This window comes from Pleurodeles waltl, chromosome 4_1 (genome assembly GCF_031143425.1).
Source record: "Pleurodeles waltl isolate 20211129_DDA chromosome 4_1, aPleWal1.hap1.20221129, whole genome shotgun sequence".
Lineage (NCBI taxonomy): Eukaryota > Metazoa > Chordata > Amphibia > Caudata > Salamandridae > Pleurodeles > Pleurodeles waltl.
This window is the reverse complement of record NC_090442.1, coordinates 832,053,672-832,197,850: the sequence shown is the minus strand read 5'-3', so window position 1 is coordinate 832,197,850 and position 144,179 is coordinate 832,053,672. Positions and strand designations below refer to the sequence as shown.

The following is a 144,179-nucleotide window of genomic DNA, read 5'->3' as shown; positions in this document are numbered from 1 at the left end:
TACTCTTTTGGGCAATTCAAATTTTTATCTAGAGGATCCTTCAGATAGGTATGCAGCTACACTTCTGCAGTATCTCTAGGCAACTGGCCTAATCCAAGCTGTATCTGGCCCTATGCATGTGAAGGGTCACCTGCTTGATCCAGTATTTTCTAATGAAGGCAGTTTAAAAACTCAGAATCCTGCTACGGTCACTTGGGCAGATCATTTTTTTATTCCTTTTAGTATGGCACTTCTCCAGTCCCTCATCATTGGCCCTCCTCTACGGGCAGAACACAGATGGTCCAGACTCAACATTGATGTTTTAAAACCGGTTCTGGGCAACACAAGCCCATACTTAAATGCATACCCTTCCTTGGCATTTGTGGATTTTACGCAGTGGATTACTCAATCACTTAATTCAGTAATTCCCTTAACCAAGCAGACCAGGAAACCTCGCACTCCTTCAGCCCCCATGATATACTCCCCAGCTTAGAATCTTAAAACAACAGTGCAAAAGAGCAGAGAGATCCTTGAGGAAAGATTACTCTCGGACAGGCAAAGCAAAATATAGGGAGACTATTAGGAAATACCAATGCGAAATTACTGTAGCAAAACAACTTATTACGATGAGAAAATAAAAAACTGCTTCGAATGGACCAAGAGAGAGATTTTAGATTTTGAAATCCCTTCCAAACCCTTCCTCCGTTTCCCCAGTACTGAAACCTTCTTCTAAATGCTGTAATGATATTAGCAAGCTTTTTAGGGAAAAAAAGATGATATATATCTTTCTCTCAAACTTACCAACCCAGACCCCCACTTAAATGCTCGTGGTGAGGCTCATTTGGACTCTATAGGGACTCTCACGAGTTTCCCAGATATTACCCCAGAGGTGCTGTTAATACAGGACCCGGATCCTCTGTTTATTTTGGCCAAAGTTTTTGATCAGATTTGGCTAATTTTGCTGGGTATGCTGAACTCATCTCTGGCCAAAGGGATTGTTCCCGTACCATGGAAACAGGCAATGGTAAAAGCCTTTCTTAAATCTGGACCCTCTTGATTCGGGAAATACAGGCCTATTTTCCTTCTGCCTGGCACAAGTAAAATTCTAGAATGCTATGTCAATAAATATCTCTCTGAATTTCTTGAGAAATATAGCATCCTTCATCCTACCCAGACAGGCTTTAGACCCTTACAGGGAACTGAAACTGCCCTTATGACAGCAGTTGAGGAGACCAAAATGCTATTTGATCAGGAGGTACAGCTGCCATCGTCCTTCTCGCCCTCAGGGCAGCCTTTGATGCAGTCAACCATGAGGTTCTTCTGGAAAGACAGCAGAGTGAGGGTGTGGCAGGCCAAGCACGCCTCTGGCTTCAGTCGTTTCTCAGCGATAGGATTTTTCAAGTCATGAGGGTGAATGTAGATCAGACATTTTTTTCTCTTACCTGTGGTGTTCCTCAAGGATCCTCACTAAGTCCAACACTTTTTTAATGTATATATGTGCCCTTTGGGGAAGGCTGCGCTGGCATTCAGGATCTTGATGATCTTGTGTGCAGCTGATATACAACTGGTCTTTTCCATCAGTCATATTCTGCGACCTTGGGCCCTTGCCTCACAGCTGTGGTTAACTGGATGAACCACTCAGCCTTAAACTTAAACTGAGAGAAGACTGAACTCATGAGTTTGGGAAATTCCCTACTGTCTCAGCTAAAATTGGGGTGGTCAAGCATTTTAGGCACCCCACCCTCCCCCAAGCCTTTCGTATAAAGCCTGGGGGTATGGCCGGACAAAGACCTAACTAGGGATACCCAAGCCAACAAAATTAGCCGCAATTTGTCAGGAGATGGAGAGAACTCTTTGAAAGATTTTTTTTGCTCCCCCCTCTTTCTAAAAGAATAGTAGTACAGGAGCTCAGTCTTGCTCGTCTTGACTATGGAAAACTGCTGTATCTTGGCGCTCCCAAGTCAATGAAGAGTAAATTGCATCTGGAGCAGAATTCTGCTGCCCGTCTACTATACAACATTCACAGACACTTGTCTGCTTGGCACGCTCTGAAAACCCTCCATTAGCTTCCAGTTGTCCAGAGGATCAAATTCAAATCTCTTTGCATTGCTCGTAGAGCACTTACGCATACCAGCCCTAAACTATGCCAACCATGGATTATTCCTTATATTCCATCAAGGTGCTTGCGCTCTTCCAACGCTCTCTTACCATCTGTTCCTCGTGTTCATAGGACCAAGAGTGGAGGCATTCATTTCTGTATAACACATCTAAGCTATGGAATTTTATGTCTCTTACCTTACATACCTCTGAGTCTGAATCTCTATTACGCAAATAGCTGAAAACGTGTCTGTTTGCTCAAGCCCTCTGAACTGCTTTATAACATTTGAAGGGACCACTCTTTGCACTTTCTGCACTTCTAATGTGGACTTGCAGTATAATTTAGTGCTGGGAAGCCCAAGGGCAGCCATGCGCTCTATAAAAGATGAAGATGATGATGTCAGCATACCAAAGTATCGGCCTAAAGGCGGTATCCTGCTAGCATGCCAATCACATGAGGGCTGACGTCAGATGAAAACCGTAACATAAGGGCCCTCAAACTTATATTACTCTACGGCATAAATGGTGTCATAATTCAAATTCTGAATTGCAAAACGGGACAATTTCGAATTTACAAAAATTGCCTTTAAATAGGTGAAAGTGAGGGAATACAATGTTGCAGTGCTCTGTTGCAGAACCGTCCAATGAGGTGGTGGATGTATCTATTTAAAAAAAAAAGAATTAAAACAAAGGTATTAAGACATGTTGTTCGGGAAAAGGACACATGGCATCATTGTTCTCTCATGCCCTAAGCCTATTGGCAAGCATCTCCAAAGCAGAGGACTGTGGACCTGAAAGCCTCCCCACCCAAAGTGTTTTTAAAATTAGAAGAACCACCAACAGACCTAGGTTTCCAGACATAAAGAGCACACTACAACACATTTTACTAGTTTATAGGATATGTGATTGCACGTAGGACGTGAAGCAACCTGAAAGGTGATCAGCGGGTGCATCTGGAGGTGTTAGATTGAGTGTGTCAGTGCGAGAGAGCTCTGACAGTAAGACTGGAGAGGATCTGAGGGGTACTCTGAGCAGCCATTGAGAAGTTGTTCACTGTGCAAACTGTGAGAAGCGTGTGCTTACAACTAAGTAGCAGCGGATGCCAAAGCAGAGTTTTCAGTAAGGATTTAATGCAAGTGCCCACGAGGGTGCCAGAGGACTGGGGTCACTCACGATCAAAAATAAAAAGCCTGGTAATACTTCAGAAAATTGCTAGAAAAGTAACCTAAGTACACTAGCATGTTCACACTGGATTTAACCAGGAGCAATAAAAGGAGACCTCTCATAGAACCAAGAGCGCATTTTCTCTATCCTTATTTAAGAAACCACAGTGGGGAAAAGGGGTCTTCTGGAAAGGTTTTATCTATATTAGCTATTGTTTGACTTGGGCAAACATAAACCGAACAAATATAATATTTATAACATCATGACATAAATAACAATAACTATTATCCTAACAGTTCATTCCACAAACTGTGATTTCAACAATCACAATGTTAAATAAGTGAACAGCTGAAGTGTCTTCTTAAAGGTTTGAGAATTGTTAAAATTACATAGTTCATACTGTAGGAAAGTGCCCCCTTTGGCATATCGATGCTAAATTGACTGAGTGCTTGCTAGGATGCCGCAAACCAGGCCCAAGCACCAGTGTTCTTCCCTTAAACTGTACTGTTGTTTCCACAACACAGCTAAATCCCTTGTAAAGGTACCAGTGGTACCAAGGGCACTGTGACTAGGGAGGGTCCCTGAGAGCTACAGCATGTAATATGCCACCCTAAGGGACCCCTCACGAAACACATGCACACTGCCATGGCAGATTGTGTGCTGGTGGAAACAAAAATGTAAAGTTGACATGGCATCCCTCTCAGGGTGTCATGCCCACAATTCACTGCCTGTGGCATAGGTAAGTCACCCCTCTAGCAGGCCTTACAGCCTAAGCCAGGGTGCACTATACCACAGGTGAAGGCATAGCTGCATGAGCAATATTCCCCTACAGTATTTAAGTCTATTCTTAGACGTTGTAAATGCAGTGTGTCCATATTGAGTACGTGGGCTGGGAGTTTTTTATTACGAGCACCCCACTCCATGATGACTTCGCTGAAGACTAGGAAGTTTGGTATCAAACTTCTCAGCACAATAAACCCACACTGATGCCAGTGTTGGATTTATTGTAAAATGCACACAGAGGGCATCTTCGAGGTGCCCTCTGTATTTTTTACCCAACCCTTTAGTGCAGGACTGACCAGTCTGTGCCAGCCTGCCACTAACAGACAAGTTTCTGACCCCGTGGAGTGAGAGCCTTTGTACTCTCTGGGATCAGAAACAAAGCCTGCTCTGTGCAGAGGTGCTTCACACCTTCCCCCTGTAGGAACTGCAACACTTGGGGTTAAGCCAAAAAGGTTCAGGCCGCCTGTTAAAGTGCCCCAGGGCACTCCAGCTAGTGGAGATGCCCGTCCCCGGACCAAGCCCCACTTTCGGCGGTAGGTCCAGCAGGAAAATTAGGTAAAATAGAGAGGAGTGACCAAAGCAGCTAGGAACACCTCTAAGGTTTCCAGAACTGAAGTGACTCCCCCTCCCTTTAGAATCCTCCATCTTATTTTGGAGGTTAGGGACCAATAGGGTTAGGAATGTGACCCCCCTCCCCAAAGGGAGTGGGCACCGGAAGGATGTAGTCACCCTCAGGGACTCTGACCCCTCTAACGCCCTTAGATCTAGTATTTAGGGGCACCCCTGAACCTCACCCACCAGATTCCTGGTGACCTCAAGAAGAAGAAGAAAGAAGAAGGACTGCTAAGCCAACCCCAACAGAGAAGACTCCAGACGACAACTGACTTCTGCAGCTTCAAAGACTCCTGCTCCAAAAAGGTGATGCATCCTGTAGGACCAGCGACCTCTACAAACCACCAGAGGACTGCCTGCCCAGCAGAGGACCAAGACCTCCTGAGAACAGCAGCCCTGTCCAGAAGAAATCTCCAAAAGGACTCTAGAACTGCCTTGGATCCTCAAGCCCTGTCTTCTTTTCACCAAACGCCCGAGTCCAGGTGGCCCACCGGTCCAGAGATGGTCCGCAGGCAATTGCGACCTCCAGTTCACCCTGGGTTGACCCCTCTTGGCCAACACAATGACACCTGCAGCCTGAAATAGGAGGACCCCCCTGTCGACAACCAGATCTGACGTGGATTTCCGACGCCCAAGGAGACCTCTGCACCCGCAGCCCCCTGGCCTTGGGGAACCCAACCGATAGTCCAGCAACGTCCAGCGGGTGCCTCTCCTGCCTGTCCAGCCTTTGGCTTCCCAGGACTAACCCAGTGGACCCAACCTGCATCATCTTTTTTGACTCCCCGGGGCCCCCTCATTAAAAAGCATTGGGCTCCCAGCTCTGAGTTTGCACCCTGCACCTAGCCGCCCCTGTGCCACTCTGTGTTTGGTGTGATCCTCTACCCACCCCCGGTGCTGACCTAAACACACCACAGGCCTGTGTCCTGAAACCGTGGATACTTACCTGCAATCTCTTTTCTACAAGTCCCCCAGACCTCATTTGATTCCATTACAAACCCGATGCCAACTCTGACCTCGGCACCCAGCCGGCCCCATGTTGCTGGTAGTGCACTTTTGGGGTCAGCCTAAACTTTGACATTTTGACATCCTATCCCCAGAAGACTGGAATCGTAAGTTGTGTACTTACCTGTTATCTATGCTAACACTTTCTCCCCAAGGACTCTATTGACTCCTTTGAAAAATTGCACTGTCAACTTTTGAAATAGAAAAATGTTACTTTTAAACTGCTTTACCTGCAAAAAACAAAGTACATTTGATACATATGCTTGATATCTATTGACAACTGTAATTAATTGCAACAAAGTTCTGGTTCTAGTAATGAAAGTAACAAAATATATTTTTGCTGTGTAAAAACAATTGGCCTGGAGTTAGTCATTGAGTGTTTGCCTCATTTCTTGACAGTGTGGGTACAACAAATGCTTTGTACTACCCTCTGATAAGCCTACCTGCTCGACCACACTACCACAAGAGAGCATTAGTATCATCTACTTTAGCCTTTGTTAAGCCTCTGGGGAACCCCTGGACTCTGTGCACACTATACCTCACTTTGGTATAGTCTACACAGTGCCAGCTTCCTACACATATCATCTAAATTAACACCAATGATCTCTATACTTTTTAGACATAAGATGTGAATTTTGAGACCTCAATAGGGTTTGTCACAGCAATGTTCTCATTCTTGACATAGGGAATTCTAATTTGGTCACTGGGGGGGGAATAACAAACACTTTCTTCAGAAGTCACAACCAAGTTAGGCTACCATATCCGTGTAGTGTATCCATCTTGGTTTTTGAGAGTACCAACATGTCAGGGGGCATGTCCAGAGTTACGGCTTACTGCTTAAGACTCAGAAAGTGCAGAGGAGCATTATTGCAAAACAGCTTACAACAAGTCTATCCCAAACCAGGGAAGACTGACAGTCCTCGCAGAGTGTTAGCGATATGGCCACATGTGTGTGAAGAATGCACTACATAATGGTGCCCCGATGATGGACTACATACTTCAGCAGTCCCTCAACTCTCATGTTGCTTGAAGATGGCGGTGGTCATTTAGGACTGTTAGGTATAACTGCCCTCTTATTTCACAGCAACCTTGCTCGCCAATCATGATACAATGTTGAGGCAACCGGGACCTTGCTTAGGCTTTTTTTTTTTAAGTACAAACAGTTGCTTTGGAGCTTGTGGAAGGACATTGGGAGTTCAGAGTAGTATTCTGAAAGTCAAGTTGTGTTGTGAAAACAAGCTTGAACTTAAGAACAAGTTACTTATCTTCGGTAACAAAATATCTGGTAGAGACATATTCTAGTTGCAGACTACTTACCTTAGAAGTTTCCCCCAGGCGTCAGAATGGATCCAGATATTTTTTTCTTTGAACAATGCTCTTGCGTGTCAGTAGGTGGCGTGGTGGACTCCGCAGGCATTGTTGGTGTTGTAGACGTCCGGAGTAGTACATAGATGCCGCCACAGCGCAGTGACGTCAGTTTCTTTTAACGACTTTCCACACCAAAGCACAGAGCTGCTAAGAAGACTGAGATTTGTGCGCCAGAGCTAAGGACCTGAAGGGGGAAATCCCTGTCCCTAGAAATCAGTTCTCAAGCAGGGAGGATGGGTGGGTCCATAAGGAATCTGCAACTAGAATATGTCTCTACCAGATATTTAGTTACCGAAGGTAAGTAACTTGTACATCTGATAGAGACTTCTAGTTGCAGATTCCTTGCCTTGGAATAGATACCCAAGCAATGACATCCTCGGAGGTGGACTGCAAACCAAGGTTATACTAGAAAGTCCAACAGGACCGAATGACCAAAGTAGCCATCCCGATGGACCTGACTGTCCAGGCAATAATGTTTAGTAAAAGTGTGCAGGGATGCCCAAATAGCTGCATATCCAGGACAGGTACGCCGCGTGCTAACACAGTGAAAGCAGCAGTTGCTCTGGTGGAATGAGCGCACAAGCCCTCAGGGGGTTGCTTCACGGCCACAGCGTAGCACATCTTGATGCAAAAAAAGTACCCATCGAGAGATGGTACATTTCTGTACCGCCTTCCCTTTCTTCACACCCACATGACCGACAAAGAGGCGATCGTCCACCGGAACTCTTTAGTACGATTAAGATAGAACGCCAATGCTCTTTTTGGGTCCAGATGGTGGGGTCTCGCCTCTTCATGGGAAGGATATAGGGGTGTGTAAAAAGCAGGCAAGGTGATGGACTGGCCTACATGAAAAGGCTTAACAACCTTGGGAAGGAAGGAAGCCTTTGTGCGCAACACCACTTTGTCAGGGTGCACAGACAAAAATGGAGGCTTGGAAGAAAGAGCTTGAAGCTCACTCACTCTGCGAGCAGAAGTGATGGCAACAAGAAAGACAGTCTTGAAAGTGAGAAGCCGTAAAGGGCAATTGTGCATTGGCTCAAAGGGAGTACACATTAAGTAAGTAAGGACAAGATTAAGGTCACAATGAGGTATGATAAATGGAGTGGGAGGAAATAAATGGCTGAGACCTTTAAGGAATCTATTCACAATAGGAGATTTAAAGAGTGAGGGCTGATCAGGTAGCCTAAGAAAGGCCAAAATAGCAGATAAATACCCTTTAGGGATGCCCAAAGCAGAGCCCTGCTGGGCCAAAAAAAGAATGAACAAAAGAACCTCAGATAACAGAGCACAGAGGGGATCAACAGATTTGTTGGTGCACCATGCCACGAGAGGCGTATACCGTTTTGGTGGAGGGACGCCTGGCTGCCAAGATAACATCGCAGACTTCGGGTGGAACAGCAGAAGTCGTCAAATGCCGCCGCTCAATCTCCATGCATTAAGGTGGATACTGGACAGGTTCAGGTGGAGAACCATCCCATGTTGCTGCAACAGAAGATCCTCCCGAAGAGGCAGTCTGAGTGGAGGATCGTGGCCATGGTCAATAGGTCTGGATACCATACTCTGTGCCCAGTCTGGAGCCACCAAGATGACTTGGGCCCAGTTGTTCCTGATCTTCTTGAGAACTCTGGGCAGAATTGGTATATGCGGAAAGGTGTAAAGGAGGCCGGAGTTCCACTTGAGACGAAAGGTGTCTCCCAGCGAGTGCCTCCTTGGAAACTCCCATGCGCAAAACAGCTGACATTGCGCGTTCTCTGCAGAGGCAAACAGACCTAACCAAGGCTCTCCCCACTGCTGAAAGAGACCATGTGCCAACTCCAGATGGAGACGCCATTCATGATCGGCTGTGCATCAATGGCTGAGTTCGTCCGCTCTGGCTTTGAGAGAACCCGCCAGATGTTGAACCACCAGGGCAATGCCCTGACGTTCCAGCCATGTCCAGAGGCGCAGTGCCTCCTGACAAAGGGTCCAGGACCCTACTCTGCCCTGTTTGTTAGAGTACCACACGGCGGTAATATTGTTCGTGAACACCTGCTGCACTTCTTTCCCTTTGAGAGAGGGAAGAAATGCTTTCAAAGCAAGCCTGATTGCCCAGAGCGCCAGAAGATTGATAGGGAGTCCAGACTCCGCCAGAGGCCTCTGATCTCCGCCTCTCCCATGTGGCCACCCCAACCCAGAAGTGACACATCTGTCACTATGGATAGATCTGGCTGGGGAAGGGAGAGGGATCTGTCGTGGACCCAATGCAGATTCGAAAGCCACCACTGCAGGTCTTTCGCAGTCCCCTCCGAGATCTGGAACCTGCTGGAGAGATTGCCCTGATGCTGCCCCCTCTGAAACTTCATGTCCCACTGCAGAGGCCGCATGTGCCATCTGGCATGTGTTACTAGCAGGATGCAGGAGGCCATGAGGCCCAGCAGCCTCAGAGCCAGTCTCACCCAAACCCAAGACAGAGGCTGAAAGATTGGAATCATAGCCTGAATATCTTGGACTCACTTTTCGGGAGGATAAACACGAAATTGCACTGTGTCCAGAACAGCTCCGATGAAAGGGAGCGTCTGAGAGGGAGTCAGGTGTGACTTCGGCACATTGATAGTGCACCCCAGCGTGTGCAGGAGGCTCGCCGTAGTCTGAAGGTGGTGGCCTTCAACAGCCAGTCGCCTAGGTAGGGGAAGACTGAGACCCCTAACCTGCTCAGATGAGCTGAAACCACCGCCATCACTTTCATGAACACCCGAGGAGCACTGGTAAGTCCAAAGGGGAGCACGGTAAACTGATAGTGGTAACATCTGTGGGCAGGCAGGATAGGAATGTGGAAATAAGTATCCTGCAAGTCCAACACTACCATCCTGTCTTCTGGGTCTAAGGCAGACAGGACCTGAGCCAGGGTGAGCATTCTGAATTTCTCCTTCTGGAGGAAGTAGTTGAGGTCCCAAAGGTCTAGGATAGGAAGTAAGCCGTAGTCCTTTTTCAGCACCAGAAAGTTGCAGGAATAACAACCACAACCTACTTCTGGCACAGGGACCTTCTCTATGGCTCCCTTGGCCAAGCAAGCCGCGACTTCCTGGCAGAGAAGTGCCAAATGATCCTCCGGAAGTTGGCTGACTGATGGAGGCATGGTTGGTGGGCCAGATTCGAAGGGGAGGGACTAGCTCTTTCGAACTATCTGCAAAACCCACCTGTCCGTAGTGATGGATTCCCAGTAGGGCAGGTGATGGTGAATCCTGCCACCAACTGGATCGGAGTGAGGGGATGGACTCAGAGGGTTTGGAGGCTGCAGCGGGGCAGGGGTGGACTGGGCAGGCCTCTGGTTCCCCGCCCCACGCCCATGTGGGATTCCGCGTCCCTGGCCACACAGCGGCTGAACAGCATGGGTGGCAAAGTGGCAGGGTGGGGGACATGACAGGAAACCCCTTCTGTGGCCACGAAAGTGGCAAAAGGCAGACTATTGGGGGAGAGGGGCAGCAGAAAGGCCAAGGGACCGAGCCGTAGCCCGGGAGTCCTTGAATCTCACCAAGGCCGAGTCTGCCTTGTCTCTCCAAAGAGACGGGAGCCATCACAAAAGGCATGTCGATAAAAGACTGTTGGACATTACCAGAAAAACCAGAAGTATGCAACCAGGCGTGGCGTCTCAGGGCCACCGTAGTAGCAACCGATCTGCCCAAAGAGTCGGTTGTGTCCAGCCCACATCGGATTGTGAACTTCGACGCATCTTTCCCATTGTTGACAGCTTGGGAGACAATAGCATGGGCCTCCTCTGGTATCTGCGGCAGAACTTGCGCTACCGTATCCCTCAGAGTATGGGTATAGAGTCCCAAAAGGCATGCGGCGTTCACGGACCGCAGCACAAGACTGGAGGAAGAAAACATCTTCTTCCCAAATTGTTCCAGGCTTTTTGATTCCCTATCTGGGGTTGCGGAAGGGAATGCACCTGAGGAAGAGGAATCCTGGATGACAAGACTCTCAGGCGTGGGGTATTAGGAAAGGAATTTAGGGTCTTTCGGGTCGGGCAGATGGCAGTGTGCGATAGTGCTGTTCACAGGAGCCCCTGTATTGGGTTTGGACCATGTGCCCAAAAGGACATCGGTGAGGGCTTCACTGAATGGCAAAATGGACTCTGATGTGGAAGCCCGTGGCTGAAGCACCTCCGTCAGGAGATTGGACCTGACCTGTACAGTAGGTAGCTCAAGGCCAAGGACCTCAGCCGCCCTACTGACCACCATAGCGTAAGTCGCTCCCTCCACCGTACCCATGGTAGGAGGAGACAGCATGTCAGAGTATGGAGAAGTGTCCTGCCCACTGGCCTCGCCCAATTACTGTGCCCAGTCCAAGGATGGGTCATCCTGGTATTCATAAGGGTCCAGGGACCCCTCCAATCCTTTCCCGAATTCATACCCATAAGGAAAAGTGTTGAATTGTGACGTGGGGTGAGCAGGACCCATCGAAAACAGAGGTGGTGGCTGATGCCGTTCCAACTCAGAGTCGTCAAGGATAAGGATCTGGTCGACATCGAGAGGACCTCGGTGGCCGAAGCCGAAGCCGCCGGCACGGAACCCAAAGGCCCCTCATCAAACCCCTTGGGCCTGAAGGCTTCGTACCAGGGTCGGTCCGCCCAGAAATGAGGCGCATGGCCTCATAAAACCCCTTTAATTGGGCAGTGGTCGCTCCTGCTCCCAGAAATTCGGGAAAATGCAGAGCGGACCCAGAAGTAGGCTCCGAAGACAGAGGCCTAGAGCATCGACGCTCCTCCCACTTCGCATCTGCCGAGCAACGGGGTGAAGTTGAAGGGCGACGGGACCGCTCCGACTTCTTCTTAGCTTTGCCCGAAGACTTGGAGGAAGAAGATGTAGGAAGTTGGCTCTGTATGTGCTATTTCAAAGTAAGGAATAGCATGCACAGAGTCCAAGGGTTCCCCTTAGAGGAAAAATAGTGGTAAAAATAGATAATACTAATGCTCTATTTTGTGGTAGTGTGGTCGAGCAGTAGGCTTATCCAAGGAGTAGTGTTAAGCATTTGTTGTACATACACATAGACAATAAATGAGGTACACACACTCAGAGACAAATCCAGCCAATAGGTTTTTATATAGAAAAATATCTTTTCTTAGTTTATTTTAAGAACCACAGGTTCAAATTCTACATGTAATATCTCATTCGAAAGGTATTGCAGGTAAGTACTTTAGGAACTTCAAATCATCAAAATTGCATGTATACTTTTCAAGTTATTCACAAATAGCTGTTTTAAAAGTGGACACAGTGCAATTTTCACAGTTCCTAGGGGAGGTAAGTATTTGTTAGGTTAACCAGGTAAGTAAGACACTTACAGGGCTTAGTTCTTGGTCCAAGGTAGCCCACCGTTGGGGGTTCAGAGCAACCCCAAAGTCACCGCACCAGCAGCTCAGGGCCGGTCAGGTGCAGAGTTCAAAGTGGTGCCCAAAACACATAGGCTAGAATGGAGAGAAGGGGGTGCCCCGGTCCCGGTCTGCTTGCAGGTAAGTACCCGCGTCTTCGGAGGGCAGACCAGGGGGGTTTTGTAGGGCACCGGGGGGGACACAAGCCCACACAGAAATTTCACCCTCAGCAGCGCGGGGGCGGCCGGGTGCAGTGTAGAAACAAGCGTCGGGTTTGTAATGGAAGTCAATGGGAGATCTAGGGATCTCTTCAGCGCTGCAGGCAGGCAAGGGGGGGGTTCCTCGGGGAAACCTCCACTTGATCAAGGGAGAGGGACTCCTGGGGGTCACTCCTCCAGTGAAAGTCCGGTCCTTCAGGTCCTGGGGGCTGCGGGTGCAGGGTCTCTCCCAGGTGTCGGGACTTAGGATTCAAAGAGTCGCGGTCAGGGGAAGCCTCGGGATTCCCTCTGCAGGCGGCGCTGTGGGGGTTCAGGGGGGACAGGTTTTTGTACTCACAGCCTTAGAGTAGTCCTGGGGTCCCTCCTGAGGTGTTGGATCGCCACCAGCCGAGTCGGGGTCGCCGGGTGCAGTGTTGCAAGTCTCACGCTTCTTGCGGGGAGCTTGCAGGGTTCTTTAAAGCTGCTGGAAACAAAGTTGCAGCTTTTCTTGGAGCAGGTCCGCTGTCCTCGGGAGTTTCTTGTCTTTTCGAAGCAGGGGCAGTCCTCAGAGGATGTCGAGGTCGCTGGTCCCTTTGGAAGGCGTCGCTGGAGCAGGATCTTTGGAAGGCAGGAGACAGGCCGGTGAGTTTCTGGAGCCAAGGCAGTTGTCGTCTTCTGGTCTTCCTCTGCAGGGGTTTTCAGCTAGGCAGTCCTTCTTCTTGTAGTTGCAGGAATCTACTTTTCTAGGGTTCAGGGTAGCCCTTAAATACTAAATTTAAGGGCGTGTTTAGGTCTGGGGGGTTAGTAGCCAATGGCTACTAGCCCTGAGGGTGGGTACACCCTCTTTGTGCCTCCTCCCAAGGGGAGGGGGTCACAATCCTAACCCTATTGGGGGAATCCTCCATCTGCAAGATGGAGGATTTCTAAAAGTTAGAGTCACTTCAGCTCAGGACACCTTAGGGGCTGTCCTGACTGGCCAGTGACTCCTCCTTGTTGCTTTCTTTGTTCCCTCCAGCCTTGCCGCCAAAAGTGGGGGCCGTGGCCGGAGGGGGCGGGCAACTCCACTAAGCTGGAGTGCCCTGCTGGGCTGTGACAAAGGGGTGAGCCTTTGAGGCTCACCGCCAGGTGTCACAGCTCCTGCCTGGGGGAGGTGTTAGCATCTCCACCCAGTGCAGGCTTTGTTACTGGCCTCAGAGTGACAAAGGCACTCTCCCCATGGGGCCAGCAACATGTCTCTAGTGTGGCAGGCTGCTGGAACCAGTCAGCCTACACAGATAGTTGGTTAAGTTTCAGGGGGCACCTCTAAGGTGCCCTCTGGGGTGTATTTTACAATAAAATGTACACTGGCATCAGTGTGCATTTATTGTGCTGAGAAGTTTGATACCAAACTTCCCAGTTTTCAGTGTAGCCATTATGGTGCTGTGGAGTTCGTGTTTGACAGACTCCCAGACCATATACTCTTATGGCTACCCTGCACTTACAATGTCTAAGGTTTTGTTTAGACACTGTAGGGGTACCATGCTCATGCACTGGTACCCTCACCTATGGTATAGTGCACCCTGCCTTAGGGCTGTAAGGCCTGCTAGAGGGGTGTCTTACCTATACTGCATAGGCAGTGAGAGGCTGGCATGGCACCCTGAGGGGAGTGCCATGTCGACTTACTCATTTTGTTCTCACTAGCACACACAGGCTTGTAAGCAGTGTGTCTGTGCTGAGTGAGGGGTCTCTAGGGTGGCATAAGACATGCTGCAGCCCTTAGAGACCTTTCCTTGGCATCAGGGCCCTTGGTACTAGAAGTACCAGTTTACAAGGGACTTATCTGAATGCCAGGGTGTGCCAATTGTGGATACAATGGTACATTTTAGGTGAAGGAACACTGGTGCTGGGGCCTGGTTAGCAGTGTCCCAGCACACTTCTCAGTCAAGTCAGCATCAGTATCAGGCAAAAAGTGGGGGGTAACTGCAACAGGGAGCCATTTCTTTACACAAGAATAGTGGTAGCTCCGCGAACAGTCTCGAGAGGACCTACAAGGAGTTGAGCGTCGGGCCGTCATGCGCTTGAAGGACTGCTCCCTCAAGACCTTCTGGTGCGTGGCCCGGCACTCAGAGCACAACTTCGGGTCGTGGTCACGCTCCAAGCACCACAAACAGACCCGATGCGGATCCATCACTGACATCATGCAGTGACAGCCCTTGCACGGCTTGAAACTGGTCTTCAGGGACATCTCAAAGCACCAAAAACTCACAAAAAAAACTCCACAAAATGGTTGAACTTGGTCAAAAAGAGATCAGGGTAGCTCTCTCCGGATCTGCGCGTGGCGTGGAAAGAAAAGAACTGACATCACTGCGCTGAGGCAGCGTCTATGTACTACTCCCAACGTCATCACGGCTACTACGACACCAATGACTCCCATGGAGTCGACCAATGCCACCTACCGACGCGCAAGGGTATTGCTTGAAGAAACAATCTCCGGATCCAGTCTGACGCCTGGGGGAAAATTCTAAGGTAAGGAATCTGCAACTATAAGTGTCTATCAGATGAATGTAAAGATTGTTGTATGAAGTTTCTCTCCCAGCACCAAGACCAACGTCACCACCTGCACATCTGGAGTACCCAGATGGATGAAGACCAGCTGTCTAAAAGTCAACACAGACAAGACAAAAGTAGTACTCTTAGACAGAGATGCCTCTTTATGGAACTCCACCTTTTGGCCAACAGTCTTCGGCCCTACACCCTGCCCAGCCTCCTAAGAGAAAAGGCCTTGGAACAGTAGTTGACAACCAGTTCCTAATGATCAGCCAAAACAGCACAGATTGTGCAGCCTCTTATTTCCAAACTATCAAAATCCTCAAGAAAGTCTTCAAGTGGCATCCAATCAACACACACAGAACCATCACCTAAGCTCTAGTCACCAGCAAGCTGGACTACAGCAACATTAGTATTACCACCCAACTGACCAGAAGACTTCAGACTATCTAAAATGCAGCAGCTAGACTCACGCTCATCCGGCCTCCCCACATAAGATTCACCCTGCATGTCAAAGACTCTCACTGGCACCTCATTCACATACACACTCTTCAGGCTTCTGATATAAACACAATCAAAGGCCTACACAACATAGGCCTCATCAACCTTAACAATTGAATCAACTTCCACACTTCTATCAGGCACCTCTTCTTGCCCAGGTTCCTGCTCACACACATTTCTCCCACTTACATAAGGCCAGAGATTGCACTTTCTCTTGCGTTGTGCCCACAGCCTGAAACAACCTGCTCTTCACATAACAGCTGCCTCTTCAGTACTTGATTTCCACAAGAAACTAAAGGCATGGCTCTGTACCAAGGCTCCAGATCTGGCTAGTCTTTGTAGGCTCTGTTTACCAGTGACAGTAACCCTGTGCGAGTATTGTGCTCTACCAGTGAACATATCATACCATAAACATTAGTGCCCCGCAGCAGTAATAAACCAGAGTGGTAGTGTCCAGTGTCTCTGTTCCTCTCTCTTATCCCACTCTCATTTTCCCATTTCTACTACTGGCCCCATGCTCTTGTTGCATTTAGCTCATTGATTGAGGCACTTAAAAATAAAGATGAGTACAGACAAGAAAAAAAAGCAGAAAAGTCAACTGAACTTCCAAATGAAATATTCTAAACCAATGATAGCCAACATGTGGTCAGAGGACCCTTGGGGGTCCGCACAACCTCCTGAAGGGGTCTGCAAAAGCTTAGAAAATTAAATAATACTAATAAATTAATATACGTGTCTATAAATATAGTGCTTAAAAGTAAAATAGATTTTTTTTTTACAGTACTGTAAATATCAAGGAATTTGAAATTATAGGCTAAACATTACATGGGTATCCTCAGATTGATTCATGGGAGCAGTGCAGGTGCATCAAACATAATATAATATGGATGATGTAATGTTTCAATAGAATTTAGAAAAGCTCCAATCTTCCTATTACAATTAAAAACTTTTTTTATTTATATTTGTTTGCAAATTAAGTAAAATGTGTTAACATTTGTGTATTTGTCTGATGAATGCTTGTTTCTGTATTTTGTTTGTGTATTGTTATGTAGTTCAAATTATCAACAATATTTAAGCCGGGGTCCCCAACTTCCAATAATGACTCAGTGGGGGGAGGGGTCCCAGGATTCCAACAATCATTCAGTGGGGATCCCCAGGTTCTATTCTAGTAATGATAGTGGGGGTCCACAGATTCAAAAGTTTGAGAACCACTGTCCTAAACCATAGACCTCATTCCAACAAAAAATTCACAGCTGAGTGAGCTGGCCATGCATGCATCGTTGATTGGCTTGGTGAGTGTTAGACCTGTCGGCCTTAGACTGATCTTCCTCTAAACATGTTGCATTCTTCCCTCCTCTTTTGCTGAATTTGGATTTGATGGACTTGGGACTCTGTCCACATTATTACTGCTAGCCAGTGCTAAAGTGTTTGTGTTGACTCCCTCAAACATGGTAACATTGGCTTACCCCTAAATATAAAATTTAAATTACTTATAAGTCCGTAGCAAAGTGTTATACCATGTCCCCAGCGCAGGCACATTAAATGCTACTAGTGGGTCTGCAGCACTTATTGTGCCATTCACATAATTAGCTCATTAAAATATGTCACATGCCTGCCACTGCAGCCTATAAGCAGTTTTACACTGCCAATTTGACTTGGCAAAATAAACCCGTTGCCAGTCCTAATACTCCTTTTTTGTTACATACAAGTCACCTCTAAGGTAGGCCCTAAACATCCCATAAAGCAGGGTGCATTATATTTTAAAATTTGGCCAAGTACATTTAGGTTTTATATGTCCTTGTAGTGAAAAACTCACAAATGTATTTTTCACTACTGTGAAGCCTACCGCTCCCATAGTATAACATTGGGGTACCTTATTAGAATTTATTAAGTGATAACTTTGGTTTGGGAGCAGGTAGAAATGTCATGTTTGATGTCTAAGAAATTGTCAATTTAAATCCTGTTTAATGATAAAGCTGGATTTTAAGTCAGAATTCTGAAAATGCTATATTTAGAAAGTTGTTTTTTTCTTGTTCCTAAACATTTGGTGCCTGCAGTCTGTTGCTGGGTCACATGACTAGTTGCAGTTGGTAGCTGGCCTTTGTATATTCCTCTTAGACAGCCACACAGTAAAGGGAGTGTGTGTTTGCAGGATGGGGGGCTCGGAGCAGACACAGCCCTACTTGCACCCAAAGACTCTGCTTCAGCTTAAACACAAAAAACTCACACTAGCCCATTGTGCTTGCACACACTAAAGCAGAGAGGCAGGAAATTTCACACACTTCTGTGGGGTCCACCCAAGGTTCATTGTTGATCGATGAGACTTTGCGACAGCTCCAGCTACTTGCTTCGCTGCAGCTGCAAATCCTGTTCAGCAACTCCTCATGGAGCCCTTGCTGGCTACAGTCTGCAGCTTCGCCCTGCTGGAGATTTTCAACCATCTTAGAAAGGACTACGGGCCTGATTACGAGTTTGGCGGTGGCGATAGGCCGGCCACACTCCTGGCAGTACGACCCCCAGATTACAATCCTAGCAGTCAGACCGCCAGGAGACCAGCACGATCATGGGTCCCAACGTGGTGGTGGCAGTCAAAGTCATGGTCAGCCACAGCAGTGTCTATGGCAGCACTGCTGTGCCAACCTCAACTTCGCTTTCCAGCAGCCTTTCCATGGCGGGTGAACCACCATGGAAAGGCTGGCGGAAAGCCAGTGATGGGGGCCCCTGCACTGCCCACGACTATGCTATGGGCAGTGCAGGGCACCCCCTGCCAGCAGCCTCGGAATGCGCACTGTCTGCTATGCAGACAGAGTGCGTTCTAAGAAAATTGTGTGCAATGGTTCCCCTTAAGGGAGTCAAGGCCAATGGCTGCCGCAATGTTTCCACTGGGCTGACTGGCAGAAATGTAGAAATGTTGTAATATGATGTTTCTGCCAGTCAGCCTGGTGGAAACATCGAAATACGATATGGGGGGGGGGGGGGCAGGGGGGGGCGTAGGTGGGTGTCTGCCTTCCCTCAATCTACCTTACCTGCTCAGACATTTTTATTGAAAAATTCTTGTAAGTCCGAAGGTAGGTGGAGATTGGTCCCAATCCACTCCACATATCTGAACTGCGCTCCATCAGGGTCAACCATAACTTTCGACTTTGCCCCCACTCTTGCGCACCTAGCTGTTTGTGGTTGGTGCTTTAATCTTTTTAAGCACTATGCTTCACTTTAAATATCAAAAATGGATACCTCCAGTTCTACTTGCTCTAGTTTAGTAATTTTGATGTCAAGTAATTAATTAGAATTTATTCTATTTTTCTAAATTAGTGTTGGGATTTTTCTTGTGTTGTGGTTTTCCTTTGTTACTGTGTAAGTGCTGCAAAAGTACATTAGAGATTGCCTCTAAGTTGAGCCTAACTGCTTCTCTACCAGGCTACCACAGGATTAGGCACAGGTTAATTTAGTGTCTTTTTGTGGTTTACCCTGACAAGGATTGTGGCTGTTGCTTAAGTATGGTTTCACTCCCCTCAAACAACAAACCAGTTCCTACTCTGAGCAACCGACCTCTGCAAGGACATATTTGGCCAGCAGAACTCCATGCCACATAGTATTTCCAACATAGAGGGTTCCATGAGCTCCTTGGAAACATAAAGAAAAACTGCCTGTGTGGCCATAGCTATCTGGTGAAGCATTAGAGCCAGGTCCTGCACAATACACTGAAGATGCAGGGCAAAATGTCCATGTGTTTTAGAGAAAACCTACGTTGCGTAACATGGTGATGTAGTTCATTCAAACCCTGGCCAATCGGCTACCTTCATTCCTGCTGCTCCATGTCATGCCACCAGTACATTTGCTGCAACTCTCCCAAACAGTCCTCTACACCTGCTCCCAGTGAAGGACCGGATCCCAATCCAGGACCTGTACCATAGATAGTGAAAACCATAAACTCATTTGGATGCCAACCCCTACCACCTACAGCACGTCACAGGACACTTGCAATCACTAAACTAAGCGATCTGCACTTCCTGTCAAAATAACAGGTTTTTGCACAAATTGATATTCCGTACCTTATCTCTGGTGCAGTGGTATGGAAACCTCTGCAAAATGTTTGGACATATGCAAACAAAAAATGAAGATAACACTGTCACAGTAGCATCAACAGACATTCTCACACCCGGTGTACACAAGGGACACCAAGACGAATTTCCTAGTATGAAAAAAAAAATGTATGTTAAAGAATTTGTAAAGAATGGAAGACGATGGCAGTATGGAAGATGGCATGTGGAATGATGGCAGTTCAGGGCCGGTACACAACTATTAATCCATAAACAAAATACTGTTTTCCAAGGAGGGATCATCAAGTTGTTGGAGAACTATGTGGCTTTTGATACAAAGGTATCTAAATTAAAAGTAGAAAAGTTCAAAATTGAATTTCCAAATGTTATGTTTTAAACCATAGTCCTCGGTCCAACAAAAAATCCAAAGACGACATCAGAAATATCTCTAATGAAAACATGAAGTCCTAGACATGTTGCCGGCCTGGGTGATTATTCCTGGCCATCCTGCTCTGCGTCAGACGGGACCATGAACATTACCACCTCTTCGGGAGAGAGCGTGGTGATATTTGGGGTAGGACCACACACCTGCTCGGAAGTGAGCAGGTTGACAGGTGGGGTGGGATTAGGTACCTCTTGAGGGCACTATTACGGGGTGGTGCAGAGGAGAGGGACACGGTGGTGTAAGAGACATGTAACTTGGGCATCTGATTCTCCTACTCATATAACGTGCCCCACTTAAGGTCTTTGTTTGCACCGCTTAATGGCTGCAGGATTTGCATCTAGGAAAATCCCAGTGGAGAGAAGGTGAGGGGCTCAGTGTGATGTTCGAGGTGCCTGGAAGTAGAAAGGTATTGCGAGTCTTGTATGAGGACAGTTAACCCCTGGTGCCTTCCCAAGGTGGGGGCACTATTGTGGTTGATGGTCTGCACTGAATCGCGTTGCCCAAGGTACACAAACGCACTGGTGGTAAGAGAAAGTAACATGAGGGATGAGCAAGGGTCAAACTGAGTAGACAATGTACTGTGGGCAGAAATTTCCAGACACTAGGCAAGGAACGGAATGTGTAATACGTCAATTTCATCCGTAACAGGCGTAAGTGCTACCAATTTTCTATGGGCTACATTTTTTTCCTGTGACTCTAGATTCTTCTATGGCACTGTCATTCCTTGCCACTCAGTGAAGACCTGGATGAAAATTGCAATCTCTGACTCTGCCTTAGAAGTCGTAGTGTTTTAATTGGAATTTTCTCTCCTACACGGCTCATGTCCTTTCAATCCAGAAAGTAAGCATGTGCCTAAGTGTATTGGTATTTGATTCTTCCTTGCGGTTTCCCAATTTTTTTAAATGACTATTTATCCGTCTAGAGACAACAGTGAATCTGCGGGCCTCGCCCAACGTCACGAATTCCCTTCTTCAAATCCCTGTACGTGTTGATTCTGACGTTAGACTGCCATTCTCTGCAGAGTGCATTTTACTAATATAAATGTTAAAGGCGTCAGTTCCTTTTCGTACTCTGCTGATTAATATATACAACCTGTCGCTGTAAATTGTCTCCTTGAGCACGTGCTCCGGGGTGATTTCCTCACTCACCAGCACCACGTGCTCACACTCTCTTCTTACAGTGTGCAAACGGATATATATATTCTTTGATTTATTAATTGAATACTAGACATATGCCAGATTTTTTTGACATGTGCCAGTTTCTTTCAGTTTACCTGGTCTTTCGTTTTTCTCTGTATTATTTTGTATGTTTTTCCGTTCACTGTATATTGTGGTAGATCCATCGTATCACCCAATATTGTCTTTACATTCTTTCAAAATAATAACATATTGGACACTATTGTTGTTAATATAGATGTCCACGTTCACCAGTGTTTATGGGTTGCTCCCGTTATTTGTTAATTGGAAAAGAAAGGGGGATTCTTCAGGTGAACCTTCCAATGTGGGTTGCTATTTCAGATTTACAAGGCCTACCACCATGTCACCTCTTTAAGGGTAGGGATACAATTATTCAGTACTCTAGATGGTGATTACGTGATGAATGTGTCACAGACCATGAACCACGAAGTACATTGCAGCCAATAACGAGGTGGCAGCAAAGTGGAGAAAGGGGCGAAGGTTGGTGTACCAGGGCAAAACCCGACAGACCCCAGAATAATGTGAATTGCAACATATGTATTTTTTTGTGGCTTTCCTTAGAGCCAGAAATGCAATTCTAATGTGGGCCATGTCACTTGCACTTTTCGTATTTATGGGGTTATTGTTTGGGGGATATTCAGGAGAATGTTGCAGGAGGATGGTTTCAAGACTTGAGAAATACTTCAATGGGAGGACAGGGCCCATTTGTTCTCTGGCCCAGGTGCTGTCTCTTAACATCAATGGTTTCGTATCCCCTGCTAAGAGAACTAGGGTCCGGTTATGTCTTAGTAACAGGGGGCAGACTTGGTTGCCTTGCAAAAGACTGAGCTGTTAAAGGGAGATGTGCTCAGATTCAATTCGAGAATTTTTGACAAGCATTTCCATTCACCCACAACGAACAAGAACTGTCGGGCGGATGGTCACAAGTATAATCATTTTATGGCACTGGACAAACAGGGCATGTATCTCATAATTAGGGGTTTATGCATATGGAATAACGCGCATTTTTAGTGGTGTATGCTCCAACCTATGACAAGAAAGATTTCTGCTGAAAGTGCCGTGTGTGTTAGTGGGATTTTGAGGGGAAAGTTCTGCCTTAATCATGTAATGAATGTGTCCGGAACTAGGCCATTCTATGGGTTGAGGGGTGCTGACTCTATTAATGCAGCCCTGGAGTTCTTGGAGGAGCTACCACATTTTGTGAAGATAGATTCGTGGATGGATATCCATAAACGACAGAGGGATTACAATTTCCTCTTCCATATCCACAGGTTTCCATCTAGAATAACCACATTAGGGCGTCTGTCCAAGTTTTAGCAGGTAGAAACATAAATGGCAAAATAGTGTATTCACGGTTTTGGGCGAGAGTTCACCTATTAGAAGGGAGAAATACCGAGGGCTTTGTAAAAACCCAATCTCAAAGGAGTGGGATCTACTGTTAGAAACCTTTAATACACACGACATGACCGCCTAAAAGGACAAAGGTTAAACCGAAACCCCTACACATCTGCTGCCAGACTCCGATTGGTCAGTAGACTATTGGAAACAAGAATTAACCCTTAGGACTCCTTTCACAGTGGATGAACTCACCCTCACCAGAGTTACTGAATGCACAAGCATGACAGCCAATAGTTTTTTTGGGGACAGGTTATGGAATGGGGGTAGTGGAGTAGGGCACACTGATCAGCTATACTAGATGTACTGCTTAGAAATAGTGGGTTTGGATACCCTACGGATGTCCAACTAAGAGAATGTGAAGTCAAGTGTATATATAAGCTGAACTATGTATCTATGTTAATTGTGTTAATTTTTTTTATATATATCACTGTTTTGGGCAATGATCCAGTGATAGCTGATAGTAGATATACATGTAAAAGGCCCAGCAGGATACATGGTGGAAAGGGGGACGTTAAGATGCTACTAATAAGGCAGATCTCCTACAAGCTATTAAGGCAGAGGTCTCCAAACTTTTTTATGCCGCGCCCCCCCAGTTGAAAAATAAAAATCATTGGGCCCCCCGTTAGAATTTTTCACAATTATTTTATAAACATGGCAATGTTTAAATATGTCTAAACCTATTTAAACATTGCAGTTAAGTACTGTTACCTTTTTAAAACTGCAATAACATGCTTCTGCTTAAAACAAAGGCCTGTTATCTGTAGAATATTTATTTTGGCCAGAGTCTGGGGCCCCCCTGGGATCACTTCAGGCCCCCCTAGGGGGGCCTGCCCCCCAGTTTGAAGACCTCTGTATTAAGGCATCTGGGATACCAATGAAAAACTGAAAGGCAGATCAGCAGTGGTGTGGCATTCTATGAAGGCTGCCCTAAGCAAAAGAGTGATAGCAATTGCTTTGTCAATCAATGTGAAACGATTATTGTAGTAGCATCTATTAGAAGTTGCTTTGAAGCACGCAAAAGATGCCTATAAGGTCTCCGGCACCCGCAGATACCATCCACGGTCCCTGATACATGTCCCTCATACATGCTAGTAGTCAATGTAAGGTGATTATGGAGAACAGGTCTGATAAGGCCCTGTTAACATTGAGGCAGACATTTTCAAGGAGGTTGAAAAGGCTAAATGTTTTTTAGGCTGAAGGCAACAACTAACAGGGGATATGACAAAACTGTTAAGTGTTTATCTTAGAAAATGCTCTCTTGAGACAGAGGCTTGCCATCTTAGTGTAGGGGCTGTTATGAAGTGTTGTCAAGGGATGGTGCATCTGTTACTAGGTAGGCTAGACTGCATTCACTGTTTAGAATGTTCCAAGATTTCTATGCCCCAGAAGAGTGTTCTGCCTATTTGCTTTCACACAAGACAAGGTTCAGTGGTCAGGGGGGTTCCTTAAAAATAACATGGCATCGGAATCGTATGAAACTTTTTACTAGACTTTCATAGGTATGCTTACCACGACAATGACAGCCCCATTTAATTTATTTAGGCCACTTGGTGGACTCACTCACTCAGCATCTTATGCAGAATAATTGTAGTTCACAAGCAGGAAAAGGATGAGCGGCAGTGTTTCGCATTTAGACATATAAGGCTGTTTAACTTCAAGATGAAGGTTTATACAGGGGTGTTGCATGGTCTGTATGATTTGGGGGTTGTGAGATTCAGATTTCCCAACAATCACTCTGGGACATCTTGTTAAAACACATTATATGAGAAGCAGAACATTTAGGTATGGGGGAGGGGGAATTTGGGGCAGTGGAAAGAGAGAGGAGTGCGGATTGTTAGGAGTACTCAAAAAGCAATATTATTCAAACTAAGCAACATTTTTGAAGGCCTTCAAAAAATGGACGAGAGAAAGCGCATGTGTTTTTGTGAGTGTGGGCATGTAAATGAGCCAAGTCAAATCCAACAGATGATTAAAATTACCTGACTGAACGCACTTGTACTCAATTGCTTACTACACAATACATTTTCTAGTGGGGTGTAACACCCCAAACATCCCTCTCCTCACCCAACCCCGGAGGTACACCCCTCGATTAATACAAAAATATTGCACAACTGTCTAGAGGGTATTCTCAATGAATTTATTCACCCAGAGCAAATACCAGGGGCAGATTCTCTTTTAGGGCTGAGGGACTGCGCCCCTCTGAAATTCCTACACATTAATTTAAAAAATATTAAACAGATCGAATTGTTTAGAGATACAATTGTATCTCTAAACAAATTGATGCATTTAAGTCTGGGCTGTCTGTACCAGGCTGCCTGCCCTGCCTCGCTTTGAAGCACAAGATGGAGGCCAGGCAGTAAATCAACTTTCTACACTGTGACGCACGATGCAGGGCTGACTGCTCTAAAGCCCTTCATTTCCATTGTGGGCTTCATCCCCGAGTGAGGGCAGCCATCTGTCATTAAGAGGCATAGATCCCACCCTTTCCCCATTTGTCACGCAGAAGGAGTGGATGCAAGCATGTGTACCTTAGTGCCTTGTCTTCAGTAACAGTAAGTGTTGTAAAGCTAATCTTGTGTTATTTTTGTTGTACTGAGACCCCTTGTCATGCTAACCTCCCTAATGTGACACCTCAGGCCCTGGCTGCAGGTCACTGACTCCTTTAGAAGTGGTGCTGCTGTATCTGTTCCCCCTGAAATTGTTCCATTGCACGGTTCTTGTTCCTTTGCGCAATGGATCCAAATATCTGAGTTAAGCGTAAGGGGAGAAATACATGCTTACAGTAAAGGCAGTTATCAGCTGTAAAATGTGTGTAATGTCTGTCAGACATTTAATTCCTCTTATTTCACAGGTTTTACTTAACGTTGCATCCCCAAGAGTTAGCGGTTTCATCATGCTGTGTTGCTGTGCATTGTATTACTCTTGTATAGTGCATACTTTGACTCGTGCCATGTGTTTGAAGGGCTTTAATTGAGAGCGCTGGTGCTGAGGCTGAAGGCAAAGCAAAGTGCCTGACATTGGGTTGGTCTCTCTAAACAATGGTCATGTATCCCAGTTGCAAATCAAATTCAGTGTAAATGTGGGTGAAGGGGTGCATAGAGGTCAAAATATTTAGAAAGCAAAAGCAAAATGCTTAAATGGGAATGAGTGCAGTGTATGTCTGTGATGGTAAAATGAAGGAGATGCGAGGGAATGCATTCAGGAGAGAGGGGGAAAGAGGGTGCTAAAGAGGAAATAGAGAAGCTTGAAAATGTGCAGATGGATGAGATGTGAAGAGAAAAAGGGCATACATATCTAGCATAAAGCACACATAAATGAAGGCCATACTCCTTTCAATAGGCCTCACTAATATGTAATTCACATTTAATTTCAGAATTGAAACATTTCCAATGTTAATTATTTATAACTAATCATTGTTGTTACTCATTTATCTTAAATAGCTAACAACCACTGACAAAGCCAATAGTACTGACAGGTTTTAGGTGTATGGCTGTTGTGTTATATTTCTGGATGCAGTAACATCTCAGAGAGAAGCCAAAATACAGGCCGGATGGCACACTATGAGAATCACGTAAATTTGTTTGACATGTTTCCTTTTAGAGAGCCCCCACTTTTTTCATCCCACTTAAACATCTGTCTGCACATATTTCTGTGTGCTTGATTGCAGCTTGCAGCTGTGGGTGCTTCCTGATGCCTGGTTAAAGCATTTACTTCCAAAGATGATGCTGCACGCAGTGCAAGACACTGGGCAAGCACACACATTAAAGGGCCTGAAGTTGTTGCGCTATACAATTTGCACAATAAAGTAACTGTTGAACATATTAATGTAATAAGATATGGGCAGTTTTTAATGTGTTTAGTATTTTAAGACTAAACGTTTTCACTGCTTTATAAACCTTGCTTTCTCACTTAATTACTTTGGTATCAAATGCACCATTTGTCAATATTTTTTCTATATTTTTTTGGGAGTAGGGCTCACTTTGAACCCCACATTTGTCCATTAAGCTTGCTTGCTTCACTCGCTACAGAAAAGTCATACCCAACTTTTTCGCCCCACCACTTTCAAATCTCAACAGCCACCACTGGCAAATACACTTTCTGAAGGGCTGGCAAACATTTGATAGCGTCAGGAAAATGAAGCACATTTCCAAAAAAGGCTAATAAAAATAGAGCAGGAGATTTTGAAATCTCGTGATGCAAAGAAGGCTTTTGACTGGGCAGGCTGGTACATCATGGAGATGGCCATCACACTAAGTGCTAAGGGGGACAAAAATATATAACCATGGTAATGACATTCAATACTTCCCTATCAGCAGGAGTAGTTGTTAAATAACATACAAAAAAGCAGGGTGCATTGTCTGAACCATTCAGATACCTGAGGCGACTAAGGACTTCGTAAACATTTAAAACTCACAGCAAACCTCTTCACACTAGACTCTGGGAACAATTAAGATTTGATACAATTACGACAAGGTCTTATGCATAATTGTAATAATGAATTAGGCCAGACGGTTATGGGGGTAAGGGAAGAATGTTCACTGGGTGCCCTTACATTCAATAGGTACGGGGTCGCTTGTCTTGGGGAGGGAAAAGGAGGTGACACTTTATGACGTGCGAGCCTATAGACAAAAAAACAAAGATAATTGTACTCTATTTGCACTTTTTACCTCCTGTGCTTGTCACATTTATGTATTTCAAGTTGTTCAAAATAATCGATAATAAATGTTAGGCAATATTAAGATTAATTCCTGAAATATTAATGGCAAACAGAACTCTCATAAGACAAAACTGATCATAGAAAGCCTTTATGTAATCTGATGCCAGTATTGTTCAGACTCGTTTAAGGGATCAGAAGGCTGGTCAAGTTTTAAACACATGATGAGTTTAACAAGTTATCATATTCTTTTACCATGAGTGGGTTGAAGTGTTAGTTAGAACCTGTCTAGGTGCTAAACTTACATGTCTTACTGCGGATGTGCAATGGAGATGGGTATTGGCCCCCTGGCTACTTGAAGGCGTACAGAGGGGAGAGGGAGTTTTCTAAAACTATCGACCCAAAGCTTTAAGTCCATTGACACTAGCTTTCGCTCAATTTAACTTTCCAATTATTTGAAGACTTTACCATGGCTCTACAGCCGTTTTTAACCACATATTTCAATATACTTAGACAATAAAACTCAGAGTTACACAAGCACATAGGGACTTGATGGGTAACATGAATCAAATAGTCATATGCAAGGTGAACAATAAAGGTATTACTATGTACCCATAATATTTGGGAAAGTATGGCAAACACTCATGAATTGACCTCTGCTCCAGAAACCCGAGGTTGAAAGATTAGGTGTTTGCACTGCATTGAAATATTAACTTTTTCACGTTTTGGACCATTCAGCATTATATCAGGATTTCTAAATTGTATTAGAATCGGAGGTCAAGCGGCAATCCAAATTTATATTTTTAATGATTAGGGTCGGGCCACACCACACATGGTATATGACGTAAACAAAGCTTTTTTCAGAAGCTTCCAAAATGATCTTGGAAATGATCATGGAATAATAAAACAACAGGAATGTGTTTGTCTAGGTGTAGAAACACTGAGAACTGAGATTCTGCTGTCAGGCCCAGGTCAGCTGTGGAGGTGAGCTCAATGTACTGCAAACCTCAGAGCAGAGGTTGGTAAAATATGAGAGGCGGCAGCACTTCTGGAGGTGAACTGAAGTAAAGGATTGGGCATATCAGAACAGGAACTATATTACCAAACTATTCAAAAGATGTTAAGCTTGGGATAGCTATTAGGCAAATGCATTTTTAACATTTTCCACCAGATATAATAAGGTTCATCATGAAACAGCTGATATAGATTCCTGATTTTCCCATCCGGATTAACCTAAAGTCATAAAGGAAGATAACAACCCAGATTACTCAGTTACAACGAAAGAAGTCAAAGCTAGCACTAAGACTGCCAAAAAGGGCACAGCATCTGGACTTGGCGGTCCTCGTACTAAGCTTTACTATCTGCTAATATTACTTAATTTACTGAAGCGCTCTGACCATATTTTGGAAAGAGGCCACACTCTAGAAAGCTGGAGGAAGCTGGTATATCAATAATTCTTTTATCCGATAAGACCCCCCTTGTCTGCGAGAACAATCCTCAAATTTCAATTTTAAATATAGGTGTTAAGCTTTTTGCAGAAATACTGATGGTTAGACTGAATAAAGTTTATCCAGGGACTACAACAGCTGCATACTTCTCTTTAAGCAAGAGTAATGATAAAAGAGGTACCCATGGATAAACTGATGATATACAGACGGACTTGCCAGGGCTGTCCCTCGACTCCAGCAGTTTGATTTTTATATCAAGCCTTTTGCAAGAAGTGCGGATCGTTTATTTTTGGTGTAATGGTTGGTGCAGAAATAGTACCCTGAATGCTGACAATATACTTATTTATATCCCTGCCCCTCCTCTGTATTATCTAGCACTTCCACAGCTAGGCAGTCAGAGTACAAAGTAAATGTCGGACATTCTCTCTTTTCACTGGAATTATGAATCACATCTCATTACATTTCATAATGACAAGTTAGTAGAATTAAAGGTAGGAAGGGAAGAACTGATATGAAGGAAACCCTGCAAGTTGGAACCGGACACCTTTAACAATCACTGGAAGATTTTATGATAAAAATGTTGGTTCTTCCAAAGGTCAACTATACAAATTAGAGTTGTTAATTTGGGCTCTTAAGCGAGTCAGACGTCTAAAGACGTTTGGCCACAGACACAAATTCTCCACATGCAAATGTGTTAACATTTTAAAGTATTTGATCTCTTATGTGAAGTGATGCGAGTGGAAAGTATTAGTTCCCATATTAATCATATTACCAAGCTCACTGGACAATTTTAAAGGGTGTTTTAATGGTGCCATGTCTACAAGCTAGAAGTACTATCATTGAGGACAAGCTACACCTGCATCAATCTTCATTCTGTGACCGGGAGGACCTTAAGGCTGCTACCCAGGATAAACTTTCAAGGTTCAAGCACCTCCAGGCGAAGCCCTTAATTTAAATAAAGATCCAAATTCCAGCCTGATTACGTAAAAACATTTACAATACACTGGCAGGGCTACCCACAAGCTACCTCCTTCTTCTTCTTGGAAAATGAAATGTTGATAATGGATTCTATGTGAAAGGTGCAACAGCAACATTTTCAGTTGGCAGAAATCTCAGGAGCTTGGTAAAGTCACCCAGGTTGAAGCATATCTATTTCTATGCCATGCACAAGTGGAAACCGACAAAGAGATACACAATGAATCTGGAAGCCCCTTGAGCAGATGTCCAAACGTTTTTACTGTTCTGCATTATGCAATTACTGCAATGAGGTGGATAAGATGGTAAGTCACATTTTTGGTCAAGAGGAAACTTTACACCTCTTTCGTCCTGTTTGGAACTTTATCAGACTGGACACAGAACGACATAAGTGCAAAAACATTATTTTATCTGTTTTGTTTAGCCTGTTTTTAGATAAGTGTGAGATGAACTGATATGTTTTCCCCCCATACATAAGCTGGTTGGTTCTCCTATGTGAAAGACACTATAGTTATGTATTTCAGTTAGGATAACAAAGCTCAGTGTGGTATGCGGGCATACTTTCATGTTTAGTGGCAGAATCAATCATAAACAATATTGATAGTTGGCTGTAATTTAATTGTAGTGAAGTGAAGACAATCATTATATTCCTGGTTATTTTCCTTCCGTTATTATTTAGCTATCTCTGAATTTGTGTCTGGTCAAATTGTAATATTCCAGAGGCATGATTCACATTATTATGGCTTCAAGTTTGGCTGGAATAGTCTCAGTCATTAAGTACCTGAATAAAAAAAGAATGGTTTGGGTCCAGTCTGAGGACAGAAGAAAGGCTAATAGTTTCTGAGTGATGTCTTTAAAATGCAAATATTTGCAGATTACACTATGGTCTTCCTCACTGGCCTTTGCTCCTCGTTTCCAGCTTTGTTGTAGGTTTGTCGAACTTTGGCTGAATGTCAGGAGTCCGGGTCAGTATGGAGGAGAATAAATTCCCAGAAGTTATACATTGAAAGAATTTGGAAAGCAGTTACGTTGCAAATTGTGGAAAAATCAGTCAAGTGTCTGGGGATCCATATGAACGTTATCTGATAATATGAGGCAAACCTTCTGGAACTATTCAAGTCTTTAAGAACTGATCTCGTCAGTTGGCAATTCATGTTTGTGTTAGAATAGGGCTGCACCTTGGCAGTGAAGGGAACACTGATTTTGCACCTTTTGGATGTCTTTTGTGCATTTCTTGCTGGGGTTGAGGAAAGGGTGCTCCAGGACCTCTAGAAGCATCTCTTGACTTTATACGTGAGGGCAAAGCTCCAAGGCTGTCAGCCTCATTGGCGAATTCCCCATGGAGCAAGGGTGGTTTAGGCTTTCCGTACTTAATCCGTTATTCAAAGGCGCACCTTTTATTAATAGTTAGGGAATGGATACATAAGTGATTTTATAAATAGTGGGCCCACGTGGAAGAGGCAGTGGCAGGCATGTCCCTGTGAGACGCATCAACTCTTCTGCAGCGAGGTCACTGGCTGGCGTGACTGAGAGATATGGAAGTTTCTGACCTCTATACCCTCCTGCTATTACGATATATTTAACCCCACAATTTACACCCGCCAGGAAAAGGGTTAACTATAAAGTATGGAGAGAATAGTGGCAGCCCGTAATGTGTAGCAGTGGTGGCGCATGCACACGCTTTTTTTCCACATGCCCGCACATACATTCAATACATACACATGACCATACAGATTCACATCGTGCACACATCCACAAATACACAAACACTCATATATACACACATGCACACATCCAACATAAAAAACTGTTTCGGGGTTGTGAAGTTGATCTCAGATGGCGAGAGGGAAGCAATCTGTTTTCCTTTAGGATTCGGTTACAGGGTTGGGGAGGCAATAAAGATCCTACCGCCTTCTCTCATTTGCTGACCTTGTAAAAGAACAGCCAATGAGAGGAGAGCCGTTCTTTCTTCGGCGTAGAGTGGGATGGGGTCAGTGATAGTTCCTGACCTCAGCTCATTCTGTTATGAGTGTTACTGATGGACAGTTGGCCGTTGGCACTTCATAGCTTAACAATGAAGTATCCAGGTCTGAGTCTATCTGCGACGCTTCCCTGCAATATGGGGGAGAGGCGCAGAGAAGACGTTTCCAGGCTGAGGAGGCGACGCCCACCAGCTGTGAAATCTACAGCCCTGCAAATTCTGGCTCAGTCAGTCAGATGCTTGTGCATTTAGTGCATTACTGCGCCTGGCTGCTCGTCTCGAAAATGACAGCCTGACAGACATTCTTTCTGTCCCAGAAAAAGGTGGAGGGACAAACATTAGCCTGTGCTAGTCAAAGAAAGATTACTTTCAATAAAGCAGAGATGATTCATCAAACCAGACCAGAAACTGAAGGCATCAATAAGGCAGTGTGAAGCACAGGTCTAAGTGGGAAGCAAACTGTCTTGCTTTTTTGCCACTAGGAAATGCCAGAGGACTTCACCTTCACTCCCCGAGTTCAGGGTTTGTTTATTGGAATTCAGGCAGGTAGAAAAAAGCAACAAGAACGCCCATTGGGAAAAAACTGCAGGACCCAGGCAAGTCAGTGCTTGCTAACATGTGCATGAAAGATTCCAGAGTGCACAAAAAAATCCTAAAATGGAACCACGTTAGCAATCTAGGATACAATGTTGAGACATTTAGCTCTATACTTGAGTCTTGCTTATATAGTTAGAGGTCACAAATTACTCCAGAAGGTGTTTCCACCATATTCAATCTGTCTCCCATATCTGAAAGAAATTAAAAAATGGACTTTCACAACTCTCACACCCACCCCCAACAGATATCCTGGCCTGGATTGATTTAGGTTTGAAATGCAGACTCGGAGGAGACATGATACAAACACTGAGGCCTGCAGCACCTGAGACTTCTATGGCAATGCCAACTAATACTCAGTGTGTGTTTTTGTCTCTCTCTTTCTCAACACACAGGCTGGAACGTCTCTGAGAATATCTACCAGGAAAGAACACGGTCAGAGGTACTGCTCAAATCAAGCTTGTGAGTGCAAGTAACACTTTGCCCCCTCTTTAGAAGGTCCTGGTGTAGTAGGATAATGATGAGGGAAATACTTTACTGATTTAGAGGCATGAACAGAACTGACTTGTTCTCAGGATCTTTCAGAAGGTAGAGGACCTTCCAAGTCAATCATATATTAAAGTTTATCTCTAGAGTTAACTAAGAAGCTAATCAATTGCTGCAATCATGGTCACCCTGGCACTCAACTTCTGTTAGACCTCTAAACACAACTGACCATCAGCAGTTAATCAATAGATGTCTAGCTCAGCCTACATCAGAGGAACCGTGTTCACATGGTTTGAGCCCGTCCTAAGTAACTTTTGATTAATCTCCAGAATATTCAACTGTAAATGTGGCATCCACCAGAACTCTGCCTTATTATTAACTCTAATTCACATTTAAAGAGGCCCCCTCACTTTCATCTTAGATTCATAAAGGATAGGTTTCCACATGTGCACAGATGCCACACTGATTAACCCAGCAATGTCCAGAAATTGGTGAGATAAAGCAGAAAACAATCTCCTGTACCATGTCACCCTTATCCCTTACCATTTATTTGCCTTGACGAATAATTATCTCCACCTATACGAACAGGTAACGCTTGAAACCTAGTAGTAGTCTTCAATAGTGATCAATCATTCACCATCCAATTAAACAAGTTCTCCAAGACCTAACATTGTTCCACTGCTCTGGGAAAATCTTTCTAAAGCCTGTCGTTGTCATGCTCCTCCTTCATCATGACTACGCCAGCTTACTTGTGGTCCTCCCTAAAGCAATTCTCTTTAAACACCAAAGAGTTAAAATCTAAACACCCAACAGGTTTTCCGTCTGAAAACAACAGGACCAATACATTCATGCACTGTGACCACGTCATTGGCTTCCAGCAAACAAAAGAGTGCCATTAAAAAAAATCTTTGCTAAGTACGCATGCCTTTTCATAGATAATCACCACCCTGATTGACTAGATACAAAAGAATCGGTGGTTGAGTCTGCCATGTTCTCAGCTCCTCTCCATTAAATGTTCTACCTCTGTTTCTGAGATTTGAGAATTGCATTGTCAAGATGCATAAATCCTTAAGTGCTCGCCTCGTCTTTGCAGCATTTGGATCACTGATTCCGCCCCAGGATATTTCTTCTCAGTTGGTTATAGAATCCTTGGCAGGTTAGAAGCCTAAGACCAGCACACCTTTCACTTGACTGTAAGAACTATGTCCTTTTAAGGCTCTGTCATTTAGGATTCATTTAATTGTGGCTATTTCAGTAAGCTGAATCATTGTCTGAAGGACCACCTAGCACAACCAAACTGGTATATTCCAGTGGGTTGGAGGCTAGAGGGTTGGCTTCAGAGCTGGGTGGGCTGTTATGACTCAACCGTACTCCTATTTATCCATTTTAGGTGCAGCTTCCTGCAGTGAGGAGCAGGGGTGAACATTTTTGCTAGGGTTGAATTTTATTTCCAGTCTGTCTCTGCTATATGGCCCAAAATTATTAGGTTCTACAAAGTACGGTCACATTACCAGACAGCTGTTCTATGCACCTACACTCTAAAGTGTGGATATAATGGTAAACGTTATTGTAGTTAACAGTTTCATTCGGTCTCAATTTAATATGATAAAGCATACAGGAGAATGCTACAATTGCGTCCTTTTGCCTCTTGGAGCTACTGTACACTGAACAGCTGCAGACCAGAAACCATCAAATAAACTTTTCAAAAACCCCAATATGACTACTGCCTGCAGACCATTGCAATCTTGGACACAATAGACAATCTACATTTGTATCAATGGACTACATATCGCAGTATGTGTGTCACAACAACCTGGCAACCTCTGAGCAATACCACACGTCCTTAGATTAGCTTGTTTACAGCCCTTATCAGAAAACATGCTTACAAACACTGGTGACTGGTTTTGTGTAGCCCAATTTTGTGATTAAACGAGAGCATATGGGTGCCTGGAAACTACCAATGCCTAAACATCCATGTTCTTGAACTGTTTGATAAACTCTGTGTACTGAACTCTTGTTGCCCGTTTGATGCACCATTCCCAACTTACTTCTATCAAAGTCTGTGTCATGTTCTTGCCAACGTCCTGCAGATTTTTCAGAAGCCTTATGTTGCATTTTGCTTTCATCACTTTTCTTTTTAGCCAGTTGGCAGCTGTAGCCCCTGACCTGCTCCCTCTCTGTTATGCTTCATAGTTTGTTCTTTCTGTGTGCTTCGTAGTCTCCTTGCTTTTGCTCCTTATGTTATCTACCCATTGTTTGGGTTTCCCTTTTAGATTTTTTAGTATACCTTGAGGTTTATGTATTTTGCTTGTTAGATTCTATGCTTCTTGTCCTTGCCCCAATATATTCAGTCTCTGATTTTGTCCTGCCTTGCTTATTACAGAACCTAGTATGTGTTCTGCCTTATTCCATCCCCCGCGTTACTTTGATATACTGCTCTTGCAAGCTTGCTATACTCATTAGGGTCCATGTATTTGACTTGCTCACATCCGTCTCCAGCTTTGTCTTTTGTCATGCAGGTACAGTGCTTGTGCTGCTGTTTCTTCTGTCCTTCTCTCTTACTTCTCTCTGTGCTTTTTGACGGTGCAATCTTTGCTGCTCACCTTGTGTTGGTATCTCTTTGGGCTTTCGAGTTTTAGTTACGATTTTTCCCCACCTGCATCTGTTTGGAATCGAGGAGGTACACTTTACCATATGCTTTGTTTTGTGTTTCATTTAGTCTAAAGTGCCTTGACAATGTGATGCAATTATTTGTTGTGAATCTCCATTATGTTTCCAGCTAGATCCATTGAGGCTTCTGTCCTGTATGTAAAAAAAAAAAAAAAAATTTTTGTGCCCTAGAGTCCAGATGCAGAAAAACGTATACTGTCCCCTTTCCACAGGGCTCGCAGAGCCAATATCTTTAAGAATAATCTGAACAGATACATTGAGTTTTTTTGTGTTGTGGGAGAAATTCTGAGTCTTACCTGCATTTGCCCCAATGGTAACCCAGTGTGTTTGCCCACTGTCTTGGATGCTCTTCGTTTCTGTAACCTTATGGCTGCCTTGCCTTCCCTGTCTTGCTCCCAGGTGGCACCTCTTTGTTTCTGGCATATATCATTACGTGCTCCTATCCATCCGTATAACCATCTCCTTGCTCTTTAGTCTAACATCTTGCGTCCTTATGGAGTTGCGTCCCACAGACCCCCACAACAAAACACTGTAACACAGTGCATTACAGGTGCCTGAACTAAATAGCAAGCTCATCCGGGTCTTAGTCTGTAATACCCGAGTGCTGCTTTGCTGTAGCAAGCGGGTCATACAGGGAAGCTTTACCTCTGCTATGTTACACTTTAAATACAAATAATACATAAATAATTCAAAGCAACATGAATTGAACTCTATAATTCCAAGTTAATATCCTCATTAAACACACAGTTGTTGATATCAACCTACAAAAAAATAACATCCACTATATTATCAAGGAAAGCATACAATTACTATTGTTAACTCCACATCTAGTCACTTAGACTTACCTTGCGATGTAGAGGTTAGATCAATGTCATGTTATAGAACACATAGTTCAATGCAATATAACCGATTACCTATGCCACGCCGGTTATTCCAATCATAGTTTGTAAACGTACATTCTTCATTTTGACATCTGTATTTCTTAAAAGCTGTTGAGCTCCTTTTGCCAAGAGACGCTCATGGACAAATAGATATTCCCAATTGTATTATACACTTTACACAGCATAAAGAATAAACAAGCAGGTGGGGTTTTAACAGCAAATAAACACATCTTTAAAACAGGAAAAAAAGAGACATTTAATTTTCCCATTGCTGGGTGCATACAACACTAAGAACTGTTATATGGCTGTACATGGAGTAAGAACTGGAAACCTAAGAAAGGCTGTAATCTCTACGAGATGAAAAACAATCATGACTTTCCGGATTCATATTTCAGATTCACTATCATCAATATTTTGAGGCTCTTTCTTAATGCCAATCACTGAATCAATTGTCACAAGGCTGGTGATGCAATGAAACACAGAAGCCAGCAGCTGGTATTTACAGCTGACAGACTCCAGGCCTTTCTGATTCACAAGCACTGGCTTGCTCGATCGCACAGCATTGATTGCCGCAGTGTAGGCTTGCAGAAATTGTGTATTTCCTTTGGGGATCTTGTGAAGGTTTCTTGGAATACCCAATAGTGTGTTTGCAACTAATGTGGTGACCTGTGCAAGCTCTGAATGTTTGCTTTGTGCCGCATACTGATTTAAATAATAATGTAACAGGATCTCAAAGGTTCCTCCGACTGGCATGACTGACCCGGCTGGTATGAATGACTCGCGATATCTGTAACACCCACTGGAACAGGCCTCACTTTGCAAACAATTTGCTTGGTGTTGGGTAGATTCCCGGCAGGCCCCTTTGGCGCTCAACTGCTGAGTAATGTGCAATGTGTTATTTTCTTCTTCTGAGTTTTCTCCTTGCATACTCTGTTCAGCCTGGAATTCAGTGTGTGGCTTGCTGGCACTGTTGTTGGTAGAAACTGTGTGCAGCGCGTTGGGAAGTATTTCCTTGCTTTCGGATTCAACATGCAAAGTTGCCTTCTCTCTGGATCTGTTTTGCAAATTTGTTTCATTTTCCACATGATCAACAACCCTCCCTGTAGAGTAGGCTATGTATTGTCTATCCTTCTGTTTGTCGTTGCGCTCTAGCTGCATGCCACAATTAGAGAAAACATCCTCATGTCGGAAACATTGGCCACTTGTCTCCTTTTCCTCATCTGAATCTTGGTTACAAATAGCATCAAGCTCTTTGAGCAGCTGACGCACCATCTTGCATGCTCCATGAAAAGCAGAGATGTGTTGCTCTGTGAGGCCTTTCACTGGCCCACAGAGGACCACACAGTGTGGCTCAAAGGCACCAGTGCTGACCACACCCAGGTGCACATACCTGTGGGAACCGAGTATAATTGGACGACAGAATGTTGCTATGAGAGTTTCTGTGAACGTGCCTTGTGACCTCTCCCAGGAGGGCTTGTATTCAGGTGATATCCCTGTGACTCTGCAGAGGAGAGAGATTTCTTCTGCTGAAAGGCAGTCTACAAGTGAGATTCCATATAATCTGCAACAGTAAAGAGCCGTTTCTGACTGCTTGACACTGGATAAAATAAGGTTGATACCATTATTCTGCAGATGTTTCATGAAACCTTCTGTTCTTTTAGTTGCCTCGACCTGAAAGCGAAGAAACTGTGCTTCAGAGTTGACTGCAATGTCAAAACCGGTAGTGGCAAGGCCAGAGTGGACGGGTTCTGTTACAATGAGTCCCCTAAGGTCTCCCTCTACTTGGCAGAACACAGCAAAGTCTCTGTGAAGCACGAGTCCTGGAAGAACCCTTGACTTTGCCACAGGAAGGCCATAAGCAGGAGTGTGAAGTTCAAAGAAGAATTCATCCACTACTCCCACCACGTCTTCCATGTCATATCCTCTAGCGACACATTTGATGAAAAAGTCAGTAGCCATTTCAGTAATGAATTTCTGATTAATTTTTCCAATCTTTCCAGAGAAGTAGGCTCCCAAAGTTGACGTCAGTGCATCTTTGTACACTTCAGCTTTTTGGTTGGGTGGATGAAACACAGACAAGAAATGCTTACCAAGTTGGCGGCCAATGATCTTCTCCAGCACATCAATCTGAAACCTCAGCAGGGAATGACATATTTTTTTAAGCATATGGCTGTGGTTTCGATGCTTTGTTCCTTTTATTTTGGGTCCACAAACCAGCTCACCTTCATTTTTATGAATAAGGCTTTTGAGTCCTCTCAGTGCTTCGCAGAGCAGTACGATGAATGACTTGGTGCCGTCACCAGTTGCACTGCAGTGCTTCAAAGCACACCCCACTATCATTCTGCAAGAAGGAGGAAAACATTTAAGCAAAGAAAATACCATGTAAAAGTGTTTCTTAAACTACTATATCACTATATTCAGTCACGACAATTTGCTCTTTCAGCTTGTCAATGTAAGATTTGTATTGCATGTTAGGTTATTGTTATTAAAAAAACAGCAGAAGTTTCATAAACCATAATTCACATGAATGATATCACACCTGCTAATTATAATCTATAATTTACAGGATTCGTGACACCATTCAACAATAGTAAAGCCCAGAAAATAAGTTCCTGATTTCCTGATGATTAGTTAGTGTTTGTGCCCTACCCAATACAATCCCATTGAACAAGCAAAACTAACAAGTTACTTACCTTTGGTAATTCATTATCTGGTAGAGACAGGATCTAGTCGTAGATTCCTTACTTTAGAATCTTCCCCCAGGCGTTAACCTAGATCCGAAAACCGTTTCCATAATACAATAGTGTGTTGTTAGAGGGCGTTGCATGACTACGTATCAAAATCGTTTACCGGATGTGACGTCAGCGGACCTCATAGAACTCCCTCGCCAACGTGCCGTCAGTTTCTTCCGTGATGATTTTCTACACTCAAAACGTGGAGACACACCTAGAAACTGCCTATCAAAACAGTGTGCTTTGAACAAAAGACACCCTTTTGTCACACAATCACCAAATTCTTAATTCAAGGTGTTGATTTCCATAATAACATTTTTTGAGACAAAAGAGGAACTCAGTTTGTAGAGCGGGGAGGGTGGGAGGGTCGTTAACGAATCTGCAGCTAGATCTTATCTCTACCAGATAATTCGTTATTAAAGATAAGTAACTTGTTCATCTGATAGAGACATCTAGACACAGATTCCTTACTTTAGAATCAGATATCAAAACATAGTAACCCAGAAGATGGACTGCGAACTGAGACCCACAAAAAAGTAGCTAAGCATTGTAAAACCAGTCAGAACAAGAAGAAAATAGATCAGACAATCATAATAATTAAAAAGAGTAATAATATACTCTGTGACATCCAAACCTGTGGAAGTAACCACAGGTAAATAAAACCATAAAAAAGGAGAGTATGGAAACAAAGTCATCCAAGTTAGGATTTCAATTGTGTGTCATAAGCACCCAACCACATTGAAAGTATTTTATCCAGAAGAAAATAGGCCTAGTACTGAAGAAACAGACTATACACTTGTAATAATACTTCTGAGGAAGAACATCCTCTTTAGTAAAAGAACTAATTAATAAAAAGTTATGAAAACTTTAAAAACATGGGTATAGCATCACCTCATGATCAATACCATTAAAGCTATGTTCTTAAAACAAAACTTGTCTAGAGTAATGCAAAAAGACCGGCATTAATAAGAATGCAGATAAGCCCTAACATATTTCACGACTAATGACTCCTGGTCGGAGCCACTGATAAAGAGTCATAAGCAATCAAAAACATGGAATAAAGAAAATCCATGTTAATATCTCCAATCGGTGTTAAAGGCGAACTAACAGAATTGAATATTAAGCAAGTTGCTCCCTTAACGAGATGTGAACCCATGCACGAACAACTCGCCAATACTGTCAAAAGGACTACAGCAATGTCATCATAAAGAAAGAAAACATGTGTAAGAAGACTACCCATGACCCTAGGACAGTATTACCAAATGAGCTAGCGAAGATAAATCTATTTATATGTAGACTGGAACTGCATGTTCCTCCCTGTTGGAACACAGAGCAGCATCCATGCCATGGAGAAGAACCTCTTAATATGTAAAGATATACCCTAAAAGACCTTGCAGAGAAAGCATATAATTGCCCTCATTAAAAAGAAGGTGAAGACAACAATAATAATCATTTGGCATATAAAAATACTGTTTTCCACAGGCAAAGTAGCAGATATAATAAAAACACCCTTAAGATATTCTCAATATATATTTCCACTGACAGAGGAGTTTAACAAACAAAAGCCTATGCAGTATCAATGATATATATATATATATAAATAAACACACACATATATATATATATATAAAAAAATATATATATATAAATATAGATAGATACACACACACACACATATATGTACATAATTCTCTTTATTTATTTTATGTATTTATTATTATTACTTTTACTTTTTTTTAAATCTGCAAAAGGGGCCTTGGTAGAGCGCGGATACCAAGGTCAATTTATGAGTCTTATAGTGAATAAAACTAATCTACAGATGACCAGAAAAAGGTATCAATGATGAAAAACTAGAAAAATTACCAGATTCTTAATTAAGAAGAATCTGTCCGAGTTTGATGATCCATCCTATGTCAACACTACTCCAAGTGCTAACTTACGACAAGTAGAGTCATGTAAAGATGAAAATATTTGTACCTATACAAGGAATCAATAATCAACCTCATCAAACAGAATGAATATAACTATCTTCATAGAGAAGAAGAGGCAACCCTGAAAAGGGCAACCCTTCAGAAAAGAAGGAAGTCTTGAATAAAAGTGCACAAATGTAGAACAACTGCTAAAGTGTCCATATATTGAACAGTCTATAAAGCGACTGAACAGAATCTACAAAGAGATACATCTCTATGAAGACCCATTTTCAACTGAAAGAAGTCAGGAAAAGAAATAATAATGTTCAAGGTAATGCGAATATCATAGAACAGTCTACACTAAAGTGTAGAAAATACGTCAACTGTGATGAGTATCTAAGATGAGCCATTTTAGGACCAAAACAAGGAATGAAACCCTAACTTATTTGACAGTACAAAAGGGACTTAGTAAACTAACACCCTTAGTGTTGTAGAAACCATATAGAAATCAGTTTGAACAGAGAATAAACAATATACTAACCCTCCCAAAGAGCTAGTAATGTTTCCATTTCCCTATAAGGGATATTAGTAAATACACATAATTTCACAAGTTAGAAAAACTAACTCTCTGCAGAGGGAGCAATTCTGCACCCTCCATGGAAGGTGTAATAGCTCACAAATTAAGGATTGCATATTCTATATAACTCCTCTCTAGCATACTAGGAAATACTTAAATACTTCACTTAGAGTATGGCATGTACCATAAAGGTAACAACTCTTAAGCACAAGCTTTTCTTCAGAGTAAAGTAAACAATATCACCTTAACTTAGGTGTTGTAAAATGTGATAACCCTCTAGGAGGTTATTGCTAACAAATTTGAAGCAGAAAGTCATTACGTTATGTTAAGTAATGATGATACAGAAAGAAGCCTTGAACATCAGGCCTGACAAGCTCCATAAGGGTTCAGTGCGCTATATGACTCTAATAACAGGTTAAGGAAAATTATCACCTGCCAAGCATGAATACCACTAGGCATTCCAATTACTTTATGACAGATATATACATGGAAAAAATCTCATGGCCCTGCCGACGCAAGACTCATTTGTGGAATTTCCTAAGAACAAGTAACACCATACTAACAGTACAGAAGGTATCAACTAGCCAAAGAGTAGAGAGGAACCAAACAAACTTGATGCTTCACCCCTACTGTATCAAAAATGTCAATGCTGAGTCAGTGGGCACCATCACAAGGCATGTTAATCAATGTAGATTGGACTGACTCTGAAAACCCTGAGGTACATAACCAGGCACGGCAACATAGCACAACTGAGGAAGCCATAACTCGACCCATAGAATCAGTGGTATCCATGCCGCAGCGAATGATTAATTTAGCTTGGTGCTGTCCATCCAGAAGCATAGGAGAAAAAGTGCTCCTGATTTCTTCTGTAAGCGAAGGTAAAATGTTCACTAATAAGTCCCACAAAGAATGAGAGAAACGTCCAAGAGCTACAGATGTGTTCACAGAGCGTAGATTAGAACTAGTGGAGGAAAAAATATGCCTGCCACAGACGTTTAGACTCCTGGACTCTCTATCAGGTGGAACATGTTGGAGAGACTCCATATAATAGAAAGCTAAAGCAGCCTGTGCCACTAAACTTAGATAAGTAGGATGTCTTATCAGACAGGGTGGCTCACCAGGGGCAGGTCGGTAATTGTGGGATATAGCTCGGTCAACAGGGGCCCCTGTATCAAGCTTAGCCGAAGCTCCCAGCAAGACATCATGTAGTGCTTTGCTGTAATGAAGCACTTGTTCAACCGTAGCTGGATTTGATGAAGGATATCAATTAGGGATCTGAAGCTAATTCTACTTACGGAAGAGTCAGATCTAACATTTCCGCCACCCTCTTTAGCATGTCTGCAAAGGAGGAGCTCACCTCAATAGCAAGTCCCTGAGGTGAAAGTAGGCCTGAGGCTGGAGAAGAATCCAAACCACTAGCCGTAGCTAGATCAGTTAACCAGCCGTCCCCTCTAGAAGGTTCTGACTGCTTTACCGCCTCTCCACCATCTCTCTCAGTAGGACCAACATGAGGGGATTCTTGTGGAGGAAGATCAATGATAACAGGCATCACTGGTGCCGTTCCTTATGTCAAGAAGGTGATTCCTCAACGTTAATTTTGACTTCAGACAGAGAGAGGGATTCAACTGTGATCGGTGCCACCAGCAGAGTCGCTTCAGTTGATCGAATGCAGGCACCAAAGGTGGGATCTCCAAAGGGCTGTGCACTGGCGCCTTAACGGCTTTGCCAACTGACACCAAATGCCTAACTGAATCCGAGGGTGAACCCGCCGGCATGGATACAGTCAAGGCACTTCGCACCTCCTTGGGACCCACAGGCACTCCAGATTGAGGTAACTGAACACATCTTGCGCAAAGGGAAGCATAACATTCACACAACTGGTCTAGAGTCGCCCCCTTCTTCTGGAAAGGGAGCGAGATGCGGGGCAGACTCTGATCTCGTCTCCTTAGCAGAGGAATGACAGAAGGTCGTGTGGGGTGAAGTCAGCAACCTCTGTTACTTGGACAGCTTACACGACTTATTTTTTTTTGCGGTGGAGAACAGTGTCCATGAGAACGACTCCTTGAACGGCTCCGTGAATGGACGTCAGACGTCGAAGGAGACCTCAATCGACGGGAAGACCGAGATGACTCCGACATCTGCTGCGTAAGGAGCTTCATCTGGTGCTGTCGTGGAGCCTTCGGCCAAAGTTGCTGCCAGGAGTCGCACTGGTAGAAACACCCAGTGCTCACCCAGTCAATACATGCATACCGTATGAGGGTCTGTAGCCATTTGTCGTCCACAGGTTATAAACCCAGAAGACATAGAAAGCACACTGTTCCAATACAACAAAAACATCTAAGTAGGCTGAAAAAAGCCAGAACAACCATCATCGGATCCGCATTGCAAGTTTCCGGATCCAGACTCACATCTGGGGGAAGATTCTAAAGTAAGGAATCTGCGGCAAGTGTTTTTATCAGATACACTATTCAACTTATTCATTCACCTTTGTTTATTTAGATTCTCTAAACTAAAACAATATGCCTGCTGTTCATTAATAATTCAAGAGAAGCTATTGATCCCATTCACCAGCAGACAAAAATGCTGATCAACTGCAACCAGCTTCAAAATCTACAGGCGATTGTTGGGGACAAGACAGTGTACACAAACAACTAAGCCCATTTGATGAGAAACTTGGAAATACAAATAAACTGGAAAGAAATTCCAGCAGCAGTTAAAGGGGTAGCAGGGTTTCCTTTTATAGCAAATATGCTTAGTCTGCATACTGGAAGGGGTGAATAGTAGGCAAGGGAGACTGATATATCATCTTTTATAGTCTGTGTGAGATCCAGGAATTGAAGAGGCAAATGCGTTCCTCTTTGGAGATATGGTATTTGACCCTATGAGAGACAGAGGTGATGCAAAGACTTACAAACTACTTGAACAAAAAAAAAGGCAATTTCCAAACTATTATGTACCCTTATATCTTGTACAAATAGTGAGATAGTAGGGATTTGTTGTAAGTTACCCCCAGATTGAGCGGCCAATGTTACTTCAACTGCACAGTGACATTTAATGGTATCATGCACTTTGGTGAATTTATCTGTACTATTTTCATACTGAATGTCTTTGACGGATACAGAAGGTATGGTGCTTATGTCTGAGTGTTTGGGGGTGTGAGTGTGATTTGTTGGGGACAGTTTGGAGGGAATTTGGGAGAGAGAGTTGGAAAAGGGGTCACACCGTTCTTATAGCATCACTTGGTTTGCAACTGTAACTGTTCCTCACAATTCAATAAGTAGATGTTTTAAAAAAGTTTGCTTAATTGAAGTTCACCCACTGCCAAGCATATCTATGTTTTAAAATCTTACTACATACCTCTGAATGTTGGGTAGAGCATCCAACTTCCTGATTTCAATAACATTTAAATGTTTGAAAAAACATCTTGTTCAAGTCATACTAATGCTAACTTAAGCATACAGTGCATAGGATTACATGGTTATTGTTAGGAATGGGGTCTCTGGTTGGCAGTCAGTTTGCACTCTGTCCAAGCAGGGACCCTCACTCTAGTCAGGGTAAGGGAGATACACAGCTCAGATAACTCTGGCTCACCTCCTTGGTAGCTTGGCACAAGCAGTCAGGCTTATCTCAGAGGCAATGTGTATTTGTACCCACACACACAGTAGTACAGTGAAAGCACAACAAAAGTGACACAACACCAGTTTAGAAAAATAGCCAATATTTATCTAAAACAAACAAGACCAAAACATTCTGAATTTTGAAATTAAAAAGTGTCTTAATCCATAGAAATCAATGGATGCGTTGTTTTTACACAAAGTACCTGGTTTGCATCAAAAATAAAGCCGCACGGGCGAGCGTGCATCAGAAAAGTTAATGATGTGTTGATTCCTTACTCGCAAGTGAGGCCGTGCTTCATTTCTTCTCCGGTCAGGTAGGCGATGCAATGTTTTTCTGTCCCACAGGAGAGCGAGGTTTCGAATTCTGGACAGGCAACCTCGGGTCCGTGCAGGTTCACTGTGGTTTTGACGCACAGCGACAATACATGAGAAATTCCGGCACACAGTGGTGAAGAGCCATGCTGTGTGGGTGATGCGTTGATTTTGGGAGCCGCCAGTGGTGTTGTGTCGATTTTCCAGGCGCAATGCAGGTAGTGCATCGATTTTTCAGTCGTGAAGCAGGTGCTGCCTCGATTTTTCTTCTGCACGGCTCCTGTGCATAAATTTCAATCTTGGTTCCACCAGCTTCTCCTTTCAAGGGCCCAGGGACTGCATTAGGCACCACTTGGCAGGGTAGGAGTCTCAGCAAGAGAGTCCAGGTGCTGGCAGAGGAAGTCTTTGATGGCCCGAGAGACTTCAGAACAGGGGGCAAGCTCAGTCCAAGCCCTTGGAGACACTTCACAAGCAGGAAAAGACAGCAAAGTCCAGTTCTTTCCTCTCTCAGGCAGAAGCAGCAACTGCAGGCCAACCCTGCAAAGCACACTCAGAGGCAAAGGGGCAGTAATCCTTTTCCAGCTCTTCTCCTTGGCAGAGGTTCCTCTTGATCCAGAAGTAATCTAAAAGTCTGGGGTTTTGGGTCCACTACTTATACTCCTTTCTGCCTTTGAAGTAGTCAAACATCAAAGGAAAGTCTCTGTTGTTCAAAAGATCCTGCCTTGCCCAGGCCTGGCCCCAGACACACACCAGGGGGTTGGAGACTGCATTGTGTGAGGACAGGCACAGCCCTTTCAGGTGTGTAAGCTCCTTCTTCCCCACTCAAGCCCAGGAGACTCATCAGGATATGCAGGCTTCAACCCAGCGCCCTTTGTGTCACTGTCTAGAGGGAATTCACAACAGCTCAACTGTCAGTTTGACCCAGACGTGGAATACGCAAGCAGGCAGAGCCACAGAATGGTTAAGCAAGAAAATGTCCACTTTCTAAAAGTGGCTTTTTGAAACTGACAGTCTAAAAAACAACTTTACCCAAAGGTGTATTTTTCACTTGTGAGTTCAGAGACCCCAAACTCCAATCTCTATCTGCTCCCAATGGGAAACTGCACGTAAAAGATATTAAAAGGCAGTCTCCATGTTAACCTATGAGAGAGATAGGCCGTGCAAAAGTGAAAAAGGAATTTGGCAGTAGTTCACTGTCAGGACATGTAAAACACATCAGTACATGTCCTACCTTTAACATACACTGCACCCTGCCCATGAGGCTACTCAGGGCCTACCCTAGGGGTGCCTTACATGTACAAAAAGGGAAGAATTGGGCCTGACAAGTGGGTTCACTTTACTAGGGACTTACTAGTAAATCAAATATGCCAATCATGGAAAAGCCAATTACACATACAGTTTACACAGAGATCACTTGCACTTTAGCACTGCTTGGCAGTGGTAAAGTGCCCAGAGTACCAACATCAAAAATAAAGTCCAGCACACAGTCACAACATAGGAAGCAGACGTAAAAAGACAGGGGAGACTATGCCAAGGATACCAGGTCTAACAGCTATCCCATACCATACCGTACATTACAAAGATACAGCAAGTCACCAAGGAGTTGAGTGACCATACAAAGTTGCCTTACAAGATTACGGAACTTAGAGGTGACTTGCAATATCTAGTTAACATCTGACAGAGGGTATTTTACTCTTTCAAATATATGGTCACACCAATACCCTTCACACAAAGAGTATAAATCCTTGGCCTCTAACTTTTCAAATGGGATAAGTGTTATTTGACTCAAACATTGACATTTGCAGGGCATTCTGAGTACAAAAACATGCTGGGATCAGCACACCACCCCGATTTCCCTACGTCTTTAGGTTGCAGAAATACACAGGGGTGGTAGGTTTCTCTGACAGCTGGCCAACTCTGGGTCCAAATGATGCAGCCGTCCCCTGTAGAACGAGATAGGAAATTGGATGTTTTAGGCACACCCTGAATATTACAGCCATTCCACATGGCAAGTGAGAGTAAACTTAAATTTCTTTGGGTGTAGATTTGACATATGGGATCACTAAAACCATTCCTCATGGCAAGTGATACTAAACTAGAATTTCTCCTGGTGTAGTTTTGAAGTATGGGCTGGAAGAGAGAGGGTAAAATCCCCCTTCTGTCGTTCCATGGGGCAGAATTACCATCTGGTGCCCAGGGGTAGGGCCCGATGAGAAGATGGGACAGAGCCCCAACCCACTCCTTTTCTCACTTTTTTCTATGGTAGCCTGGTCAGTTTTCAGTCCCCTTGTGGGTACAGCTTTGGACATTTATGCCCTATCTGCCCTTCCCTGGCAGAGAAAAGGTCTGAAATCCCAGACTATTAGGAGAAAAAAGTGAGAAACAGACTTGGGTGCAGGCTTGTTTATACTGACACTAAACAGTAGAACCCACCACGGGCACCATCTTGGCATCTGGTTCTACCCCCGGGGCATAAGATAGGTTTTCTGTCACCCAAGAAAGGTAGAGTAACCCCCCTACTGTACCAAATGTTGAACCTACACCTAAAGGAATCCAAATTTCCTTTCACTTGCCATAAGAATGCCTATATTATTTGGGCGCTAGGACCTGGTATCAGAAAGAATATTTTGGCAACCGGGTGGAGGATGAGGCCTGATACCAGAAAGACTACACCACACTATTGTTTTTTTAATAATATACAAACAAAAAAAATCTTGGGCCCGAATTTCACATCGGTCATATTGTCCCGGTTTATGCCATGACACGACCTTACTTAGGTGTGCTTTGTGCAGTCAGAGCAGTGGACCAGATTACAGTCCTCAGTGCAGTTGCTAGCGCTGACCATTTATTCCTTGGTTGAGGAGAGTACAATACTGAAACACAGGGCTGCTGGAGGAAACTCCTCCTCTGTCTTTCATTGGAGGAGGACTGACCTTTCCTTGAAGAGGACGATGCCTGTGGGGTCCTAAGGACCTCTGTCTAGACCTCCCAAGGGGAATTCTTGGGGGCCACGCAGACCATGCACCACCTGTATGTCTCATACAGTTGGTGTACCTCCCAATAGGTATTTTCCCTCTGTGCTTACGTTGCTTTAGATTATGGCAAGGGCAAAGAAGCAAAGTGTTTCTGTCTTTACATGCAGACCCAGGCTCTTGTATTAGAGCCGGCACAAGATGTGCACCATTGTTGTCCATATTGTAGAAAGGGCTGTACAAATATCTTTGCCTCCTTCTAAAGCATCAAAGTGCATGGGTCCTGGATGTCATGAGTGGGCTTAAATGCCTGCAGTCCCTCAGGAAGCTTTCTGTAGTAGAGGCCCTAGAGTCAAGTGTCCTTTTGCCCCCCGTCCCTTTTTCCCGCAAGGAAGGGCACATTGGGGGATAATTCCCTATTATGTCCTCCAGAGGAGCCAAAGGTTTGTGTTGGTTTTAGTGGAGATGCAGCCTGATGCCAGGACAGGCCCATTCTTTGTTTTCTTTTTTTTCTTTTTCAAGAAAAGAAAATAATTCCCTAGTGACCACTATGCTTTCTGCCCTGTCAAAGTCATAATGGCCTGTCTTTGTTATACTTTTTTTTTTTAACTAGCCCTGGTTTACAGTGTGCTTTCTGCCCCCAAGGGAGGGCAGATTAGGGGCAAATCCCCCAATCTGCCCAGGAGGTGCGGTGGGGGGACAAAAAGTATGTGAGCTTTTAGTCACAGGAGGTGCGGCTGGATGTAAGGACAGGCTGGCCACCACCCCATTCTTTAAAAATCATCCCTGGTGTTAAGTGTACTTTCTGCCCTTCTGGGGAAGGCAGATTGGGATTAAATCACTTAATCTGACCCCAAATGACTACATGGGCTTCAGGGGTTACCAGTGTGGCCCAATGGCACGATGGCACGATAGAGAGGCTACCATAGCATTCTTTTTTTTTTTTTAATTAAGAAATGTACCCCTGGTGTCTAGAGGGTAGGTCTCTGCTCGGGGCTAGACCTCTTACAGCAATTCCTAATCAGGGATCCACGAAGGAGAGGTACAGTCGGAAGCTTTACCTCTTCCATTGTGTTTGGTGCTCAGGGAGCTGACCTGTGCCCACAAGCACTTACCACAGTGAAAGCTGAAGGACACATGGCACCTTCTACCTTCAGTTGTGAAGAAGTCAGTGCACCATGCATTCTGATCGTCATTCATCATAAAAAAAGCCTCAGGCTGACGAAATAGTGGCTTTAAAAAGTAATCACTCTGTTGCAAGCACATGATGTTCAAGTTCTCAGTTGTGAAGGTGGTTAAAATAGTAGCTGTAATTGTGCTCTTTGACCTACCCTTCACAATGTCTGCTAGCAGCAGGCATTGTGACGTCACAACTCAACTGAAACAAATTATTACAGATTAGCAGGTATGCCATTTTCTTATTACAGGTGACTAGTGATTTCACAACTATACTGTAATTAGAACATTTGAGACAGGTTTTTTATCCAGGGATTGCAGGCTTCCATGTATTACAAAAAAAGAAAAGAAAAATGGGGAACAAGAAACATGCATTAGGACCTAATATTAACATTGATCGGTTTGCGTGTGGTCGATGGGGAAACTGGATGGGAGAGAATTAGTGTTCGTAGCATCTATGCCACTAATACAGACCAGATGGCCTTGAACTCCACATCATTACAGCGGTTGGCTAGCTGGCCACAAGTTCTAACAATGCTAGAAAGAGATTATAACTGGGCCATGGGCATTAGATTAGACTGATCGTATTTCAGTCTGTCTGGTGCTATGGTTGAAAGAGTGACCAGGAAGTTAAATTGAAGGTAACACGCTGGGAGCTTGTAGGAGCTTTGTTCCAACAACATGCTAAATTCAGGGAGCATGTGTTTTACACTCCAGTGTATGGCCTGCACATCTGATTAGCTTCATTGTAATGTTATACCATCATAGAAGGTATCTCTCAAAATAGTTGGGGAAGACCATTATCTGACAACAATCTGCTACTGCCTGGCTTACAGTGGGAAAGACAAGATATAGCAAGGCCTAACTGGAAATGGCAAGACTGCATGCTCCTGGACTGGGCCTTCAAGAAGTCCCTTAATGAAGCCATGCACTGTTACTTTAGGGAAATCAAGGGCATTACTAGAAAGGGAGGCCGTCAAGGTCGAAATCATTGGCCATTGCATTAAATCAATAATTAGTGTCTGGAAAACACTGGGATCAGATCTGAATAAGGTGTTGGCAGAGCATGACGGGTTAACGCGTTCCTGACAGGCTGGGCGTCCGAGTCTCCGGCAATGGCAGCTTCGGCACCTAATTGCGTGGAATTTGGATAGCCTGATGCAGGCTTTTTTGCCCCAGAGAATGGAGGGGTAAAAATTCTCCACCATATGCATTAGTATATTCTTCATTACAGCCTCCCTTCCGCTCAGGAGACTTAGATGACTCAGACCAAACAAAGCAACCAAGACTGTCTCAGTCCTAAAGTTCAACTGATTGGATAGTTTGCCACAAGTGAGCTCATCATCAGCCACCAATATAAATCTGGCAGGTTCATTTTTTGAGGTCTGAGCCAACCAGCATGCCACAGCAGACAAAACCATCTCTCGCAGACCCAGAAAACTTCTCGGGAGGAATCGGACAACAATTCAATTCTACTCCATCTGGTTTTAAAAGAAGTGCAAGATATTAAAAAAAGCTCAAGTTGAGCTTGTGTGTAGAATCGTAACTGGGCTAGAAGCTATGAAATCCAGAATCTCAGACCTAGATACCCGTCAGACAACAGCTGAGCAAAGAATATCATATATGGAGGTCATGGTCTCTAAACACAACAAATTGATTCAAAGAGCATGGAAAGAAATGCAGAACATGAACAGCAAGCTTGATGACCTAGAAAACTACTCTACCAGGTCTAACCTGTGTTTAGTTGGTATCCTGGAGAACTGGAAACCTGAGTCAGAAATGACAGAGAAAGTTACAAACTTGATTTTGACTCATGTTCTCAAGGAACCTGTTTCAGACTTAACAATTGCCATAGCACGCTGAGTATGAGGAGGTACATCATCCAGGGACAGGAAAAGGCCTCGAGCTATATTGGTATATTTTGAAGACTTCAGGATTCATGTATAAATACTTAGGAAGGCCATCCAGTTGAAAAGTATTAATGTAGAAGACTCTTCCTTTCAGATTTACCCAGACATGTCTTTTGAGACCTCCCAAAGGCAATGGGAATTTTAACAAATGCTGAGTGAATTTAAAGCTAAAGAGCTGCAAGCTCAGTTGTTTCAACCAGTGAGATTAAAAGTTCTGTGGGAGGGAAGATTTTTGGTCTTTTCGGAGGCAGTGGCAGCAAGGGATTTTCTACTGAATGTACACAGGGCTTGAAATGATCATAATGATCAAGATGTAATGTAATTGAAAAGCAAGGAGATAGCTAAAGCCACTATGTGTGCCAAAACACTGCATCCAAAATACATGGCAGGATGGAGGGCCCTGTTTACGGGAGCAGGGCACTTCACAGGGGAGGGCAGTGGGACGTAGGGTGGTGGGTCACAAGAGGGAAGGGAAGGGAAGGGAAGGAGGGGGGCGGATGTAGGTTTTGTCGCAGGGGTCACAGCAGGAAATATGAACCTACATGAGATGCAGTCTTTTGCATGAGGTTCAGAAAAAAGATTGTGAAGGCACAGTACCTTGGCTGGGGTCAGGGTCAAGCGCAGCAACGAATGTGCAGAGTGGTCACAATGGGGGTCGATTTTCATGATAAGTTCCGCCAGATCTATAGAACTATATGACTGAATACACTCTACAAGCTGAGCACTTTATGAATGTATCCTGGATGGGTTTGGCTGTAATTAGAATCAGGATTGTGTGTTGTGAAGTAGCTATAGCATTTTTAGCATGTTATAATGACCAGAGATGGGCTGTTTCGAACGCACTTTGATGCACTTTATGGATGCACTTTAGAAAGGACAATCTTTTGTCTGTATTGCTGCTTTTTACAAATGGCTGCTTCGTAACTATTTGCCTCACCTCAGCACTTTCAATCAGTAAAAGCACTTTTGTAATATTGCATAGAACAGAGAATTGAATTCTAGGCTCAAAGTTTTCTCTTTTAATGCAAATGGGTTGAACAAAGGTGGAAAAGACGAGCGTTAGAAGCCTAGATTCAAAGGCATAATCCAACAGCTGTATTTATGCAGGAGATACACATTATTTCTGGCAAGCTGAAGAAAATCGTCATGTTTAAGGTTTGGGTTGGCTTTCAGTGCTTTTCCTCTCTGGATGCTGCCCACAGAAGGGTTGCAATTTACATAAATAAGAATGCACAGGCTAAAATTCACTTATGGCCGGCCAACTCCAAGGGACAGTTGTGCTGGGTGAACTGTTCTATATAATCCCTTCTTTTAACATCCATATGCTTGTATGCTTCAGTCAAACATTACCCCTGCCCTTTAAGTAAGCATTTTCAATTGTTAGCTGACATAGAAGTGGAGATTATTATTGTGGGGGTGCTTAAACTTCCTCCAAAATCCAAGTCTGGATTCTTCAAACAGGAACAAGAGACAACATAAACCTAATACTGCAAAGATACCTAAAACTTATCCCAGCACGTTTAAATTAGTAGACCCTAATGGTTCAGGTACCTGCAGCTACGGCATGCATTGGGTCGATATGTCCCAGAGCACGAACAGCTGCCGGAAGAAGGCCCCTTAGATGACCGCTTTTTGACGGAACCTCTGGAGACGAAGGCCATATCTCTATTGTAAAAGAAATTGCTGAACAATTCCCCTGATCCAATGACAACCCTGCGTGCCAAATGGGAGGTTAACCTGGGAGCACTGAATGATGAGGACTGGGAGGAGGCGAGTCACGGTCCCAGGGTTGTGGCGATTAAAGCATGGCTCAGACTGATCCTGTTGAGGATTCTGCACAGGACATATTACTCCAGGGTAGTAATGTACAAGATGGGTAGGGCACAGACCTCGCAGTGTTTGCGACGATGCGGGTCAGAAGATACCTTCTATCACATTTTATGGACATGCCCTGTGATAAATACTTACTGTAAAGGGGTTGCCGGGGTGGCGGCCCGTGCGATGGGGAGAGCAGTCCTGTTGGATCCCAAGCTGCTTCTACTTAACATAGTGGGGGAGGAACACTGGCAGACACAGCAAGCATTATGGTTGGCCATAGCAGCAATGGTAGCTAAACGCAATATAGTGCGGGAGTGGGGTACAGATTCTACGCCCAGTATACGGGAATGGCAGACAGACCTGGACTGGTGCCGCAGTGCAGAAAAAGGAATCTTCGAGCGCAGGGGCTGCCCCAGGAAGTGGGAGAAAATCTGGGGAGGGTGGGGGGTCTACAGAAGTAAGGAGTGGCCCTTTGGTAGGGTATGCACAGGCGGGTGGAGGGACAGGGATCCGGTTGTACCAAACTACGTGACCTTGGGGATGCTTGATTGACATGTTATACCTTTGATACTTGACACCTACTGAAATCTGTCTCTGAGTTGTAGATAAACTATGGGTCTTTTATTGTTGCATGCTACATTGTATAGTGGCTGTTTCGTTGTTCAATAAAAAGATTTATAAAAAAGAAATTAGTAGACCCTTGGCAAACTACCTTCCCTGATAGAAAGGAGTTCTCCTGTTTTTCAAAACAATATAAAATTGCATTGCCTATTGGTTTTTTTTTTGTCTTTCCCGCAGTTAGTTTCAAACATTTGAACAAGCTAATAAATGTTTTTTCAGATTATTCACCATTCGAACTGGAAATATGGGGAGGAGAATTAAAACACAAATCTCAGAGGTGGGTTTTTAACAAGGTTTACCTAGAGGATGAGAGTTGGTTAGTCTCCTGTAGAGCTGAATTTGAGCATTTTCTGGGGTCAAATAGAGGCAGTGCTCCCATTATTAAGGACTGGGATGCCTTAAAATCCTCTCTCCAAGGTTCTCTAATTTTCCCAAGATATATTTTGGTTGAACTCTTCAAAAGCAGAAAAAGGTGGATAGGAAGATCGAATAAAAAAGGAAATACAAGAAATTTCTTAGGGTGGGGTCCCGGAAAACAGAAAGACGTTGGATGGGGCTAAAGTGGCACTTCAGGAGTACTAATATGTTAAAATCCATGAGCAGAACTCTACTTATTTGCAGCAACTCTACAAAGATAGCAACTATGCTGGGAGGCTTACGGCCTGATGAACTTGGAAGAGCTGAGATATTAGCATAATTAATGGGATCAACTGGTCCAAGACTGGGGCTTCTGACACCTCGGATGGGGAGAGTAAGAGGATTTTCTTGGAGCACTTCAAAAGCATTTATAGCACCTCTGTTTATATAGGTTGTATGGTGTACTCTAGATTTAAAAAAAAGCCGAGTTTATGAGCTCATCATTATTATGAGCTACAGGTAGCCCAAGAATATCTTTGGAAATTTCATAAATGAGCAGGAGGGAAGGGGGATTAGCCCTCCCCGACTTGTGTTCATATTATTTTGCCCATTTTGCAAAGCTTGATTGTAGATTCAGAAAACCTTAGTCTTTGTGTAATCATATGCATAATGACCTCAAGGACCTAGTTACATCAGCAAACCTAATTCTAGAACGCCTACAAGTGTCTAAATCCCTTATAAAGGTTAGATACAAGACCCTTCAGTCGTTTATGAGAAGGAAAGCTCAATTTAAAAAAAAGATATAGTCTCCCTTATTAAAACTCGGAGTCCATTATTGAGCATACTGAATGGGGACAATCGACCTACAATGCATGTAGCTGCTGATAAAAGGTAGCAAGCCAATGGGTTTGTTAAGGTAGAGGACTTTTTGGTTGTTGGTGATAAGGAAAATCTGGCCAGAAATTGAAGTTTCTATTACTGACAATAAAAATGGTCTTCAATGGTCATATAGGGCCATCCATGGCCACTTGCAGTGTATGGATCCCAAAGCCTTGGCTTAAAAGAGGGAGCTAGCTGGAAATTTGATTTACACCCCCCAGAACAAAAAGACTGGAGATCGGTATCTGCTATCATTAGATAAATGGTCCAAGGAGGAAGAGCTGATAGTGTCACGTTATATCAGGCAGAAAGTTAATGAATTCAATTTTAAGGGACTGAGGGGTGGTTATTTTGGATAAAAAAAAAAAATCTCTCTAAATGGCTCATTTATCAGACTCTTCAATATTTGAATAAAGTGTGAAAGGTTACTTGAATAAATGTTTTAGATGTAATGCAATTAATGATGGAAATTGGTCTCATATGATCTGCCTTTGTCCCAAACTAAATGAATTTCGGGGAAGTATATTTAGATAGTTGGAAGGAGAACTGCATAACCCTTTACTCGGTCTGCTGGGTCTTTGTGACATGCCATGGGTTGCAAAGGGGAATCAGAAGATAATATTTATTTCAGGGCTGGTGGCCATACCGTAGCTGCTACAAAACTGGAGGTCAAAAAACGTTCCATCCTTCACAGACTGGTTGGGGAAAAATGCAGAGGATCGGGACAGAGAGAGGATGTACGCGGAGAGGGTCGGGTGATTTAAACAATTTAATGAACTGTGGGATCGTTTTAGGGTCGCCAAAGAGAGTAATAGCACTTTAGGGTCAGAGTAGGTGGAGAACGTTTGTATACCCTTTATGCCTTTATATCTGAATTTTACTGTTTTTGTCTACTCCTACTTTATTATGAATGAGATGTCTGCTTTTTATCCACCGTCTGAATTTCGCTGCACCTCAGCAATGAAAATAAAAATTAAAAAGAGAAATGTGCCACCGTGCTAGAGAAACGTAGATGCCTTAATTATCCGGAATATGTGGCAAGGACCCACCCTGAAAGGGATAAATGTGGGTGTTTACTTGCATGACAGATAAAACTGTAAGAATAATGGCATCCATTCATAGCGCAGATCAATGACAGATGGGGAAAACACGTAATTAACAGGCACAACTGCTACAGACTGGGGAAACAGACTGGACAAACCAGCCCCCAGCAATTATCACCTGCACATCAAGAAAGCCAACAGAAAAGCCATCACAGTCCACACCGATACAGCAGCCAACAACACGAAAGAACTATTCAAAATAGTCAAGGAATACTCCAACCGGGCAGCCACAGAGTCCACCCTTCCCAAGAACTCTGCAACAACCTGTCAGACTATTTCCACAGCAAGATTGCCACATTCTGCAACAACTTTGACCCCCAACCCACTGCGCTCAACCTCAAAAGCCTCGGCCAACCCAATGCACACCAGCCGAACAATCGCCACATGGTCTCTACTCAACACACAGACCACCAAGGCCATCATGTTGTCCATCCCCTCCAGAGCACCCATCGACCCATGCCCCCACCGTTTTTCAAACTCGGAACAAAACAAATTAGCACACAAATGACCAGCAACCTCAACATCTCCATCACCACGGCAGCCTTCCCGGACAGATGGAAACACAGAGATCAGACCCCTCCTAATAAAACCCTCCTCTGACCCCAGCAAACTGAAAAATTATAGACCGATATCTTTGCTCTCTTACCCTGCCAAAGTACTCAAGAAGGCCATCAACCAATAGCTCATCGAATACCTGGAACAAAACAACCTGCTTGACGCCTCGCAATAAGGATTCTGAGCCAACCACAGCACGGAGACCGCACTGATGACAGCCACAGATGACATCAGAACCCTCCTCGACTGCAGGGGGAAAAAACACACCCATATGAGACCACAACTGGTGGCCAGCTGAACTCTGACTTACACCCGCACCAACAGACCATGCATGCAACCTAGGCATCATCCTCAACAGTGAACTGACCATGAAACAACAATTCAACTCAGCCATACGGAATGCTACAGCCAGACTCATCCTGGACCTCCCAAACAGACCCACATCACCCCCACCTCAGAAACCTCCACTGGCCCCCCATCCAGAAGAGATGCCAGTTCAAATGCCTATAAAGTCCTACACAATCAAAGACCACTGACCTAACTTCCATTAAACCACAAGACACCTGCCCTCCTCCTCACTAGCCCTTGTGTACACCTCACACATCTGTCACAATGACTGATTGCTCAGACTTTTTCGACCCATCAGCAATCTTCTCAAGAACCACCCCACAATTTGGGAAACAGTACCTTAGACTGAATTCTTGGGCACGTGCGGTCTATTAGAGCCAAGACTGGACAAAGCCTAGAGGTGATTGAACTCTAGCAGAGATTCACTAAATTTTTATCACGCTCTTCCTCACTTATATAGCCATTTTACAGACGAGTGCTACTAAAGTGAACTGGGGTTTAATACTCCCATCATAAATGTATGTTCAAACTGAGCTCACACAGGGCTTCCACTTATGCTCTAATACAGTTTATTTACCTGGCTACTGGGTGGTCAAGCAACAGGGACTCCAAAATAGTTTTTCCATCTCTGGTAATGAGGAGTTCTCCGGTGGCTTTGATGAAAAGTACCTGTCCGCCATCAGGACCAAAGCATCGACAGACAACGCTTTCCAGTGACTCAGCAATCTGAAGTATGGTGCCCAGATCCAAAAGAACTGCATCACACGGCATTTGTCTTCACAAAGGCTGAAAAAAAGACAAATGTCTCACTCTTTTAACTCTGATTTCTCCAGTCTGCTTACAGACATGCACATTAATAACAATTAATTCATAAGTGTCTGCAGCTTGCCCCCTCCAAAATTCATGCCTGTGACAGAAAAATCCTGAATAATATGAGTATCTTTAACAAACAGTTTGGGGGCCAAGACACATTCAGCTGCACCTTTTCCTGTATTCATCTGTTGAGATGAAATATGTTTCCTTTAGGCCAAGTTGTGCACGAGTCAAGAGGATCAGCCCCCTAATCCTCAATCACCAAAAGGTGCTGTAATAACGAATCAAGGCTCAGCACAAACATAGTCCAAAATGTGAGTAGTGGAAGACCTCCCTAGAAAGCTTAGTAACCTTAAAAAATGTCAGGAATATATATCACTCCATCAGTCAAATCCTTTATTGATCATCGGTAATTTTATTGATTCATTTACAAATGTCGATAAAACTCCAACCGTGATAAAAAACAATGCCATAGCCAACGCGTTTCGTCCCTCAGGACTTCTTCAGGGCTAAAAACATAACAAAATAAATAGCCGTAAGTGACCATAATTTGATAATTCCTAATTAGCCACATTTAAGACAAAATATATTTTAGACATTTAAATTAATTTAAGCTATCTTCCTACAACCATCACAATATTCACCAAAAATCTGTCACCCGCATTGTCATTCCCAAAATTGTGCATATTGTTGTTTTCACAATATATTAAAAATTCCATCACATATAAAAATACTATTAAGCCCCCATGAATAAATCATGAGAATCTTTAAAAGTTGTTTTTGTAGACACTTTTAGCTTGATTGTCTACCCTTTTTATCTATACTTTTTTTATCTCATAATTCTAACATGATATATATTAAATGACACTCTAATTCACTTTAAACTCGGGACTAAAATCTGCACACGACGTTGCTATTTAAGTTCCAATTATATTAAACTGAGCAATACTATTGTTAAGGTTTTTTTTTTTTTTTACATCAGGAGAGCATGATCCTTGAGTATAATATTGCACCATACATTTCATCTGTTGTATACCACAACAAAGTATTTTTTAACTCACAATGCCTTTCTTATATTACCTTAAAATTAACATTAACAAGAACACCAAAAGGAATTATATATCTATGTGAATAGTCCAATTCCTACAGCAGAACGTTAAGAAAATCGTTCCGTCCATGTGAGTCTGATGCGGCGACAGAGAAGCAAAACTTCTCTCGTTCAAACGCGCCACTTTTAAGCTGTTTTTTTCATTGCCATCACCTGTTCCGATTCCATAGTGTGATGACACATTCCTAACTGGCGGACATCTTAAAGTGTATAAAACACTCATACGGTTCGCTTATCAGCAAGCCATTTTTTCTAAATAAAGTCAGTCAATTAATGCTGTCAACACAGGTGAGACTGCCTGCTTGCCTCAATCGATGATTTAAGAGTTTTTAATATATCTGATTGACTTAGAAGCAGATTGTATATCTACACATGGCTACCTTACATTCTTTTCACAAGTGTCGGCAGATTGAGTTTTGGCGGACATCTTTAAATGTACAGCAAACTACATTATCAAGTTTTTTGCCTTAGTAAAATGGAAAAAAACAATTCCTCATATTAGTGCTGACTTAACAGATCCTATATAATCTACCTTTATTCATATCACAATAGCTGAATGTGTATAATGCGCGCATTGATGAACTTAATTTTGGCGTACATCTTGGAGTGTGCAATGCAGCCCTCATAATTGACAACCTTGTATAAATTTACATATTTTGAGCAATAGTCTTCTACTGCACAATACTTCATTCTAATCTTATATTTTGGGCAATTCCGATCATATTATGTGGAAATCATACAATGAAAAAATGTTTTACATGTTGCTATTTAATTTCTTTCCCATGTCTGTAATAAATAATATTCCAATTCCAAAATGTATTTATTGTAATGAACATTTTGAAAAGAGATTACTGGCCATAGACCTAGAGTTCCATAGTAGAGGATATGAGGATAGGGTTACTAAGCTTTCTAAGGAGGTCTTCCACTACTCACATTTTGGACTAGGTTTGTGCTGAGCCTTGATTCATAATATGGGTATCTGTTCACGCTGTAAAAAACAACATACATCAATACTTTTTGCTCCTGCATTGTCAGTGACAGGGTTTTCTCTAGCTTCAGTGAGATACAAAGACTGAGCTTCAAAAGGATACCAGCTGTGCAAGCTACCCTCCTTCAAAGAGCAGGAACAGCACATGGAAGAGTGAAAGCTATCATCAATCAAGGAACAGGTACAAAATGGGCAGGAGCCATCAGCAGTGAAAGCATTCCTCTTTCTCATTTAAAGAGCAACACAGAGTCAGCACAAGCCCCCTCTCTCTGCCCCGCAAACAAATCCAGTGCATGCATCAGCACTGCAAGTTTCCCTTCTTCAAACAGCAGGTAAAGCATGAACATCAATACTGTATGCTTCCCTCTCAGAACAGGAAGAGCCAACCAAGAGCAGCACAATAACCATCACAGAGGTGCAGAATAATAGCCATAGCAGTTTTCCTCAAACACAAATCAGGACTGACAGTAGCAGAGCAAGCTTCCCTATACTTTCAGAAGAGGTACAGCTGGGAACGAAAAAGCACCAGCACTAGCTTTCCTCAGTTATTGAGCCATATTCTGTCTGTGAATGGATTAGCGTGTGTTATGTTATGTAGATTTGTAGTTCGCGGCTAATCCACCATGAGGGTATCCAGGAGCTGAGTAGGGGAGGCCTGAGAGGGAGGAAGAGAACATGCCTGTTTCATCTGGAAGAGCCAAGTCTTGAGGTTCCTTTGGAAGTCCATAAGGGAGGTGAAGGTTCTGAGGTGTTGCAAGAGCTTGTTACAGGTATATGCTGCGAAGTATGAGAAGGAGCATCATCTGCTTCTGGCCTTATTGAAGTGTGAGGGGGATGTGCTCATGCCTGGGATGCAGATCAAAGGCGTTTAGTGGGTTGGTAGAAATTGAGGCGGTGGTTGATGTACACTGGACCGGTGTTGTGGAGCGTTTTGTCGACGTGGGTGAGTAGACTGAACTTACATCTTTCCTGAGCTGGGAGCCAGGGGAGATTGTTGGCGTGTGGAGAGATGTGGTTGATTTGCAAGATGTTCAGGATGAGTCTGCCAGCGGCGTTCTGGGTGGTTTGGAGTGGGCATAGAACATGGGCTGGTATTCCGAAGAAGACGGCAAGTAAGTAGTCAAGTCTACTTGTGATAAGCGCCTGGGTGACTGTTTGTCTGGTGTTAAGTAAAACCCACTTGAAAATATTGCTTAGCAATCATAGGATGTGAAAGCATGATTAGAAAATGGCTTTGATCTGTCTGCTCATGGAGAGGTTGGTGTCCAGGATGATCTAGAGCTTCTTGGCATGGTCCACAGGGGTGGGTGGGGTGCCAGGTTCAAAGTGCCACCAAGAGGCGTCCCAGGGAGAGTGGTCTTTACCAAAGATAAGGACTTCAGTTTTGTCTGTATTGAGCTTGTGGCAGTTGTTTTACATCCAACCATCTTCATTGCTTAAGCAGTTGGCAAAGTTTGCTTTGCCAGTGCTGGTTGAGTCAGTAAGGGAGAGGATGAGCTGTGGGTCATTGACGTAGGATATTATGTTGATGCCGTGAGCTCTGATGATGTCTGCAATGGGTGTCATCTAGACCAGGGGTTCCCAACCTGTGGTCCGGGGACCCAGGGGTCCGCGAAGCCTTCTCAGGGGGTCCGCGAGAGCCTAGAAAATTAAAAAATATTAGCAAATATTGACAAATTAGGTCCACAGCTTCCAGTTATGACTCAGGCGGGGGTCCCCAGATTCCTATGATGATTCAGTGGGGGTCCCTGGGTTCCATTAATGTTAACGTGGGGGTCCACAGAAAGCAAAAGGCTGGGAACCACTGATCTAGACGACGAAGAGTGCTGGGCTGAGCAATAATCCTTGAAAACTCCTCAGAATAATTTCTTGGGTTCTTGAGTGTTGGGGGGGGGGGGGAGGGTCCTAACTTGCTGAGTTCTGTCCATGAGGAAGGAGGATATCCACATGGGGGCAGGCCGCAGATACCCAACTGCTGAAACTTTCTGATGTGTGGTTTGTAGGAGACCATATCGAAATCTCCGGAGAGGTTTAGGAGGAGAAGTGCAGCCATTTCTCCTCAGTCAAGGATGCTTCTGATGTAATTTATGGCTGCAATGAGGGCTGTTTCTGTGCTGGGTTGGTGTGAAAGCCAGATTGAGAGCTGTCTAGGAGTTGATGGAGTTCTTGGTGGTCTGTGAGTTAGGTATTTATGGTTTTCTCCATGACTTTAGATGGAAAAAGAAGGAGCAAGATTGGTCTGTAGCTACTGAGGGTGTTGGGTTCCACTGTTGGTTACTTCAATAGGGTGCTGACTTCTGCATTTTTCCAGCAAGACAGTGAGGTGGCGGTGGTTACAGAGGTGTAGATGATAGCGGTGAGAATGGGAGATGATGGTTCTTCCAGGGCTACATATGAAGTGGGGCCATGGGTCTGAGAGTGGCTCCTGAGTGGGTGGTATTCATCAGGGCGGTGGTTTCATCATTTGAGAGAGACTTCCAGTTGCTTAGCTGCTGTTTGGCAGTGAGGGAAGTGTTCTGCTGGGTGTTCACATCAGTATGCTGTGGGTTGAATGTGTTGTAGATCTTGGCAGTCTTCTGTTTTAAGATGTTTGAGTGGTTGCTGCGGAGTGCTTGGGATGGGATTGCGTCCTTGTTAGCAGCTGTGGGGTTGGAGAGCTCTTGATGAAGATGAAGAGTTCTTTGGCGTTGTTGGGGCTGGCTTTGAGTCTGAGTTAGGGTCTTTTTCTTTACGTCTCTTAGTTGTAGGTGAATGGATGAATATAGATTGTGAAGGAAAGCATGGACAGGTCAGCAAATGCATATTTGGAGGATGGAATTAGCAGATTGATGAATACATGTATGCATGTCTAGGTGATAAAGTAAATGGGAAAGTGGGTGGGTGAATGAGTGAATGGAAGGCTGGATGGATGGTGAATTTGTGGGGGCACGTAGAGGACACGTGAAAGGGTGCCTCAGGGAGAGGAGGCAGCAAGGTCTTGCTGGGACTGTTGGGCAAGTAGCATATTCTGACAGGCAGGGAAGGTATTAACTGACTAGTTCAAATGAAGCGTGAGGTCAGGTAAGGATAAGGCCAAAGTGCAGTGTGAATAGGGTGTGCCACCTCACTCCAGGTCATTACAGCCACCTTCTTGAGTCCTGAATTTTTCACTAATAATCACTCACTTCAGGTATGTTGGTGTTGGACCTAGCCCTTTTTACAGGGTCATCCCCCAACCTTTTGCCTTTCTCCTATTTTTTCTGACCCCTTTTTGTTGACATTAGGACTCTGTGCTCTCCTTTCTAGACTTGGTATGATTGGCTTACACTTAATTGGCACATTTAATTTAATTTAATTTATGTAAGTCCCTTGTACAGTGGTATCCCTAAACCCAGGGCCTGTAAATTAAATGCTACTAGCGGGCATGCAGTGCAGCTTGCACTACCCACAGAAGTAGCCTTTCAAACCTGTCTCAGGCCTGCTACCGCAGAGACTGCATGTGCAGTTTTCTGCCACAGGGTCCTGGCATCACTTGACTTGCCAGGCCTGGAACTCCCCTTTTACTACATATAAGTCACCCCTAAGGTAGGACCTAGCAAGCCCTATGGGCAGGATGCTGTGTATGTAAAAGGTAGGACATATGGGTTTTATGTACTGCATGTCACAGAAGTGACAAACAGCCCATGTAGTTTCTCACTACTGTGAGTGCTGCTCCTCTCATAGGAGTGCATTGGAAATGGCCTAACATATGTCTAAGTAGTATTGTCTGATTTATTAGGGATGGCATAGGCATGTTTGGCATGGTTGGAATGGTAGTGGGAAATGCTGCTTGCTGGTGTAGGTCGAGTTTTTATTACCATTATAGAAATGCCACTTTTAGAAAGTGAGTATTTCTCTGTGCTAATGACTGGTGTTTTGCAGCTTGACTCCAATCCATGTGTAGGGCAGAATAACAGCTGGGCTTTGTGCATACTTTTCAGACAGCCTGTACACAGGGAGGGTGGAGGTGTCCCAAGAGGGCATCTGCATATTGAATGGTCTTCCTGGGTGGGAGAGGAGAGGCGGGCACATCTGCAGTTGTTAAGGCTGTGCCCTGGCCTCACACAAAGGGCTTGTTTACCCCCTGCTGATGTCTGCAGCCAGTGCAGGAGGAGAACAGGACATCTCTGGAACCGGTTGGGGCTGGATGGAACCCCTTCTCCCCCCTTTATGGAGGCTGCGCAAAATGAGAACAGGGGGTTGTCCCCCACATTGGGAGAGCACTTTTGGACTTGGGACCGAACCTCTGCCAGAGGGACTGCGTGACTGCACAAAGGATTCATCTGGACTGCTCTTCTTTTGTTGGCCTGCTGCCTGGTGTTTGTTGGGTGGTCTAAAGGGCTCATATGGAGTGCTTTTCTGAATGTTGCCCTGCTGCCAGACTTTCCCCTGACTCTGGACCGCCAAGGTTCTGGGGGAGTTAGAAGGAACAGCCACCTGAATTTCTTGTTGTGTGTGTTGGCCTATCTGCCCCTCTGTGTCCCCTCCGGTGCCTCTGGCATATGGGGAGCTCTGCGCCCAGCTCCTTGGCCCTTTACATACCCTAGTGCGTGAAGAGCTCTATATTTCCTGGTCTTTATAGAGCATGAGGAGCGCTCTATTCTTTTGCTTTAGCGCGTTAAGAGCATTTCCTTTTCCTTCCTAAATTCTATTCCAGGGTGGGAGAGCGCTCTACTCTTGGTTCCACTGTTTGAGGAGTTAAGAAGGGCCTCCATGTCATCGTGCCTTTGGCTCCCCTCCCAGAGACAGAAAAACCAAGAGGAGCCCGCCGGCAACCTCTAAAATAGCGCACTTCCTGTAGTGCCCACGGGGCTACTGTGGGTGCCTACTTGTGGGTAATCACCGCCACGACCCGGGACAGAACGAAAGAAGGAGCTAGCCCGCGGCTAGGAAGTGTGCCCCTGGCCGGGACACCTTGCACAAGAAGAGGTAGCGATCTGGGAGGCCCTGGAGGTTCCGGACGGGCCTCTCCTGACCAAAGGTACAGGGTGTGAGAAAGCAGCTGTGCTGTACGGACACAAGCGGCTGCTGTGGGATTCTTTCCCTGCCTGGGGAGGGAACCAGCAGGGTCTGCCCATCCCTGAGCCCTGCGAGCAGCAGCCCCTGTAAAACCCTAGCACGGGGAAACCTAAGGAGGGCCATAATCTTGTAGGGGATAGTCCCTCAAACCCAAGTAGGAGAGTGACTCTGGTACTTGCGAACGCTTCTGTGTTACACGAAGAACATCACCTTTGGGAAACTAGGAGCAAAGGGAACTCCTACACTGGCAGATTGTGTTCGGCCTTATCTCCTCCTCCTTTTAAGTTGTCACTTTGGGAGGTCCATAAGGGTGTATGTCCTCAGGACCACCATATAGTACGTGATAGGGGCCTAAGGGCACAGCACCTTATACTCTGATGGTGAGAAATGTATACACCTAATTACCTGCCGCATTTCATAGAACAGAAGCACAGTTACGCTGTGGGCTTCATGGAAGAGTGTTTTCATTGCAGTTCATGACCTGATGTTCTGGGATATTATATTCGGAGGAGGAAGAGATTTGTGAAGAGCCGTGGAGAGGACTGGAAGATTATCCGGGACAATAAAGGGAAGATAGGTGGTTACAGGACTTGGTGGGGTACTGGGAAAATTCAAGGGAGCAATGTGGTGGCTTGCGAGATGACAATAGAAGAAGGAGCCAAGTGAAGTCAATGAAAATGCAAGCAAAGATGAACCACAGCAGCACGAGCCCAGTGATGGCCAAGTGCTGGAGAGGGTCCAACTGGTGAGATCAGGTAAAAAGGATTAATGAGCTTTGCAGGATGCTTACACAAGTGAATAATGAGAGGCCAATGAGGTTTGTGGAGGTGGGCTAGGCAGCTATAGGTGCAAAAAGTGGTAAGCCACCAGCTAAAGGTGAAGAGGTGGAGAAAAGTGTGGGTTCAGAGGAAAAGAAGAATAAGGTGGGGGGCAAATTTAAGATTGCAGGAAGGAGAGAAGGACATGGTTAAAACTAATATTGAGAACATACACAGGAGAAAGGGGCAGAAGGAAAAGGGGGGAAAAGACAGACAAATGAGACAGAGTAGACTGGGGATGTGACGAAAAGGTTACCTTACATGGGCATCATTAAATAATGTGGACCCATTTGATGCTGTCAACAAAGGAAATGATGTGGAAACAGGAGAATGAAGATGTCTTAAAACTGCTACGCAGGGAGATTTGGCGAAGGAAGGGTCAAACATGGAGGACCAGAATTACCAAGGAGATCGAAGGTGCACTACCCTTGAGAATTGGACACTATTCTTTTTGAAATAGGCCAGAACCTACTGCAATATTTGGCAGAGAATTTACAGATGAAGAGGGGAGAGTTACATGCTCTGGTTATAATGGATGGCTGCGACAAGTCCACCACCTGCATTACATATGTCAGTGGTTTGCTGGGTTGATACATATTCTCTTTTAGGCACCCAACGCAGCTTTCCGGGGAAAGATGCTCAAGGCATCTGGGTCAGTTTTGGCTGGTTGGGATTAGGGCAGGAGAGCAAACAGAAAGGGAAAGAAGATTCTCAGGAAACATGGGAAAATACTCTTAAACTAATTAATGTGGGATGACTGTGTGTTTGGCTAGCCAGGTATCCTGACCTAAGGGCAGAAGGCATTTAGGAACGTGGGTTCAAGGCTGTTTTTAGTGTAGAGTATAGAAGCTAAGAATTAAATACTATGGAACCCAGATAAAGACACTTATTCCATAAAGGGGAAATGGGCGGAAAATTAGAAGGGTGGCAAGGCAATTTGAGGGCTGGCCTTCTGGTATTTTCTTCTTAGAAATGGTTACACAGGACATAGAGCGGGAGTTCAAGTTCATGCATCAACTTTCATTGCCAGAGGGCCACTCAGTTACTGACTTCATTCCAGAAGAGGACGTATCAGAGGATGGAAAAGATTTGTGTATGTTGCCTATTATTGTTTTAGGGTAGGTCACATCATGTCTCAATAACTGATAACAATATTGTAGATGTTTGGTTTCGTTCTTAGTTGTGAAGATTCTGTGGTCTAGTATTGGGAGAAGACAAAGTGAAGATTGCAATGCTGACTTAGGGAGATGGGAGAGTGTGCGTATTTCCTTTACTTGTGGGTTCTTTGGCAATATCTATTAAGGATTCTTTAAGCAGACATTGTCTAAGCTCATTGCCAGGAGGGCTAAAAAACGGGGGCTGTTGTAGGCAGCCCAGGCCAAGAAAGGGACGTTGTGGTGCATTATATTTTGAGCATTATTGGTAGTAGCCTATTACCAGTGACTATTGTAGGCATTTAACAAGGATACCTCTTTATAAAAAATACTTTTGGGGACATGCATCCTCAGCTTGAGGATTGGGGGAAAGGATACTCAAAAGTAGGGCAGGTGAAACAGCAGAAAAATAAAAAAGGGTTTTTGAAGGCCAGTGATGGGGAAAAAGTTGGGAAGGTTATGTTCTGTGAAATATGCATTTTCCAAGAGTAGAGGAATGCTTATTTAAGTTGTGCATGTTGCAGCTGTTTGGGGGCTTTTCTGCCTTCAGAGTTGTTAGGACCCAAGAGTAAGTTTGGGGTTTGACTGGTAGATATGCTTAGAGGTGGTACATCCGTAAAGATATGGCTAACGTGGTCAAAGAAGAATCAAGTTGGGCAAAGCAAGATTATACATTTAAATGAGTCAGGTAGCGGACATTTCCCCAGTTATGGCATGGAAAGGCTTTCTGCGGTTAAGAGGTGAGTTTCCTGGGGCTGTCTTTGTGCATGCTATTTGTTCAGCATGATGGAGTTTTCAGTTGTTAACAGTCTTTTTGAAGGCTGGGTTTTTATGGCATCCAAAAGAGCTATGCAGAACTCAATCATTTAGGATTGAGATCTTATTCTGTGTTTTCGTAGACTTTTACATGAACACCTTTTCCATTACTGAAGGGTGTGTCCAGGTTCTAAAGATGGAAACCTCTGGGGTTGGTTCATCTGACACTTCTTTGTAAAAGTGCGCAGCCACGTAGATGTCAAGCATCTGGAGCTGGAAGAAATGAGGGGTATGGTCCACTGGTAGGTGAAGGGTTTGAAAGTTAGTTACAGTTGCTTCTGATTTTGGCAGAGCTGTGTAAAGAGCAATACTGTGCTACTTAGTATTTTCTGGGAGACAACGACCTGATTAAGCTTTTAGGAATCATGCTTGTGCAGGCAAACAAAAGAGGCTTAAAAGAGAATACAAAGTTTTGGTCTGAGACACAATCACCTGGACACTGTGAGGGAAAAGGAGGATTTGGAGGGATGCTATTGAGATAGCGGCGAGAGAGAGAGATCACAGCCTGGAGGAAGCTGAATATAGAAATGCATGTACAACATAAAGAATATGCGGATTCAGAACAAACACCTATCAGAGAACGATTACACCTTGTTCATGGGGGATAGGGTTCATCCTGCTTGGGCTATAAGTACTAGGACGCTATGTGAGAGAAATGAGAATGGTAAGGCGGCAGGAACATGGTGGGGGGGGAGTAAGGTTAAAGTTAGGTGACCTTCAGGAAAGTAGAGGACGTTTAGGGGATGAAAGGTAGTGCAGAGAGAATTAAACGTGAGTTATGGTTATTGGCAGGAGGTTTGTGGTATTGTGACTGAATTATATTGGGTTTCTATGCTGTAAGGTGCTTGCCAGGGTTTGTTGTTGTGGCCGACCTGTTTTACTAAAGCAGCCTTTTGCGCTTAGTCTATTGTGATTGGTGCAGCCGCGTTTGAGGGGTGTGAGGGGTGGGGGATGCACGTGCTTAGAGAAGGTACAAGGATGGATCAGATGTGTGTGATGCTGGACGTAATGAGTTTGCATATACGAGGAGGGATTCATGGTCAGGTTATGTGTAAGTGGGTGGATAAGGGTGTTTGAATGCACATGTCTACTGATAACAAAAGTGAGTAAAAGTGGGTGTTGGCTGGACAGAGGTTTAACAATGACCAATGGTGTCACGTTTGGAGCGGATCTTCCGGGCTGTGTGGGTACCGACTGTACTCTAAAGCCAAGGAAACTCAACAAGCTATACACACCTACTCGGTTGACAGGGGTACCAAGGAAAGAATGGATGGGCAGTAGGACTACAGCACATACCAACAGTTAAACATGGTATTTCAAAGTCGGGATGCATTAGGCTTATGTGCCCTTTAATGCTTTATACTGCTGTGCAAAAAGGTTCCAAAAAACAACATTATGATACCCTTTACCCAACACTCAGCCACTGCTGGGTTGAGGCAAGATGTTAAGAAAAGGCACATAACAAAAGTAATACAGCAACCTCAGAATGCATACTTACCTTCCCATCTTAATGTAGGTGCTGTGTTGTCAGGGTGAACAGAGCCGCCCTCTACGGCCGATTACTGATTATGCACATTCAGCATAAAGTGAAAGTAGCACAACACTCATAGAATGGAGATGGGAGCTCATGACTGCAGTAGTTCAGCATCTCCAGCCCGGCCCCCCAACCAGGCTCCAGGATGATCCTCTTCCTTGACATACACCTATGGGCAGGGGTGCTTGGCCCGCTCTCACACGCCTTGGAAATGTTAGATACCACTGTAGAGATGTGGTTGAGGAAGGTGCAAAATGTGCAAAGGCACCTTGAACAGCTGTCATCCAGCATGGCCACTGAGGAAGAGGCAACGCAGACAGAGCGCACCATCACTAGCTAAAGGACATGGATGCTGAAAGCTGGGCACCAAGGTAATGAACACCACTTGGAAGAGGTTAAGATGTAGTCTACCTGCAGATACTTACCTTAATGGAAGAGTAATAAGGCATTCAGAGTCCGAGAGTCAGAGGCCCACTGGGGCTCTCATGTTGGACTATTTTATTTTTGCTTCCTCTACACTTGATTTTTTTGTTTTCCGAATTTTAAGATGTTTTGCGACTAAGATTAGCAAAAAACACCATTATTTTCATCTACAACATTTTAGGAATTTATTTCTTCTTCTTGGTCACTTACTGGGAGGGAGGGGGCAGGAGTAAGATCGCACATCTCGATATCCATTTAATCAAGATATTTCGTGTTTTTTTCGCCCTACTCTGTTTTTATTTTTGATGACTTGTGTGGGGCACACAAGAAGATCCCCACCATTCTCCGAAACATTGTGTCGCATTCATGACTCTCTGGAGTTTCTTTCAGTTCCTGAACTCCACTATCACAGCCCCTGCATGTTTAACACTAGAGTTTGTTGGCATTCAGTTACACCATGTTTTATTTCCAAGAACTGAGAAAAGCAGGCTACAGAAAACGGCTGTGCAACAATGGCAGACTGCTGAAGCATTCAGGTGGAAATTCAAGCTAGGAGTTGACTACACAGTGCTTAAAGTGCTAACAGTGCAGTACTTTAGGCGCCGAGATGTCAGGTGCTAGTAAGTATTAATGGGCACTACTACATCACTGTTCGCACATATAGCTTCTTCCATGGCGCAGCTTCAACAATCTGCTGCATCATGGAACTATATTGCAAGTTGCATGGTACAGAAGACAAATACTGCCTAATGATATTCTGCGAAAATTAGCAGAAAGCACCCTACAAGTGCAGTCATAATATAAAAAAATAACCTAAAACATTAACACTTGCACGATAGGAAGGGGAAGGTAAACTGAACTGAACAAATTATGTCACAAATTATGTTATCTCTTGTCATCTGTGATGTGTTGCAACTACAACCATGAATCCAGAAACATTTTAAACACTGAGAAGTGAGATTATTTTACTTCATGCAAGCCAGTACTCACTGCTATTACCAGCGTTAGTCATACTGGAGTCATTAGTGATACCAGAGGCGATTCCGGAATCAGCATCGCCAGTACCTAGATGTTCTACCCTAATGTCTGAGGGTACTCGTGCCCTTGGTGAGAAGGCCCAAGGGTCGCAATCAGTGAAGGCGGCCCGACACGATAAAGTGGCTTCACCAAGCTTCAACATCAAATATTAAACAGCAAAGTAGTTTATTGCAGTAAGGACCTGGAAAAAAATGTGAAGAGTCACTAGGAGCAAGAGGAAAAACAGGCAAATGCAAACGTTAAGAAAGCAATCACTTAATTCTAGTAAATCTACTGGGGGTATTCTTGAGGCTTAAGAGGATAATATAGAAAATTTGGCTGGGGAAGCAAATGAAGTTTTTCTCTCAAAGCTCCTCACAGATATCACAGAAGATTCTACACAAGAAGTAATGGAAGTAAAATAAGTTTATTCCGTACCTGCCATGCAGGGATTATCAGAATTTACAACCAAAAGATCTTTTTCAGTCCGGGATACTGGGAAATTACCTGTCCCTGTTCTTTTGTTTCCTTTTGTGTCAGCACCAGCTGATTCTGATTCACCCAGAGGCAGAACAAACCTTTTACAGAAGGCGTTGGAGGTGCCAGCAGGGCCCATTGCGCCACCACAATATAAAATCACTAACTATTTCATGAGTGCATTGAGCAGCCACTAGCGAATGCAACTACAAAGCAGTCATTATCTGACCCTCAAAACAATAACTGTCATGCAAAGAGTGTCAGTGTGCGATTTACCCCCCCTAAGAGTCTTGAAACCGCTCAGGAAAGTGCTTGCCAAAGAATTGATCATACAAAGGCTCTGGAAGCCGTGATAGGTTCTCCTCCAACTTTGACTGATTGCGCTTTGGCTAAGCACCAAATCATAACGGTATCAGCCTTTCACATGGAATATAATGCTGCAGAAAGTAACAGCCAGGACCCAATGCCCAGACTATGCAACAGTTCTTCTGGAAAGAATGGAACAAAGGAGAATGGCAGTTAGTGATGTCACCAGTGGAGAATCTGGCATCTCCTTTGAGTTGGACGATGAAGTCGAGGGCCTAGTACATGGGTACTCACAAACTTTTTCTCGGGGGCCAAAATTGCAGTATGGTTTGCGGCCGAGGGCCGCACTGAAGTGACAGCGGGGGTGGGGGGGGTGGGGCTTATAGGGGGCACAACCTGCCTGCCCCCTTTTTCAAAACATTGCTAAACACACACAGTGCCATAAACACACAGTGTGTGGTTCTAAAAATTCTGGACCCATGTAATCTGCTTTGCCACAGCAGTACGATTTTAGTATCAAAAGACCGATAATGACTAGTACACTAAGCATGAGCATTTTCGCTCAATTCCAGCAGCGTTTTCACCTCGAAATCGCCATTTTCGTCCTGCACTCGTGGCTCCCATTTTATACACGACAGCCATTTTAAAAGTTGCCCTCACATAGGCTTATAATACAGTCGGATTTGATTCCAAGGACACGTACACCTTGATTGACTTTTCTCTGACCTGGGCAAGCTGGAACCATTGCCTCAGGCCAAACCTGTTTGGTCAGTCTCTCTCCCAGTGGCCGAATCAGATAGCATCAAGGCACACCATGCCATAAAACCCTTATTATCGCTCACACACCCTGCCTAATCTTGCTCACACCTGCACCTGCTCTTTTCTTCTTCTTACTTTACGAGGGAGAGGTGCCCGTTTTTATTGGGGGTCCACACTTATCTGATGTGAAATTCTAGGCCTTGCCGGGTAATTTATTATTGGTTGGATGACATGAAATATGAGGTTTCATCATGACACTGTTTTTTCCTTTGTAGTGAAAACATGTGAATGACCAACCAAAATGTCAAGAATGTTTGCCTGAAGCTTAAAAAAACTGTATATAAGGAAACCTGATTTTGCATTGACACACAGTCTCCTGAGAACATACAAGTCGTGCTGTTGTACTTCTAGGACACCTGTCAATTGGTTGCAGCCAATAAATTCGACCTTTGACTTCACCTAGAAGACTCTGAGTTTCTGTAGTCTGAATCAGGAAAGTACCCAAGGTCTTTGGGTGTACCCTGGCACCGCTGGGTTACCGGATCAGTACCGGTTCTGAAAAACCCAGTACCTCAGTTGGCGCCCAATGTGGGGCGATACCAGCGGTACCGGTCCAAGCCTGAGGTTCGTGAGGAGCTTCGTGTGAAAATTCTGGAGGAAGGCCGCCACTTCATCGACCCCTGCATGTCGACGTGGTCCGAAAGTCTTTGCTGCGAGGTTCCCCGCTTCCAGACGGCTACGAAGGACTGCTGCCCTGGCTATCGCCCTGATTTGGACCCTTGATTTTTGGTAGAGCGAAACGATAAGACGAGTCTTCTGGTGACGTCATTGATATTTTCAGTTAAGTATAAGTGGAGCGTCTCCCAGTCCTTAGTTGGACACTTGGTTTGGTCCTTAGTTGGACACTTGGTTTGGTCCTTAGTTGGACACTTGGTTTGGTCCTTAAGTTGGACATTTGGTTTGGTATCCCTTCGGGATCACTTTGATTTGGAACTTGCAAGTACCAAAGCCGAAGGACTCGTGTATTCACGAGACTATCGTAAACGATAATCCTTTGAAGTTTGAAGCTAGACTAGTGAGCGAAGATGCCTGGTCTTAGCAGACTTGGAAATTTGTTTTGTCTTGGTTGTAAAAGGGACTCCCGGTTGGAGGACTCATGTCCGGTTCCTCCGATTGGAACTCCAACTTATGAACTATATGTGAAGCACGGAGTAGGCCCCATCACATATAATGAAGTATGGATCCGTTACACCAGAAAAGATGGTGTTTTAAAATGGCCCCAAAATGGTAGCTTTGACACAGAAATCTTAGATAACCTCGAAGTTAGACTTTTTAAGAAGAAAGCCCGTCCGGCAATGTTTGATTCTTTCCGCTTATGGCGTAAAGAAGCCAAGCAAAAGGAAATTAAATTAGCTAAGAAAAATAAGAGAGAAAAAGGTATTTCGATTATGCAAGCTGCTATACAGTTTAAAGATAACGAAGCAGAACAGTTGAATGAGCAGTTGCATAGGCGACATAAAATGACAGTAGATAAATGCTATCCAGTTTTGTCGCCTCTTCAGCAAGATGCAGCAAAAGACTCTGAAAAAGATCCCCTAATGTCGCATTTGCTAAGTTCGCCACCACCCTATGCGCAGAATTCAACGGCACCTCCGCAACCTCTAGTTGCACAACCAGTGGTTGCATTGCCTCCTGCTCCTCCCCAGCACCCACCAGCTATTCTTCAGTTGGTTCCTATTCCTCCGGTGCAGCCTTCTCAAGGGCCACCGGCTTTGACATCTGCTCTGCCTTTACTTCCTACAACTTTGACTACTATAGCGACTACCACTCCTGGTATTGTTTCTGATACTGCTTCTGTCTCTGCCTTGTCTCATTCTGTTTTTCCTCCTGTTCATTTGTCAACCTCTCCCTCTATCCGTCAGAGAATGACAAACACTGTGACTAGTCTTTTATTCCCTCTCTTTGGGTCATTAGCTACGACCCCAGTTACAGAGCGTAAGCAATTGCGTAGCCAATTGCCTGATGGTATGGAGAAAGAGACACTGAATTATTTGGCGCATAAATGGGTTACTGAACCAGCGAGATATGAACTAGAGTCTGTTATGGATGTCTTCCATCAGTGGGAAGAACCGAAACAGAGATACGTTTTTGAGAAAATGTGTACTTTTCTTTCTGAGGATTTAGAGGAAAATGGTTTGGAGCCCAATCCGCCTAAGTTGTGTCGTGTACGGTTTGATTTTTCGACAGGTTTGATTGTGGGTTCAGATGTCGAGAAAGCAGTTGCGACGTTATTGTCGTTTAGGACTGAAGGTGTTTCCAGGTTATTGTTTAAATATGATTCTTCTGCTAAAAAGAAAGGGAAACAGTACCCCATGAGAGAAGTTCCCCCACAGTGGAGGGAAGGGGACCCAAATGCTAATCCACCTGTCCTGCCTCACTTCCAGCGTGTATGGGTACACGTTCCATGGAAGCGAGCTGAAGTTTTAGCCCTTAAGCAGACATTGCCTGATCCCCGTAAGAACCCTACAGGGTATTACAAGGAATTGTCACAGACTGCGGGGTCTTGCATTATGAATTTAGCGGACATAGACATGTTGTTTGGGAATGTTGTTCCACAGCCTTTATGGGGAAAGATTCGCCATGCAGACCATGCTCAAGAATTAGGTGACACATGGGCTAATATTGCTGCTGCAGATGCCCGACAAATTGGTGGTGCTAAACCTGAGCCTTTAGTGACAGAACTTCCTGGTAGAATTATTGATTACATGAAAACTATAATGCCTGCGATGCGTGTAAACTGGGATAAATTGTCTGCATGTAAGCAAAAGAAAGAAGAAACGGTATCAGATTTCTTCACCAGGTTTGAAGAAACGTTTGTGGACCACAGTGGTCAAGATATGAGCACGGAAGGTGGTCAACGTTTGTTCGTCGATAAATTTGTGCATAATCTGCTTCCTGAGTTGTGTACAAAGTTAAAAGATTCAGAAAGTTCTTGGGCAGTTTCCTCTTCAGCGCAGATATTGGCTACTGCACAGTACTACGAAAATAGAGATAAAGATGAGAGAGAGAGAATAGAGAAGAAAACAAAAGATTTGAAAACGAAGGTTCTGTTACAACAAGCGTACCCGCCACATGGTAGTCAGAATAGTGGTGTACAGAACAACTATCAGAATACCTATCAGCCCCAACCGTTTCAGAGAAACTCGCAAAGAGCCGAGTATGCTCAACCACGTATCCCAGTAGGTCCCAATCAGTGTTCATATTGCAAGGAAGAGGGTCATTTCAAGTATAGTTGCCCTGCTTTGCTGCAGCGCGCAAATGGTACTTCCGGTTTAAGAGGTCGAGGTGTTCCACAAGCACCTAGAGGAAGAGGACGTGGATATGTTCCCCAGAACGCGCGCCCATTCCTCCCTCAAAACTCAATGAACAGATTTGATCAACAGGTTAATGCATCCGGTAGGACGGCTCAGTACTATACTGATGATTACTATACAGAGGGTGAGCATTTGGACAGTAATGATTGCTAGGACAGCCATAGACAAAGAGAGGGAGTTGTTTCAGTTCCAGTAGATCAGAGTGGGCCTTATGTTGAGGTGATTGCATCAGGTGTGTCAGAACCTTTTCTGTTGGATACTGGTGCTACCAAGAGTTCTATTATGCACTCAAAACTCCCTGGCGCACCTTTGTCTGGCGAAACAAATGTATCAGTAGGGTTTTCTGGCGCCCCAGTTAGAAATCCGATTTCTAACCCTATATCTCTTTCTGTTGGACCTTGTAAATTTGAAACACCCCTTATTTTGACGACAGGTTGTGGCGAGAACTTGTTAGGATTAGATTTGTTAAAAAGATTGTATGCGACATTGTATTGCTCTCCTTCTGGAGTGCAACTCACATTGGGAAAGAAAGTGGTTTCACCAATGTATTTGTCAAAGGACAGATTTCCACCAGAATTTTCGTCTCTTCCTAATACTCTTTGGGCTACTGGACCTAATGATGTAGGTCTTTTGGAAATTCAGCCATATGTGATAACATTAAAAGCCAATGTTAAAATGCCACGTATTCCCCAATACAAGATCTCTAGTGAAGGGGAAAAAGCGTTGATGGCAATTATTCGTGATCTGATTGAGAAGGATGTAATTGAAGAGACAAGAGGCAACGTTTGCAATAGTCCTGTTTTGCCTGTCTTGAAGCACACTGACCCTACTCAGCCACCTGTTTATAGGTTTGTAATTGATCTTAGAGAGGTGAACAAAATAGTTGTGCCACAGTTTCCAGTCGTCCCCGATATCACTGCATTGTTGACAATGATTCCGGCTTCAGCCACTTGGTTCTCAGTAATAGACCTGAAGAATGCTTTCTTCAGCATCCCTATTGCAGAAGAGAGCAGGGACATTTTTGGCTTCAATTTGGGAGGACGAAGCTTCAGATTTAAGAGAGCTCCTCAAGGCTATTGTGAAAGTCCATCCATCTATAGTCAGGCTTTGAAAGCACAACTTGACACTCTTATGTTACCTGATGGCGCCACTCTCATTCAATATGTCGATGATTTGCTAGTTGCCGCAGATACTAAGGAGATCTGCAAAGAAGCAACATTGTCATTATTGCGTCATTTGTCTGATTTACACCACAAAGTGTCCCTTTCAAAGTTACAGTATTGTCAAAAAGAAGTGACCTATTTAGGTCATCTCTTTTCGAAGGAGGGAAGGCAACTGACCCCAGAGAGAATCAGAGCTGTTGCAGCAATGAGTGTGCCAAGAACACAAAGAGAAGTGCGTGCTTTCTTGGGTATTACATCATATTGCAGACAATGGATACCTAATTTTTCGTTAATAGCCAAACCCTTGGTGGCATTAACTTGTAAAGATATACCGAATCCCGTCCCATGGTCTGAAGATTGTCAGAAAAGTTTTGTCGAATTACGTGATGCATTATGTTCAGCTCCTGTGTTGGGTACCCCCAACTACAGCAAGCCTTTTACATTGTATGTCCATGAGAAAGAAGGTTGTGCGTTAGCAGTTTTGACACAACAGTTTGGAGACAGGGAGCGTCCATGCGCCTATTTCTCTTCAACCTTAGACCCAGTAGCTAAGGCACTACCGAGCTGCTTAAGAGCGGCAGCGGCAGCTGCTGTTTCTATCCGACAGTCTGCTGGTTTAGTGATGAATAACACATTAGTCGTAATGGTTCCACATGCAGTGGACACGTTGTTAAACAGAACCAAGACACAGCATTTAACTAGTGCTCGATTGTCAGGTTACGAGTTGACATTGTTAGCAAGCCATGTACATATAAAAAGATACACTACACTTAACCCAGCTACGTTATTGCCAATTGTGATGGAGTTAGATACTTCTGAACAACATGATTGTCTCCGTAGAACAGAAGAGGAAACGAAAGGGAGAATAGACCTTCTGGACACTCCCATTGCAAAGAGTGATGGTACTTTGTGGGTGGATGGTTCATGCTTTAAGCTCCCGAATGGTGACACGACTGCGGCGTATGCTGTGACAACTTTGTGTACGATTGTTGAAGCTGCACGTATCCCACATAATTCAGCCCAAGCAGCTGAGTTAATAGCCCTAACAAGAGCATGTACAGTATCAAAAGGAATGAAAGTGACTATCTATACCGATAGCCAATATGCGTTTGGTGTGGCCCATAGTTTTGGGCGTTTGTGGAAGGAACGTGGGTTCCTGACCTCGCATGGAACTAAAATACAGCATGGTCAGTTGGTAAATGAGCTCCTTGATTCACTTACTTTACCGTTGCAAGTTGCGATTGTGAAGTGTAGCGCACATAAAAAGGTGACTGATGATGTTGGTCGTGGGAATGCATTTGCTGACGAGGTCGCAAAAGAAACGGCAAGGAATGTGATGAGCCGAATGTATGACGCGAGCCCTGCAAGATGGATTGGTGATGTTGGAATGTGTGAAGACACGATAGAAAGCGTAAAATCGATTCAAGCTGAAGCCACAGAGAGAGAATTGAGTGTGTGGAGAGAAAGTACGGGTAAATTGGATGCGAATGGTTGTTGGGTCGAGTTGTCAGAACATCAGAGATGGTTGCTACCCGATTCGTATGTGCTTGCAGTAGTTACAATGGCTCATGGAATGGCTCACATCAGTGTGAAAGGAATTTGTAAGTTGTTGGCCCCAGTATGGCAAAATGCAGGAATTCCCAAGTGCGCAGAAAATGTAGTTAAAACGTGCATGGTATGCCTGAAACACAACCCTGGTAGAGGAACCCCAACTCCAGCTGGTCATTTTGCACCTCCTACGTATCCGTTTGAGGTTTTGCAGCTAGATTTCATCCACATGGAGAGGTGCAACAACTTAAAATATGTACTCGTTGTTGTTTGTGCCTTTTCAAGATGGGTGGAAGCCTATCCCCTAAAAGACAATACTGCGCTATCCACAGCCAAAGCCCTTGTGAAAGAGTTCTTCCCTAGGTTCGGAATGCCGAGAATGATCTGGAGTGACAATGGAAGTGAATTTGTGGGTCAAGTGATGAAGAAAGTATGCGAAGGGCTAGGCATCAACCAAAAGTTTCACGCTGCAAATCACCCCCAATCAGCTGGATTAGTGGAGTGCTATAACGGCACTCTAAAGCTAAAATTGGCCAAGATACAAGCGAGCTCTGGTCTCAAATGGCCTGACGCTCTACCCTTAGCACTCCTATCAACCAGAATGACTGTGCATTCACGAGTGAAACTTAGTCCTTACGAAATAGTCTTTGGCCGCCCGGCCAATATATGGGGAGTGCCTAGGCCCAAGAAATTCAGCGAGATAGAGCATCCTGTCTTGCTTGACTATCTGTATGAATTGACGGCTAAATTGCGTGTCTTACATCAACAGGTCCACGACACCTTGCCTCCGGTCTCTGAATCTCCAGGTCATCCCATTGAGCCTGGATCCTGGGTTTTAATAAAGAACTTTCAGTGAACCAAAAACGAGCAGCCCAGGTGGACCGGACCGCACCTCGTTCTTCTCTCCACAAGATCAGCTGTTCGAGTAGAAGGGAAGAAACACTAGATCCAAGGGACCCATTGCAAAAGGGTACCCCTACCTCTGACATGTGACCGGTGGGTCCAGGAAGGTATCGCCGACTCAGAGACTGAAACCGTGCCACGTTTTTTGCCTTTCAGCGATGCACGAATAAAAGGAACACTCACTGAGAAAGAAAGTGATGACATTTTACAATCAGCAGTATCACCGTCAGTCCGATTGGACACTACAGAACCTGAACTCCTTTTTCAGGACCACACGATACCTGGGACTAACCGTTATAATCTACGACCAAGAATAAAGGACAAATAAAACAGTTTACTTTTCTTCTCTTTAACAAAGTTCTCCAATATGGAAAATTATTTTTGAATGACTTTTTGCTTTTTGTATTTTTTGAACCTCCATCCGGGTTCAGCTGTAGGATCGTGGCTGAAAAGACTTAGGGGGGTAGCCTGTGGACACAAGGTCTACAGGTCTGGTTTGTTCTAGGGCGGCCTGGAACATTCAGAACACTCCTAAGTGAAGTAAACCAACCGCCACGAGCGGCAACGGTTAGAGGATGGAATCTTTCCAAAATGGAGAACATGTTGAAAGACTGAGTTTCAAGAAGAGAATATGTGAAACGATAACCAGGAAACGGTTTTTGCTGCTGTGCATTTTTATGTTATTTAGTATACTTATGTTTTTTATAGGATATATTTTATTCTGTTTTAATGTGATATTGGCACCCACTACCTCGTCTGCACCTCCTCCTTCCACTGTTTCCCCACATTCTTTTCAACTCCTCCCTAAACATGAATCTGCTAGGAGACTAGAGTTCATCAATAACTCCTTCATCCAGCTTTTGCACCAACACCAACTAGTGATAAATACAACTAACTGTTGGGTGTGTGGCCTTATGCCTCACACAGCAGATAAAGGTATCCCTTATCTGATCCTGCCTTTTAGCCACAATGGTTCCGTGTGGGCATTCAGAACGATATTCATCTATGCACACTACCCCCTACGTTTTGCGGAAGACAACCCTAAGAAAAATGCTTTGGTTAAAGGAATCATAGACATGATGAAGGACAATATCTCCTACGAGACTATCCCCAGAGATGAGACAATGGCATATATAGGATGGAACATGACCGGATATGAAGCCACAATGAATGAGAAACAGCAAGCTAAGATATCTTCCCTGATTTGGGTTGTACCCCATCAGGGTCACCTGTGTCTGCAAGGTACTGGCAAGAATCCCAGAGCTCAGCTAGGGGAAAGCGTCTGCACTGAGACATATGTCTTCGCATCTCAGACCTCCCCTCCGCTTTTGGCAGCTAAGGGTACCTATTTCATCTGCCATGATAGAGCCTTTACATGGTTGCCCCCTGACTTTTCGGGCACATGCTTCATTTCGTTCCTGTTGCCCCCTACCTACACAGCAGCGGCAGATTACCACAAGACAAGGATAGTTAGAGGCGTCTTCAGTGAAGAAGACACTGCAGGACAAGAATTTGGGGACTTCGTAAAGGGTTTTCTGCCGTTCTGGGGACAAATAAGTAACAGCAGGAGTATAAGGCAATTGATAAGAGTGGTTGAATCCACTGTGGCTGAAACCGCTGGTGCCCTTGGTAACTTGACTGCTGAGCTCCAGTCGGATCGTCTTATGACCCTTCAGAACAGGGTCGCATTAGATGTCATACTTGCAGACCGGGGTGGAGTATGTACATTGATCCAGTCGAGTTGCTGTGTTTTTGTCCCAGATAACGCTCCAACAGTATACCAGGCCATCTCCAAACTGCATAGAATTTCCGAATCTATTCATTTAGATAAAGGAGATTGGTCATTAATGGGATGGCTCTGGGAACTGATATCAGCATGGGGATGGAAGATTCTGATGGTCATTGGGATGATCTTGGCCATTCTTTTCCTGTTCTGTCTATGCGTGCAGTGTGCTCCTGCGATATGTGGCCTCTGTGTTACATCATGCATAAGGAAACCTGCACCAAGAGACGAGCTAAATACTAGGATGATGTTACAGCAACATCTCAACGACTTTAGAAACATAGACCTGGACTCAGATTAGCATGAGAATAGGTTTATTGCCTATGTAAGGGCAAAAGGAGGGTTTGTGGTTCTAAAAATTCTGGACCCATGTAATCTGCTTTGCCACAGCAGTACGATTTTAGTATCAAAAGACCGATAATGACTAGTACACTAAGCATGAGCATTTTCGCTCAATTCCAGCAGCGTTTTCACCTTGAAATCGCCATTTTCGTCCTGCACTCGTGGCTCCCATTTTATACACGACAGCCATTTTAAAAGTTGCCCTCACATAGGCTTATAATACAGTTGGATTTGATTCCAAGGACACGTACACCTTGATTGACTTTTCTCTGACCTGGGCAAGCTGGAACCATTGCCTCAGGCCAAACCTGTTTGGTCAGTCTCTCTCCCAGTGGCCGAATCAGATAGCATCAAGGCACACCATGCCATAAAACCCTTATTATCGCTCACACACCCTGCCTAATCTTGCTCACACCTGCACCTGCTCTTTTCTTCTTCTTACTTTACGAGGGGGAGGTGCCCGTTTTTATTGGGGGTCCACACTTATCTGATGTGAAATTCTAGGCCTTGCCGGGTAATTTATTATGGGTTGGATGACATGAAATATGAGGTTTCATCATTACACTGTTTTTTCCTTTGTAGTGAAAACATGTGAATGACCAACCAAAATGTCAAGAATGTTTGCCTGAAGCTTAAAAAACTGTATATAAGGAAACCTGATTTTGCATTGACACACAGTCTCCTGAGAACATACAAGTCGTGCTGTTGTACTTCTAGGACACCTGTCAATTGGTTGCAGCCAATAAATTCGATCTTTGACTTCACCTAGAAGACTCTGAGTTTCTGTAGTCTGAATCAGGAAAGTACCCGAGGTCTTTGGGTGTACCCTGGCACCGCTGGGTTACCGGATCAGTACCGGTTCTGAAAAACCCAGTACCTCAAGTGCCATCTGCACACAGCGCCATCTGCTCTCACCCCTACCCCAGTATCACACGCAGCGCCATCTGCTCTCACCCCTACCCCAGTAACACACACAGCGCCATACACACACAGCGCCATCTGCTCTCACCCCTACCTCAGTATCACACACAGCGCCATCTGCTCTCACCCCTACCCCAGTAACACACACAGCGCCATACACACACAGCGCCATCTGCACACAGTGCCATATGCTCTCACCCCTACCCAGGTAACACACACACAGCGCACACACACAGCGCCATCTGCTCTCACCCCTACCCTAGTAACACACACACAGCGCCATCTGCTCTCACCCCTACCCCAGTAACACACACAGCGCAATCTGCTCTCACCCCTACCCCAGTAACACACACACTACATTAAAAACAAATAAATAAATAACCAAAGAGCCTTACCTGCCTCAATAAAGCACTGTAAAGATGGCACAAATGTAGAACGGCAGGCAGGCAGGCGGGCGGGCAGCAGACGTGGAGCCGGTGACAGGAAGCAGACGAAAAAGCCCGATGAAAATTAGCTGCAAGCGCTGACTTTTATGGGGCTTTGGCTTCCAAGATCGTCACTGAAACGCCATAAATAATGGCCGCCGTAGGTAAACATAGAGGAGGGCCGCGGGAGCATGCGCAAAGAAGCCACGATTGCGCATGCTCCCGCGGCCCTCTTCTATGTTTATATACTGCGGACATTATTATATGGCGTTTCCTGTACGTGTCCTCGGGCCGCCAAGGAAGGTCCGTGGGGCCGCTGGCGGCCCGCGGGCCGTACTTTGAGTAACATCGGCCTAGTAGATACATATCATGGTGTGCCTAGTAACAACAGCTCCTGCCCTAACAGTACCATGAAATCATCATCCTTGGACTGCCAGTCACCAAACCACAAGGGCACTGATGCTACAGATCCTCCTCCTCTGAAGTCGTACCCAGAGCAACCAATTCTCGCCAATGTGCACACCATGTGCAGAACACAGGATCTCAAGGCAAATAATTTAGCAGCCCACAGTATAAAATGTGACAACCAAAATCGTTTGTGGAATGTCATCTAGTATTACAACCATCAACTCTCGCATGCAATGGAGTGTCTGGTGATAGAATTCCTTAGGAGCAATGCATTCTCCACTGAGATAAGAACTTGTTTGAAGATTGTCACTAAACTTGCAGAAATCCAGTAAGTCATTATTTCAATTTTAGATGATTGCAAAAAGACAATGGGAAGAGGAATATCTCCAGCAAGTGCAAATAAATCAGACCCCAATATTCAAGATCCCTCTTTGCAATGGGCAAAACAAATGCAGGTCTCACCTGAGGCCTAGAGTCTAATAGTAGACCTTGAAGATAGAGTAGACAAAGGGTCAAATGACTGTTTCAACCTTTTTCCTCAAGATCTGGCTATTCCATAGAACCGCAGGAAAAAGGCACCTTCTTAAGCAATCTGACAAGCAACGACTGTACACGATTTTCAAAAAACACACAAAAGAAAAACTGTGGAAAGACCAGCATGCTAGATACCAGAACCGCAGGGACAAACAATCTTCATGTAGGGAGGAGAATACACCAATAGAGGTAGAACATTAATGATTGGGATGGGGAAGTCGGAAATGAGATGGAAGCAGGTAAACCAAGAAAGACACTAGCAGGGAATGTATTAAATGAAGCGCAAAATCTGAAATGCGAAGCTTCCTGTGGGAAGCACACTCATATCCAAACAATTCCTACTAGCCCAAGGATAGCGCCTGAACCTGCAGTTAGTGGGTAGGCTGCTCCTTCTAATCACCTGAATGTGCTTGTCATGAGACTCTTGCCAAGATAACGAGACTGCTGAGTTTTGGGTGGCAGCACCACAGAGTATGGGGGACTGAGTCCGGTCCCAAACCATGTCAGCCTACTCTTTTTGGATAGCTAGCAGCACCTCACAAATACCGTAGGCTAAAGTGATTTGTGGCAGCCCATCGCATGACACTCTTAGACTCCTCGGGGAAGTTGTGGTGGAAACAGATTGTGTTCCGTTCTCTCAGTTACACAAGTTTCATACATGTAATGACAAGCAGAAGCATATCTTGGTTCAATGGGATTTATTGAAGCAAATGTATTCCACGTAAAAAGCATGAAATGTGTTTATGAGGATAATGAAACCAGACACTTTTACAACGATGACCAAGAAAGTGAAACAGATTAACAGTCCCACCATATTTGTCACAATAGTATTACATGAATTCCTTCACACAACTAAGATTCCTACATGAGAGCAAGTAGCAGTGATCGCCCTAATCTGCCCATCTAGTACCGGGAGTGTAGCACGAGTCCTACACCTGTGATGTAGGTAAAGAAGAGGTTGGTTAGTCTGCTCAAAATCCTCCTCAGAGACAGAAGAGGAAAAGTCAAGTTTCTGCTGAAACTGCAAAGGTGACATGCCCTATAAGGTTGCGATCTTACTAGAATGTCCCCTCTAAGAATGCTAAGGCAGCCTGATGTTTTATAATAAACATTGTGTTACTCTAGGAACTGCCCTGATGTGACAATGTGCCGTTTTCTGTGTAAAGAGACACTGTACTCTCTGACCCGGCAATATCCAGGAACCTAATCATATAAGCAATGAATACCAAGTCCTGCAAGAAAGGACAACAGATAAGAATAATAAAACATCACCACTAAATTGATGACTCGCTAAAATAATAAAAATAATAACAATTCCAGATGACCCAGTGATGGGTCACAGGCCTCAGATTTAAGTAAAATTAGTCAAAAATAAGCGTGAGTATGTGCCTGACTACTTTCCTCATGACACCCTCCCCTTTCTTGGTTTAAAAATGCTAAGTGGCTAACAATAAAACCCTACAAGTAATGCAGCAACACACAAATTAAAAACATGCTAAAAAATATAGCCAGGTCACACCCACTAAGAGTGAGCCAAATTATGTATAAGGACAGTTTAGAACTTTAGAATTGATGCAAAAGATTCAGCAAAAAAAGGTAAGCCAAATGTCAGATCAAGGACAATAATCATGATCCTTTAAAAAATCCCCAATGTCTTCAAATGTAAATGAATGTAGAGAGAACTCAACTTCAGTCGACAACAAGTTAACCAGTTCGGTCAGAAAGAAGGCGAGGGAGTACTCATGTTTTTTCAGGTGCTTCAGCCAGTGGTCCAGCCAAAGCAAACCATCCCATGAAATGCCAGGGGTAAGAGCATTTTGTGCCACTTGATCCATAAATGGCAGCTCTTAAGAAGCTACAGCTAGTGATGAGCCCTCATTGAGAACAACCACAGACCTGCATCCAAAGAAGGTACATGCTGCTTAGCAAGACACACTTCCAGTGCATGTTGGAATTGGCACCATTGGCAATGAAAGATGGGCTGCACACAGTTTAAGACCGGTCTGAATGACAAAGACCAGTCTGACTCCAGTTCTTTCAGGAGTGGTGCTCCAAAATACTGCATCATTCATTCAGGACACAGGCTGGTGAAAGCGCCATCAGTCCTTCTTCTTGTGGTGGGGCAGCCATTGCGAAGAAAACATAGCAACAGCAATATCTGCCAATCAAAGCCAAAGTCACAGGGAATCCCCCCAAAACATTCGATAATATGGAGTGTATGGCTGAAGATATAATGCCAAATATAGTTTGAAAGGTGCTGACAAACCAAGAACCAACAGCCTTAAAGAAGTAAACAATCCCGCAGTGTTGTAAGTATTACATATGCAACCAATCAATTTGCCAAAATGTTTAGGAAAACTTGTTTTTCATAGGGACTGTATCACCGCAGATGACCTTGCCACTTGAAGATCATAGGTCTTGCGGGCGGAAGTCAGTGCTACATGCAAAAGAGCTTTCAGTCGGCCCAGCTTGTCAAAATTTACATTTGAAGTTGTGATGTGAGGCCACATTTCTAAAACTTTTATCTCTCATGTGCGGGGAGGAGGGGGGGCAGCATGTTACTGCAACAAGTCACAATTTGGGAGAACAAAACGATATAGGTAATTCCGGCTTGCATTCCACAACAGTTCTCCCCATTCAGGAGGACAGAGCTGACGTTTGATAGCTCCTGGAAAACTAGGCGAATCAAAGGCACAGGACCCCCCTTCAGATAACAGGCTAAGTTTGCAGCTGAAGTATTGCATGAATGCATGCAAAGACAGCTATTTATAAATCATCGAATGGCTTAAAAGTCTTGCATTTGCTGCCGCTAAGAAAGACCTCATTCATTCCAGTGAAACATTTATACTTGGTGGGTAGCTCTCACACCTCATGGATGTAACTTTCTCCTAATTTCCCGAATCTGCCTGTGGGAATGTGCTTAAATCATGAAATGAATTGTAGTGTTGAAATGGGCAGATTGATAACCATGTGTAGTAACCAAACCGCAGATGGTATTTCTGCCACAGTAAAAGGCAACTTTTCTAACTTCTTGATGTTTAACATTATATAAGTAGCTTCTCATTTGCTGCTGCAGCTTTAAATTAGGCACTTCAAACAGGTCTCATGTGCTGACATACTGCCAGAGTAAGCAACCACTTTTCAGAACCTGTAATGTCCAATCTAACTGCATAATGGACCTAAGTTGACTTTGTCCATGTTGTACAAAAGACATATCAATTTGCATGATGTCTATTGCAGAAGAAACAATGTTATTTAAGGTGTAAATGTGGTTGGACAAAGTGTTCATACTATTATCTACAACGGCTAAGGCTCTTTGGATATTTTCCTGCTCTATTTGCCTTAACGGGGCTGCAGCTTCCAATTGTGAAGATTTCCAAATTTCAGTATAAATTGCATACAGGAAGCATTTTGTGCGTTGCTTATGGGGTCATAACAAAAAATCTCGTACATTGGTGTTTTCAGGTAGGAGACAAAGGTGTTCTTTGACAGCTGCTAGTGTGGATGTTTTCAACCACTGTTGACATAATTTCCCCACGCTGTAAGTGGTAAAATTACAGCAGTGTTCATGGGACATGTAACAAGGGTCAGGTTTCCTTCTTCTAAAATCTCCTGTGGAATTTACAAAACGCGAGTGACAACCATTTGTGCCAACTGGCCACAATAACCACATGTTTGGACTGAAAGTGTTGAGTTAAATGTTCCATTCTGGACCACTTACTGACTGTTCTTCAGTGACATCTAAAATCTTTTGCCATTTATTGAATTTTGCTGGGAATGGGATACTGGGTGCAGTTCCTTAAGTTTCGCTAAGCCCAAACAACTTGTTTGTTGCACTGTTTCATTTAAAAATGTAATTTGTAATGGAATAAGGCATGCTCTAAACAAACATTCCCAACCCTGTATTTGCCATTTTCTACTTCCTCACACACTCTTTAAGGCTTTTGACTTTAATCAGTATTCGTAGCCTTCATTAGCCAACTAGGAAACATTTGAATCCAAATAAATCAATTTGGTGTCAATTAACATGATACTCCGTAACTTCGTAGGAGGCTGCTGTATAGCAATTTTAGCCATATTGTAGACACGTTATTCTAGCAAACTAGGCCTGCTGTTGTGCACGTTAGCCCAGTAAAATTGTATTCAACATTGCCTTATTTTTCTAACAATAGCCACATTTGCAGTGTTATTTTATTTCTCGCTATCTAGTTGTTCTTTCGCCTAGGTAAGCAATATGTTCTCGGTAGGATATTCATTTCACTTTGTGCTTTCTTCAAGGCTACAGGTAGATTGGCGGCAAAAGTGGTACGCTGTGTCTCCAACAATCACAGAAATATACACACTCATATGTGGGGACCATTTCTTAGAATGTCAACTGTTTTATTATAAAACACTTCTTTGTTCCAAAGACATTAGAGAGTGATTCCGGCCAAATGACCATGACTGCATGCTGATTGCGGATTGCCTCGCTACAGCTGCTTGCTTCGACGGCCGAATCCCTGACCTACATGGGGACGGTGTCTTTCTAGACTACTGGCTTTTTTACACAGGTATGAGGGATGACGTTTTCCCAGGGGGAAAGCTCAAAGACGGATTAGGCTTATTTAGCCGTGCTCAAACATAGCGTAGGTAGGAGAACTATATCGTACTCCTAGTGACAGTATGATGAGACTGTTTTTGTATTTCACTCTCCTTGTCACCTTCTTGCTTTTATTGTGTTTTATCATCCTAGTTATTGTAATACATACCATTTTTATCTAAGATGCATTTACTTCAATAAACCCTCATTGAACTATATTCTGCCTCTGTGAGACCAATGTCACTGAGAGAAAGGGATGAAATCTGATCAACCACGATTCCCCTGAGGAGTCTTTCTTGTCATGCACCTGGTTGCCACAATCATCCCTGCTCTTGGCTGAAGATGAGGCGCTGCTAGTTAGCTGGAAAACCCAATTAGGCTGACAGGCGTCACATGGCATGGAATTGTACTTAGTACCCCACAGTCTATGCGATTCTGCTGCCAAAATCCAGTAACCTCATTAGCATAATCAGAACCTACGCAATATTGAGTAAAATATGCAAAATTTTCCAAATAAGCTTTAGAGCACCCCATTGGTGGAGTTGGACAATGTTTCCATTGTGTATAATTAAAAACAGTTCTTGGGGCGCTAGCTCTAAGTGATGTCCATTATGATGTTAACAGAACATTTCATTAGTTGACAGTTGTTTGGTAAACATCTTCACTTTCAAATACAGTATAATATTCCAGCTCAGAAAGCATAGAGTCAACTGGTTTCAAATCCCAATCCCAATCATCGGAAACAACCCCTGGTGTTATTACAGCATTCATTTAAACTTTAATCACATATGGAATTTGAATATCTTCTGTGGGTCCATATATATTAAAAGGTACTCTAACCCAAACAATCCCATCAGGAATAAGTATAGCTGAAATGTCTAGGACAAGTCTCTTCGGACCTTAAGAGAAGACAGGTAAGGTTAAAATATCTCATCCACCAGTTTCACAGCAGAACGTTCAGGAAGATAATGACCACGTATCAGTAAAAAGAAAACAATGACAAAACCAACCCAAAGAAGGAAGGCAAGAAAAGTTATCCACAGATAATTCCATGGGTGAATCAAATAGTTAGTTTTAAGCCAACTGACTAGCTTACATGATCTTGAAACACGTGCAGAAGAAGATGCTGAAGAGTTTGAAAAAGAATTGTTGATGTCGGCAAAATAACCAGAAGCAGTTTGTGCAAATACTGGAGCTGGTATTGGTGAAGGAGAGCTGGCAGATGTATCTCTTTGTGGTTCATAGTAAACTATTCCATCCATCTGTGTAGAACTGGAGAACAATGACCCAGAACTCTGTACATTTCTTGTTGATGGTGTTGAGACAGGTACTAATGAAAGATCATTTTCCACCCTCCCCAGGCTCAGGGAAGTCTCATCATTGTTGTTTAAATCTTGGAGAGGCACACCCCGACTGGCAGTGAGAGGGGTCCAGGAGCTGCTCAGGATTCCTCGGGGTCTACTGTGTGACTGGCCACAAGGTGTAAGTCGACATTGTCAATGGATACAAAGCGGTCTTCTCTGGAACCAGACAATGGTGGTAATATGACAGTTCTGGTACCGTGTATTCCCAGGACAGGAACCAGTGATCTATATGATGGGCCAAATTCTTTCTTTACAGCAATCTTTTCACACACTAGATCCCCAACTTTTGGAATCCAGCCTGTTGCTGTTTTTGGTGTATTTCTCATTCACAAAGCGGCGGCACATGCAGATGAATTTTCATCACAGAACTGTTGTAATTCTGGCAAGACAGTGACACCTTCATTTATGTCAAAAGGTGCATCACCCGCCACAGCGCCAGGGGCATGATGATCTGGGACGTACGAGAGATATCCCAAAAGGGACCTCATGTGGGGTACGCCTTGACAGGGACCTTTTGGGCAAATTATTAAGTGCTCACTGGACTCCATACAAGTGGTTAAGCCAACTACAACCTGTACCTAATACTCTTGCTGTTAAGGACTGCTTTAAGTCAGTTTTTCCACTCCACTACCGAATTAACCTCAGGATGATAGGGTGACAAGAAATGGAATTGGATCACCCTCCGCCCCCATCGTAGCCATGGTGTCCCTGAATGCCCTTGAGGCAAAGGAAGCGCCCCGGTCGGAATGAAACACCGCAACTGCATATGTACCGAAAAAGACTGGCAAGTCTTTAATAACAGTTTGAGCATCAGCTGATCATTGTGGCCATACCCATAGGACTCTAAAGCAAGAATCAACAGCGGAAAAAATATATCTGTATGCATCATTGGGTGTTAGGGGGCCGTAATGCTCCAGGTACACACACTGTAAAGGTTTGTTGGAAATTAGGAGGGGGGCCTGCGTTGGACATTTTGCAGTGGATCCTTGTTATGCTATTAATTGTGTTTGACCAATGACTTTGGGCCTGATTTTAACCTTGGCGGACGGCGGAGGCCGTCCGCTAAGGTTCCGCCGCCAAATGACCGCACCGCGGTCACAAGACCGCGGCGGCCATTCTAACATTTCCTCTGGGCCGGCGGGCGCTCTCCAAAAGAGCGCCCGCCGGCCCAGAGGAAATGCCCCTGCAATGAGGACGCCCGCTCAGAATTGAGCCGGCGTTGTTGCAGGGGTGCGACGGGTGCAGTTTGCACCCGTCGCGTATTTCAGTGTCTGCATGGCAGACACTGAAATACTTTGCGGGCCCTCTTACGGGGGCCCCTGCCGTGCCCATGCCATTGGCATGGGCACGGCAGGGGCCCCCAGGGGCCCCGCGGCACCCCCTACCGCCATCCTGTTCATGGCGGGTTACCCGCCATGAACAGGATGGCGGTAGGGGCTGTCAGAATCCTCATGGCGGCGGAGCGCGCTCCGCCGCCATGAAGGATTCCCCCGAGCAGCGGTAAGTCGGCGGGAGCCCGCCGACTTGCCGCTTCTGACCGCGGAATGCTCGTGGGAGCACCGCCAGCCTGTTGGCGGTGCTCCCGTGGTCGGTGGCCCTGGCGGCCACCGGCCGCCAGGGTCAGAATGACCCCCTTTGTGTTTCACCACTGCGCATATTAGTTGCTCAATGTTCACCAGTAGCACATTGCAAGTTGTATTCAGTTTAGCTGCCTATTGGCTTTAACATGCCATTAGACATTAAATTCTGTATTCAGTTTAGCTGCCTATTGGCTTTAACATGGCATTAGACATTACATTTGGTGTTTAGGTTAGCTGCCTATTGGCTTTAACGTGGAGTTAGGCATTGCAGTTGAGACATTGCAGATGAGCTATGTTTTTCCAAGCTGTGTTTTTCAAATTGAATTCACACGAAACCTAACGTGATAAGAGAGCGTATATTTGGTGTTTTCCTTTCTGCTCAGCCTTGGGAAGAGGAGAGGTCTAGGAGATGTACCAATCTCCAATGGCTTGTTTTATTTCCTGAGTCTGAGAGGAAGGGGTAATGGTGGTCCTGGCAGTAGCAGGGGGAGATCTTCCAGGACTTCAATCAGGAGCAGACGTCAGCTGCCTGGCTCCCATTTCGGTGGAAAGTCTCTTTCTCACAGTTGAACCGGGGTCATCAACTTGAAGATAGAAAAAGATGACAAGCAGTGATAGGCCCTATGGTGATGCAATTTTGACTTTTATGCTTTGAAATTATGCTATAAAATAATCACATGTATTGGCTGTGTACATTGCAATTGAAAAGTACTTTGATATATTTTGCTTTCATTGCTGCGACTACTTTTAAACGTGTACTTCCAATCTACTAATCTCGTCTTTCAGGAACCTCATGGTGAAGTAATGATAATGAATGTCTTCTTTAAACTAAGAAGTGCATTCCAGAGAAGTTTTGTCAGCTCGGTCATAAGATAAGAGAAGGAAAGCAAAACAATCCTCTTATTTGTTATCAGATGTCACAGCTGGTTGGGCTGAACCATCAGTGTAAATGATCATCTCATATTGGTCAAGTGGCAAAATGTTAGCAGGCATTGGGTATTCTAGTTCATATTGGAGACCTCTTGTCTCTGTAATTCAGGGTCAAAAGCATAGTCAACATCAGTGGCCGTCAGAGAGGTGGCCCATTGTATCCAGTGTGAATGCAATACTTTTGTGTTTGGAATGGTGGCTTTGGTAACAGCTTCAAAGGCTGGTATCGGGGTCATGACCACAATGTACTTTCCCTGGACCAAAGGCCTCTCTTTAATGACAGCCTTCTGAACAACAGTTAAAATCTTTTCAGTGGGAGCAAAGTAGTGTTCAGCCATGGAGTACAAGGGTGATTTGTATGCTATGGGAACAGTGTCACCTTCATTGAATGTTACATAGATAAACCCGATGGCACCAGCAATTACTCTGATGACCAAATTTGTTTTATTGTCCCATTTGTCTAAGTGTTTTGCCTCCAGCATGCCTTGTAAAGCTCAGAGTATGTGTGTATGTTCCACTGTCCAGAATTTACTTGTGAAATCTGGACGTATCAGATTGTACAGTGGTTTTATGCGCTTTGCTTATTCTGGAATATAAGTTCTGCCAAAATTTAAAAAGCCCAATAATTATTGCAGCTTTTTTATTGTGTTTGGTGGTTGTAATTGGATGCACGTTTCTAAAGAAATGCGGCGCTAGGCTCTTTGCTTCATCTGATAACTTGTATCCCAAAAAACAGGACACTAAGGAAGGCAATTTTTGTTTTCTTTAAATTAAATTTATAGCTAAATTCTGCAAAACCCACCACTATATGGTCCACCCTTCTTAAGAGTGTTGAACCAGGTCATTGTCCGTCAAGTAAATATCATAGACATAGGACAATGCCTCAGGGTCAGTGTCGTACAAAATGGAAGTTACACATGCTGAAAACATCCAGGACTGTTCTTATACCCTTGTGGGAGTCGTGAACATTTACTTTACAAGCCTAATGGGCTGAAGGCTGTCAAATCACTGCTTTCAGGTGCTATATTTTGGCATAAAAACCCACTGGAAATATCCCGGGTCGTTCTGTACTTTTTGCACACTAAATTTTTAATAAGTGCTGTGACCCTTTTGCATGACAAATGTGCATATGTGGCTGTTCAAATGTCTGCAGTGTTAGACTATTCTGTATGAATGGTCAGAGTTCGCTACAGGGAACAAAGGGTTGTACATACGAGATACACAGAGTTCTATCAAACACCAGTACTCAAGTTGTGAGAGTATTTCTCTCACAGGTATTTTATCTTCATGTTTATTCGGATACTTAGTTGTGGTTATGGAGTAGATCTTAACAGTATTATGTGGTAGGGGGAATCCCTATCCCAACCTACATGGTTGCAATATAGTGTGGAAGCTTGTGCCAAAGCCAAATCTACTGCACAGGCTTCTCCTAATTCCTTAAGAACAAGAGGTGAGAAAGAAGGCATAACAACTCCTTTCCTGAATGGAAGATTGCTGGCAAATTCTGGTGGCCAATCTTCTTCTGCAAATAGGATATCATGGCATAGTGTCAAATTTTTCCAGAATATTACTTTAATTGTGCGCTCACTTTTGCGCAGTTTCAATTTGTGAACTCTATCAGGGGTGGAGATATAATACTATAGGTCACAGCGATAATCTTTGGCAGCTCACGTTCTTGATCCTATACAGGAACATCCTGGAGCCGTTGGCGTACTGCCAGAGCAACTGCCTCTCCTTTAAGTTTGCTTAAAATTATTGAGGACACTGTGGAGAAATTGCTTATCAATTGCATCCCCAAATCCAGAGCCGGGCAGCCCCGTACTCATCTTGAATTTGTTTCAACACCTCCGGTAAATTCGCAAGTGTCGGTGTACTGTGTGCAGGGATCGAAAAACCATAAAAATGTTACTTGACCTGCAGGTCAAGTAACTTAAATAATCTACTCGACCTAACTGTAATGTACTTGACCCGTAAAAATTCTAATTGTGTGATCCTAGGCAAATAGTTTACAGTAGCCTTTTTCTTCCTTCCCACATATGCAGCTTCAAATATGTGAGCTCAGCATTTCTGCAGTACAAAAAAAACTCTTTTGTTTGGTTGAGTAGACTAAAGTTTGCTGAATGCATCACAAGAATCTAGCCCACATACCCATGACGTCTAGCCCTCATAACCTTGGACTTCTTTTAGTTTACTAAGAACATTGCTATCAGGGCAGGAGTGTTTCTCAATTTGTTTAAAGATACAATTTTATTAAATATATTAATAAACCATGATGTGGTAACATATTGTCATCTATACACAGTAACTTTCCAAGAAATGTCTAAAAACCTCCCCACTAACTTGCAGCTTTACTGATAAAACTATATAGTGTATTAACAATCTTTGAAAATTGTGTTTCAGAAAACATATCCTTTGCACATCAGCACAAAGTATTCGGATTTGTTTTCATCCTGTTAAAATATTTTTTAATCACACAGAAATATAAAAAAAGGGCTTTTACAACTACAGAAATATATTTTCAAATGTTTGCACAGTTGACTTAGTCATTTAAATGTTGTGTGTTATGTAAAACCTAACATGCTATATCCTTTTATTTTACATTTGAAGCAGCAGGTCACACAGTTCACCTTACAAAGCCCTGGAACTCTGCAGTCAAAAGGAAAATTAGTTGTAAGTAAAACTGACTTTTTTCCTCTGTCTGTGAACAGAGAGCAAATGTGACATAAGAACAAGACTTGAAGGCATCTTTTATTGCCCCTCCACTTTTCAACTGAACAGAACACCTGTTCAGTGTCAACTCGCCAGAAGGGACCAGTAAGTATTAAAAATAGCTCGACCTGATCAAATAAGACTTGCCAATGCGAGTGGTCCAGTGGATTTTTCGAGCCCTATAGAGAGCAGCAAATATTGTCCCCGATGTTGTGCAGTTGTCTACTGAGGGAACAATCTCAAACGGCAAGCAAATTGTGAGAATTTGGTGTTTGTCTTGTGTCCCGTATGGGGAAAAACTGCTTCCAAAGAGCTAATTTTCTGTGCTACACATAATTGAATTGTTTCACGTTTAGAGGGTACTTTACCCATTATTGAGTGCACTGTTGCGGGCTTGATCCCTGTTGTTGACACATGTGCTTGTGCTGGAGTAGCCCTTGCTGGGGCAGTGTTCAACATCTACATTACTAATTGAATTAAGTGTCTATATATTTCTACTAAATTAGTGTACAGGCGGTGTATTTCTGCTATTACCACTATATCTACCTGTGGACGTGGTGTATACGTGGACAACTCTGGCCATGTTGGTCCATCACTACTTAGTGGACCTATTCTAACATTCTGTTGGATGTGTGGTAGGGCACCATGAAGCCAATTCTGATGTTCTTGATAAGAAAGGGGTATTTCTAAATATGCATATGGTCTGCAATGTGTGGGTGCATTTTCTGGAGTGTAATAATGAAACGTATGTGTGTTCCCATCTGCTGCTGGAAAGGTGACCCATGAGTAAAAGAATTCTGTTCTGTAACCTGGGTGTGCCTCAACCATGAAGGTTACTTCTCCTCCCTCCTCTGTGTGGCCATTTTGCAATAAGTGTGTTGTGAGGAGGGGTCTCATATTAGCTGCAATTGCAACCCTATTGTGGTCTGCCATTATAACAATAGTAGTTATGTAATACCTTTCAAAAGGTTCAAGCTTGAATAACCTACAGCCGAGAGTAGGTACTACATACTTAGCTGAGGAGGATGTCCCTAATTTCCACAGACGTCTTCGTATACATTAATTAGATTGTCTATACATTTAGTTAGACAGAGGTACTTGTGAGATCTGTAAAATCAGTGCCTAACCAACATTGGTGGTTCCTTGTTGTGAGACGCTTGCCAAAATAACGAGACTGCTGAGTTGTGGGTGGCAGCACCACCAAGTATGGGGGACTGAGTCCGATCCCAAACAGTGTGGCAGATGTCGGCCTAACATTTTTGGCTAGCTAGCAGCACCTCACAGATACATAGGTAAAAGTGATTTGTGGCTGCCCATCGCATGACACTCAGACTCCTTGTGGAAGTCGTGGTGGAAACAGATTGTGTCCCTTCCTCTCAGTTACACAAGTCTTATATATGTAATGACAAGCAAAAGCTTATCTTGGTTCAATCGGAATTATTGAAGCAAAAGCATTCTATATATAAAGGCATCAAATGCGATTATGAGGATGATGAAACCAGATACTAATGCAACAGTGACCAAGAAAGTGAAACTTAGAAATAGTCCCACCTTATTTGTCACAATAGTATTACCAATATTCCTACACACACTACTAAGATTTCTACATAAGAGCAAGTAGCAGTGATAGCTCAAATCTACCCATCTAGTCCCGGGAGCGTAGCGCGAGTCCCATACCTGTGTTGTAGGTAAAGGAGAGGTTGGTTAGTCTGCTGGAAATCCTCCTCAGTGACAGAAGAGGAAACATCAGGTTTCTGCTGAAACTGCAAAGGCGACTGGCAGCATAGGATGGCGATCTGACTGGAATGTCCCCTCCAAGGATACTAAGGCATCCTGATGTTTTATAATAAACATTGTGTTATTTTAGGAACTGCCCTGACATGACAACACGTCCCTTTCTGTGTAAGAAGAGACTGTACTCTCTGAGCAAGCAATACCCGGGAATCTATCATATGTAGCCTTGATGCAGGCACAGAATTAAATGTCATGCAAAGCAATAAATAACAAAGTCCTGCAGAGAAGGACAATAGTTAAGAATAATAAAACTTCACCACTAAAATGGTGCCTCGCTAAAATAACAAAAGGAATAAAAGTACAAATGACTCTGTGATGGGTCACAGGCCTCAGACCTAAGCTAAAGTAGGCAAAAAGAAGTGTGAGTATGTGCCTGAATACCAACCGCATAGCATGCTGAACAGTGCAGAGAGTGGATCAGAAAGTAAAACTCCCTAATCATCGAGTATCAAGGCCATCTCATTATGGCAAACTGCATTACCAGCATCTCCCCACCCCACTTAAAGGACACAATCAAAGTATGGAAACAAGGTATGCTCAGGATCAATGACCACCATTCAAGTTAACAAATGGTTTAGTATGGAACAGAGCCCCAGTTCCCAACTGTATGCCAACCAAGCACGGCCTGTGAGAACATTGTTATAGTAGTCGCCCCAAGCACAGCAGTTGTACATGCAGTATCCATGGTTAATCCCTATAACAACATTGTCATAGGAGCTGCTCAGAGTACAGCAGCCCTACATGCAGGATCCAGAGCAAACCCTACATTAACGATCCACTTTAATAAAACCTGTGAATATAAAGTTAATCCCTGGACTAAAGGCTATCATACAGCAGCACCAGTTAATGCATCAGTAGCAACTAAGTCCACTTGTAACATAAAATCCCAAGACATCATAGTGCCTAGATTAGTACCTCAAAGAGCAATGCTAAGGGGAGATGCCACATACACTGCACAAAATAAACTGGCAACGGGGTGAAATTAGAGCATAATAGACAAGTTTACAACTTGCAGTAGTGTGAGCAGAAAAATAATGGCATAAACACCACAAAACCCAGATCTTGGAGGATGGGGACCTGGGGATCTACATCAAGGTCTAAGAAAAGAATGTCCTGCAAGTCCCTCAGCAAATGCTATGGTGCCTAGAGAGATGTGTAAGGACCCTGCAATTTTGATACTTACACCCAACATACCAATCCTGGGAACATCATGACATCCTCAAAAGACGCAATCTATTGAGAGTCCTACACTCCTTGCAAGGGTTACAAAATGTGTCATCACAAGAACTACTGAGAGTTTGATTTTCACATGCTACCTCTACAGAATAGGGGGGGTTCTACAATAACATGGTGGGCAAAAAAGTGAACAGCAGAAGGAATTTATTTTTTAAAACAGATTTTATTCATTTTTCCAAAGACATAGCATGCTGGCCAACAATTCGTAAAACAACAAATGTATATAAAAGTAACATATACACCTGCATAGCACAATCGAGCCCCACCCCCTTTTTCATAGTTACAGTACTGAACATATCACAATAAAGCCTGAAAGCCTCTTCCTCATGTCATAACCTCCAGTGCCCACCCTATCCCGCAGCCTGGTATGTGACATTGCCAAATTATGTCGTAGAGGATGGATGGGTTCCAACACCATACCCCTATAGACTGCCCATGCCTGCCATACATTCACGTGTTTCTGTGGGCACCCTCTTGCTGTACCCACCATCAGCTCTAGACCCATCCAATAATCCAGGCACTCCTCCACACGGCAAGGGATCAGGGGCACCTACTTTCACCCCCTACTATATCCTGCTTCGCCAGAGTCAATCCAGGAAACAACAAAGATAGTTTTATCGATTGTCCCCTAGTGTGTCTGAGACATGAAGAAGAATATGTTTCGGGTCCATTGGGATTGACCAACCTAGAACCTCACCCATACATGATGTTACATCTCACCAAAAATGATCTAAAGCGGGACAGCTCTATACTGTGTCTAGAAATATGCTCTCCTCTACCACACACCTAAGACAAGCGGGAGAGGCAATCACACCCATCCTCCAGTCAGTGATCCGTGTAATACACCCTGTGCAGGTATAATAAACTGGACCAGCCAGGCTGCGATGGCCGCAGTCCGGGGCGCGCCCAGTGGCTCTGTCCAATCCTCATTTTCTAATATTCCTATATCAGCTTCCCATGTCTGTTGGAGGGCCTCAAAGGCATCTGGGTGGCTAGAGACAAGCGTATGATAGCAGAGGGGATTCTTGGCAGTAGCAATACACTGGCCAACTGGGGAATACACGTTTGAGAGAGAATCCCGGAATCCTACCCAACAATATTTGAAACTGGGTACTCTGACTCAACAAGGCACCTGCATGCGGAATTCCAAAAGCTCCATGTATTATCAGCTTTGAGTGCCTCCAGCCGTGTTCTTAAGGAGGAAGCTCGAGGGTTAAAGGTTAATATACAGTTGTCGACTGTAAACTCTAATCTGCAAAGCTCGGGAAACCAAAGCCATGCCAATATGATTTATACAATACCTGAATTCACACAAAGACTGCGCACATGGCCCCCAAACACAGCATATGTTTCTTACCATCCTTAGGAGTTTGGTGCTGGCCTAAGTCATAAGACTAGGCTAAAAGTGCTTAGTTGGAATATCGCCGGGCTAAAAATGAAGACATATTGGATAAAATGTGGCAAATCAAACGCCATTTGCTGCTTCCAGGAGACCTGGGCTTTGGATGAGGTTACAGTGGGTGGAGTTACTTCATTTACCACGAAACCCACAAAGGAAACAAAGGGGAGATCGAGAGGTGATCACACCATCTGGATATCCACTCAATTAGATAGAGTTGGTCAAGTGTTCACCCAAATTAATAAGAACTTTTAAAAGCTGGTGATTTCTGGCAAACTTTGGGAATTAATCGTAAGTAATGTTTATTTTTTGCCAGGCCTAAAATCTGACTTGCATAAGCAACTGATTGAGCTGAGGAAGTATATTGATGTGGCCCGGCAAAATATTTTGTCATCGTCATGTTCCAGCAAATCAACATGTTATTCTGATTTGCAGGGATTTTAACACCAAACCAGACGACACAATGACCAGCTTAGATGTGCTGTACAATCATGTTATCCACAAACCAACCTATCCATGAACTTTGCTAACTCGCCCCTCAAGGACAGGTGCCTCTCTAATGTCTTTAGGGCTTAAATATGATCTTTACCCTTTAAAGAGATCTATGCCTTCGGACTCACCAGCTCACCACATCTTCGATCAGGGAGTCACATAAGCTTGACAGACTATACTCTAAATAATTTGGAATCATAGCAGCTGGTCAATGAATTTGTAATAGAACACAGAATTGAGAGTGATCATGTCCCGCTGAAAGCATGCTTATATGTGCCAGCAAGGATTCATTCAAATGCTACCAATGTCCCTGAGCAGGTGAAAAGTGCACTAAAATTAACAGCAAACAGGAAGTCTAGTGCATGGCATAAGTACAGTAGACCAGAACTGGGCTGTGACAGAGCCCAAAACCTCCTGCAAAAAGCACTCAGGGACTGCCAGGAGCCTAGAGACTTCAATTGCCGTTCATTCCAGGATTCGAAAACATAATTAATTTGTCTCGGAGGCATGGTGGTCGACAACCAGACCAAAGAAGCAGGCACGCCAGTAGCTGTAACACCTTGCGTATAGAATGGTTTGCTCAGTAGTGCGGCAAGCTAAAATCTGCACTTTCACTTGCATTAAAAGCAAAGGACGACACTCCTGTTAGGCATAATCAGTTACAAGAGCTAAGGCAAAAGTACAAGTGTCTCATCAAATATAAATAAGCACTCATGGAAGCTATCGAAAGTAAGAACACCAGGCATTTCTGGGAGCTAGTAAGGTGGGGATCAAAAGGCATCCCAAGCCTGTTGTATAACACGTTCATGCCTGTTTCCAGGTTGAACTATTTTTCCATGCTATATAGTCTTCCAAGTCGAAGAAACACTAGTATTGAGGTATTAAAACTGAAGAACTGAGGACACCAGAATATGAATGTCCTGTAGAGGACTCAAAGCATTACAACATTAAGGATGTTAGAAGGCGAACCAACAAACGAGGAATTATTTGAAAGTGCAGTTTGATTAGCAATTCTTAGTTAGAAACAAAACAAGGCCCCAGGTCCTGATCGGATTCCAAAAGAAAGGTATAGATTAGAGCTTACTTCAAGGGTACCTATTTTAACTGCAGTGTATAATACGAGATGGCTCCAGGAAAGGGTACCAGTGTCATGGACATCAGCAATAATTGTCCCCTTACACAAGAAAAGTGCTGGAATGATCCCTCTAATTATCGTCCAGTCTTCCTCCTCAATACAGTAGGACAAAAATATGCTAAGCTTTTGCACACTCTCCTAGAAGACTGGCTAAGCAATAATGGGATCATCAATGCATCACAAGCAGGTTTCCAGAAAGGTCTAGGAACAATCGACCAAGCACTGCAACTATTCAAAACCTGCCTGAAACGCACCAGCATTAAAAAGTAAAAACTATAGCTGACTTTTATAGACCTAAAAAAGGCTGCAAGCCGTGAGCTACTTTGGCAAACAATATTAGCACAGGGCTGTACAACAAAATTAATGTCAAGTATTAAGCAATCACATAGCAATAATATTCAGGCAGGTTAAGACCAAGGGGCAAAATTACTAAACACTTTAGTACAAATGTTGGGGTTAGACAAGGATGTGTATTGGCACCAGCCTTGTTTAACATTTTCATCAATGTTGCCGACTACCTGGGGGCCCTAAATCTTGATGGACAGGTCTGTGAGGGCCAAAAAATTGCAATTCTGCTATTTGCCGATGACGCTGTGATTCTGTCAAATACAGAATTAGCCATGCACAACATCTTGTATGCATTTCAAGACTACTGTCACAAAAAGGAACTACAGACTAATACGGTGAAAACAAAATACATGATTATAAAGGGAAGTCCTAAAAAGAGGAACTCCTTCAAAATCTATGGAATACCACTCGACCAGGTTGACCAATACGATTACCTGGGTCTAAGGTTTGATGCCAAGCTGGCTTGGTTCGCCCAACTACTTAAAGGAGAGGCAACACAGAGTCAATATGCTGGCGGAGTACTCAGTTTCGCTATGGAGCCAGGGAAACAGACTGATTGCCCGCCACTCCCCCACCCCACCTCCCTCCCTTTAAAGCATATAGAGCGCAAGCCCTTGCTGCAGGCCTAAATGGGGCAGAGCTTTGGGACTACAAAAATGTGAAAGGGTTAGATAAGGCCGAACACTGCTTTCTATGTCGCCTTCTGCTTTGCCTTGGGACCCCATATGGATGCATTAAGGCACAAGGTGGGTGTTAAATCTATTGCACTGCATGCAATATTACGTCCCATCCACTAATGGATAAGAATTTGGACAACAGCAGAGATGGAATCCTACCTGGACATTTGGAGGTTGTCCTGGAGGTTTGGATTCAAACCAAACAAGTCAAATTACCTTGGTTTAGTCATGTGACCAAATCACAGAATGTGCTGATTGGTGGTCTGAACCAGGAAGTATGACACTGGGCAGGTTGTGAAGGAAAGGTTTTGGCAATACATGTCTATGAATTTGTAAGGACGGAAGTTATAGAAGCTTTGGATACTGAAGTCCTTTACAGTTTTCTAACCATATCTGGTTAAGTTGACCCCCCCCCACCCTTTTTTAAAAGATAACTGTTTATTAACTTTAGGTACTTTGCCGGTGAAGCAGTACACCAGCTCATGAGGAAAGAAAAAGAGTGGGAGTAGTTAATCCAACTGTGGATGTGCATTGGGGGGCGGGGTTAGAGTCTGTAATGCACTTTATGCTGCTTTGTACTTTTATGATGAAAGGCAGAGGAGAATATCTCCGCCCACTTTTTATTGCCTATGCTACGAGAAATTGTAAGAGTGCCTTGATATTGTGTATGTGCACTGATCTTGATCAAATCATTAATCACGTCTATATATATATGCAGCTTGGACAGTATCTACACAGTTGCACTAGTCATGATATTTAGGGACTTCTTATTACAGTTCTTACTCTAATTTAATATTATTGACTGCGCTGTAGCCGTCAGAATTCGTCAGTGGCAAGTGGTGAGGTCATTTGAAAGATAATTAATTCTGAATTAATTTTTACATATATTTCTGTGACCTTTCACCTGGATATTGCTTTGGTTAGCTGTAAGAAATCTAGAGTATCAGGGTCACACGAAATGCTCTTCATAAGCAAGTCCTGGTCGTTAAAAATGCATTAGTGTGGTCCAGTAACTGATGTGCTTCTGGCCATTTGCAATAATATACTCTCACAAGAATTAATGCTTCAAGAACTGACCAATGTCCAGGCACTAGCAATTTCTTTGTAGTAGGACCATCGTGACAAGCACTTTCATTTGGAATTCATTTTTATAGAGATTTCTGTAATCTTTCACCCAGATGTTGTTTTGGTCAGCTATAACAAATCTATAGTACCAGGATCACCTTGAAACGCTCTACATTAGTAAGTTATGGCTGGTACAATAATCAATGTGGTCCAGCAATTGATGTACTTCTGGCCGGTTGCAATAATATGTTCTTACAATAATTAAACCTTCAAGAGCTAACCAGTGCCCATGCACTAGCATTTTTCTAGTAGTAGGGCCAATGTGACAAGCACTTTAACAATGGCTCAATCTAACGTGGCGACTTTTTAATTACTTACATGGCTCCATAGTTTTCGCCCTTTGATCAGCCTCAATGAACGTACTGTTTTATATATTAGTATTTTACTGTGGGCTGTCTGCTATGTACCAGCATTTTTTATTGTAAAGTTATGCTTTCATTACTGAAGTATGTTAATTAATTTTAAAAGTATATATGTTTGCTGTGTATATTGCATGGCCTGTCTATGTCAGGCTAACACTACTTGTAAACTTACTTACTTACACTCCAATCTGCCCCAAACCACTGTTCCCTAATCTACCCCCTCCGCTGCCATCTCTCCCAATATATCTCACTTCACCCACTCCGCTGCAATCTACCCCACTCTGCTGAAATCTACCACACTCCACTCCAATCTGCCCCACTACTCCTCAATCTACTCCACTCCACCCCAATCAACCCCCCTTCAATCAACCCCCACTCCCCATCCAACCTACCCCATTCCAATCTACCCCACTCTACTCCATTCCACTACACTCTACCCCACCCCAACTACCCACCCTAGTCTACCCCACACCATTCCAATCTATTCTACTCCCCCCTACCCCGATCCACTCTTCCCAAATCTACCCCCACATTTCACTCACAACTATGACACTCCATTCAAATCTACCCCAATCTACTCAGATCTACCCACCTCATTTTGCCCCATTCCAATAAACTCTAACCTATGCTACCCCACTTCACCCTTCTCCACTGCTATCTACCTGATTCCACTCAACCCCACCCCACTTGACCTTAGTCCAAATAACTCCACTCCAATCTACCCACTCCAATCTACCAATCTAATATACCCAACAGACCCACTCCAACATACCACAATCTAGTCTACCCCAACCTGCCACTCCATTCTACCCCACTCTATGACAATCTACCCTATTCCACTCTACCCCAGTCTACACAGTTCCAATCTACCCCACTCCACCCCAATTCAGTCTACCATGCTATTCTACCCAACTCTCCCACTCCAACCTACGCCAGTCTAGTCTACCTCAATCCACCCACTCCATTCTACCCCATGCCAATCTACCCCTCCCCACTCTATTCTACCCCAATCTACCCTATTTCACTCAACTCGAGTCTACCCCACTCCAATCTGCAACACCCCACCCCATGCTACTAACTTTTAACCTGCTGAACAGCAGCCACACTGGTGTACAACATGGTTAAAACACATTTGCATCAGCGAGACCCATTAGCTTTGTCAATGTTTCTTTCTAGGTGGTGTTGTTTTATCACTGAAGTTGGATGTAGGCCTGGGATTCAATCTAACCATACTAGTTGAAGTTGAAGGAACCAAGGAAGACACTGAATTAGAGGACTTTCTCTCTCAAAAGGACAAGTCCTGATCAAACTGCATATAAAGGCTCAGACACAGCTAAATGAGAAAACAGTTTCATTTCAAAATGTAGGTGTACCAAGGCATTTTGGCAATAAGCAGATATCTGAATTTGCTACAGCAACGTTTTACTCATCAACTCAAAGGGGCCTTCAGCTATCATATTCAGTATTCTTAATGATGCATACAAACTGCTTTTTGTCTAAAAGTCATCCTGTTACACAACAAGCTGTCTTAGGTATTCGTAAAAGGAATATGCCTTTGCCAGACGCTTTAATAATGACCTAGCTACCAGCCCTCCAAAAGATGGCAATGTCACCAATCTTGTGCTTTCTACAATTAGCAAAAAAGGCTAGATTGTACTAATGGTTCTTTGTCCTTTTACAATAGCACAGATTTGATTTTGTTGTAGTCCCTATGTGTTATCATCAAAAAAGTAATGCAATATTAAATTAATAGTTGCCAATTCCAATGCTCACCTAGCTATCCCTATAAAAACGTGTAGATGGAAAAGGTTTCCTGCTTACATAGACTAAAATACTACAAATTGTCAGCACGTGTGGTTATTGTAATATTTTATAACCAAACAAACATCAGTAAATTAGTGAAGATTTAATTCTCACTGAGCAACTTTATTCCAAAGATAATTGATGTGTGAAACAGTTATGCCAGTGCTTTCTGTTATGAATTTGTTCAATCAATCCTACTGGGAAGTGAACACATTTTGTCCCTTCCACTATGACTTTCTGAAGGCTAGGGTGATATTGACTGTAGTGACTGGACTGTACTTCCCTATATATTTAGATGCTATTTTATTTATTTGTGCTTGTCCATGTACTGTCGTTTAAGGTTATGCTCTAGTGTGTTTGAGTGAGAAGGATTCTGAATCCCATGCAACCATCCTCCACATATACCCGCAAACTAAAGATAAATACCTCACCTTCTGCCACCCAACCCCCCCACTACCCTCTGAAGATAACCCTCCTTGTACAAATCCATTTATAAACAAGCATTGGCAATGCCAATAGGTCCGGCCTTGTTGCATAGCCGCAGTCTATCAAGCCTTTACTGTATGTCTCTCTTGAGTCAAACACAACTGTTTAATAAGCATATCACAAAGCTGTAGAACCTCAAGACGATACTAGATGTCCCGCTTGAGACCAATCCAATTGCTTTAAGTCTTCACTACAGTATCTCAAGTTTTTACCAGATGTCCCTCTTTAGTGAGAAGCAACTGCTTCAAGTATGTTTCACAAAGCTGAGGGGTGTGGCTACAACATAAAAATTTACATATATGCTTTTGCTACTTTAATAAATTGCGCTTGTTTTCTATAGGACAAGTCAAAATGCCAAGACTGGTTTACGATTACGAGTCAATATTGCACCTTTAATAAATGTTTTTATTACTATGGAACACTTTTGATGATAGCTTGGTGTACACAGGTACTAGAAGTCACTCATAAATTCAAGAGCCTTACGCCTTATTCTTTGTAACCTATATGTGAATGTCACTAAATTGCAGATGCTTATAACAAAGAAAGTTTATAACTGAATTGTGCTGCTGGTCTATTGTCATATGCTGGGTAGGAAGAAGTAAAATGTTAATGTCAGGTGAGTAAACAGACAGATAAAGAAATGTGATAAAAAAAAGCCTATATATATATATATATATATATATATATATATATATACGCACACACACACACACACACACACACACACATATATTTTTACTATTATTTTGTTCTTGAGGTGGACAAGACTTTCACAAACCTGCAAAAACTCAAGTTGTTACTAGAAGCCCCTGTGAAGTCAGGTGCAAAAGCCTGAAATGTCTTTCACAAATAAGCAACAGGACCGATTATGCAGAAATTTCTCTAGTGTATGTTACTAAACTACGGAGGGCTGTCCACAGGACCTGATAGAAAGTGTCTCTTCAGTAGTAAACATATACCCATTAATCCCTGCAGGTCATTTGAAATTTTTAAGAGGGTAATCAATTTAAGATGAACAGAAAATTGTCCACGTGTATAGCATGTTGAACTACTTCATGTCCAGGAACCCTATAGGATGGTGTCACAATGATTCTATGTTGTCAACAGTTATGTAATTTAAGATGTCATGAGTGATGTCATTTAAGATGTCAAGAGTAATGTAGAGTGTGAGATCATAAGCAATGCATTGCAGGAGTGTAAGGCTGAATAAACTATAACTGATGAATTTCAGTGCTTTAATGACATTAGTTTTTATCTTATTTCAACACCTAAATATAATGTCACTTTGACCTATATTTTTCAGTGAATGCTTGATTATATATATATATATATATATATATATATGGAAAATGTCACTTACCCAGTGTACATCTGTTCGTGGCATGAGACGCTGCAGATTCACATGCTGTGCATATCCTGCCATCTAGTGTTGGGCTCGGAGTGTTACAAGTTGTTTTTCTTCGAAGAAGTCTTTTCGAGTCACAAGATCGCGGGACTCCTCCCCTTTCGGCTCCATTGCGCATGGGCGTCGACTCCATCTTAGAGTGTTTTCCCCGCAGAGGGTGAGGTAGGAGTTGTTTATATAGTAATAGTGCCCATGCAATGGAGTAAGTATGTATGTACATAATGTGATTAAAAGTGTTATATTTACAAGTGTACAAATGTAAAAGTTTATTTTTATCAACTTATAACTGCTACAGGCTCCTGGGGAGGTGGGAGGGCGCATGTGAATCTGCAGCGTCTCATGTCACGAACAGATGTACACTGGGTAAGTGACATTTTCCATTCGATGGCATGTGTAGCTGCAGATACACATGCTGTGCATAGACTGGTAAGCAGTTATCTCCCCAAAAGCGGTGGTTTAGCCTGTAGGAGTTTAAGTTGTTTGAAATAATGTTCGTAATACTGCCTGTCCTACTGTGGCTTGTTGTGTTGTTAACACATCCACACAGTAATGTTTAGTGAATGTATGAGGCGTAGACCATGTGGCTGCTTTACAGATTTCTGTCACTGGTATATTTCCTAGAAAGGCCATGGTGGCACCTTTCTTCCTAGTGGAGTGTGCCTTTGGTGTAATAGGCAGTTGTCTCTTTGCTTTAACATAACAGGTTTGAATACATTTAACTATCCATCTGGCAATGCCTTGTTTGGAGATTGGATTCCCTGCATGAGTTTTTTGGAAAGCTACAAACAATTTTGCGAATTTGCTTGGTTCTATCAATGTGATACATTAGTGCTCTTTTTATGTCTAATGTATGTAATGCTCTTTCAGCTACAGAGTCTGGTTCTGGAAAGTAGACTGTGAGTTCCACTGTTTGATTTAAGTGGAATGGTGATATAACTTTTGGCAAAAATTTGGGATTTGTGCGTAGAACCACTTTATGTTTGTGTATTTGTATAAAGGGTTCCTGTATGGTAAAGGCTTGTATTTCACTTACTCTTCTGAGAGATGTGATAGCTATTAGGAAGGCTACTTTCCAGGTTCATTATTGAATCTCACAAGAGTGCATGGGTTCAAATGGTGGACCAATGAGTCGTGTTAATACAATATTGAGGTTCCACAAAGGAACTGGTGGTGTTCTTAGTGGAATTGTCCTTTTTAGACCCTCCATAAATGCTTTTATGACTGGGATTCTAAATAGTGAAGTTGAATGTGTAATTTGTAGATAGGCAGAAATTACAGTGAGATGTATTTTAATGGATGAAAAAGCTAACTTAGACTTTTGTAAGTGTAGTAAGTAGCTTACAATGTTTTTCGCGGACGCGTGTAATGGTTGAATTTGATTATTATGACAGTAATAAACAAATCGTTTCCATTTATTTGCGTAGCAATGTCTTGTAGTAGGTTTTCTAGCCTGTTTGATGATCTCCATACATTCTTGTGTAAGGTCTAGATGTCCGAATTCAAAAACTTCAGGAGCCAGATTGCTAGATTGAGCGATGCTGGATTCGGATGTCTGATCTGTTGTTTGTGTTGAGTTAACAGATCTGGTCTGTTTGGTAGTTTGATATGAGGCACTACTGACAGGTCTAGTAGTGTTGTGTACCAAGGTTGCCGGGACCAAGTTGGTGCTATTAGTATTAGTTTGAGTTTGTTTTGACTCCATTTGTTTACTAGATACGGAAGGAGTGGGAGAGGGGGAAAAGTTTAAGCAAATATCCCTGACCAACTCATCCATAACACATTGCCCTTGGAGTGAGGCTGTGGGTACCTGGATGCAAAGTTTTGGCATTTTGCGTTTTCTTTTGTTGCGAATAGGTCTATTTGCGGTGTTCCCCAGTTTTGGAAGTAGGTTTGTAGTATCTGGGGATGAATTTCCCATTCGTGGATCTGTTGGTGATCTCGACAGAGATTGTCGGCTAACTGGTTTTGAATTCCTGGTATGTATTGCGCTATTAGGCGAATGTGATTGTGAGTCGCCCAATGCCAAATCTTCTGTGCTAAGAGACACAACTGTGTTGAGTGTGTGCCTCCCTGTTTGTTTAGGTAATACATTGTTGTCATGTTGTCTGTTTTGACAAGAATGTGTTTGTGGGCTATAAGTGGTTGAAATGCTTTTAATGCTAGAAACACTGCTAGTAGTTCTAGTTGATTTATATGAAGTTGTTTTTGCTGAGTGTCCCATTGTCCCTGGATGCTGTGTTAGTTGAGGTGTGCTCCCCACCCTACCATGGAAGCATCTGTTGTGATCACGTATTGAGGCACTGGGTCTTGGAAGGGCCACCCTTGGTTTAAATTTAAAGGATTCCACCATTGAAACGAGGTGTGTGTTTGGCGGTCTATCAACACTAGATCCTGAAGTTGACCCTGTGCTTGTGTACATTGTGTCGCTAGGCACTGTTGTAAGGGCTGCATGTGTAATCTTGCGTTTGGGACAATAGCCATGCATGAAGACATCATGCCTAGAAGTTTCATCACTCATTTTACTTGATATTGTTGGTTTGGGGTCATGCTTTGTATTACATTTTGGAATGCTTGTACCCTTTGTGGACTTGGAGTGGCAATCCCTTTTTTTGTGTTGATTGTCGCTCCTAAGTATTGTTGTATTTGACACGGTTGTAAATGTGATTTTAGACAGTTTATTGAGAACCCTAATTTGTGAAGGGTTTCTATGACGTATTTTGTGTGTTGAAGACACTGTTTCTGAGTGTTGGTTTTTATTAACCAATCGTCTAGATACGGGAATACGTGTATGTGCTGTCTTCTGATATGTGCCGCTACTACTGCAAGGCATTTTGTAAATATCCTTGATGCTGTTGTTATCCCGAATGGTAACACTTTGAATTGGTAATGTACTACTTGGATTACAAACCTCAAGTATTTCCGATGTGAAGGATGTATGGGTATATGGAAGTACGCATCCTTTAGATCTAATGTTGACATGTAGTTTTGTTGTTTGAGCAAGGGGATCACGTCTTGAAGTGTTACCATGTGAAAGTGATCTGATTTGATGTAAAGATTTAGTGTTCTGAGATCTAAGATGGGTCTCAGAGTTTTGTCCTTTTTGGGTATTAGAAAATACAGGGAATAAACACCTGTTCCTTTCTGATGGTTGGGTACAAGTTCCATTGCCTCTTTTTGTAACAACGCTTGGACTTCTAGTTGTAATAGATCTAAGTGCTGTTTGGACATGTGTGTTCTTGGAGGCACATTTGATGGTAATTGTAGGAATTCTATGCAATAACCATGTTGGATAATGGCTAGGTCCCACGAGTCTGTAGTTATTTCTTCCCATTTTTGTAATAATCTGTGAGTCTCCCCCCCACTGGTGTTATGTGTTGGGGATTTGTGACATTGAAGTCACTGTTTAGTTTGTGGGGCCTTTGGAATTTCCATTTGGTTTTAGGGAACTGTCCACCTCTATATTGTCCCTGAAAGCCTCCTCTTTGATACTGGCCCTGGTATATGGATCTGGCTTGTGAGGTTGAGGGTTCTGTGCTTTGGGCTCGAAACCCCCCCTCTAAAGTGTGGCTTTCTAAAGGTGCCTCTGCTTTGTGGGGAGTAGAGCGCGCCCATGGCTTTGGCCGTGTCAGTGTCAGTGTCCTTCTTTAGCTTCTCTATAGCTGTATCCACCTCCGGCCCAAACAGCTGTTGTCCATTAAAAGGCATATTAAGCACAGCCTGTTGGATCTCTGGCTTAAATCCGGAGGTGCGGAGCCATGCGTGTCTCCGAATAGTGACCGCTGTATTCACAGTCCTGGAGGCTGTGTCCGCTGTGTCCATTGCGGATCGTATCTGGTTGTTGGAGATACTTTGGCCCTCCTCCACCACTTGCTGTGCACGCTTTTGAGACTCCTTGGGAAGATGTTCAATAAAACGCTGCATTTCATCCCAATGAGCCCGGTCATATCTTGCCAATAAAGCCTGTGAATTAGCAATGCGCCATTGATTGGCTGCCTGTGTTGCAACTCTTTTCCCTGCTGCATCAAACTTTCGACTTTCTTTGTCGGGTGGTGGTGCATCCCCAGAAGTCTGTGAGTTTGCCCTTTTGCGTGCTGCGCCTACTATCACTGAGTCAGGTGTTAGTTGTTGCGTGATGTACACAGGGTCCGTAGGGGGAGGCTTGTACTTTTTTTCCAACCTAGGTGTAATGGCTCTGCATTTGACGGGGTCTTGAAACACTTGTTTTGCATATTTTAACATCCCTGGTAACATCGGCAGACTCTGGTACTGGCTGTGTGTTGACGACAACGTATTAAATAAAAAGTCATCCTCAATAGGTTCAGCATGCAGTGCTACATTGTGAAAAGTAGCTGCTCTGGACACCACCTGCATGTAAGCAGTATTGTCTTCAGGTGGTGACGGTCTTGCCGGGTAGCAGTCTGGGCTATTGTCAGATACTGGTGCATCATATAGATCCCATGCATCTGGGTCATCCTGGGTCATCCCTGTGTGCGTTGGAGATTGCATCATAGGGGGTGTTGCAATTGGTGATAATTGCGGTGAGTACTGTGGCGATGGTGGTGTGCGAAAAAACGTGGTGGAGTTTTTTCTTTCGCCACCTTTGCCTGTGTCTGTTTTTCTGTGTCTTGGAAAGAAAGTTTCCTTTTCATTTTAATAGGGGGAAGAGTTCTTATTTTCCCTGTTTCTTTTTTAATATGGAGCCTTCTTTGTGTATAGTCTGGCTCCCCCATCTCTAATTCTTGTCCAAATTTATGGCCTTGTTCTTCGGAATAAGAACTTTGTTTCGGCTCCGATGCTGGGTGTTTTGGCACCAAAACTTTTTCCACAGTCTTTTTCGGCTCCGAAGCCACCTTTTCGGTTTTGGGGTGCCGACTTTGCTCGGAGCCGGTATCTCGGTGTCGAGTTTGGTCGGAGACAGTATCTCGGTGCTGAGTATACTCTGTGCCGGTATCTCGACCGGAGTCGGATGTCTTCGACACGTGTGTGCCCTTTTTCGGTGCCAATGGTTAGTCACCGAGTTTACGGGTTAAGCCATGGCCTGCTGGCGGTGGCGTCCCCTGGGGCTTCATGATTTTGGCGTGAGTTTTGGCTGGGCAGGTTTACTCATGGTTTTCGCCGGCTGCTCACTTTCGGCCTCGTCCGAGTCCGAATCAGCAATGGAGAAAGTCTCCTCTTCTTCGACGTCGTGGTGTCCTGACGGCGTCAATGCCATTTGAAGCCTTCGAGCTCTCCGGTCCCATAGCGTCTTCTTCGACCGAAATGCCCAACAGGCCTTGCAAGTATCCTCTTTGTGTTCTGGGGACAAACACAAATTACAGACCAAATGCTGATCTGTGTAAGGATACTTATTGTGGCATTCGGGGCAGAAGCAGAATGGGGTCCGTTCCATGAGCCTTGAAGACGCATGCGGTCGGGCCGACCAGGCCCCGCCGGGGGAAAGAAGCCCCGAAGGGCTACAGGAGCTCTTCTTTTATTTGGTGTCGATCTGCTTTAACTAACCCGATACCGAACGCAAACAATACCGTCAAATGTTTCCGAGATTTAACTAACTTTCCGAACCGAAACACGGAGCGAAGAGGAACACGTCCAAACCAGATGGCGGAAAGAAAACAATCTAAGATGGAGTCGACGCCCATGCGCAATGGACCTGAAAGGGGAGGAGTCCCTCGATCTCGTGACTCGAAAAGACTTCTTCGAAGAAAAACAACTTGTAACACTCCGAGCCCAACACTAGATGGCGGGATCTGCACAGCATGTGTATCTGCAGCTCCCCCTGCCATTGAACATATATATATATATTTATTTACTAGAAGTGCCTCGAGTCACAAGCCAAAGACTGACATTTTGGCCCTTATTACAACCCACCCACAACACTATAAAACACACACCCACATCACCCACAACCCTTTTCGAGAAAAAAAAGATTGCCAACAGAGAGATACACAAGCCAGGAGCACCCACTCAATCTGAGCCACAGAACACCATCACCCATACACCATCCACGCACATCACAGCACACATCCCAAAACATCCCTTCATACATATCACTCACACCACATCCATGGCACCCCAAAGACACCCCAGGTTCTCTGAGGAGGAGCTAAGGGTCAAGGTGGAGGAATTCATCCGGGTAGAGCCACCGCTATTCGGATCAAAGGTGCAGCAGACGTCCATTGCAAGGAGGATGGAGGTATGGCGGAGAATCGTGGACAGGGTCAACGCTGTCGGACAGCACCCCAGAACAAGGGATGACATCATGAAGAGGTGGAACGACGTACGGGGGAAGGTACGTTCCGTGGTTGCAAGACACCAGGTAGCAGTACAGAGGACTAGCGGTGGACCCCCACAACTAACAACATGGGTGGAGCAAGTCTTGGCGATCATGCATCCGAAGGGCCTCGCAGGAGTAGCAGGAGGACTGGACTCTGGTAAGTCAAAATCTTTACTACTCTCATCCCCCCCTACCTGCATGCCATCACAAACTCCTACCCCTACCCCCATCGCTCCACCACCTCTCATATGCCCCACTATCACAACCCACCCATCCCATAACCCAGCCCTGCATGCCACACAAATCCATGGACGCCCATCACAGACCAACATGGACACCCATCACCACAGCATGCCCATTAGAGAGCATCACCTAGCCCACAAAATCAACATGCACGCAAGGAAAAGCTGACAAGGCAATCGCTACCATACAGGGAAACATACCCATGCACAAGATGGCACATGCAGATACAACAACACTGCATTTGCATCCCCACAGGACCCCTACTCAACGTCAGCAGAGAGGAGTTGCCACCAACATCCAGTCCCCCCCCCCCGAGGAGGCCCACAGTGATGACAGCAGCTCTGCACGCCTGGAACACGATGACCAACCTGGCCCATTAGGGAAACTCTGGACAGCCGGTTACCCTGACACAGTCCCATACCACCACAGAGCCTCCCCCCTCAGGAAACACCACCACAGCAAACACCCAGCAGGCCCATGCCACTGTCCCCAGGACACGTCAATCAGCAGTGTGTCCACCACTACAGGGACCCCCAGGCAACCCCACAAACACAGGACGATCAGGGACCTGGGGTCAGTGGCAGTTGGCACACAGTTCAGGGGACAGAGGCACAGGACAACAGGGAAGCCCGAAGACTGCTGTGCGACAGGGGAGGACAGGCCCAGGGAACCCACTCTCCAGGAGGCACTCACCAACATCCTGTGAGCATACCACCATTCCCAAGAGACCATGGGCCAGATACTGGCCAAGTTGCAGGAGACCCAGCAGCTGCAGGAGGGACATTACCTGGGGATAAGGGAGGACCTCAAATACATCAACAACCTCCTGGTCACCATTGCAGGGGTGCTGGCTGACATAGCCAACACCATGAGGGAGGCAGTGGCACAACAACGGGCCCCTGACACTAAGCCACACCAAAGAACAGCCCTCCACCTCCGCCGGCGCCAGTGGACAGGAGGGCCGCCACTGAACCAACAGGCCACCAGCACCCCACCCCCTGCAGAAGGAGAACCACCCTGCAAACGGTCCCTAAGAAGCTTTTCCTGGCAAACTTTGGCCTGTTCCCTACCCTCCCTCCCCCCGTCCTTCCCCTCGGGCCAGGGTGGCCAAAACCCAGCACCTCAGCCACCAAGTCCACATCCGCTGTGGTTCCTGCAGCTGTCAGAGGCTCAAAGGGGACACCCGTCAAGCCATTCCGCCACCTGGCAAGGTGAAGAAGGGGACAGCATCCTGCAAGGGGAAGGAGCCACAACCACCCAGCAAGCCCACCTCAAAGACTCCAGCTGCCAGACCCAAGGTGACACCACCATCTGTCAAGGTCAGGAAGGGGCACAAAACAACAGGCAAGGCACTTCAGCCATCCAAGGCTGCAGGAGAAGGGCTGGTGCTACCAGCACAACCGCCAGCACCGCCACCTGCACCTCGGCCAGCACCGCCACCTGCACCACGGCCAGCACCGCCAGCAGCCCCACCGCAAGCACCGTCATCTGCACCACTACTGACAGCATCAGCGGTCCCAGTGGGCAGCTGTACGAGGCTGCAGGAGAAGGGCTGGCGCCTCCCCCCACCACTGGCAGCACCGGCACCACCACCGCGGCCAGCACCACCAGCTGCACCGCTGACAGTAGCAGCACTGGCAGCAGCAGCAGCCCCAGTGGGCAGCCGTCCGAGGCTGCAGGAGAAGGGCTGGAGCCTCCTTCCACCACTGGAAGCACCTCCACCAGCACCGGCACTACCACCACTGTGCAGCCGTGACCGCAGCCGGATGGACTCTAGCTCTGCCTCCATGTACTATCATGCATCCTGGTCACTGAAAATCTTGTTGCTCAGACACCCAGGTGAGGGACTGTGAACTGCCACCCCCCAGGTGTTGCATCACTGGGCACCAAGCCCTCTCCAGAACCAGTGGAGAAATGCATCCACTCACCCATCCTTGGGAGGATGAAGCAGACTGGGCACGAAGCCTTCTCCAAAACCAGTGGAGAAAGGCATCCACTCACCCTATCCTTGGCAGGATGAAGCAGACTGGGCACCAAGCCCCCTCCAGAACCAGTGGAGAAATGCATCCACTCACCCATCCTTGGCAGGATGAAGCAGACTGGGCACAAAGCCCCCTCCAGAACCAATTGAGAAATGCATCCACTCACCCATCCTTGGCAGCATGAAGCAGACTGGGCACCAAGCCCCCCCAGAACCAGTGGAGCATGTCACCCACATGAGAGACTGTGGCTTTGCACTTCCCAGGACCAAGCAGTGGGCAACCCACCGACTTGAGAGACCGTGGCTTTGCACTCCCCAGGATCAAGCAGTGGGCAAACCACCCACTTGAGAGACTGTGGATTTGCACTCCCCAGGACCAAACAGTGGGCACACCACCCACTTGAGAGACTGTGGCCTTGCACTCCCCAGGACCAAGCAGTGGGCAACCCACCCACTTGAGAGACTTGAGAAACTGTGGCCTTGCACTCCCCAGGACCAAGCAGTGGGCACCCCACCCACTTGAGAGACTGTGGCCTTGCACTCCCCAGGACCAAGCAGTGGGCAACCTACCCACTTGAGAGACTGTGGCCTTGCACTCCCCAGGACCAAGCACTGAGCAACCCACCCACTTGAGAGACTGTGGCTTTGCACTCCCCAGGACATCGCTGTGGGCATGGAGCCCCTTCCAGGAGCAGTGGCGTAGTACCATCTTCTGGCTGAAGTGCCCCCCCCTTCCCCGTCCCCCTGAGGTGCCTGTGTGTTTTCGACCTGATGCCCCTGCAGTGTTCTCTCCGTATTGAGGCAGGAGCCAAGTGTGGGCTTGGCCTATGAGTTTTGGCCCAGTGGCCCACGGACATTTTGAGTGGACAATGTACCGCCTTATGTACAAATTGTATATATTGTAAATACTGTTTTTGAATTTGTAATGTATATCTGACTCTTTCTAATATGACACTAGTTTGACTCAATTCCTTTTGTCCTTGCGTTCTTCCAGAGGGTTACGGGGTGTATATGTAATGTTGATGCATGTGTATGTGTGTATGGTTTTGGGGGTGAGGGTGGGGATGTTGCGTGTGTGTGTCACTCTTTTTCCTTCCCCCCCTCCCTTGTGTGCTAGGTGCAGTACTCACCGTGGTCATCACCGCCGTCGCCGTTCGTACTCCTGGTAGATGAGAAGATACACCAAAATTGGTAACACCTGTATTTTGGGCTCCATGGCGTCCTGGTTCTTTGATAAGTGTCAAGAGGTGAGTGGTTTCCCTTCCAAACACTGTTTCTGTCGTCCTTTTGATGGCATTGGTACCGCCCCGGAAAAGCTGGTGGATGGGCGGGTTGTAATGGGGTGGGCGGTACATTGTCTTCTGCCTGGCTGTTGGCGGTTACCGCTGCGGTGTTTATTGCTACCGCCGTGGCGATCGGAGTGTTAAAGTGGCTGTCTATGTTGGCGGTTTCCACCGTGGTCGTGATTCAATTTTCTTACCGCCGGGCTGTTGGCGGTATTACCGCCGCTTCAACACCGACCGCCAGGGTTGTAATGAGGGCCTTTATCATGAAGTTGCGGTACATCCTAGTTACTAGGTGTCCCTCTTGTATCAGATGCAAGAATTCAAACGACCTTCACAAAGCAGAGGAGGTGTGGCTTCAACATATAAATCTGAGCACACACATTTGCTATTTTAATGATTTGTTCTTGTTTATCATAGGATAAATACATTTGCCAAAGTGGCCTATGATAATGAGTCAATATTGCAGATTTCAATAAATGTCTTCATTTTCAGCGAAGTAAGTAATAACTCCCTATCTATACGTACATATTAGCAGTAATTGGAAAATACAAGTGCTTTCAAATCTCTACTATATAGGGACTATTTTTTAGGTGATGTATACATGAGCATCAAAAAATGCAGGCCCTCAAAGTAAAGGTATCCAGTGGCAGAAGTGGGTCCTATAATGTGTACTATGGTGGGAAGGAGCATAATTTGAGGGACATTTGACCAGCCCAATGAATAAACTCCCACTCACTATCTGCAGGTATTTTGTTGGCAACACAGCTAAAGCCTTCTTTAGGTTAAGCCTTAAAAAAAAATAGAAAAGACTACATTGCCTCCTGCCACATCCATCACCCTCCGCTTAACCCACTCCCATTCAAAAACCTACACAACTAAGCACCCACAAAGCAACATATCCTATCAAATGATGGTTCCTCCAATTCGAATTTCCAAATCACATAAAAGGTAGGCTAGTTACAGAATATGGTACGACACCTTAACAAAAGTGCTTAGCCCAATACAATGGAAACAATCATCATCCATGGAATGCTTTGCCCGATAAGTGATCTCCATACACACCAAAATATCACAGATGTTTTTCCCTATACTCTCCACACCTAACATTAGCAAATATCCCAAGGGTGTTCTCTACGTCCTCAACTCCTAGAAAAAATGTCATCCATAAGCTTAAGGAAGCAATCAGTATTCCCGGGCACATTCTCAAGTCCCAGAAAGGAATAGTGTGGGAAGACTGTAAGGTTCAGTCTAGTTTGAGGAGAACATTTGTTTTACCTGTGTCTTAGCAAAACTGAATGTGAGCAAATGATGGATTCGGTAACTGCTGAGTAGGAGGTAACAGTAGAGATAGGAGAGGGTTGCCATGATGGGAGGAGCTGAGAAAGAAAAAGGGGCCTGGGTTCTATGGATGTTTGGTAACGTTGGTCTGTGAAGAAAGAGGTGTTAGTGATGTGTTCCTTTGAGATACTCCACACATTATTTTGAACTGTAGAAAGGTATGTGACCTGCATTGCTAGAATTACATCATCCATCCCAAGAAACACAAAAACATCTTGAAAGCTTCAATTAAAGCCTAGATTTTTGGCACTATGCCATGACAAGGTTACCCTGAAAGACTTCCTAGATATACTTTGTTAGTTTGTTAGAGGCTGGGTAAAGCAAAGGTGACTATATGGCAATCGTATTCTCATCAAAATGACCAGAAACTAAATACTGAGAAACAGATTGTTAGACTAATAAGAAATTTGTCAGATTTTAAACATTATTTTAATAGTTGGTTTAGGAATAGAAAGGGAGCAAAACGAATCAGAAATAGGCTTCATTCTTTTTTTCGTTCCCATATGCTCTACTTTTTCTGTTCTGTTCCATCAAAAATATTAAATTGCCTATTGGTTTTGGTAGCCTCCTGCATGAGTTCGTGCAACTGCCCAAGCTGTTCTTCTCGGAGGTCCTCAAGTTTCTGCTCTGGGAGACTCTTTCCAAAGCGCATATTTGTTGCTGGATTGCTCAACTTCTCGTTGGCTTGTTGTGCCAACATTGACGCGTAGGACTCCCATTCCTTCATGAACCGCTTGGTTTCAGTAGGGTTCGCAGATTTATGTCTTCGAAATTCATCCTTTACATACTGATCTCCTAAAGTTTTTAGGTCCAGGGGAAGTGCCCTGTGCAGCAGCAGGATCCTCTTGTACAGCGACCTCACCTGTAGTACGTGCAGAGTTAGACTAGACATATCCAACAGCTGGAGCTGGCAGAGGAGCTTCCGTGTTACTCCAAGTCAGAGAGACTGTACCACATTCCACAGGCAAATGAGTTAGAAACTTCAAAGCTGGCTGTACAGCGCTAACTTCATTCAGCAATCACTGTAAGAGAACAACGTTTTCATTTAAAATTTTGCATTACTGTCGTAGGAAACATCATCCCTGTGTACACTTAATTAAATGCCATGTTCATGTGGTGTGGATATGTAACGAAATAACCCAAGTTAAAAAAATTACTATTCTAGCCTTAAACTATCAATTAAACCCGCTCATACTGACAGAAACCTGATTTGACAAAACATCTAAGCCTACTACTAAAATAATCATTCCCAGTGGTCTTTCCATGAAGTCCTGGAGAGAGAATAAATAATTTGTATGCCTGTTCTCACTCATAATCATGCATCATTCTCATGTCTCAATGTGAATGTCAGACTCTCACCCTCATAATATATCTGGATAAATGTAATTTATTCTCTTTAAGTAAATAGTACAACACATGTCCAATCTTCCCACATTATCTAATACTAACCTTTTTCCTGGTAGGCTTACATCTCTTCTGGGAACTCAAAAATAACACAGCTATGATAAGCATGCAACAGTTTGAAGATGCAAACTTCTACATTTAACCTCTTCTCCACATCGATGAAAAGTCTCTGACAGGCTAGAAGACCCTTGATACTGACTGGTGTTACTAAATGCTCACTATCTTCTCAATGTCTCATGAGGCACAGTATATGTGGACCACCGGTTCTAGCCAATATCCTCTAACATAGTGTGGAAAACAATTGAAAAAAATGCATGTCAGAAAAAAATAAAAATATTCAGTGACTGAGTCATATTTTATGCATAGCAAAGGCACAGAAAACACTACACTGCACATTGTGGATGGTTCATTCAATGTCCTAGACAGCAGAGTCAGGTTTCTTCATTCTATGAGAACTCTCTGCAGCATTTTCCTCAATATGAAGGGTAACCAATTTGAAGACTAAAATGGTTCTATTTGCATCTAGAGGAACATGAAAACTCATATGCTAGTATTGCTCTTCTCTATAGCTCACAATAAGGTGGTCCTGCTGGAGTCCTGTGTCTTCAGAAAGTATCACAAAAGAAAGGCTATTATTTCCTGGTTTACTTTCGTGCAGTTCTTTTCTAACCACGTAAATGGATCCCTTGTTGACTTTTGTCTAAAGCTGTTAGGTCTCGGCTCTAGATGGTATGCATGCTCTGTCTTGAACCGAGACATGCTGCATCTACATCGAGGGCTTCAGCCCGCCCGTAGCCATCCCATTTGCTGGCGCCTTCGTCATTTAATTTTGCTTTATCCTCATTCATCAAAGACATGCATTTATCATACCTTTTACGCTGTTTAGTTCTCCCTGAGAGTAGTGGCCAACTACTGTTTACTTATGCAGTGACCATTTTTTAGCCATTCTTTCAGGACTACTTTTTTATTTTGGTTTCAATGGGTGACCTGTCCTTCCACACATTAGGAGCGCTATTGATACTGTCACTCGTTTATTTTGGTTTCAATGGGTGACCAGTCCCGCCTGTAGTGATACTGTGTTTTGACCACTGACTCCGTGTCGCACCACTTTGCACTTGGCTTAGCTGTCCATCGCCATATTACCGGTCACGAGTTACAGACTCCATTTTGTATTCAGCTTAGCCTTTGCTTCCCCGCCACGTTAAAGGTGCAAGTATTTTTCCATGCACAAATGTTATGCAATGTGTTTTCTCGTTCATGTTTTTATTCTGCATGTCTGTGTGCTCTTTCTCATCCAAGGGCTAGGACGTACTGTGTAGGAGTCAGCCAGTCAGCAAGATAAGGATGTACTAGGATGAGGTTTATGGTACGGCAGGGAATGGTTTAGTCTTGAGAGGACATCTTAGGGTTTTGGACAATTCCAATGTGTTCTTTTCAAAACTGACCTGAAGTAGCCAGCATTTTTAACACTTTTCAAGGAGCAGGAGGGGTTTTCTAGAAATTTCCTTCCTGGCTTGTTTAAGGTATATCAGAGACTCAGGTCAACGGTGGGGAGATTGAGACCTCAATCAGGATTGAGTAGTCGAATGCCTGACATTTCCTGTGAGGGTACATTTCTCTTTCTCGTTGCAGTCGAACCGGGGTCAACCACTTGCTGGCAGGAGAAAGATGAAGGAGCCAGTGTGCCCCATAGTGATGAATTTTTACAAATTATTTGCTTTGCATTGTGTATGTATATATATATATATATATATATATATATATATATATATGTAAATATAGTTATTTGTATCTTTGCATGTATATATTTGCTGTTTATAGATTGAAGATTCTTTGTACATGTTCTCACTTTATCGTTGCGCACATTTTAAAGGTGCACTTTCAGTTGTGACTTTCCTTCACGAGCGATTTAATAAATGTCTTCTTTAGACTAAGAAGCGTATTCCAGAAATTATTTTTGACTCTTTTCAGTGTGTGTATTTTGGCTCGATCAGCAGTAAAGCAAACCACTGTCATACATTAGGAGTACTATTGTTCATGTCACTCAGTTTGTTTCACAAGGCTGCTTTCTTTTCCATGTAGGCTTGGATGTTTAACATTGCCATTTGTGTTTTATGAGCTGTGCCATCGAGTCTGCCCTCTGTGCCTTTCTGCCCATGGTCTGCTCATTTCTTGCCCTTTGAAGTATTCTGCTCATTGCTTGCTCCCTGTTTCTGCCTTTCTGCTCGTTTCTTGCCCTCTGTTTCTGCCTTTCTGCTTGTTTTCTGCACATGTCTTGCCCTCTCTGGCAGATATTGGCCTCGGTTTGTGCCTCTCTGCCCATTTCATATCCTAGGTTTGTGCCTTACTGCTCCTTTCTTGCCATCTGCTTATGCCTCTCTGCCAGGGTTTTTGTTTCCTGCCCCTTGTTTCTGCCTTTCTGCTCGTTTATTGCCCTCAGTTTGTGCCTCTGTGCCCATTTCTTGCTCTCTGTTTGTGCCTTTGCCCATTTTCTGCTCCTTTATTGCCATGTTTGTGCCTTTCTGCTTGTTTCTTGTCTTCTGTTTCTGCCTTTCTGCTCGTTTCTTGCCCTCCATTTCTGCTCATTTCTTGCCTTCTGTTTGTACCTCTCTGCCCATTTTCTGCTAGTTTCTTGCCATGTTTGTGCCTTTCTGCTTGTTTCTTGGCCTCTATTTCTGCCTTTCTGCTTGTTTCTTGCTCTCTGTTTCTGCCTTTCTGCTTGTTTCTTGTCATCTGTTTCTGCCTTTCTGCTCGTTTCTTGCCATCTGTTTCTGCCTTTCTGCTCGTTTCTTGCCCTCTGTGCCTCTCTGTCCATTTCTTGCCCTCTGTGTCTCTCTGCCCGTTTTCTGCTTGTTTCTTGCCCTCCGTTGGTGCCTCTCTGCCTGCTTCGTGTCCTCTAATGGTGACTCTTTGCCCATTTTCTACTTGTTTCTTGCCCTCCGTTTGTGCCTCTCTGCCTGTTTCTTACTCTCTGTTTGCGCCTTTCTGCTAATTTCTTGCCCTGTTTGTGCCTCTATGCTCGTTTCTTGCCGTCTGTTTGTGCCTCTCTGGCTGTTTTCTGCTCGTTTCTTGCCCTTTGTTTGTGCCTTTCTGCTCCTTAATTGCCCTCTGTTTGTGTCCCTCTGGCTGTTTTCTGCTTGTTTTTTGCCTTCAGTTTATGGGCTGCCGGTTTCTCACACACCCATCCGCCCTCCCGTTCACAACCCCCACCACATTGTCAAAGACAATAAGTTGCCTATTGCCGAGACCTATTGGCTTTGCCAATGCTGATTCTCATGCAACACATTTTTTTGTTTTGAGATGTTTCGTGCAGTTTTGACACTCTTCTTGCATGAAGGACCTTTTTGGGTGAAGATGTAGGTGCTCCAGGGCGCACCAATGAAAGTCACTGCACTGTAGGGTGTTGGGAAGTTTTGTATGTTTTCAGGTGAGCTTGAAACGGTACGAGGGCGGAAATCTTAAAACCCATGTTTATTGGCATATATAAGGAAGCTGTAGGCCAGTCAAAATATTGTTGCATGTTGACAGAAAGCTGGTGGTAGAGGGCAGCATGATGCTACTGGCACTCCATTAAAGACAACAGATCTAGTCGGTAACCCTGCTTACAACACGTGTGGGATTGAGCACTGGTATGTATCCAACTATAGAACTAGAAAGGAGGATTGGATAAATGCCAGAAGAGTGTCTTTTGTATCACACCAGAAGCAGGAGTGCCCATTACTGATCTCTGCTCCACTGTTTTTCAAGCTAAGTAGCACTAAGAAAGTTTCTTGTCTCCCAGCACTCAAGGCCTCAAGAATCGAAGCCTCACAACAGAACCCATCAAACTACTCCTCCCAACACAGAAATCAAACTTTTCCACATAACTGGGAATTAAGCAGAGGCCAGTGGCTCCCTCTGGACTTACAAGACTTTATCGAGTCACAGTCCACAGCAGGACACAGACTGTCCACAGCAGACCAAACTGTCCTTTTAAATCAATCACCAATTTTTCAGGTTAAAAGTCTGGAATAAGTTCGTTCCAGCAAGAGAATTTAGATAGAAGGTTGGGACTGCTTTTCAGGTAGAGTTGCAACCTTTCTCATCGGCATTCAAAAGTACAGGGCAGGCGAGTAAAAAAACTGCCTGGTGGCAATCATATTTTTCATTTCCTTAATCAGACAAACATACGGAAAGCTGTTCTGATGTCCCGTTTTCACGCGACCAGTTTCCTTGCATTTTTTCTTCATGAATGGTTTCCACCATGGTGGCATACACAACCTGGCGAAAGCCTTTCTTGGCAAAAAAGGTTTTTCTCCAGGTTTGTTTTTCTTCACCCTTATGGCTTCTACATGTTCCGGTTTTTCTCAATTTGTAGGCTACCACCCACACTTCTGAATCCTCATATTTTCCCCTACTCTTTCATATCTTGTTTTAAATTTTTAGGACGGTTCCCTAAACCTCCCTTTTTTCCTTATTTTTTCCTCTCCACTCTAACATCCCTTCTCTTCTTTTGTTTTTTGAGAAGCCTGGTGCACTTCTTTTTTACTAACTCCTTCTTTCCACCTTTTCATCGCACCCCCTTCCTCTTTGTGACCCGTGAGTCCCTTACTACGAAAATGTATTTCTATTTTTCATGTTTTTACCCAAATATTCTTACAATTCCTATTTTTTTTATTTTTTATTCTAACATTTTTTCTATGTACATCTGCCCCAAGAGTTCAATGTTTTCCCTCCGGAATTTACTTGTATTTCCTGGAAATAAGAGTTCCAAATCTCAGCATTTCTATGAAATGGAGATCCACAACTTCCTAGGAATGTGTGTTGTAGAAAGAGAAATATCTATAATGGCCCCATTGTTTATCGAATGTTCTGACTCCGGGGTCAGGTGTGATTCTTGGAGAAATGCCATGCCAATATCAAGATTACTTAAGAATGCTATCACAGTCCTAATCTTCCTGTCATTGCTTAGTCACCTGACACTCCATGCCACAAGTTGAACAATTAGCATGTTAGTCTCACAGGCCCTGGTGAATATTCCAGTCTGTAAGCATTCTTGGTCCCTCTTTTAGGGAAGTGTCAACCTGCCCAATGCCATGTAGTAGTAAGCTTTCAGTCAGAATACCACATGGTAAACTTTCCATTCCCCATTCTCCTGCTACCCACACTGATAACCCAATTTCTCAGTCCATTTAGGGTGTGGCTAAGACGCGCAAGACGACAGATAGATTACCTCGCAACACTGTGACCTGAGGAACCCTGAGGGCCTCAAGTTTGTGCCAGGGACTGCTGGCTGCAAGGTACTGACTGGTGACTGGCAGCGGGAGCAAGGGAGTCCTGCTGCTCCTGGCACTGCTAGTGGGCCCAAGCGCCAACCAGGACTGATGAAATTGCTGCCCTCCTAGAGCCCCAGGTGAGGCTGAGGTTTCTTGAAAGCGGCTCCCATGTGGGAGATCAGCTGTGTGGACACCTTTGGGGAGTCTTCACCCCTGGAGGCTTATATGAGCCACGTTTGGGCAAGTGACTACACAAGGACCTGGGATATCACAAAGGGGATGGTGCCACCCTGCTCCATTTTCTTCCAACCCCACTGATGTGCTGGCAGACCCATCTCATCGTCAAGAATTCGTAGAGGAGCAAGGACAGCACACCGACGTAGTGAAGCAACTAGGAACATTTACAAATAAAGAATACACAGCCCAAACTCACCCAAAAGGCGTTAGAGCGGGAAGACTCTTAGCATGGCTGGGCAACCCAGAGTGCCACAAGGGAATGGTACAGGTACCCAGAGATAGAAATGGTACACGGAAACATTCACACATAAATATACACAATATATTTGTACAACATTACAGGGAGATATAGACACCGATGATGTTATGGAGGGGTTCCTGGATAGGACTACATTACCCACAATCCTGAATTATGTTAGGATTGTCACTAAGGCAATAGATCATTGAGCAGGAGATCAGAGGGACTATTAACGAATTAGCCAAGGGGAAGACCCCTGGACTGGATGGTCTTTCAGAGGAGTTCTACCAAACATAAGCACCTCATATGACTTCCCTTTCCCCCATCTGACAGTTTCCTTGCTCCCTACCTGTAGAAAGGGTCTACAGATATCCCTCCATAAACTTCACAAGAACCCAGAGGATACCTCCCTCCTATCGTCCCCTGTCAATGTTAAATCTCGACTAGAAAATACTTAGTAAAATATTGGCCAGCCGCTTGCAAATTCACCTCCAACAGCTGATGCACGAGGATCAAAACTGGTTCATCCCACCGCAAAACATCCCCTTAAACAATAGGTACCTGTTTCTTGCGTTAGACATGATCAAATAGAGAGCTTCCCAGGTGCAATTTTTTCCCATAGACTTACGGAAGGCCTTCTACAGGGAGTGCAGAATTATTAGGCAAATGAGTATTTTGACCACATCATCCTCTTTATGCATGTTGTCTTACTCCAAGCTGTATAGGCTCGAAAGCCTACTACCAATTAAGCAGATTAGGTGATGTGCATCTCTGTAATGAGAAGGGGTGTGGTCTAATGACATCAACACCCTATATCAGGTGTGCATAATTATTAGGCAACTTCCTTTCCTTTGGCAAAATGGGTCAAAAGAAGGACTTGACAGGCTCAGAAAAGTCAAAAATAGTGAGATATCTTGCAGAGGGATGCAGCACTCTTAAAATTGCAAAGCTTCTGAAGCGTGATCATCGAACAATCAAGCGTTTCATTCAAAATAGTCAACAGGGTCGCAAGAAGCGTGTGGAAAAACCAAGGCGCAAAATAACTGCCCATGAACTGAGAAAAGTCAAGCGTGCAGCTGCCACGATGCCACTTGCCACCAGTTTGGCCATATTTCAGAGCTGCAACATCACTGGAGTGCCCAAAAGCACAAGGTGTGCAATACTCAGAGACATGGCCAAGGTAAGAAAGGCTGAAAGACGACCACCACTGAACAAGACACACAAGCTGAAACGTCAAGACTGGGCCAAGAAATATCTCAAGACTGATTTTTCTAAGGTTTTATGGACTGATGAAATGAGAGTGAGTCTTGATGGGCCAGATGGATGGGCCCGTGGCTGGATTGGTAAAGGGCAGAGAGCTCCAGTCCGACTCAGACGCCAGCAAGGTGGAGGTGGAGTACTGGTTTGGGCTGGTATCATCAAAGATGAGCTTGTGGGGCCTTTTCGGGTTGAGGATGGAGTCAAGCTCAACTCCCAGTCCTACTGCCAGTTCCTGGAAGACACCTTCTTCAAGCAGTGGTACAGGAAGAAGTCTGCATCCTTCAAGAAAAACATGATTTTCATGCAGGACAATGCTCCATCACACGCGTCCAAGTACTCCACAGCGTGGCTGGCAAGAAAGGGTATAAAAGAAGGAAATCTAATGACATGGCCTCCTTGTTCACCTGATCTGAACCCCATTGAGAACCTGTGGTCCATCATCAAATGTGAGATTTACAAGGAGGGAAAACAGTACACCTCTCTGAACAGTGTCTGGGAGGCTGTGGTTGCTGCTGCACGCAATGTTGATGGTGAACAGATCAAAACACTGACAGAATCCATGGATGGCAGGCTTTTGAGTGTCCTTGCAAAGAAAGGTGGCTATATTGGTCACTGATTTGTTTTTGTTTTCTTTTTGAATGTCAGAAATGTATATTTGTGAATGTTGAGATGTTATATTGGTTTCACTGGTAATGAAAAATAATTGAAATGGGTATATATTTTTTTTTGTTAAGTTGCCTAATAATTATGCACAGTGATAGTCACCTGCACACACAGATATCCCCCTAACATAGCTAAAACTAAAAACAAACTAAAAACTACTTCCAAAAATATTCAGTTTTGATATTAATGAGTTTTTTGGGTTCATTGAGAACATGGTTGTTGTTCAATAATAAAATTAATCCTCAAAAATACAACTTGCCTAATAATTCTGCACTCCCTGTATACTATCCAGTGGTGCTACATGCATTCAATGATGAGTAGAATGAACCTAAAGTTCGAGTGGGACAGATGAACAGCACTATTATTTACTGAGGCGCAGACCAGAGTTAAGACAGGACAAAATATTTCAGAACCCCCTGAGATAAATATAGACACTACAGCAGGATGCTCGCTATATCCCCCACCCCCTTTGTTTCCACTGGCCATCAAACGCTTTGCGAGTATTATTAGGAAGGAAGGCCGACAAAAGGGTGTGCTACTACACAAAAGGGAACAGCGAGGACCAAGAAATCCCACAAGTAGCCGGAGCCCAGAGCTTTACCTGGGAACCCTGAATGTTTCAATACTTAGGGATCAAAATGTATCACTAGGACGAAGATATTTGAGAAGTTAATCTCCATGAAGTACCAAGCTCTTTGAAAACTACTGTTACATTCTGGAACACCCTGAAGGCTCCCATGATGGTGAGAATAGCACTCACGAAAATTATCATTTTACCAAAGGTACTCTACTTATTTCTGATCCTCCTGATCTGGATCCCTCTGTCCTGGTTCGGGACTCTGGATACGCTGATTTGAAATTTAATATGGGATGGAGCTAGGTGTTGGGTTTCCTTAACTATTATGCAGTGCACAACCAGAAAGGGTGGTTACGAGTCCTAGACTTTGAATTATACCATATCACAGCACAGATATAGTGGCTGGCTAGGTGGGCGGCTGGTCTCCAACGGGAGAAAACAGGATGCTTTGGGACACCCCAAAGGGAGGAGGCCCTGGCAGCCCTTCTGCTGGGAGAACGCCTCTCCTTGGATCCTTTGCCCAAGTTGCTGTCGATAACCTTACATTGCTGGTGGAAATTTGCTATAAAGAAGCATCATTTCCAACTACATGCATCAGTAATACCAATATTCGGCCTCCCCACACTGCGAGGAGGGTTTCTCACGCCATGTAGATTAACTAAATGGACATATTAACTACATGCGGGAGACTGCTACGGACAGGGAAAAATGAGGTCTTTAGATGTGCTTATCAAGTACGCTGGCTTTCTGGCTTCACAATTCCTCACATATGCGTCAGGACCCCAGCAATTCAAACATTGTGGCAGGCAGAACAAAATGAACCATTTAAACAGAGGTGCTGATAATCTTTCTTACATTTGAAGGTGGGCACAAACTAGATTCCTGGCTTTATAAGTCAGCCCTACACATGACTAGGGTAGATCTGTTGCTACTCTAACTAAAGTAGGAGGCTACGATGGGTCAAACTCTATTTGCAAAAGAATGGGCCAGAATACTTGAATATAGCCACACGGTGTCACAAAACATCAGATTCCAAAACACTCACTTTAATTACTTCAATATGGGCTACCTTACTTCACATAATTTGAATAGAATCCTGGGCACGGTAGATAGGTGGTGTACAAGATGTAGCAACCTAGATGCAATGAAAGAAGAACAAATTATATTTTCAATAACTGCAGGATCAGCATATTCATGCCTATGGGCTGTATGAGGCTTGTAGCTCAGTACGTGAACTGTAGTATCTGAAATGCTGACTGAAAAGTGACATGATCTCAGTGATATTTACAATCAAATAAGAAAAAACAATAAAAAGTGTTTCAAATTGTAGTGGATTTACCAGTCCTTTTATTGCACAACGGCTTAACTGAAGAGGTGAATATGTGACAGCCACAGAAGAGCACTAGTGCCAGAAACAGCCACTGCCTTCACACCCAAGCCTAGCATTAATGTCTAATAACATGACCCTCTCTACTCCTTAATACAGCTTTGAGTATTATATGATGCATGGGTCAAAGCTTAACAATGTGTTGCTATAAAACAGTGTGAAGCAGCACTAAATTAAGTTACGGTTCACCAGACTAGAAACCACCGCTTATACAGTTATCCAACCATTCACCAAATGAAGCTTAACATTCCCCTAAAACAAAAAGAAAACAAAGCATTAGAATGACTCTCTTGCTGAAAAAATCTTGATATGGCAAAAGACTTAGTGAAGTGGTGAACACACTAGCTGACCCACATAGTTAAGAGCAATATGTGTTGGCACTTTCAGAGACTGACAGTTTCTGTTAATAAATTTCTTTTAGTGACAGTGTAACTTCTCTAGTTACGATCAGGAACTTATATGATATCCATCCTCATCCAGGATGAGTTGTCAGCTGGCGATTCCTTATTTGGAGCTGTCCCTGGGTTCACCTGTTATCTGCAGAATGACAGAGATGCTTGCGGGTAATTAAAAATTAGTGCCCTCTTAACTTGAGCGGTGTGCAGCCTTGCGGAGTACAGCATGGAATATCGCAAGTGCAGCTGTTGCAACTTTTCTCTACAGGCAAGAATGATCTATTAGCGTCCTGCACCACCAGTGTGAAGTCTAGAAATTATACATTTTGCATGGTATTCTCTTTTCTAATTAGATCAATGCTGAGCGTGAGTGAGCGTTGTAGTGGGTAGAGGGCTGTAAGAGGAGGCAGAGGACACTGGTTGGCAGGTGGGAGCATTACACGCTCCCAGTGTGTCTTAGAAGGGTACTGGGGATGGAGGGGTGCTGGGAGCACGCTGCATTCGTGCCCATTTCCAAAGCAATGATACTGTTCAGACTGTTGTTGCTGCACCTGGTAAATCCGGGAGAGGGAACAACGGTTCGCTGATGTCTGAGAGATACAGAATTTCAGATAGGAAATCTGTTCTGTTCAACTTTTAATCGGGACCATATGTAAAATCGTATTTTGACCTTGGTAATTCAGAATATTTGTATAAAATAAGTCTTGAGTAGGGTGGGTGAAATATTCCCTTCCGGCAGCAGAACTGGCACAATTTTGGCAACTCTGTGGAGTTCTGTCAAATTCCTCCAACTGTAGCACAGCAGAATTTATTTTCACACGCGGCTCATAACAGCAAGTTGGCGAGAGAGAGCGAGAGATCTGGCACCCCAAGCATTATTTCCGGTCACTAGGAAGACATCTGGTGAGATTTTTCTAACACAAGCGGTCGCAACCATTCCCAGTCATAAGGCTGCCACTCAAGTGCAAGATCTAAGTGAGTGACAGCAAAATCAGATCAAGTAGTTGTGCCCTCTGACGCACCACGTTTCCACTGACTTTAACTCCTGCACTTGGCACACTACAGAGCAGACAATAAAGACCACTTTAACATGCAATACAGCCTGTGAACATATGAGCATGGAAACATACTTTGACAACGTTTATATAGTGGATATCATATGGCCGCTTTATTAGTGTGGACAAACAATCGTGTGACTGCCCGATGTTGACATATTTATTGAGTATGAGACCCAGTCACTGATCAAAAGCGTTTAGTACATATGACAAATAAAACTTTTAGCTTGTTAGTTCTTTTGTTTTAAACTTTACACGTCTAGGTTCTACATTTCACAACTTGCAATGAGTGACTGGTGGCCTTCAAGTCCTGGCCTACCTTTGTCCTACATCCTTTTGTCCTTTGAATTTTTTAGGCAGTCCCACCTTCCGTTTATTGGAAAGGCTCACTCCGATAGCGTTTGTTTTACCAATGTTGTTTATTAGGGGGTAGCCATCCGTTCTTGGAATTAGGCCCAACTCGCTACCTGGCATGTTCTATGCCCTGCCATCCGACTTGGTGGGTCTGGGCTGCGAGTGCCGTGTTCCGCTCAGTCCCCTTACTTTGCCACCTTACGCCCTGCCATGAGGCATCCCAAGGTGTGTGGTTTTTGTTCGCACACCCCCTTACTAGGTGTGTCTTCCAATCAATTTTTGGGTAAAACCTTATCTGTCTTTCGCTACGCCCTTCCTCATCTGGCATTGCGACTGTATGCGTCCTCGTTGGGGTGGGAGGGTGGTGTTTCCTTTGACGAGCAGTGAGCGCGTTGTCCCGATCACGATGATCCCGATTTGGGGACCAAGCGGGACGCTCGCCCGTAAATGTATCTCTTGTGACCCCCCCAAACACAGTTTGCGACGTTTCTATTGGGGGGTTTGAAAAACAGCAAACCCCCCACCATTGGTCGTGTTGTATTTGACCCCCCTTACCTGTTGGCAACAATAGGGGTAGGGGGTGCGTCGCCCCTTCGCTGGGGTGCGCCCTCCCAAAACCGGTTTAACCGGTCCCTTACGGGCCAAGGCGGCCGTTAAGGCGCCAGCCCTCTACGCCCCCTGCGGGGGCAGCCTTTGCACTTCAGCATGGAACATGCTCCCAATGCTAAATCACAGCGTGAGCAGCACAAGGTGCCTATTTCCTCCTGTTGGCAGAACTCTGTGGAATCTCGCAGGGTTTCTATGTAACTTTGCAGAAATCTGCAGAGTCAAAATCCACGTGTTCCGTCCACCTCTAGTCTTGGAGAGCTCCTGGCAACGCGTATGATGTTAATATGTGGTGATCTCTTTCTCGAATGAATATCAGAGCTTGATTGGATCCAAGAGCTCTTCCATCATTTCTTCAACATTTACCAGTGTTAGTAGATTCTGAAATACCCATGATGCAAATACTGTTTGTCCTGGACTTGACCCTAATTACATCAAGGCTATTTTCCGATTTTAGGAGTTTTTCACTCCGCATATTCCTATCAACCTCTATGTCTGATATGCGACTTCATGAGATTCCATTTCTATACACCGGTGACCTGCTTATCGACTCGCTCTTTCACGTGATCCATCCAGACAGACAAGTTATGTATCTTGCTGACAAAGACTTTCGGCATTTCTAGAGGCCATATCTTCACATCGATCTCTGCTTGCCAGTCTTGCACACTAAGCAGTGACATAAGCAACAAACAAAAAAATATATATGTGTAAAGTTAGGAGGGAACAAAGCTAGTCATACAGTGGCACGGTACACCTGTGTCTACTGCATCTTTGATACACGTTTTTTCCCCATCAATATATTTATAGCACGCAGTGCCCGTGCATCGTCACTTGACCTGAATGCCACCTAATCCACACTAATATCACAATGCTGCAATACTCGACTTATCAATAAGATGACCAAGTTATGATCAGTTCAGTATCAGGCAGCATGTTGTCCCACACATCTATGGGCTACTCTGTTAATGTGGCTTTTTCACGCATTATGGGTGTCTCATTAATAGGCATAGCCTGCCAGCCTTTTCGGGCTCCACCACCCTACAAGCAATTGGCCACCGCCCCTAAGCACCCAGCCCACGCCCACCACCTGATGGAAATGCAGAGGGCACTCATTCTTCCACCTCCAGCTTCGGTCACACCTCCGAAATGGGCTCTCACCTGGCGGGCAGTCACGGCATCAGGGTTTACTCCTTTGCCTCACCCAACACCATACACATGTCTCTGTGAGGTAGGGGCAGTCACTGGCTTTTCAATTTCACCTCTCCTGCTTCAGCTTTACACCTCTAGGACTTGTCATGGGATTGTATCCGCTCTAAGGTTTATAGGCCCATATCTATATGGTGGGAGGGATCTTCGAATGGACGACGCCCCTTTCAGGAGGGCTGGTAAGGAACATACGAAAAATAACTCTTGAAAATGTAAAGTCCATCTACGCATCTGGAGAGACAGCCAAACACATGGATAGAAAGAAGCTTTGAAGACCATCTTTTACTTTACCCCTTCATCATAAATGAAACTCGTGAGATGTAACAATTTTCTTGGCCGAAGAATATGAATGCAAATTGTTTTGAACTGTTGCCACTTTTCTTGTTTTGAGAGAGATAGGTTTTTAATTTTCCTTATTGACAGTTTTATGAACATACACAGCAAATTGCCAACCGTACAACTATGCAGCTGTTACATTGATGCGCCACAGCACCACACAGTATTCCGGAGACTCCCATGGACCACAGCAAGGGAAGAGAAGGGGAGGGGAGCCAGCAATTTTTCCCTCTCCCCAGATACAACCTCATTCATCATCCCCAGTCTTTACTGTTAAGAACATAGTTAATAACAATAGCCACTTTAGGAAATGTGACGATCACACAATTGTCACAATACTCTTCAGAGTCGGCTAAAAAGAAGGGATACCCTGCAAACAGGTGGGCTCTAAATGTGCCTGGATTACCACATTTTTCCTTCATTGTATTATGGCCTGTGCTGGTGCCCTTGGTTCCCAATCCAACAACTAATTATAAATAATTGTTATTTTCATCCTGTCTGTTTATAGCATACAAGCTATGAGTGAAAACAGTAGTTGGTCAGGTGGAATTTCCACTTGAAAACATTTTCAATTGAAATACTTCAAGCAGACATGTTCTATGGGTAACGAACATGATTTTAGAGTTTGTCGAAGAAAACCTGTCAGAACAAACAATATTTTTTCCTGTCAACTATTACAACCTACAAGAAGCAGTGAACACCTGACAGACTCTTTCTTGCTCAGGTCAAATTAGAAGATGATACCTTTAGGGTATCCAAACTTACCCTTTCAACAATCGAATGTGGCTATAAAATTAGTCATTTCCATTTGGGGCACCACTTCAAAACTCATGATCAATATCCAATGCTTTGGCCCACATACAGATTGAAAATCCCCACCATACGCATCAATCATAAGCATCAGGATAGCCATAGCCAGCACCAAAGATAGTAAGTGTACACAAGCCTGACTATGGGTGTGATGAGTTTGGCAGATGGTTTACTCCATCACAACCAACTTATTACAAGTGCATTATATCGTATGGCACTTGTAATAAGGCAGAGATGATATCTGTTTCGTCTGTAATGCAGTAACCCATCTACTAAACTCTAAATCAGCCCGTAAGTCTATTTCAGATCTCTCTCCTTTGCTCCATGCCTGTCCGCAGTCAGAAATTTGAAAAGTCCCTTTTAGACATCAAGCACAACACCCAAGTGTGTTGTCATCTTTTTAGAGAAAAAAAGTGGTTAATTGTTTGTGATGCTGGAAAGGCTGGGAACTGATACTTGGCTAATAATGTATTCATAATACACCAAATTCTGTTTTAACATAGTATTTAGGCCTCTGTTTGTTTTAGTTGTTGTTTAGGAGTAGTTTAAATAGCTGTAAAATATGTTTGAACTGATTCTGTCTCGCAATTTTTGTGTTAAGTTTATACCTACATGGACCAAAAATACTATTTTTTTTTTTTACACAATGTTCCATATTTTATTTTATTTATTTTCTTAATCGGGCTTGACATAAATACCACTCATTGGACAGGAAGCAACCCTATTACCATGCTGACGCTAGCTAGGCTAGCTATGAAACATATATTCTACCAGCCTCGCACAACCGAGCAGTTTCTTACTTAAAGATAGAGAGCATATGACTATCTTCTGACCTCTTTGCTTCGTTCCATGCTTGGAAATGTATAAAGTCCATGCTTAAGAGCAGCAACAAGGTTATCAATACATTTAAAGCACCGCTGTCTGCGCATTTTAACTCCACCAACAACAGGTTTCAGTTTGCAATATCTGCTACACTAACAAACGCGGCCAAGGCAACTTCAGTTTGAATAAGGTGGAGGATAAAGGCTAGTACTCTTTTTTTTCCCAATGATACACTCAGAAACAAACATGTTCATGATGGGGTTCTGGTTGAGAGGGGAGTGGTATGTGCATTGACGGTTAGATTGATATAGGTCTACACTGCAAGCATCAATGCCATGGATCGGATCAAAGCAGCAGGCCTGCTGCCAGTCCACCCGGACAGCTACAACCTACTGGGTTTTCAGCTTGATGGTGAATTCTATTTCGACAAATGTCTACCAATCAGATGAGCCATTTCCTGCGTATATTTTTTTAACTTCTTAGTTCATTCCTGGAATGGGCACTGAGTGAGAGGTGCATTACTTGGACGACTTCCTGTTCATCACGAGGGAGGGCACCACAGAGTGCACAGACTTGCTAGAGCCCTTTACGGCCATGGCCGGGGAACTGGGGGTGCCACTGACGGAAGAAAAGACTGAGTGCCCGTCAACAAGGCTACTATTTTTAGGGGCAGAGCTAGACACAGTAGAGGGGGTCTGCAGGTTACCAGAAGCCAAGGTCTCCAAGCTGAGACATAACATTGACTCACTACAGGCAAAAAGAAGGCAACTCTGGGCGAACTACAGCAACTCATTGGTAGGCTTAACTTCAGATGCAGGGTAATCCCAGCGGGCAGACCAACTGCCAGGAGGCTAGCATGGCTATGAAGGGGTCTGACAAAGAAACATCACAGGGTGAGCATTATGCAAGGGGTCAAAGATGACCTGACCCAATGGCTCGAGTTTTTAAGCAGCTTCAATGGGACAGTCATATGGCAAGAACCCTGGGTAGGCGGTAAGCCAGCTGGAGCTATTCACTGATGCGGTGGGGGTGGGGAGGAGTGAGGGTGGGCGAAGGGTTTGGGCGGTCATGGGCACAGCCTGGACGGCAGTCCACTGGCCCGATGCCTGGCGCAGGAATGGGAAGACAATAAACATAACCCTCTTGTAACTTTTCCCCACAGCTGTAGCATTCTCCATATGAGACAACAGGCTGGCAAATAGACAAATACTATTATGGTCAGATAATTATGGATAGACAAGCCTTGAACCTAGGTATGGCACATTGCCCATCAGTAGTATACCTCTTGCACCATTTGGTGGAGTGTCAGCTTAAAGACAACATAGCAGTAAGGGCTAGGCACATCTTGGGATGCGAGAGCACGGTAGCAGACACTCGATCTTGTTTTCAGTGGCAGCGATTCAAGGAGTTGGTGCCCCACGCAGATCCCTTCATGACGTCAACTCCAAAGAGGCTGTGTGGGATGACTGGCCTGATCTGACGGTGCTAGTGGACAACGCGGTGGCTAGCAAGATGGCAACATACTACCGTAAGTGCTGGGAGGTGTTTCAAAGGGTGACAGGAGCACTTGGATGGGGGTCAGTCACTGAGAATGATGTACAAGTATTTACCTGCTAGGCCTTTAAGGAGGGCAAAACCAACATGCAGGCACAGACACACCTCTCCACCATGGCATACTATGCAAAATTAGGCTCAGGGAATTTTCCCACCAAATCCTTCTACTCTAAGGCGGCCATGAAAGGTTGGGCCAGGATGCAGCAGGATCAAAGAATGCCTCTGGACTTCTCGGCTTTGGTCAAACTGTTGACAATGTTACCTCAGATATGCAGTACCAGGCACAAACAAGTAATGTTTAGGGCAGCCTTCACACTGGCCTTCTTTGGGGTGTATCGGATCAGCGTGATAGTTGCTCCAGCCAAAAGTGGCCTTGGGAACATATACCTATAAGGTGAGGACATCCACATGGGCAGCGGACATATGACAATCCTCTTGCAGAGGTCGACAACAGATCAGATAGAAAAGGGGAAATATTCAAGGTTGGACTACATAAGCGACGATACGCTATGCCCAGTGAGCAACATGCAAGCAAACATGTCCATGGGGGACCGGGAGGGTGCGCTGCTTTTCCGTCACAAGGATGGGTCCTATCTCAGTCGATGGCCATGCTTCCTCCCAATAGGTTTGGGTCTTATTCCTTCCAGATCGGGGCAGCGACGATGGCAGCGCTAATCAGGCTAAGGAATGAGCACATTAAGAACATTGGGGGGTGGTCATCTAACGCCTACAAGCATTACATCGGCCCACAGGCCCTTATATCGTCTTGTTTTCTTCCATTAGCAGGCTGCGTCACGGACGCGCACAGGGTTTGGCTGGTGGGCCATTCATATATCAAGAGCTGAGCAGTGGGTAGAGGCATGCAAAGACTACAGAGGACTATGGCTCAAGAACACGGTTGTAACCTGGTTGGGATGGCCGGGCATGAGGTGAGCACAGCTGCTCCCTGACACAGAGTGAGCTCTGTGGCTCATGGGAAAACCAGGGGCTATGGTAATACATCTGGGGGCAATGATCTGGCATGTTTAGGTAGGAACGATTTGCTGGCGGCACGAGTGTCAGGGCTCACAACAGTGGCACAGCTGGTACGCCCAGCAGATGTTCTAAGGTCAGGGATCAAAGCAGGGGTGGAGTGGAAAGGGGTCAGGGGCACTGGAGAGATCAAGAGGAAAACTAAACATATCTATTGCGAGCATATGCTGGGCGAAAGCCCAGGGGTATGTTAGGCATGGTTTCATCAGTCTCAAAACACCAGGATACCATGGGTCGTATGGTGTGTGTCTATCAGGGGTAGTCATGGATATGTTTTTACTAAACATTGTAGGTGCCTTGGAGCAGTTAGACTTGTCTTGAATCAAAAGGAGGAGTTGCATGCACTCAGTAAACCAAATATCAGCGTGGCAGAGACAGACTGTTGGCCAGAAGCACGGAAGCCTAAAGGAGGCCTGCTCCAACAGGGTCCTTGGGATGCCTTACAGCAGGGGCTTGAAGGGAGCAGGAAATGGGGGCTGCAAAAGGGTCAGCAGCAGGCGGCCATTGCATTTGCAGCCCGGGGGCCACGCAACTGCAGTAAGGGGGGGGGAGAATGGTAGCTGCAAAACACTGCAGTAGTTGGTCAGGAAGGCCACTTTGAGAGAAGGCAGTGCTCGATCAATGGCCATGAGCAGGTTGGACTAACAGACCGGAACAACAAATCTAAGTATAAATACGATGCAATCGTGGAGCATGTTTATGACCACTGGATGCAATGTTGATGTGCCAAGTAATGTCACTTTTAATTGTAAAATCAATAAACTGCGGCCATCACCATTCCCAATAAAGGCTCCCTTGCATTATTGAGACGGGGGAAATCGCAGGCATACCAAGCTGATTAAGAAGGGTGATGGGTAGAAACCACAGTGATGAGCTGGGAGTCCCTCGCACGTATGGGAGGAGTTTTGAAAATGTTTAAATTCTGATAATATCAGTTTGTGTATTGAATATTACTAGTGTACGTGGAGAGAGGAGTGGATTTTAGGGTGTCTCATTCACTCGTGTTCTTCCCTTCTCATCACTTTCCTCCACAGTTTCTCACTCGGTTAGCCCCATTGTGTCATGTTTAATCGGCATACCTTAGGTATCTACGTCCCCATCACCACTGTCTTCTTCTACCAGACACATATTGTAACAAGCTGGGCCCAGGGTAGGTTTCCAAGGAAACCAGTCACTAATTCTCTGGCTCCAACTCATACCGTCAGGTGCATTACAGAAAGATTAAACAAATGAGCCATGCTGAAATCAAGGCGCACCAAGCACTGCTCAGGGGAGCTAAACATGCATGACAAAGCGTTTTAGTGTAGTTATGTGGGGAGGTGCACTAAAAAGCATTAGAATAACCCAATACATGGCACTTTGCAGAGATTACCACAAAAATGTTCCCACATACGGTATCCCACACTCTACCAAGCATACAAAACAAAGAGAGCAATGTCTTACCCAGCCGCTCGAAGTACTGAGCATAGTCAGTGAGGCTAGGTGTTATACAAATGCTACAATACCTTTATTTGTAGAGCTAGGCGATGACTCTAAATCAGATACAACCATCTCAGCCAAGGACTTTCCTTTTACAAATAACGTTGTTTTAAGTGTGAGAGTTGAACTGTCTCAATAGAACTGAACCAAGACTAAAACTTCCAGCACGTACGCACGGCTTAATTGAAAAAATAGGAATGACTAAAGTGCAATTTCGTGCCACTGAGTGATTTAGTAACACTAAAGTGCCCGGCCTTAAACCCAGGCATTAGGATTCTGAAGACATTTTCCCAATGAAACCTATGTGATTGCAGGGTGTCTAACTAAAAACAAACTTTCCGATTTGTGTTTTTAATTAAGCAATACACTGAGCTCGATAAGAGTAAAAACAACGAATTAAATAAAACACCAGATTGTTTCTAATACTGATTTCAACGTGGATTCTCTTTCTCCTCCATCCAACTAGAAAAATAAAAAAAATCTACAATATACCATTAAAGCACCAATGAAAGCTCAGTTTGATTCAAAGGGAAAGCACACAAGGTGAGATATAAACATGCAGCTATCACAACCTGTGGTTACAAAACATGTTTAATGGTGCCTTTCAATAATCGAGAAACAGTATTATGAAAGTGCAATAATGTGAACACTAAAAATGATGGGGAAATCGCAGAGTAAAGAACGCAGGTCTGAGATCTACGCTTCTATTTGTCCACGCATGTGAAGAAAAGTTTCAGAAGGAAGCGGAAGACTATGAAGTGTACCACGTCTTCCGTGGGACACGAAATGCTACTTAGTCGGGATATTAAAATGTCCAGTTATGCACGCACTAATCTAATAATAGTACTTCCCCGCCTACAGCCAAGTTTACATGTCGCTACTAAAAAGACTGCTGACCTTGCCTGCACGAATTTGTAGAGGCTGTTCGCTTCCACCAGCTTCCGTTACTGAAATAACAAAACACAGGACTGGCTACCCTGCTGACCAATCAATAAAGTTTGCTCAAAGACCAATCAAAAACAGCGGCCAATGGGGCATTGGTTTACATCTCAACCCGTGAGGAGCTTCCGGCACACTGTAGTCATCTTGCAGATTGATTAATACCTCTGCTACTCAGCTGAGCTACTGATCGGCTTTGTTTTTTCGAAGGCTTCTCTGTAGCGGGTTGTTGCTTTCTTTGCATTATATTCGTGCTGTGACAAATGGGCGCACATTACGTACCCCTCTTAAAGTGCAGTAGGCATTATTTAGTAATTAACATTTGTTTTTCACATTTACCTTCACGGTGCAAATTACTCAAGTAATATCGTTGTAAACGGCAGGTGTACCTTGTGACTTTTGTAAGACCGGAGGTAAAATTATGACTAATCGGCTTTAGAGTTTAATTCCAGCAGCTAGGACAATTACATTAAAATAGGAGGGAAAAAACAACCTGGAGGTTTCTTTAATGCCTTAAATCTGAGGGACAGTCTAGATAATAGGGCCCCTATGACCTAATAGTGTCCCTCTTTATAAAGAGCATCACAACCAGTTAACCGTGTAGCACTTCACACACTCTTCTTTGCTTCTCTAGCAAAAGATAAGGATGGTACAAGTGTTTATACTGCGTTTATTTAGCCATGCAAGTCGCTGAAGCACTTTATGTACAGATAGTATGCTGCCCAGTGGGAGCCCAGTGTCAATGATTACAGTAGTTCATGCTGTTTTCATGCAGTGCGGTGCATTTTGCAGTACAGGTCTGATGCACATTCATTGTGCATTTCTTTATATAAACAAGTTAAAGTATCTTTTGAGTTACAAGAGTTGATTCAGACCACGAGGAACTACGACCTTTTATTTTATTGGCATTTTAAAAACGCTTTTTAACCCTGACAAGGTGCTGAAGCCATTTGTGGATGGATAGCACTATAGTCTGTGGTATACTTACAAAGTTTAAATGCATCTGTCATGCTGTTTGTCAATCAGTTTGTGGGTAAAAACATGTAATCTGTTAAATAAAACTGCCATGCAGTCTGTCATACTTTTTATCCTTTAGCGGGTATGCTGTATAATGTGTATGTAGACAGTGATTTAGGTCATTGCGCATGCGATCCCGTAACGCTCATGCAAGAGTGTAGCTTCCACCTGGCAACAGTGGTAACTAGGAAATACTGTGTACAGTCATCACAGAAGTGACTCCCAGCCTCACGTGGCTGTACTACTCCACCAGGAAGTACAATATGAGGTTAACCTAGCAGCAACAGACTCGTAGCCCCAGTCAGCAGTGCCAAACCACAATAAACCCCAGGAGGTTGATCGAGACAGAAATACCTTAATAGATTATTTGTAATTTCACCCTCAGAAGTATGTAATTATTAGTTAGACATTATAGTCAACTGAGGTGACATTTACTAGGGTCTGTTGAGTGAGGAGACCAAGCGGGACTAGGGTGAAAGGACAGAAGTCAGGGCAAAAAGGCACTTAAGACTATAACATAGCTTATAAATGATATTCACCCATTTTTCCTCGTGTGGGCAGTGCCAGGCAAATTTCAGAATTTACGTGCTAGGACTTATCAAGGAGCAACAGGGGAGTTGCCAGTGGCATGCACTTGTTATAGGCACCATGATAAGTGCCTACTATAGTCTCAAACAGCAACAGAGGAGCAGCACACAGTGTAACAGTGTACAGTGATTTCAGGCAGCCTCGTCCACCCAAGAATGAGAGGAGCATCACATGGCATTCACTAGTTGCAGACAGCCAGTTAGTCTTTGTGTACACGAAGAGATGATTACAATCGGAACGTTCTACATTACTCGACTGTTTCTGGGTAGAACATGAGGATTGTTACTTGTAGATCATGAAAATGCATTCTTGCTGGGAGTTTTGTTGTGTTTTGGCAATTGTTTATCGGTACAGCCAGAAAATATGAATAGGATGCAAACATTAGTTTTCAGAATATCAAAAGTGCCTAATATAGTCAGTATCTTGGTTTGCTGAGTTGTTTGTAGATGTCTGAAAATGTGGACAGATACGAAACACTAGTTAGTGATAATAAAACAAATCCTCTAATGAACATGAGGTCCAACATCAGACAGCTAAGCAGAATAAGGGCACATATATGCCCATGTGGTCACATGAACCTATATGCTTAGTCGATTTGCGATAAAGTATGTCAGTGGGATATATTGTCATTGGCACAACTGGGGCGCAGGGTCTATCAAAACTTAAGCAAAGATCACTAATGGGTTCAGAGAGTCCTCCACAAAGAACTAACCAAGCTTCTCTATGTCAACAGAGACACAAGGGTTTCAGTACATAGCAGGTCGCCTATAGTCAAACCGCCATTTCCCCATAGGGGAGCCAAAGTTTGGAGCCGTGGGTGTACCTGATTGTGTTTGTAGACCGTCTTCCACTTGAAAGTAGCTGTAAGAATCTGGTTGTAAGAACGCTTATGTACATATTTATGACTCCATGCTACGAAGAGCCACTCTTGCAGTATAGGATTTTTCTTTCTTTATGGACCCAAGCAGGGGGAGAAAATGTTTCTGTCACGAATTACGAGAGTTGAGAAAATGGTGTGCTACATCATACAAGCCCATAAGCAGCAGGTGCAGACCTCCAAATTCTTTATTAGCATTTAAGCTTCCAGATTGAAATCTTGGTCTTGTTTTGTTGCAAATGAATGTTTGGAAATCAAAGCCTTACAAGAAAGGGTTGGTTTGAGAACTAAAAATGCCAACATCCCGAAAATGCATTTGTAACTCGGAGCTCCATTCATTTTATCAATTTCTATTTTTTCCATAGCGAGGGTTGTAACTGAGCCTACTTTGCAAAGTCCACAACTGTCTTCACTACAAGGGGATGCAAGTTGTCCCCTACCGTTCTGTGAAGACCTCTGTTAATCTGTACTCCTACATATTTCAATCCTCTGGACGCCCACTTCATATAAAAACCCAACCATACAATCTAGTAGTTGTGTAGGACATTCTTCACTTCAGCAGCGCTCAAATTTTCATTATGGAAGTCAAACATCCTTTCATAATGCCAACGTCGGATAATGACGGTGTGGTCGTTTCGAGGCCAACATGTAAACAGGACCTTCCAACATGTCTTTATTGGAGTCACACCGATGCAATGCTGGCTTATGTCCAACGATGCAATCAAAATATTTTTGGGCAACTTGTATTTGACTGAAATATGAAAGCACTTTTGAAAGGTATAACGAGAATTTAAGCCCCGACGAAACAAATTATTTTTCGAAATACACATCGATTGTCATGCAAATTATCCATTACGGATGACTCTACTATTAAAGATATACATTAAGCAATAATGAAAAGAATCATGATCTGAAAGAAAGATTCATAGAATAAATGGTACATGACTAAGTGCAATCATTTCACAGACAGAATTTTCAAGGCTAGTTATGCATATGTTTGCTTCTTAAGATGAGACTCTGCAAAATGTAATAAAAGTAGTCTGCCCTCAGGATTTTCCGAAAGGCTAATCAAGCTCAAGCTTGTTTTTCCAGCCCTTAACAGTATGGTTCAATCAGACTTACCTTCTACACACCAGACAGGGAGTCATTTGTCACAATGAGATTAGTCCCCCCGTTCTACCTTCAGGGTGGAGGGTGTGAGAGCGCCTGGCCTTATTTGGTCTTTGGTAATTTATTTAGAAGGGGACACGTTAGAGGTTCAACTGACCTTTTGGCTACGCTTAGAGTGATTCCACCATATACACAAACTTTACTCATAATCTAACCAGCAACAACATAACAGATTCGACAGATTAAATATCAGAAACTTTGTGTCAATAATCTATACACACCATGACCCATGTGGCCATGAATAACCACACCTTTTTCGTAAAATTAGAAAGTTTATTTCCCTATATTAACAATGCTAATATCATGTAAATTAGTCTCAAAACCAAATGCTAAGCATATACAGTACAAACAACACAGGCTGACCAAAGCATCGAAAGAATCTCAATTTAACTAATGCATTAATGATTAGATGTTCAAGTGTTATAGTGCAGGTCAGCAGAACAGAACAGCACTGGGCAGCTGTTTGCTTGACCGCACTACCAATACAAATATT

The 144,179-nt window shown here is 44.0% G+C and overlaps 2 protein-coding genes across 3 annotated transcripts; both read right to left on the bottom strand.

The window, feature by feature from the left end:
• Positions 1–36,581: 36,581 nt before the first annotated feature.
• On the bottom strand, positions 36,582–140,092 carry BBS10 (Bardet-Biedl syndrome 10). 2 transcript variants are annotated; one of them, XM_069229574.1, is made up of 3 exons: positions 139,993–140,092; positions 57,809–58,017; positions 36,582–38,685 (listed from the first exon to the last, which is right to left on the bottom strand). In XM_069229574.1, the coding sequence occupies exons 2-3, from the start codon at positions 58,000–58,002 to the stop codon at positions 36,729–36,731; spliced, it is 2,151 nt and encodes a 716-aa protein (XP_069085675.1). In that variant the 5' UTR covers positions 58,003–58,017; positions 139,993–140,092; the 3' UTR covers positions 36,582–36,728. The 2 variants fall into 2 exon arrangements, with proteins under 2 accessions (XP_069085675.1, XP_069085674.1); XM_069229573.1 differs by lacking the exon at positions 139,993–140,092 and adding an exon at positions 116,932–118,700.
• On the bottom strand, positions 118,832–119,317 carry SDHAF3 (succinate dehydrogenase complex assembly factor 3). The gene has a single exon (XM_069229575.1). It carries the CDS (start codon positions 119,315–119,317, stop codon positions 118,934–118,936), a length of 384 nt encoding a protein of 127 aa, XP_069085676.1. The 3' UTR covers positions 118,832–118,933.
• Positions 140,093–144,179: the final 4,087 nt, after the last annotated feature.

What these genes read in the sequence shown, in the direction of transcription:
- BBS10 (XM_069229574.1), bottom strand. Translation starts at nt 58,002, where the DNA reads ATGCCGTGTGATGCAGTTCTTTTGGATCTGGGCACCATACTTCAGATT. An exon ending in CTTGACCACCCAGTAGCCAG is followed by an intron (nt 38,686 to 57,808) that starts GTAAATAAACTG and finishes TCCTTCTTGCAG; the next exon opens with AATGATAGTGGGGTGTGCTT.
- SDHAF3 (XM_069229575.1), bottom strand. Translation starts at nt 119,317, where the DNA reads ATGTCTAGTCTAACTCTGCACGTACTACAGGTGAGGTCGCTGTACAAG.